The 144,179-nt window shown below is 46.4% G+C and overlaps 2 protein-coding genes across 3 annotated transcripts; one reads left to right on the top strand and one right to left on the bottom strand.

Annotated features, from left to right (window-relative positions):
- Nucleotides 1–978: 978 nt before the first annotated feature.
- On the bottom strand, nt 979–42,780 carry PHB2 (prohibitin 2). 2 transcript variants are annotated; one of them, XM_069650597.1, is made up of 9 exons: nt 42,760–42,780; nt 7,451–7,587; nt 7,143–7,227; nt 6,701–6,780; nt 5,541–5,725; nt 4,637–4,766; nt 4,023–4,128; nt 1,589–1,664; nt 979–1,089 (listed from the first exon to the last, which is right to left on the bottom strand). In XM_069650597.1, exons 2-9 carry the CDS (start codon nt 7,575–7,577, stop codon nt 1,009–1,011), a joined length of 870 nt encoding a protein of 289 aa, XP_069506698.1. In that variant the 5' UTR covers nt 7,578–7,587; nt 42,760–42,780; the 3' UTR covers nt 979–1,008. The 2 variants fall into 2 exon arrangements, with proteins under 2 accessions (XP_069506698.1, XP_069506697.1); XM_069650596.1 differs by lacking the exon at nt 42,760–42,780 and adding an exon at nt 42,323–42,432.
- A 62-nt stretch (nt 42,781–42,842) lies between these two features.
- Nucleotides 42,843–79,858, top strand: EMG1 (EMG1 N1-specific pseudouridine methyltransferase). Its single transcript, XM_069650598.1, has 6 exons — nt 42,843–43,068; nt 77,536–77,637; nt 77,768–77,909; nt 78,116–78,174; nt 78,422–78,571; nt 79,463–79,858. The coding sequence occupies exons 1-6, from the start codon at nt 42,880–42,882 to the stop codon at nt 79,574–79,576; spliced, it is 756 nt and encodes a 251-aa protein (XP_069506699.1). The 5' UTR covers nt 42,843–42,879; the 3' UTR covers nt 79,577–79,858.
- Nucleotides 79,859–144,179: the final 64,321 nt, after the last annotated feature.

Below are 144,179 nucleotides of genomic sequence, written 5' to 3' on the forward strand. Positions count from 1 at the left end.
CGTATTGTAGTTGGCTCGCCACATAATAGACTTCCCAGTTTGGTAATTTAATGCCTCCTTTTTCATATGGATTTTGTAGTTTCCACAGAGCTACCCTGTTCCTCATCCCGTGCCTTAAGAATGCCCTGCATATGCCATCCAGCCTAGCAAAGAATTGTTCTCTTTATTATTTGATGGTAGAGACTACTCCCATCATAGCTATAGTGCAAAATAGGAGTTTTTCCAAACCCCAAGAATTTAATTAAAGGTTTTGAAACTTGTAGCTCGTGTCAGTGTAATACTTGTAATACCATGCCTCCCTTACAATATCTAAAGTGGAGGTTGATGTCACGAACAACATATGGTCTCTTGAATACAACAAAAAAACAGGGTCTTACCTTCCTCTGCAGCGACGAATAATGATGGAGGAAAAGTGTGGGGAAATGAGAGGAGAGAGAAAAAGAAAAAAAGGGCATATTAGCCACATGCATTTCAAGTTACAAGATCAGCCTACTATGAAACACCCCAGAAAGGTTTAATGCTAGTCTCAGTGCTGGATTAGCAGTGTAGCTACAAGTCATGATTGAAGGTACACAGATATAGAAGTGTGCAAGCGTCAGTGCTTAAAAAGCTAGATGGAGGGCCATCGAAGTAGCAAGGATGGTGCATGTCAGGAAAGAGGTGCACCAGTTTTGCATCTACACACTTTTCCTTTTAGGGTAGCTTTGTCGAGTCCAAAGTCAAACTGGTCTCTTTGGCCAGAACACTCTGCATGCACCCCATATCCCAGCAGACATCGTATAATTCTTCTGGCTGTACACGTAGCTTCAAAGTCCTCTCCCACTACCCATTCAATTTCCCTGCTGAGCCCAAGCTCAACTGAGCATCACTTCTAATCCATGCTGGCATCAGGCCCTAACCCGCACTGCCTTTGTTGGCTATGATTCTTCTCCGGACTTTCAGTATCCCCACATGAACCAGTCCTTTCCTGGATCCGCTCAAAGCTCTGCACTGCCTCTCCCGAACAACTTACCTAGTGAAACTGTCCTCCTGCAGGCTTATCATCAGACTGTTGGAGTTAAGGTAGACCTTGTTTTGTGACGCAGCAATCTTTGGAGAAGGAAAGAAAAAGAGTTATTGGATGAGAAGGCGGCAAAAGAAAAAGTGGAGGAAAGGAAAAACAGGAGGAAAGTGATAAAGGAGAGGGATTTATAGGGATATAATAATTGGAGGCAAATAGAAGAGTCAAAATGGACAGTGGGAAGTGAAAAAGGCAGGGAGCCCAAGGAAAGGAATAGGTCAAAGGAGATCACGAGAGAAGAACAGCTACCTGTAATAAATGTTGAATGCTTAGAAATAGACCATTCCTGGAATGTCGGACTGACACATTGCTACTGGTCCTCACCCGCTTCCTCATTACTAGCCCTCTCCATACCTTCACCACAGCCTCTTTCTCCTTGTTAGCCAACCAACCCCCATCCATTATCCTCTAACCCGACTCCCGCCCAGTTTCTCCCACAGATGCCTCACACACGCTGCTCTTCTCCATGCCCAACACCAGCTGTTTCCAACATGCATCAACACCAGCTCTCTCCGTCATGCTGCTCACCGCTTTGGCAATGCTCTGGGCGGCTCGTATCCTGCGTAGTTTCAGGTAGCCAGGATTCTTGCTGAGGGCCTCCCCGATGTAACAAATGACATAGGTTAAAGAACAACAACACTTCCAGATGACAGAAAATACCACAACTTATTTGGCATACAAAATTGTAAACACAGGATACTAATCATAGCCTTAATACTACAGTCAGGCCACCACTAGATTACCATGAATGCACATGGAATACAGATACTCCTTACTTCGCAACAGACTCTTACATTCACAACAATGATACATCACGCCCAAATTATTGGTACAACTTTAGAGTTCCACCCAGTTTATAAAACAGGGCCCCTCTTGAAACCAGGGTAGAGCTCTTCTGAGAATTATCTGCGCATAACGCTCCGTTGTGCACTAGTGACCTCGGTCTGTTAATAGCAGACAGCAGGGAGAATCCTTACATTGTCCCCAAGACTGTGGGGGTCATTACGAATTGGGTGGGTTTTGTGGGGGAAATATCACCATCAGCAGTATTTCACAAAATCCACCTAATTCTGTTTTACACTGGTGGGGAGGGAGGTATTTCTGGAACCCCTCAAAAGGTATTCCAGAAATGCCACCTCCAACAATGGTAATCTAAAAAGGTATTATTTTTTTAAATGTTATATTGTATTATTTTAAACATGTTTTCTATCCATTCCTTCCTTCAATGTGAATGTGGAAATGTAATGTATAGTAGTGATTCATACATTACCTTACATTTCTTAATGCAGAAAAGGTTCAAAAGTGATTTCCATCATTATATTAGTAAGGTGGGAAGCGAAAGCATCAGCATGGCCCACACCAATAAAAACGTAAACACTTGCACCGCCATTCAGTTAAAAAAGAAAAAGTAAAACAAAAAGGTTGGGCTTTGAAATGTGTACCTCCACCTTTCAGCAGAAAGGCCACATGAAATACTGCCCGCTGTATTTGTCAAATGCTGCCATATTTACCATCTGCCCAATTCAGGGTTGTGTCAAACAGAGATGGATTTACGACTACCGGCCAATCCATAATGAAGAGTGGTTGGGAGCTCTATGCTTTACAGTCAAAGCTGTGGTATTGAACTGGTTTCAAGTGTTCTGAGGTGAAGAGTGTTAAGTACACAATTAAAATTAGGCATGCATCAGTCCACAGATGTAGGGAACAAAGGCTATCGCTTAAAAAAAAGGGGCGCAGTCACAGTTTGTGAATTATGAAAATTGTTCATCTGTTGAGGGGTGTGAATTGGCATCCATTGCACTGTTTGTGTAATCTGTATTCATGTGGTTTTACATGATAAAGAATGTTTCAGGAAATTGTAATACGCGATATATTTAATTGTAAGGGACCTATAGACGTCTGTTTGTAAATTAATTTATGTGCATGAATTTGTTGTATAATGTAACTGATTTTTGTATTATCACATTAAAGAATACGGAATGTTGGTAATGATAACTTTCTGTTTTTAATCAGTTAATTCACACATGCCGATTGTCCCGTATAACAGGAAGTGTGGCTATTCTAGCGGTCTATTTTGCATTTCAGTGCAGGCCATCTCAAAGTGCCTTGAAAGCCATTCAGCCTGCAGCATCGTACAGGTTTCTGCTATACTATAAAATTATTGTGATGGTGTCTGCTTTGGGTCTTTAATTGCATCTTGTATTTTGAAAGCTATTAATATGTTCAGAGCCTTTATGGACTGGGTCCAAATCACTGTATGCTTAAAAAGACAAAAAAAGACAGATAAGCAGCAAGGGGCCATGTACACAGACTTACCAACTTACCAGAAAACGGCTAGAGGCAGCCTGCACACAGACACTCCTGAAAAACACTAATGGGGCTGAACCAATATGGTCCCACAAACATACTGGCTCGGGCGCCAAGACGAGAAACACTGGCACACTGACCAGAGGTCTCATAAGTCTAGACTGGCCATCAGATTACCGAAGATCGCTCATTCCCCCAATGTCACCGACACCCCGGTATGGGGTTTGACCATGTGCCCCTCAACCTCTGAACCCTGTGCCAGACCGCTCTTCTTGCGTGCCATAATGTGTGCACTCAAGGCCACGGAAAGTGCTCAGGGCTTTAGGGCAGCTCCGTTGAACCAGTGCATTTCACTTTGCAACTTTCTGTGCATCTGGCCTCATTGTGGGGATACAGAGTAGACAGCATCCCACCAGAGATTATGCATTGCTAGGCAGGGGTCAGGGGTTGTGAGGCACAGTCATTGCCAGTGCAGAGAAAGAGGGGGGGTCACCTTCGCCTTAGAATCATCATATGGCCATGACAAATGGCAACATTTGCGGAATGATGGTCAGCAACAGTATGATCTTGCTTCCATGCACCATCCCTTTTACTTGTTCTACCTTATCCCACCACAATCTCTTGCTTCATGTGATCCAGCCATTCTCGAAAGGATATCATTTTGGCTGAAGCTGCTTCTCCTTCAGCCTGTACGATTTTCTGCTTCTGGTCCTGTTTGGCCTTCTCCACTAGGAACTGGGCCCGCTGCGCCTCCTGCTGGGCTAGAGAACGTGATGGAGGGGAGCGGAAAGAGAGGTTTAGAGACAAGGGGGAGGAGGAAGAAAGAACAGTGAGCACAGGCAAAACAAGGAGAAGTTGGCAAAAGATTAAACCAGGAGAAAGACAGGTGAAGAAGTAGGGAACAGTAGGAGTGAGAAAAGAACGTGATGGGGAAGAGAGGAAGAGAATGAACCAGGGTAAAGGGACCGGAGGGTAAGAAGGTATGACAAGAAGATTATAGAACAGCATGGTGTTGAGACAAGTTGGAGAGAGAATGGGGGTAAAAAAAAAAATCTCATTTGTATGGCTTGGTTTACTATTTCCCAAACGATAGCTTTACAATGTTGAAGACAGGACTCAGGAAACCTTTGATGCAAAGAGGAGGGATAAGGGCATGGGACCAGGAGTGTGTTGACGGAGGTGGGCTGAATTTCGATCTCAAATGAACCCAACATTGAACTGAGCCTAGCCTCCAATGCAGTCTCCTGCCCCATGGAGTCCCATACTCACCCACTTGCTTGGATTCGATGGCAGCAGTGTACTCTCGGCTAAAGCTCAGCTCTGTGATGGCCACATCATCCACAATGAGGCTGAAGTCTCTGGCACGCTCTGCAAGCTCCCGTCTAATTAGCAGCGACACCTGGAACCAAAAAGGAGGCAAAGGATGAAAGGAGAGGTAAGTTTACTTACAGCATGACTCGGCCTTTGCTCACCACCTGCACGTAAAACAGATTAAAACCCCTCTTTGCTATTCTCATCCTCTCCTGTGGCAACACTTTTGTCGCACAGAACAGCTGAAATTCTTGTCCCAAACCAAGCAATTATAGACGCACTATGCAGATATCCATAGGATGTGAAAATGGAGCCTGCAGTAGTTTCTTGGATCAATGACGTGTTATGGAACAGTGCTGGACTACAAAAGATAGTCTGTGAAATGATTCTGGATAGCTCATGAAAGGTGTTAAGTGGGTCTCAGATTCAATTTGCTTCGATGGCACAAGGTATATTAACCAGTGGTCGAAGTGAGCGGGAGCGGTCGGGAGCGGTGCTCCTATACTTTCTTTAATTACCTTTTACAGCTCCTATACTTTTATTTTAAAAAGAAACCGTTCCGGAATGGTTTTGTTTTAAAATAACAGTGTAGGAAGAAGTTGAAACTTGTACTTTCAGTGCACTGCATGGAACCTTCCCTTAAACAACAGGTTCAAGTGTTTGGGGGGGATGTATTCTGTGTGGGAGGGGACGTGGCGATGGGGTTTGTGGGGAGCAGGTGCAGGCCAGCAGGGAACAGGGCTCCACTACTTCGTTTCGTACACTGATATTAACCCATTTAATATCCTTTGGTACTTGCAGCGCCATACCAAGTTCTGGCATACATTTAGGTGCAATTGGAATGTGTCCAGTTAGCACAAACCTGAGCTCTCTGGGTGATCAGCTGAGAGGCATTAAATTTCGCCACAACGCTTTTCAGCACCTCGTTCACAATCGATGGTAGGACACGTTCCTCGTAGTCCAGCCCCAGGCGCTGGTATAGGGTGGGCAGCTCTGCTGCGATGGGGCGGGAGAGGACACGTAGTGTAATGTTCACCATTTGCAAATCTGCAACACAAAGATACTTTGCTGTGACATTCTGCACACCCAGAATTTCCCCTGACCACAAGGGTTTGTGGCAACATAACTGTACAAATGCCCTGGGTAGCTTTACTTTAATAGCCCCATTGGCACTTTACAGATATTTTCTGACTGATTAGTCCAGTATGGATCTTCTTAACGTTTAGAAAATCAGGTACACGCCTGAACACATTTCAGAAAACGTTAACCTCCTGCCCCTTTATTTTATTAAAACCACCAGGAGCCCTTCAAATGAATAATTATATCCGAGAAAAAACTTTGAACTAAAGCCTTCCACCCCGCATATGATTGATCCAAGTATTCCCTCAAAGTCCCCCTGAGGACTTAATGTAGTTCCACCCACAGGGTTCCAAAACATTCCCCAAATTGCCTAGGATTGGAACAGTAAATTATACCCATCTACAATATTTTTGGTGAAATGACTAACTTATCTCCAGAGTTTTACATTGACTTGTCTTACTTCGGTTTTAAAATCTAGCTTGTGGGACACTGATGAGAGAATATTTAGTATTGCGCAGCAGCCCACAGCCAATTTAGTTTATTTTTTCCATAGGTTGTCTCCTAAGCAACTCATGGATAAGCACAATACTTATTTGGCAAGACTTTTGTACTCCAAAAGGGGTCCAGATGCTCAACGGCGCACTGCTGTGCCACTTCATGAACGTACTCGAGCACAGTCCACCCAAGGCTCCTCTGCAAGAGTGCTTCAGACAGGGGAAACTCTTCTAAAATGGTTAGCACAAAAGGAGGCGTTCTCGCTCTCTTCTGGACAGCACAATCCGCACATTGATTCAGAAATGTACTTGTGAACAAAAGCATGTGCTCAACTTACATCACCCTTCTTACGATATTACATTCTATAAATTGGTTTGCAGCTAAGACGTGACCGACCGTCATCAAGGTTTGGTGCCATTTAACAAACCTTGCTATGTCTGCATTTACCTTTGGACCCTGTGGGCGAGGATATTTTTCGTGGCTTTGCTCGGATATCATAAATGATGGGGTATTGGATCCAGGGAATCCTAGAAAGAAAATATAAAGTGATATGTGGTGAAATGCACTCACACGTTTGTTTACACTCTAAATAAATACAAATGCACTCTCACTGAGGGACAGGGTCCCAATCAGAGCCAATTCATACTAATTAACGTAGGGGAAGTAATTTTGTAGGTTATATCGAGGGCTGTAAACATAGGCGAGGGCATGGAAGAAAAGTATATATGTTCATAAATGTATACATGCGCAAGCAGAGTAAACGCATATTAAAGATAAATGCACTTCCCAGTCAAGAGGACAAAGCAAAGGTCAAGAGTAGCTCAAGCAAGCAAAGCATTCCAATATGTCCCTTCCACATGGCACTCCTAGAAAAGTGTCAGTGCTGTACCTGAGGTGTAGTCCCTCTGAAAGGATGGTTTCTGGCTGAATACCTCCAATCCGATTAAAGAAGATGGCTCTGTGACCGCCTTCCACTGCAACCAAATGGAGAGAGCAAAAAAAAAAAAAACTCACAACTGTGACAACAATATGATAGCTTTGTAGTCCAAGTGGGTCTATCTGTATGGAATTCAACAGTATTAAACGACCATCTCCTCAAAACACTAGGATGCCCCTCCCAAGTAAGCAACACATTCTGATATCTTAGGAATTCCTTGTTGGTTGTAGACATAACTGGACCAGGTCACCTCCACTCACCTTGGAACATGGACTCCCTAACGGTGTAAGCTACAGCACCAGCCCCCAGTAACAACTTCAGGGCTGTGCCCATCCCTCTTGGCCCGGCAGGAAGGCGGCCAGCAAAGTCCTTCAGGTTCTGTGCCATGTTGTCACTCCTGAAACATAAAACCAAAAGGAATATTTGACAGTTTTATGGCGCCACGCTCACTGAGTGAGGTGAAGAAGAGTCAATAGGTATTCCATTAAATGAAAAACTATCCTGGAAAGAGCATCTGGCAGAAATGAAACTAAGACCACCGAAATTAAGAATAATTTGCTAGCATTTAATCAAAACAACAAGGGGTTATAGATTGCAGCCCATAGTTGAAGCCTATAGACTAAAACTAAAAAGGTGCTAATCTCTGTATCACTATATGGAGTCGAGGTGTTCGCTCTAGATGATGTAGCATGGGTAAAAAAAGGTGGCAGAGAAGGTGGCGCTGGACATGGAGAAGATGTGAGCGGATGGGCTCTGTGAGCTGGGCTGCTGCAAGTTAGCTGCCCGCTGCCAGAAACGCTCACCTCCGGTCGGGAAACGGAGGTGCAGGCGGAGAGTCCTGGCCCCGTTACAGCGCAGGGAAGAATCCGAGATGGCGGCTGTGTGAGCTGCGGTCCAGCCTACCAGGAGAAGGCCATAGTTGAAAGGGGAGGCTAGCACTGGGCAAGAAATGCTCATAAGGCTCTGGACCGGTGGTTCGGTGGGGGGCAGGAAGAGACATCAGAGCCAGCCACCACCATCCTAGCGGAGAGGCTGGTGAGCAGTGTCAGCACTGCCATCAGTGACCGATAGGAGCAGCGGAGACCGCAGTTCACCCGAGCAAGAGTAAGTTCGAACCATTCCCTGGCTGTCACAGTCCCTCACCTGCAAAAGCTCAGGGGGGCGACAGCCCTGGGCTGAAGAACTAGGGCAGGACCAGGCTGTGGAGAGCGAGGCCCTCGAGGGCCAAGAGGCACCGGGGAGTCAGAGTGGGAGCAAGATACCAGCCGATTCGCGAGAGAGCCCCGCTGGTGCCGGGGCCAACCCATTGGAGTCTGACAAATGAGCATTTGGACTGCGCTTCTGATGCAGCAATCTTCATAATTGGCGAGCTTGCAGCTTTGTGGCATCCCCTCCCCACATCTTATTAATCGCTTGGAAGGGGGGAAAAGAGACCCCTCCTAATGCATAAAGATAGGGGGTCTGATCAGCCGGCCCGCCCAAAGGCACAGTCGCCAGTCAGTGAAGGGGAGCCTGCAGCGGTGTTGGAGTTTGGGCTCAGAAGTTGATAGGAATACCACTGTGGAAGTAATGGATACCCCAGCCTCCCAACGCAGTGGGAGCACCAGCAGTTACCAAAGAAGTACTGCAAAGTATGAACACTTTCCAGGAGAAGCTGGCCGTGTGAGGGGTCAGAAATGAAAGCCGGACACAAAGGTTAATAAAAGTCTTTAACCAAAAACATGACCAAACGGGTTGTGAAAATGCCTCTCTAACCCTGCTCTAAGAGGAATTTCCCTAACTATAACCAAAAAACTAAGGATTTGCCTTAGTTAGGATGTCAGAAATCAAAAGCCATCCTTGTGTCCAAATGTTGTATCCTGACCCTCACAGTACAAACAAAATAATAAAGCGACAAGGGAAAATGCCTTTAACCTGTATGATGACTCTGCAGAGTAATCACTAAACCCCAGCCGAATGTCTCCTCCCATGTGGCCTGGGGAAGGCAGCCGCTACCTGATCATAACCCTGGGGGTGGTAACATACGGGACGATCACATGGGAGGAGACAGCTGTCAAGGTGAAGGGGCGACTCCTCTAGGAGAGTCGCAGTATTCAAACTCTTTTGAGGACAAGATTCACATAATATCCAAATACCTAATAGCATACTATCAATGTACAATTCCCTCTCCTAGAACTACCCAAACAACAGACTATGAAAAATCTGCTAAGCAGCAAAATTGGTACATTGGAGGTTCAGAAAGAAAATAAATTCTGCCTTTGTATAGAGGTTTTAAAAACGAGACTAAATCACAACTTCCCATAAACTTGCCAGTTCTCAGTTCACAAATCAGTCAAAGTTAAATATAAAAATATCACATAACACATTATGGACTTCAGAACCCATAATGCTTGTGGTACTGAGATGAGTTGATGAAGATGAAAGGTACCATGAAACATACTGAGTGGTCTAGTTGCTGTATTGAGAAACACCTGAGCGGGACATTTAAATTCAGGGCTGAAATTCAGGTGGCAGAAGATGCTGATGGAGTAGCAGAGGTGGCAGCAGGACTGAATGCAGGATATGCAGGGAGAGCAGTAGAAGCACCAGGTAAAGCCGACGCATGGCCAAGCAGAGAGAGCGCAGCTGGAAGCGGCATTGGGAAAAGTTACACACCATGCGGGAGACAAGCTCTCAACACGCCATGAACCGGTCTGGCAAGAAAGCTGAACCATAGACCTCACAGAGCTGTCAGAGCTCCTCCAAAGGACTGTGCTTGCTGCAACAGTAGTACCTGAACAGGCAGCAGTGCAGACAGATGCAAGGAGATATGCTGGAGTACCCGCGAGTGAGGAGACGACAAAGGGAGACCGCTGAGTTGGCCTGAGACGACAGGTGCTCTGGGGCGCTCAGCATGAGACATTTAAATAGAACTTATGATTTTGAATATAGAACAAATGAAATTAGGCAGCCAGGACGCAACTTTCTTTATAAGGGATACATGTAACCCGCATTGCCAGCAGCCAAGAGATTGCATAAGAATAATACAAAGGCTGCAGGAGCACAAATCTCCTTTTATGAAATACCAATGGGGAGAAACCTGTAACCTGCATCGCCAACAGCCAAAAAGCTATAGAAGAGTAATACAGAGACAACTAGGACACAACTTCCCTTTTATGGAATACCAATCTGGGGAGATCTGTAACCCACATTGTCAAGAGTCAAGCGACTATAAAGAGAAGCAATTATTGTTCAAACCTCTTTGCATAGGATACTGGTGTGGAGGATCTTGTAACAAGACTTACCACTGAAGACAAATGTAGTTGTAGTTTCCATCCTGACAGGCAAGTAAACCAGGAAAGGGACCATTAGTGATTAGTCCTGGCAGCCGAGTGTACCAGGAAAGAAGACGATTTAAAGTATTGTGGTAAAAAGGCGTGCTGGAAAGAACTTGATAATGTTATCTGTTGCATTACCAAAAGTAATTGCTAAACTATCCTAACAAAAAGTGCTTCCTTTAAAGAAGAAGTGTGATACGCTCATAATTACTTGGCCTTTTTGAAGAGAACAATTGCCTTGGTTTATGAACTTGTGGTTCGACGGAAAACCATTTACTTTGCCAAGCAGGAGACTGTGGAAAATAACAGTTGTTTTGATTTGTGACCAAACAGGTGTGAAAGACATTTTCCTTGCCAAGTGGAAGGATCCAATGAATGGAAAAGACGTTTTGGTCTACGTTGAATGGAACTTTGTTATTGCACAGAACTTTATTGAATCCAAAATGTACGCAAGATATTTCTGAATAGATCCAGGGGAAGGGAGTTCAACCAAGGTCACAAGGAGTACTTTCTAAAACCTTTGAATTGGTATTTTGTTTTGTTGAACTGAAGACAGCCAAACATTCCATGTATAATTTTGTTGTGTGTATTAGTGTGAGGGGCAGAGACTTTTTGGACACTAGGTCAGTTTTCTTTAGTTTGCTAGGTAGGGCCATCTTTGTTAGGTTAGGGAAAAATATGCATGTATCTCACCCCTTTTAAGATCATAACAAATGCCAACTTTTGAGAAAGCTATACCTTTGTGTCCGTCTCACATTTCTGATCCCTCACACCTGGTACTTGCCAAAAGTATTCAAAAATAAAAATATGACAGCTCCAACATAAAAGTTCCCCAAGGTAACATAACCTTGGTTCCACAGGCTGGCTCCCTTCCTTGGATTCTTCAATGGGATGGCAATATCTCTTGTTGTAACAGTTCTTTGTGTCTCTCCTTGGGGCACAACAAACATGCTAGGTATGAAGGCGTTTTACGATTTGTAAGTCTTCCTTTAACACCAGTTACTCCTTGAACACAAATTCCTTCATAATTCAACAAACACTGTCCTTTCTGGACTCTTCTTGTAGGTTTGCAATGGGCCCGGTATAATCTGCTCCCCGGACTCTTTATACACTCAACTGGCTGGTGTGCTCCCCTGCCAGGACGTCTTAAGCATTTCCAATTGCCTGGTATACTCTCGTATTTTCATATATATGCACAGTCTCTCTTTATATTCACAAATGTATACCTTTTCCTTGATTCAGTATTTCTTATGCTTTCAATGTTCATTTTCAGTGTTCCCCATATTGACTTTCCATGACCTTATATACCGATAAGGGTTGCATTTGTATTCGGCCCTTTTGACTTACAAATAGTTTTCTTCTCGTTTCTGTGGCATTACAAAGGTCAAATTGTGTTTGGCATGGACACCAAAACGCCTCGGGGTCCCCAATTCACTTGGGCTGACTCACCGGCTCTGCCTGGCATCTTCGGCCCTGTTCGTGCTTATGTGCACAGCTCTACCGCTTGCCTTCCTGTTTAGACTGCCTTGACTTCTCTCTGCTTTCTCCAGTGGCTCTGCTCCTTCACGTCACGGTGAGGGTAATGCTACTTCCTCCAGCTGCCTAAGGCCCAGGGATCATCTTGTGGTTCCTGGTGTTTCTGCAGCCTGGCTTGCTCTCACACCGATTCCTTCCCTCTTTGCTGGTGAGCCCTTTGGCTCTGCCACACCGACTCGTGCCTCCAATTTACGCCCGCCTTAAAGGGAGATGCAATGTCTCCTCCTGAGCTCCTTCTCATTGTTTGGTTTCCATTTTTAAATGTCCCGGGCATAGGTGCTTTTCCAAAACAACGAGCACGTTCATTGAGCTTGAGGCTCCTGCTGTTCTGCATCATTTCCTTCATGCTCCTCGTCTCAGTACTTCAGTGGTTTTGGGAATTGAGTCCACTGATGTCAACTGCACAGTACCTGGAGAGGTTTATAGTGATTTTTTCGACAAAGTTCTACATACAAAAGTTTCGAAACAAAAGCATCGAGAACAAAAAGTTTCAAATGCATTTAAAAAAAAAAAAAAAATGATGGGGCTTCCCCCCTCTAACCCCGTTTTCTTTTTAAAACAAACTTTTTTCTATACGAAACACAAATTCAACCTGTAACATGAAAAATAACGCATTCAGAAAAAAAAATTCTCGAAACTTTGTATTCAAAACATTTGTATGTAGAAACTATTTTTTCGAAAATATAACTGGATACCCTTGGAGAACCTCTCTCAATGATTTCATATGAAAGATCAGTTCTATATGAAGGGGATTTAGAACTGAAAGGTTTTCTTGGAGCTTTTACTTTCCATACCATGGATGGGAGTTTGATTTGAAGGATGTTGGAAAAAGGTTTCTTTATTTTCCCAAAAGGGGGCAACATATGCATGGTAACAGGCCATTAGGGTGTTGGGGGATCATGGGGTCTTTTCAATGGGCAAATGGGGGATAACACGCCTCATCCAATGGGGGGATAACACGCCTCATCCAATGAAGTCATAACATTCCCCCGGTGGCTGTCTCCACCCATGTGTCCTTTGTCATATAGCTGCCCCCAGGATCAGGTAGAGGCTGCCATCCCCTGGCCACATGGGAGGAGGTTTCTGCCGGGGAATCCGCGATGATCCATTCACAGCCGTGACTTTTCAAGAGCAAATAGCCTCTGTCAGAGGTGACCTGAAGCAATCGATAACTGAGATCAAGGGGGGCTAGTTGGGCTGGAGGCTCAAACAGACTCAGTAGAAAGGGCCTTGCAAGAAGTGGTGGAAGACACGAGAAAGGATGAGGTGGTCGTGGAACGCTTGGTGAGAATAACTCACAACTTGGAGATTCAATGTGAAGACCTAAAACTTTTCAGCCGAGTGAATATCTGCATTAAGAACCTCCCAGAGGACGTAGCAGATAAGGATCTGAAAGTCATGGTTCAACAAGTTTTCAGCGACCTCATGGACAAAGACGCGAGTGACACGGTCCAGTTTGATGTCTCCCGGTTACATCACGGATTAAATTCAAATCCCTCTGCATCATCCACAAGGTGGCCTGGGCCCAGGGACCATTATCTTCAACTTTATATTATTAAATACCCCTTCTCTAGCTCCAACTCTCTGTAAAGCGTCTTGGCAAACAGAGGGCAGGTGGTCGTTCCTTTTCCTCAGCTGGCTCCCCCCTAAACAGCCTCCCCCTCCCTCTGCACCTTGAGCAGGATCTTCTTAAAAATTCCAGCAGCTCCATAAGACTCTCCTCTTTACCTCCTCCTCTCCCCTGCTAATCCCACTGTTGCTGCGATTGGTGTCCTGGGCCCTTATGCATCTTCGGGCCCATGCTGTGACCTCCTGCACCCAATCGCCCCAGCTCCTGTCTTATCTGCACTTGCACTTACAGCCTCCGCCCTGGTGGCTCGCACTTACACCCCTCGCGGCTGCAGGTCGTATCTCCAGGCCGTGTAGCATGCAACATTCCTAGCACTTCATCTGTGGCTCACCCATGAGCTCAGGCTCCACAATACTGAGCCCCTGCCTTCTACCTTGCTGCACTTGCATATTCTGAATACTCACAAGGCATAGTAGGTATGCCCGGTCCCCCCCCCCCTCCCACTGCCCTCATAGATTGTGATATTAATGTATTTCCCACTCCTGCGCCCTCCCTTGCCCTGTGGGCACTTTGAAACAGTATTTTCTTATTGTATAAGCGCCTAGCAAGCAAAGAATAAATAAAATAAAGATGGGATCCATTGTACTGGACTCAAAACATCAGAACCAGGGACAAGACCGAGAGACGTCCTGCTGGCTCTGGCCTCATACCCTCAAAAAGAAGAAATACTAAGGCCACTAGGTTCTCTGGCCCAGTCAGAACGGCAAGGAAGGTCAGCTATTTCAAGACATCTCACAGATTACACTGCAAAAGAGAAGGGAGATGGGACTGGTGGGAAGGTCCCTCATCCAGAAACAGATCAAGTACAGATGGATCCTTTCCATTGTTCAGGAGAACACTGGAGAGGGAGGCAGAGCGCTTTGGAGTGAGTGGTCGACGGTGCACAGGCCCCTGTCCTGGAAGGGGCAGCCCATCTTCACTGAGGCAGAAAGACTGTCAACTGCCTGGGGGGAAATCGGGGTGGAGGGATGAGTACAGATGCAGTGAGATGCCAGGCACCGAAAGGAGTATGAAGGGTCGGGTACAGGAGCTGGTGATTAGTCTGTTGTGGTAGCAGGCAAAGCGAACATGAAGCAGCTTAGGGGGTTTTGTGGAGGCTCACTGGAGTCCGTTGCACTTCCAAGGCAGCACTTGTTCTTACAAAGGGGTTTAGGACACCCTCGGGTTTACTTGGTATAGGGTGGTCATTCCTAGGGCATAGGTCCAGTATCCTGAAAGGGCTATAGTAAAATCGCAGGGGTTGTGTTTTATTCATGTTTGTTGGTGTGGGGGATATTGGAATTGGGTAATGGGGGTTGGGGTCCAGAGATGGTGAGCAACCAAAACGCTCCCTCCTACTCCTCGAGAGCGTGGAGGAAGAGGGTGGGTCGGCTATCATGGTCAACATAAGGCCACAGAGATGGGGCCTTCCGGGAGATAAGGAATGCCATGTTTAGCGATATGCATGGGCGACTAAAGATTTTATTGCAAAACCTCTTACGTTATATCACGTGAAACGATTCTTAAAGAAGGAAAAGGCAGAGATTGTAGCGCTGCAGGAAGCACATTAGGACGGAAGAGAGGGGCAGGGTTCGGCTTTGAGGGTTTTCCCAGATATTCCATGCAATAGCAAAAGGCAAGAGATGTGTGGTCATGTTGGCAATTAGTAATAACCTAAAGCCAGCGGTTCAGGGGATCAAGGAAGTCAAAAATTGGCGTTTCATTTTTATAAATGTCGTGGGTGGTAATAGTAAGTTCAAGGGGCCAATGTGTATGTCCAAATGTGGGTCAGGATGGTTTTCTTCTTAGGGAGGTTGTAGTGCAACTGAAGGAGTTTGCAACGGGGGATATTATCTAGCTGGGAGATTTCAACATGGCATGAGACCCTGTGAAGGATAGGAGTCGGTTCTCCTAATCTGACAGTAAAGCCCCATGCAAAGCTATATAGCATCTCAGACAATTGGGAGGGCTGTGCACCCCCGGGATCATGGGTTCATGTTTTATTCCCATGTACACAGCTCTCACTCTAGAATCGACAATGTTTGGCTTTCCGTGCAGCTAGTGGGATGGGTAAAGGGGATTGATCTGCGTGCGATATCTCTATCCCCATTACTATCTGTCTGCGCTGGCCAAGAACCAAACAAAATCTGGAGCAGGCGCTTCGCCATATAATTGCTAAAGGATATGATCCTTGCAGGGGAAATATAAAATGTGCGGGTGTATAGTGCGGCCAAGAGTCAGCTGAAGATGCTGTGAACCGTGGGTTTGGGGGCGGACAAGTCACCGCTGTACACCAAACAAAAATACTATGAAGGCTAACAAGGCTGATAAACTGTTTGCAAAACTGTTACGGGGTCACACCCTTTAACAGTTATGCTAACTGGTGGCCAGGACCACTGAGGCAATCCGGGACTTGGTGGTGGTGCGGGTTCCACTTCATTAACGATAATGGGCAAATAGCGAAGGAATTCTGGAAATTTTGCTCCTCATTTTATACCTCGGCTTCCCCTCCCAACGCCCCCCAGATACATTACCTGGATAGCCTGTCCTTACTAAAGATATCCCCGATGGATAGGGAATGTCTGAAAGCAGACATCGCAAAAGGAGGTAACTGAGGTTATAAAGAACCTTCCTATAAATAAATCTCTGGGTACTGACAGCGTCCCTGCTGTTTTCTATAAATAAAAAATAATCCTGGCGTTAGTCCGATGTTAACTGCCGTTTTCAATGTGTTCAGAGCAGAAGGAGGAATCACTACCTCGATGGAGGCGGCCACGGTAGTACTACTTCCCCCACCAAACACCCATTTCCGAGACCTAAAAACCCACCCCAACCGTTTCCCAAAAATAGTTTACCCTTTAGGCCACCCCTAAATGCATTCACTAGGAAATTTTCGATATAAAAGGTTTGAGGTATAATCTCTTCAATATAACATTTTCGATATAAACACTGCATACCGACAGCATAAGGAGGGTAGCGCATTTGATTGTAAAAGGTAGCCCCTGCATTTCTCCCATCATTGGATGCCGAGAAAGCCTTCAACCGAGTCAAATTGTCGTTTCTCTTTAAAAAACTATCGCGTAAGGGTTTCGGGAGGATTTTATTGGTATGGTAGGGGCGAGCCATCGGAACTCGTCCATACGGCTACTGTTCCAAAAGAAAACTTTCCGATCAAATTAGGTTGAGGGATGCCCATTGTCACTGCTACTCTGCACTATATTTTTGGAGCCGCTACTCGCCCATATGATATCAGAGGAGGCGTTTGGAAGGAAAAGTACATAAGATCTCTGCGTTCACAGATGACATGTGGCTCACGCTTACCAATCCGGCGGAATCTCTGAACGCATCTATACGGGTGCTGGAAGCAGACTGGGAAGTGGCAGGCTTAAAGATAAACGTGAGCAAATCAGAAAAAGTCAAATCTCTAAGCCCGGGGATGGCGGGGCATTGGGGGGGGGGGGGCATTGAAGCAGGCCAATGAAGGTTTAGTCCTTTAGCTGGAAAACAGAGGGAATATCTTATCTGGGAGTTACTTTAACAGGGAATCTCGACTGCTTATACATGACCAACTATGATCCATGCTTGTTTAAAGTGAAAGAGGACTGTCGAGGTGGGGCCCAATCTCAATAACTTGGTTGGGAAGAATTAATGGTGAAGCTTCCTAGGATCTTATATCTATTCCAGGCACTACCGACTAGAGTACCACCCACATTCTTTAAGCGTTTGAACAAGCTAATATCTGAATTTGTGTGGAAAGGGAAAAGACAGCAAGTGGCCCTTAAGAATTTAATAGCACCCATGCCAAAAACTGCTTAGCACTTTCGAAGTACTACGAGGAGGCACAGATTTGGGCAGTTAAGCAATGGTTTAAAATGGACACGAGGAAGATTTGCGAGTGGATGATTAGGGCAATGGGGGGAGGGGAGCGGGGGAGATCCATTTAAAGGAAGTCCTATGGTAACAAACTCCAAAGGCCCGAAAATATGCGCCTTAGTCTTATTACTGGAGGATATCTGGGACACGCTGGCCAATAAGGAGGGATTACTTTGTTCACCATCCCCATTTACCCCGATCCACTGCAACCCACACTTTGCACCGGGGATGGGCTTTCAAAACATGAAAGCTAGCGGGCCGTTGAAAGATTAGAGATCTCTTTCAGGGAGAGTGAAAACATTTGAGGTATGTCAGGAGGAGTTTGGAATAACAGAAAGGGATAGATTCCGATATCAACAACTTGGCACTGGTTGTCACCACTGGGGATGGGGCAAGCAGCAACCAGGTCCCTCACTCCATTTGAAGCGTATGGGGTATCACAATCAGGATCTAGGATGCTCATCTCCCCGCTGTATAGGATCCTCACAGACAACACAAAAGACCAGCAGCTGTCCTACATGTTGGCCTGGGAACAGGCACTTAATAGAGCCATGCTGCAGGAGCAGTGGGAGTTCTCAGTGGAGAAGTATTCAGAGGTTGACAAAAGCTATTCGGCTCAGGGAAATGTGGAGCAAGAGTATGATACAATGGCATTATACACCTGCTAAGCTACAGAAAATATTCCCCCGAAACGGACCTTGTGTTGGAGAGGATGCAACGGGGTACTGGGCCCACATATGGTGGGATTGCACATTGTTGAAGGTGTTTTGGTCCACAGTAAGGGCAGGCTACAAGACATGTTTGGGTTTGGCTGGAATTGGAAGCTGTAGAATGACTCCTTGGGCTACGGGATCCAGGGGACGCTCCAAGCAACAATCTCCTCTTCCTTTTGACAGCAAATTGGCTGAGTGCACAAGGTGGCAGTCTAATGTGGTACCGTCCAAGCAAGATTGGGTACAAAAGATATGGGGGTTTGTGGCTATGGAATGGGTCACTTATTCCATCCTAATGGAATGGGCAAATTTTCATCAGGAGTGGCAACCGATCTTGGACTTCCTACAGGATGACTAACAAATCTAGTTGCCCACAAAATGTGAGGTTGTTGACCCTACAGTAGGGAGGGCCCAGGGGACTGGGGCAGAGTCTGGCTAGGGGAGTGAATGGGGGCATTCTGTATGATTTAGATTTGAGGGGGGAGAGGCGGTTGTGAGGACTGTTATTTATTGTATTTGGAAATGCCAATAAAAACAGGTTAGCAAAAAACTGAAAGGTAACTTCTGGGGTGATTACTTATGTTGAGGCAATTTTGCGCCAGATAAACAGAGAAACAGGGCTACCGATTTATTTTTTCTTCAAATGGGACACTAACTGGCCTCATATGCAGTCATATACTCATGTAAGATCCGACAATGTTTTTTTTAATTCTGTGTAAATCATCTAAACACAAGAAAGGTACTTGAAGGCTGGCGGCATGTTCAACACAGAATACGTAGGTTATTTAAGGAGATAAGAAAGATGGAGTCATTGATTGAGAAACTTCTATGTTGAATGTGTGACTTCAAATACAGAGAGAAATCTGGTTCTTCGTAATGCGGGCCAGGCCGTTGCCGAAGTTCTTTTTGCAGCTGCCTCATCCTTCGTCCCTCCTTTTTCAGCTAGCTGCACCCCTCACCAGTCCTATCTGGCATACATTTTCCTGTTTTCCCCGCAACCCCCGTGTTGCCATTCGGGGCTACATGGAGCGCCACATTTTTCCGCCATGATGGGGCAGGGGATCTCGGACGCCAATTGTACGCTCCGGGGGTGTCTCTTCACCCAATGTACTGGCTGCTCTAGCGTTGAGTAAAGAAGGAGACGTCAAAGTGTATTGCATTAATAATGTTTATTATACTCCAGGCGAAAGGTAGGCTACCTTAATAATGATACATCCACTGTTAATTAATCTGCCAGCTAATGATTCAGTGATTTTTGGAGGCGATTAGAATGCACTTGTTCAAGTTTTGTATAAACTCCTCTTATGTACAATAGTTATCTAGTCAAAGAAATAATGGCAAAAGGGTACCAAGTGGACAGAATACATGTTGTATTTGTATTTTATTGAATTTATACGCTTCAATCATAAGCGCTTTACAAGAGGAACAGGCAAAATACAACAAATATTACATAATAAAGTAATCAAAACCTGAAAACAGTACAAGGAACAATTTACATTATTGGTAAGGTTAAGCGTGAGTGGAGAGGGTAGTTATAGTAGTAGCAGAAGCAAATGATGATAGGGAGGTGAGTGGAAGAGACAAGAATTAGAGAAGCACAGAAAGTGAGGTAGGAGGGAGAAGAGCTGAAGGAGAGGGTGAGGGGGTACTAAAGTGAAAGAGGGAGGAGGAGGTGTGGGTAGAGGTAGGAGCAGAAGTAAGAGAGAAAGCAAAAAGTGTTATGGAGGTGAATGGAAGAGATAGGATTTTAGAAGTGCAGAACGTAGGGTAGGAGGGAGCAGAGCAGATGGAGAGGGGAAGGCGGTTCCAGTGGAAAGGAGCGAGTAGTTGGAAGGAGTTGTTGTACGATATGAACTAGTTAAATATAAAAAGTTATGATCCTAGTGGGAATGGGTATTCATGGAGGAGTGACAAGAGGCTTAGTGCCATAGATCAAAGTTATGCAAGTAGCACTGTGCTTGCTAGAATTAGGGACATGTGTATTGGTTTTAATTCATCTAGCGACCATGCTTGTATAAGCATAGTGATGGACTACTTGATGATACGTTATGCACCATCTTTCGTCAAGATTCACCACAACACCAATTAAATATCCTGGGATTAAAAGAACATTCTAAATTGCAACGCCCAAGTCGAAAGTCGATGAATGAGAGATAAATTAAGAGAGTAGGACAATTTGGATTGGTCATTGAAATTGAAAGACAAGTGGAATCTTTGCAACTATTTGTGACTAGAAATAAGGATGTTATTAAATATGCTTTCTGATGTGGCAAACGCGCGCTGTGCCGGGAACTGAAAAACGTTTAAAAAAAAACAAAAAAACAGCATGGTCACAAGGCAAACTCTGCCCATCACAAGGCAGTTTGTAATCTAAAAACTAAATACACCAACTGGTTGCAATCTCATATGGTCTCCATATGGACAGCCAGATGACAGCAAGTTACCCATCATAAAAAGTGGTAATGCTAACAAAGTTCGGGCGAACACTGCAAAGATATACTAATAACTCTGCTGCACATGAGAGGAATCCTATATCAGAGGAAAGCTGGTTAAAATATGATAAGTTCAAGACACCATCGCCCCTCAGGTCCTTTTTCGAGTAAGATGGCTTGAAACCTTATAACTACACTTATCCTGCTATCGGCATGAGACACGGCCTGGCGGACTAGCAATCATAGTACTAACAAAAAAGACCAATTATTTAAGAACGTCAGTCTTAACAAAAGAGTGGCTGCTACATGGAAGGAATCTCTTATTATTCTGGTTTACAAGGAAGGCGGAGCGAATATGACCTAAGAACTATGGATTATTAGCAATGTTGGACTCCTCAGCTAAAGTTTTGGTTTGTCTCCTGTTAAATGAATTGATAATCATGTGGGCAAAGCAAAAGAGGCTCCTTCATCCTCAGAAGTGTGGTTTCAGACAAGATCATTCAACAACACACACCACCCTCAACATGCTGAAGCAGCTATGTACAGAACAACTATTAAAATGTGCCTCAGTAGAACAGGCTCTACTTTTAAATCTCAAATATACAGACATTCGCCTAAAACAGCAATGTGTGTTAGCCCGAATGCCATTTCATTTATATATAGTAGATCTACCATTTGCCTTAGACGAAGTTAACAACTTTCCACTAAAACTTGGTAGTGGCCATCTCATGGCTTGGTTACGTTGATGTCGTACTAATTATGGACCACACAGTGATTGGGCTGAGAAGATACACCACAGCACTATATTCAAACTGCACATGAATCTGGCTAAAACAAAGATTATATTGAACACTAAGAGAGACAGACAAACCAGAATTCGTGCCTTTATTCACAAGTCCAAGTTGTTGAAAAGGATACATACTTGGGTACAGTCATAACTAGTGATCGCTTTAACTGGTATATAAGAGAGCATACAGCGAAAAAAAGCATTGGTGAAATTCCATGCGATTAAAACGTTTCGCATGTGAAACTTCTGGTTACTCAATAAAAGGCCTGATATAAAAAATATATAAACATAAGTGTAATTCTGAATTTTTTAAACTGATTTGGCACATATCAAGACTTGAAACTTACCCTTCTGCAAACACTTGAAGGTAAACTGTGGTGCAACGCATTAGGGCTTTCAAATTGTATACCTCTGGAATGTATACGAATAGAGCCAGGTCTCTATCAATAGACACTCTTGTAGAAGTGAGGCGAAGCACTACCTTTATAAAATGGTTTACTACAGATAACACTCTGCTGGGTATACTTGGTGAAGCAATACAGAAAGGCACTACTAAAACAATCAGAGCTTCTGTTAATTATTGTGCAGCTTTCCATTGCAAAACCCACAGGCCTCCTATTTGGAAAGAACCGATTACTTATCACACAACGAAAGAAGAAAGCCAAGACATGGGCCTGGCAAAACAAAGCAGAAATAATGTTCTGAACACAAACTTGAAATTTCCCAAATTCAGTGCCAGCAAAAATATTTAAAGGGATGGTCTAGTAAAAAATGTTATTTAAAAAATAGATAGGCAACATAAAAAAAATACTAGCATTCTCTGTTTTAAAACTTCCTATGTAAAATGTTGAGCTATTCAAGCTCAAAATTTGCAAAAGCAAGCACATGGGCGCATCCATTTTGTGAACTGGAGGCCCTCCTGTGCTGGCTTTTGCGGCACTAATGAAGGAAAAGCCAGCCAGCTGTAGTAAACAAAAGCTACCGCTGGGTGGCTTTCCCTTCATTAGTGCTGTAGGCAGAGGACGGGGACCGGAGACCAGAGCAGGAAAGCTGCAGCTGGCTGGCTTTTCCTTCATTAGTGCCGCAAAAGCAAAAGCCAGCACAAGAGGGCCTCCGTTTCACAAAATGGATGCGCCCATGTGCTTGCTTTTGCGAATTGTGAGCTTGAATACCTCAAAATCTTACATAGGAAGTTTTAAAACAGAGAATGCTAGTATTTTTATGTTGCCCATCTATTTTTTAAATAAAAATTTTTACTAGACCATCCCTTTAATAGCATATACATCGTGCTAATTTCAAATTTCTCTGCAGCTTCGTTTTAACATAGTACCATCTATGTGAGTTAGATGACATAACAGGTCTACTGAGAGAGCAACGGTATTGCCCCGATTACTTACCACCACTCTTCATTACTCCTAGTCCTACTTTTGCTCGTCACAGTACTTAAGAATGAGGCCCTGCCTCCCCCAAAGACACCATTTTATTTCTGCCCAGAGATATACAACCTTCCCTTTTAGACATAATCCCTGTTAGTTTTACCAAGCCGGATCATGGAACCTTCTACATCAAGGGTGGGTGAAGAGGGAAGTCAGAACTGTGATGAGGAAAATTAGGACAAGGAGTAATGATGATCACTGGTAAGTAAACTGGCCATTGCCCACACGTCCCTTCCTCGTACCAGTACTTACATTGTGAGGTGTAACCAAGCACCCAGCTGTGAAGGGACCAAAAAGAGCAAAAAAAACATTGACAACTAGCATTGCTGCATCCCTCGACCACTTTACTAATCAACACACCGCAATCATCCCATCCCAGCCGTGAACACTCCAATCCCAAAGGATCCATCCCTGGGGTTGTCAACATTCAGCCAGTAAGGCATTATGAACGTATTTTGATCTGCCCAGGTTGCCCCTCTGCAAATCTCCTGCATGTAGACCCCCCCCCCGAGCATCAGCCCACAAGATAGCCATAGCCCTGGTGGAACAACCCGGCCATACCCCTGGTGGAACGACCCGGTAGCTGGGCAGGTATGGGAAGACCTGATACATCATAAGCCACCTGGATCACTGTCCAAATCCATCTGCTAATTTTAACAAACCAGGCTTTTCTGCCTGCCCTGGTAGTCCCAAAGGTTACTGAAAGACTGTCCGACTTCGCGCCAGCCCTGTGCTCGGTTAAGGCACTCCAAGAGTGCTCTTCTGACATCAATGATATGCCAAGCCTCCTCTTCTGCATTCTTGGGATTCTGGACGAAAGCAGGGAGAACCACATTTTGTGAGGCTTAGACAAAACCTTAGGGAGAACATTGGATCACATTTCAAGATCAAGGAGTCTGGCCTAATGGCAAATAAAGGGGGTTACATAAAAGTATTATTTTGCCCTAGGCAGCATGCTGAGGTTATCACGATGAGAGGCCATTTTAAGAGTCAACTTTTCAAAGGGGGGGCGCTGCAGAAATCACAACACCAGAGGCAGATCGCAGCGAGGTACACCCTTATGCGAGGGAGGTGTTGGGAAGGAGGGACTTTCGTTCAAGCCCCCCCAGCGCTTCAGGTGAGGCAGAGGCCTGGAAGTGTGCAGTAGGGACTCATGGAGGGGACAAGGGGGTGATGGAAAGGAGCACAGTGCAGGAAGATTGGGGGAGGTTTCATTTTGTCCAGCAAACATGGGGAACCAAACGCCATTTTACATAGTAGCAGCCACATTGGAATCAAGGCCTAACTTTGTGTTGCAACCAGGGCCACAGCCCCAAGTCACACACATAGAAATAAGTGCATGCATACGGGAATAGGTTGTAGCTTGGGCACTAGTGAGAAAGACCAAAGCTGCGGAGATTCATAGACCCTTCATTGTGTCATGTTGCCAACATTTTGTATCCCAGAAGGAATGCGCCCTGCAACGCCACAAGGGGGTTGAGAGCTTTCTGTGAAAAGCGATCCCACAAGAATGAGGGCATGAGCCTCGTGCCTTTCCTGTCCCAGCTCCAAGTAATATCACCCAAAAGCCCCTGTTCAAGAACCCCTGCATTCCAAGGTACCAGTCAGGCCCAGACTACCAACCATAAAACAGTTAGACCCCCCCAATCGATCAGGAAAGATCAGAAAGCAGGGATCATATGCCTTCAACAAAGGTCACGTGATTTGTGTTGCGAGGTGCCGGGAGGGGTAAAAAAATAAAAAAAAACACATGGCTAAAACGAGGATGGGGAGCTTTGGTTGGGCACCAACGTGTCTGGAATCGAGCTGTAGTTTGTTAGAAGCGATGGCCTTGAAGTATCCTCTTAGCACATGTCTGCAGTACCAGGTGCACATCAAGTCAGAGATAGAACCAGTACTGTTTATCTTCACATAATTGCCAATTAGTTACAGTTTTATGCCTGATGATGCGCAAGGGGGAGCCCACGTGGAAGAAGATGGACAGACTGCGCTGAGACCAATTGCCTGGCCCCCGCTACGGACCAGGTAGCCTATATGTATACGGCCGCACCAACCAGCCATTTGGATTGTACATGGAGTTTGTATATCTCGAACTTCTCAACGTGTCCTAAAGACCTTCTCATGTGTGATTCTGATCCAATGCACATCATAAATTGCGAATTCCGGGTCAAACCTTCCGGTCCTTCGACCCCTGACAGTGCCCAACAGGTGACATTCACTGGTTGCACTTCCCCCCTGACCTTGTTCCGCCTCCTTCCCAGACCAACCCTTTCATATCGTCTGGCCATGCTGTCGCCTTTTCAAATTTGATGTGCAGGAATTAAGGTGAATGGTGCCACCAGCAAACCACATATTGCATTCGTGGCGCCGAACAATAGGCGAACAAGTCAGGGTATTCAAACCCTCCCGCTTCATACGACAGGGTCAGAGTGTCGAGGGAGACCCTGGCCGGTTTACCCACCCACATCAACCTTACCAGTAGACTCCTAACCCGGTTCCAAAACAGACAGCGGGATCACAGGTCCTGTATAAAAAATATAAAGCATTTTCGGGACAACCACTATTTTGGCTAAGGAAATACACGCAGCCTCTGACAGTGGGAGGCGGATCCACGTCGCCATCAGCATTAACACGCTGCGGCCACCTCAAGGTGCCATTTTCCATGGTGAGTAACCTGCGTGGCCATTTTGGCCTGTGCAGGTATTTTGGATGTGCGCTGATGGGCCCGATTCCTGCCTGGTGCTCCGAGTCATTTACTGGTCTATCCCCCCCTCCTCCCGCCTTCCAGCCCACCCAGATTGGTCCTTTGTGTACCCATAAGCTACCATTCTAGGGCAGCCCCACTGCCCGCTGCAGCCCCCTTTAGCGAAGGGCCCCAAGGAAAAGGGCAGCTCCAGCAGAAGCAGCTCCAGATGGTGTCTGCAGGGGAAGCAGGCAGCCATCATCCAGCAGCAACAGAAAAAGTAGGTGTGGTGGGGACAGGGGGTGCAGCAATCACTGCATCTGACTAAACGGCCCCACCTCTCTCGTACCTTATCCTCCCAACCACCCATTAGCTTGAGGTCTGCATGATTTACCATTCTCTTTGGCAACTGTTAACCCACCTCTCGCGCATAGATGAACTGTACCCTAACTGTGCTAACCACTCCAGAAAAAACGGATTGTTAGCCCGTGCCCCATTTAGATAGAACTGTGAATATTAGCTTGCATCACATCTAGACAGAATTTTGATTATTAGCTTGTGTCGCATCTAGACAGGATTATGAATATAGACTGCCATCTTCTAGACAGAACTGTGAATGTTAACCTGTGCCACATTTAGATAGAAGTGTAAAGATACGCTCACTCCACACCTAGAAAGAGTTTGAAAATTGCATGCATCACATCCAGATAGAGATGCCACTAACCAACCCACTAAAAGTTTCACCCTGCATACACCCTCAATTTCTAACCAAACACAACTATACTGTTAGGGAGAATTCTCATAAATGGCTGATTTCTCTTACCTAATGAGTCCCTCAGCAGCTTTGCTGGATTTCTAGGATTTTTATTTTCACCCAGTAAGAGCGCGAGCCTTTTTTCCCCACTCTTACATGTGTTTTGCTGAGTATGTTTTCACTTTTGTGTGATCTTGGGCACTGGAGCCTCACCTACTCCACGTGCACCACTTTTTGTGTGTGTTACACAGCACCTTCAGTGCAGCGACAGGGTTGTCTTTTAGACTTCCCACCGACTCCATTTTCTGGGGCGGACTGCTGTCCCCAGAAACAGGTAAAGTTGCCATTAACTTTATATAGTCACTTTAAACCACAGAGCCAGTACACCCCATCTTACATGGAGTATTGGAAAGGGTTAACTCTTATCCCTTTTTGTCTGTGCCTCAGCCTTATTTCGCTCCCTCAAAATTAAGACTTGGCCGGTGGCAGTGGTATCTACCCTAACCTTTCTACGGCGATTATACTATATAAACGTGGCATTGTTTTAGGCTATTGTATTAGCCATCGAACATAAACCCGCTTGACCAAATACAGTTTATTTTGGTGCCGGCTGGGTTTATTCGCCATTTCTTTTTGTTAAAGTCTTTCTCGTGTTTCTCTCTGCGTGCCAAACCGGGGATGACTCCTTTGTTCGCTGTCTTTTCGCGGGCTTCTGCACAGAAGCCCTCCTTAAGGCGCCTGATAGTCTAGGTAGGCAGGATGTGAGGGAGGGATCTTCGGACTCCTGCCATGGGTTCCCTTGGTAACCCAAGTAGCACTCTTTTCTGATTGGCTAAGGGGACTGGCCTTGCAAGGCCAGCCACCCTGCTGTGGAAGGCCGCCAGGAAAGGCCTCCGGTGCTCTTTGCAGCTCTTCGCAGCTCTTCGCTGCTCGTCTACCGTCTGCCCCAAACCTATGCTGCATCCGGAAGGTAAGAAGCACAACCACTGCGATCTACCTACTAATCTATGCCCTACCGCAAGGCGCTTTAGACTACGTGCCCGTACTCTGCAAGCCACCGTCATATCACAGCCCATCCCCACAAGCACCTGTAATACCAGGCTATGCTCATGTACTGTGCAACCCGCTCTATTTCCCAACATGGCCAGACTCCTCCGCCCAACCTCTAAACCCACAGCCAATACAAGGACTGCCAATATAGTGGCCAATGACGTTTTTGACCCCACTTACAAGTCTACTGCTTCCATACTGAATAGGACTCTACAGCCGCCCACCACCACTGAAAATGAGCCCCCCCCATTGTAAAATCTGTGATGTGCAATTCTTCTACCACTATTTTGAATGCTACTGTGCCAATTGCTACTCCATGTGTGCCCACCACCACTAAAAATGAGCCCCCAGTGTAAAATCTGTGATGTGCAATTCTTCTACCACCATTTTGAATGCTACTATGCCAAATGCTACTTCACATGTGCCCACCACCACTAAAAAGGAGCCCCCCCAGTGTAAAATCTGTGATGTGCAATTCTTCTACCACTATTTTGAATGCTACTGTGCCAATTGCTACTCCATGTGTGTCCACCACCACTGAAAATGTGCCCCCCCAATGCAAAATCTGTTAGGCAAATCTTTTTTTTTTATTTATTTTTTTATTTTGAAAACAAATAAACAATACAAAACCAAACTTGCAGCATTATTTACAACAGACTCGTGAACATCAATTAACGCACGTTACTGCTCCCCAAATCCCTCCCCCCTCAAGAGCTTATTTGCGTTTCTCGTTCTGTATCCGCTGCGTGTGGCTGGGTATCGCTTCCTTCCGAAGCTGCAGAATCCATTACTGTGCCAAACAGTCCTGTTATTAACATTCTCCAAGCCATCAGGTTACCCACTTCTTCTTCCCCACACTTGCTACATGCCTCCTGCCACACCACCGTTTCAGCCTCCGCCCATTTTTGCAAGTCCCGCCACCATACCGCAACCCGTGGTTTGTGGCACTGCTTCCAGCCAATGGCAATCCTTCTTTTAGCAAGCACATATGCCAGGTCCCTAAGTTTCCCAAGATGTTTAGTATTCCGTGGTCTGGGAACCCCTCCCAACAGGCAGGCCCAGGCCGTATCTATGTTGTGCGTGACCCCTTTATCCGCTAGTTTCCGTGCCACTTCCCCCCAAAAAGCTTCAATCACTGGGCAAGACCAGAACATGTGCGTCATATCAGCATCTTCTTCATCGCATTTTGGGCATGCTCGTCTTCCTGCGTTTACAAACTTAGATATTCTCTTCGGGGTCATATAGGCTCTATGCGTTATGTATAACTGTATCTGCTGCAATCTGGCGTTTCTGGATACCTTCTTGTGGTATCCCATAGCACGTTCCCACATTCCATCGGTCATCTGTGCCCCCACCTCCGCTTCCCAGTCCAGCCTCAAATGAGTCAAATCCTTCCCCACCCGGGTCATCACCATCTCGTACAGTCTAGAGATCTCGTGCCCTCCTTCTGATATGTCATATATTGTTCCCATTAGGACGTCTGGCGCCTCCGCCAGTACAGTCTCTGGCCAGGTTTTACGAATAGTCTGCACTAGCCTAAGATACGTGACATATTGGCCTCTATGCAAACCTGTCTCTTCTCCCAGTTCTTCGAAATCTTTAATAATCCCTTCTTGCCATACATCTCCCAATGTGACCAGCCCAACCGATTCCCAATAGGTCCAACATTCTGAGTTGGTTGTCTCCCCCAGCTAAGGCGACTAGCGGCACCTGTGGGGAACACAGGTACGGGTTCTCCATCAGTTGGCATACTCTGTGCCACATCTTCCACCCAAGCAACAGCATACCCGGGCGTTCTTTCATTTCAAGTCTAGGCACCCAGATAATCTCCTTTAGGTAAAACGGGGTGAGGCATGCCCAAACAGCCTAGATTCAAGAGTTACTTCATCAGAGAGCCATTTGGTTACATATTGCAACTGACTAGCTACATAATAGGCCTCAAAATTCAGCAGCTTAATGCCCCCTCTATCATGGAAGTTCTGTAGCTTCCATAGCGCCACTCTATAGCGAGTGCCATGCCATAGGAAGTCCCTGCACATGCTGTTCAGTTTGACAAAAAACGTTTTGGGTATCAAGTATGGTATATTACTGAAGAAATGTAACAGCCTGGGCAGGACCACCATTTTGAGCATCGCCCCCCGTCCCATCATCGCCAGCGGCAGCTTTTCACAAAACTTCATATTTGTTCGGATTTTTTTCACAGCCACCTCGGTATTATGCAAGTGTTCCCCCTCCACCGTATGATATACATCTATTCCGAGGTAGCGGAAGGAATCAGCCGCCCAAGGTACGGACAACACTGGCAACCGCTCCAGAAGGGCTCCTATGTAGCTCCCCAATGGGAACATGCTCGATTTTTGGGGGTTCACCGCTATGCTGGACAGTTCTGCATACTTTTCCATAACCTCTAGAATATACTGAAGATTTTCTTCCAGATACTTCAAATATAGTAGTAAATCGTCAGCATACAAGGATATTAGGTGTTTCTCTCCCCCTACCTCAATACCAACCATGTCATATTGTTGTCCGAGGTACACTGCCAGGGGCTCCAGGGCTAGAATGTATAACATCGGGGACCAGGGGCACCCTTGTCTGGTGCCTCTACTGAGTTGCCACCTCTCAGATATCACCGATCCTGTGCGCACTCTGGCCAGTGGTTCACTGTATAGTAATTTTGCCCACCTAACATAACCCGGCCCCATCCCGTATTCTTCCAGGGCCACCAGCAACCATGGCCACCTCACTGAATCAAAAGCTTTGACTGCATCTAGGGACACCACCGCCATTTCCCCCTCGCTCCTGTTTCCCTCTTCAATCACCCGGTGGATTCGCCTATGGTTGTGGGCTATATTTCTGTTGGGGGACATAACCTGTCTGGTCCGGGTGTATCAGTTTGCTAATAACCCTTCGCAGCCTATTGGCCAGGACCGCCGTCAATATCTTGCTATCCTGGTTCAACATTGACAACGGCCTATAGGAGCTGCACCTATGCCCTGGCTTGTTGGGTTTAGGGAGCGGCACAATTAACACTTCTCTGAGCGATTCCGGCAGCCGACCCATCTCAAAAGACTCATTGAGCATCTCTAGCATAGGGGGGGTGGGGGGGGAAAGAGTACTTCCACTTTATATGTTTTGTAAAACTCGCCAGGGAATCCGTCCGCGCCCGGGGTCTTGCAGGTGGGCAGCTGCTTCACCACCTCCTCCAATTCCTCTAGAGTAATCGGTGCGTCCAGCTCCTCCCTTTCTTCATCACTAATCTTAGGTAATTCCATGTCTTTTAGAGTTTCTCTAATCTCCTCCCGATTGTCCCCTCCTCTGTCCTCATATAATGTCCTATAATAGTCCAAGAATGCCTCGTTGACTCCCTCCTGGGTGTCAACCACCTCCCCGTCTTCTCTAGTTATTGTCCTAATCGGGGGCCTGGGGGTTCCGCTCTTATATAACCACGCCAACAAGCGGCCAGTTTTATCCCCTCCTGCATGTTGCCTCTCGACATACTTCTTGTAGTTAAGGTTGCAGCGCCTTTCCCAAAGCTCTGCGCACCTTTGCTGCAACTCGAGTACCGCCATCCCCTCCCGCCCTGTTGCTTTCGCGCTCCAGTTTCTCTTCCGCTTCCTCTAGTTCCGTTAGGACCCCACCCTGTAGGCCTTTTGACTTAGCAATAGCAACACCCCGCAATACCACCTTAAAGGCTCCCCAGAGCGTGCACGCTGAATCTACGCTGCCTGTGTTTACCTCAAAGTACTGTGTGATCGCATCCCTGATATCTTAAGACTGGGTCTCGGAGCGCCTCCGCCCAGAGGCGCCATGTCGGTATCCGCGCCCTGGGGCGGCAGTACTGCCAGCTCAGCACCAGAGGCGAGTGGTCCGACAGGACCCTCGCTCTATAGTCTATTTGGGTGGTCTCTATCACCACATCTGGCATGGAAAAAAAGTAATCCAGCCTCGTGTGCAGTTGCTGCGGAGCCGAGTAGTGCGAGTACTGTGTTTCATTAGGGTGTTTCAGCCTCCAAACATCTGCCAGCCCAAAGTCGTCTAGTAATGTCTGCAATACCCTGAGCGCTGGGGTGGGCCTATCAATCTTCCCATCAGATCTGTCTGCCTTCGGGTTGAGCACGCAGTTGAAATCCCCTCCCCAGATAACCGCACCTCCCATACACGCGCCCAGAGGAGTACACAGGGTTCTAAAATACGTTGCAGTATTTTGGTTGGGGGCATACATATTTATAATGCACACCTCTCTATTCTCTACCAAAGCCTTTAATATGACCAACCTCCCCTCCGTGTCCACCACCTCTTGTGTAAGTTGGAGCGGAACGTGCGGTGCCACCCAGTCCAGCACTCCCCTAGCGTAGGCAGAATACGGAGAGCCTACTACAGTACCTCTCCACTTCTTCCCCACCAGTTCCAATTTTTGCTGGGTCAAATGTATTTCCTGCAACAACGCAATATCAATCTTATGTCTTTTTAAGTACATCATGACTTTGTTTCTCTTTAGGTAACTGTTAAGTCTCCTGACATTCCATGTTACGATCTTAAGGTCCCCCATGGCTCATAAGTGTCTTCTTGCCTTCCGTGTAGCGAATCCCCTTTGCCCACGTGATACAGATACAGCTCTCCATCTTTGCTTGTAGCTTCTCGTAACAGCTCAAACTCCCCATAACTATGTACACAGCAGATTCCCAACTTCCCTCCCCTCCCCCCACCCGTCCCTTCCCCAACATCACACACCCCAACTGCTGCCCAGCTCCATTCTCGGAACTCAGGCACCCCCACATCTAGCTCTGCAAGCACCAAACAATGCACAGAGCTCAGTAGAATGAAGTCGCCCTAATGGCCACTAAACTAAAATTGTTGTGGGGTAAAGAGAACCGCTCTGTAAAGCTCCCGTTAATTCAATAATAACTACAGTGCTTATAACATTTAGTGCAATAGTCTGACCTTCTCTACTGAAGGCTGCGCAAACGACTATATTCAAGTCCCACGTGCCGCACCATCTTGTGGCACCTTCCTCGTGCATTACTTATCTCTTCCGTGCCCTTTCTCCGTCCGAACCTCTGACTCCTGGGGACATCCCTGCGCATCAAGCCATCCCATGGCATCCTCCGGGGTCTCAAAAAACAAAGTTTTGTGTTTATGAATGACTTTCAATTTTGCCGGATACAGTAACATATTTGTGGCCCGCCTCTCTCAATCTCCGCTTTACCGTCCCAAAGTTCATGCGGCGACGCTGCACAGACAGGGTATAGTCCGGGTAGGCCGTGATGTTTGCCGCTCCTCGTGTAATCATTCCTCCCTTACGAAAGTGTTCCAATATCCTCTCCCTATCTCGGTAATTAACAATTTTGGCTATCAATGGCCTAGGCGGGTTCCCGGGCTGCGGCCTCCTTGTTAGAGCTCTATGTGCCCTTTCCACTGCAAATCCTTGGGATAGGGCTCCTCCGGGTATCTCTTGCAGTAGCATGGACTCAATGAATTCCGTGGGATCGTGGCCCTCCAATCCCTCCGGCAGGCCCACAATGCGGATGTTGTTTCGTCGGGCTCGTCCTTCCGCCTCCTCCGCTCTGCTCTCCAAGTTGCCCACTCTTTGTATCAGGGCATGCAATTCGGCCTTATGGGAGGCGCAATCCGCAGTATTCGGGCTAACTTCCTTCTCAAGGAGCTCCGTGCGCTCCGCCAAGGCCCTGACATCCTGTCGGAGTAGATTAACGTCCTCCTGCACCTCTCCGACCTTGAGGTCCAGTGCCGTTTTCAGTTCAGTGACGGCTAGTTCGAGTTTAGATTCCCAGGCCGCCCTTAGGTCCGCAATCGCAGCTAGGACTTCTTGGTTAGCGCCCGAAGTAGTCATGCCGCTTGCAGGCAGCTTGTCCCTGCTCTTGGTATTGTCTTGACCCGGGGACGTCTTAGCGAAGTCGTCTAAGGTGGGCTGTTCGCCTTCGGCCTCACCGTTCTATTCGACATGACCCAGAGGACCTGTATTTTGCACAAATGACAAATGCGCACTCAGTACGCCCCTTTCGCTCGGTCACCGTGCAGCCTGCTCCTTCCTTTGTTCCGGACATTGGTCGGCCATTTTGTGTCGTCTTTCGTCTCCGGCGCTCCTTATCTTTTCCGCACAGATCTCTGCCGCTGTTCTTCCTACACCATCCAGAAGTTCACCACGCGTGGCCCGATCATTCACACACCGACATGTGCATTTTCAGCGGTCGTCGGCCCATCATTACGCACTTTTTCACCCGGATCATTACAGGATCTCGGGAGCTCCTCCAGATCACGTCCTCCTACATGGCCCTCGTAGCCACGCCCCCCGTTAGGCAAATCTTCTACCACCATTTTGAATGCTACTGTGCCAATTGCTATTCCATGTGTGTCCACCACCTCTCCCTCGCTCCCCCCCCCCTAGCTGTTACACAACCCCATCTCAAATGCGCCATGATCAATGCCAGGTCCGTTAATGCTCACGCTCTGGACATCCATGACCTCATAATCTCCCATGATCTTGATCTGCTCATGATCTCAGAAACCTGGCTACATGAAGCCTCCGGTCCTGCACTCTCCCTTGCACTACCTCCGGCCTACTCCATCACGAGACAAGATCGCCTCTCTAAAGGTTAAGGTGTAGCAATCATTGCCAGAGATTCTCTCTCCATTAGAAAGATAGAGAAATCCCTGCACAACAACAGTGACTACCTCCAAGTCAAAATCAACCTCTCTCCCCACTATACCACTGCGGTTCACATTGTCTATCGCCCTCCAGGCCCAATAGGCGACTTTCAAGCCACTCTCATCCACTTCCTTTCAGACAACCTTAAAAAGAACTCTAAAGCCGTTCTCCTTGGGGACATCAACCTAGGCCTCCTTGACTGCAAAGACTCAGCAGCTAAATCCCTTGACTAAGCCCTCAAGGCACTATGCTACAAAAACTCCATCTTCAGCCCTACCCACATCCAGGGACGAACTCTCGACTGGATTGCACGGCACAACTGTCCACTCACCATCACTGGCAACACGCCCACCCCTTGGTCTGACCACCATATCATCACCTTCAGTATCCCGACCACCAGCCCCTGCACCCCGGCACCCCAACCCTTGCCACCCTGCCTCGCAAGAAGCTCCTGTCAGCTCACGAAGGAAAGGCTACTGCCTTTCCTCCAAGGCCCAGCCTTCAGACCTCCTTTCTCCACAGACCCAGAAATACTTGCAACAGCATATGATAGTGCCATCAAAGGAGCCATCAACTCCATTGCCCCACTGAAACCTCGCAAATCCAAACCCACCACCCACTCCAACTCCTGGTTCACCCCAAACCTTCTCACACTCCGCAACGAGAAAAAGTTTGCACTCACACAATGGCAAACATCCCACTCGGACACAGATAAGATGATCTTCAAAGCCCCCTCTACCAAATACAAAATCGCAATCACCCAAGCAAAGGCTAAATCCTTTGAATCCAGAATCTCGGAGGCCCAATCTAGCACTAAAGAAATCTTTGCTATCTTCAGGGAGCTAGAGACGCCCACTCCCGCCCCCCAGAATTTCACCAAAGACAAAGACTGGTGCGACGAAATACAAACTGCCATGCAAGCCAAACTGAACCTCCTCCAAAAGAAAATATTAGCCACTAAACAAGCCATGCCTAACACGCACATCCCTGTCCTCCTGCCAGCCTCCGACCCCCCCCAACCTTTCTCTTTCAAACCCATACAGAAAAAAGACATCAACATAATGAGGAATATCACACCCTTTAACTGTAAAGGTGATGCATGCCCAGCTACCCTCATCAAGGACTGCACTGAAGCACTAGCTCCTTTCCCGACAGCCTTTGTCAATGCTTCCTTTGCCACGGGGAAAGTCCCCGCCTCCCTCAAGGAAGCCTGGGTCCGCCCTCTATTAAAAAAAAACAACTCTTGATCCCACCACCCCTAACAATTATAGACCCATCACCATTGTCCCATTCCTCCTCAAAATACTGGACAAAGCAGCCTATCTGCAGGTTCAGCATTTCATTGAAGAGAATAAACTCTTAGGTCTCCGACAATCTGGCTTCCGCCCCAAACACGGGACTGAAACCGCGCTACTTGACTTGAAAAAACAGATGGACGACGCCAGAGACATGGGCAAACCAGCACTTCTCCTACTTCTCGACCTATCAGCGGCCTTCGACCTCATAGACCATGACGTCCTATGCCACCACCTCTCTGCCAGCGCTAAATTCTCCCCTGAGGCCACAGCATGGATCACATCCTTCCTACAAGACAGAACCATGCAAGTATTCTCTGACTTAGCCTCACCCACCATCATCCTCTGTGGTGTGCCCCAAGGCTCCTGCCTCTCCCCCACTCTCTACAACATCTTCACACGACCCCTCTTCCTCATCCTCGACGCCATGGGCATCTCCTACACCAACTACGCTGACGATACCCAGATCCTCCTCACCCTCACTGGCAACTATGACACTGACTCACTGACCCTCAACAACCTCTACAACACCATCCAAGCCTGGATGGCAGACAATGGACTATGCCTCAACTCCGACAAGACCGAACTCCTACTGGTAGGCTCCCGCGACACGCTAAAAAATCTAGACTCCCAATTCAGTCATTTCACCATTGACTCCATTAAAATACCTGTCTCCGACTCAGTCAAAACTCTTGGTGTCTATTTGGATTCCAACATCTCCATGGACAGACAAGTCAACGCAATAGCCTTCTCAGCTGCGTACCACGCCAAACTGATCAACGCAGTCAGACCCTTCCTCTCCAAAGAGGGTGTCTAGTCAAATGGTCGACAGACAAATGGTAGACACAATTTGGTAGACAGGACAAATGATCAAATTTTTTTTTTAGTTATATATATTTTTTTTAGGTTTTCGTTTAGGGAAAAAAAAAGGGGTTTTTAGCAACAAAAAAAAAAAAGGGGGTTCGGAGGACCCCCCAGGTCCCCCCCCAAAAAAAATTCAACCATTTGACCTGTCGACCTTTTGGTGTCGACCATTTAGATTCGACCAGTTGACCTACAACCTCCAAAGAGAATTGCACAAACATAGCCAGAGCAATCACCGGCTCCAGGCTAGATTACTGCAATGTACTCTTCCTAGGAACTTCCAACAAAAACCTGGAAAGGCTACAAATCATACAGAACAATGCCCTCCGCGCTGTCCAAGGTATCACGAAAAGAGAACACATCTCGGAGGCCAGAAAACTAGCCTACTGGCTACCAATAAGGGACAGAATCATCTTCAAAGCTCTGACACTGACCCACAAGTGCATCCACCTCACCGTCCCGGTCTACCTCTCACAAAGAATCCACCCCGTCTCCTCCACAAGGCCAACCAGGTCACCATATACCAACATGCTCTGTGTGCCACTAGTAAAAAGAGCCAGAGCTGGAGGATGCAGCTTTCCTTATCTCGCACCATCACACTGGAATGCCCTACCTCCCACAATCCGAGGTGAGCCCTCCCTCATTGCCTTCCGGAAAGCTATGAAAACCATCCTCTTCACAGAAGGTCTCTCGCAGCACCATGTTTGCCAATAAACTGTCTGTAATGTAATAACCAAAGATGCACGAGCTGTAATGACTAATCTGTTTGTAGCAATCATAATGTGCCAACGACTGCTACCAATCCTGTACCCCCTGTAACTAAGTTCCTGCAAGTAACAGCGCCACAATGCCCCTGGGCTGTCTGCGCGCTATATAAATATAAATAAATAAATACATAAATGATTGACAGCCAGGCTGTATGAATGGGGGAAAACTGCATAAAAAGCAGGTCTCTGGGAATGGAAAGGCAGAGTCGCCACTGAAATGAAAGAACCAACGAGAAACTGGAAGAAGATGACCCCTTCCACGAATGAACCGCCCGGTGAAACCCTGCTGCAGGTCCGAATCGCCATAATCCAACGACAGAGAAGATCCTCCAGGAAACTTCTTCCCTTGAGCTGGTGGGAGCAACCAGTTCGCCCAAACTACAAGCCAGGGCCCCTCCTCTGGTCGAATTCGCTGTACAGAGCTACTACAGTGGGCCGGATAGCCAGGAAGGTCGGACCCTGCTTGGGTTTTAAGGAGCGCACCTTTTATTTGTTGTTTTGCTCTGCTGCTGGTTTCTTCCCTGGGTGGTGCAGGACCGTCCAGTCTTCCTACTTCGTGTCAGTCCGACAGTCCCTTCAGGAACCGTGAGCCTGCAGGAACCACCAGGAACGTCCGCCTCAGCTACAGCTCCCTCTCCGTTTTAAGGTACTGTGCAAATCCGGTTGTCCGTTTCGTTCAACCGTGGTGAAAGTGTTTGAAATCTTTCTCCAATCCAAGGGCCTGTCCTTCTCTTCAAACTAACTTTTCTATCAACCAACCTCGTCTGGAATCTGTGCCATGAACTTTACCTCAAACTACCCTGAACTGTGTGATCTTTAGCAAAAGACTTTTGACACATTGACTTTGGCCCTAAGCCTTTTCTAGCTGATCTCACTGTAGTATACTTACCTGTTGGTTTTGCCTAATTTCTAATAAATGTGTCTTTCCCTCGCTTTTAAATTGCTGGAGTGCCATTTTGCTCCCACTTTATTTTGTGAGCTTAACTTGTCTGGAATTTAAGGGAAGTGGTTTGGTGTATTTATGATTGTGATTTTTAACTTGCTTAGAATAGTGAAATGTTATACAACTGTTGAGTAAATAAATATATATTCTTATACTTAGAAACCTTGAGTCAGTGTTTGCCTGAATCATAGTAATTGCTGTCCTTTGTGTCACAATTTGTACTGCTCACTTACTCTTGAGATAAGTCTGGCTGCTCCGATACAGCTACCACTACCAGTATAACTGTGTAGTACAGGCTTGTACCAAAGGTGTAATTGTACTGTCACTTGTAGTCTTAATTGTGTGTAGTGTTCCCAAAGGGTACTGCATATAATTCTGCCTAACACATACCTCGAAACCACAGCAAACACTACACTGCAACCACAAAACAAATGATACATAGCCTTGCACAACAGAACAGGACAGCTACCAACCGAAAAGCACACCTAAGCTCAGCTAACGGTGCAAACCGAAGCTGCCAACAGCACATCATTGCTCTCTTTCACTTTTCCCGTTCAGTCCTACTAACTCACCTGCCCCCTTTCCTTTTCAGATCCGCCAGGGGACCACTCTGGTGGTGATTGTGTGCGGTACAAATGCCCTTTAACATTAGCATTATGTAACTTTCGTCACGGATGACGCTGTGCGCCTTCATAAAGTGCTGTTCTTACTGATTTTGGTAGAACATTCCATGGCAGCACAGTCCTTGGCTGGTGCATTTCTATTTTTGTGGAAATAAAACTTTGTTTTCCTTGAAAGAGGTGTGCTGGGCCTTTTTCCCTAGTGGGTTGTATTTTTTCTGGTGAGAGCGTTGAGGGGTTTCTTAAGAGAGGCCTTGCAAAAGCTACTCTTCAGAAACCTGCCCTCCAATCCTCCTTCCAGTTTACCCTCGGATGCCAACATGAGGGCCTTAAACAGCAGCCCACTGAGTGTGGAGGGTAGAAACTGGCAGTTCTTTCTGAAACCCACCCTTTAGGAACTGGAGAATGGCGGCAATGTCACACTCCAGTGTGTCAACCACAGCCGCTGCACACCACTTCCTTTTTAACCAGTGCTTGTCATATGCCTTTAGAGTGGCTGGGCGCTTAGAATGGAGAATGGTCTCCGCCACCTGCTGAGACAAGCCTCAGGCCAATAACATATGCATTTCAACCTCCAGGCTGCCCACTGTATGCTGTGTCCTCCCTGCCCCAGGATTTGCATTTCAACCTCCAGGCTGCCCACTGTATTCTGTGTCCTCCCCGCCCCAGGGTTTGCTTGTACATGGTATGGACATTTCGGGATCTTCCACACCACTTGAGCCTCGAGTTCCAAGAGCATGGGTAAAAAAACTCCTCCTTGGCCAGCAGGAAACTACTAGGATCACATGAGACCTGCATTCCTTAATCTTACAGTCTACTCTTGCAATCAGGGGAAATTCAAACTAGAGGTCTGAGATTAAGCAGAAACACATAGTGCCATGCTATCCTGTACCACTAGATGCTCCTGTGCTGAAGCCCGCTCCTTTCGTAGGACGTAGGTCAAAGCAACTTGGAGGTGTAGAGCTCTCTCTAAGGGGAGGAACACCTTCCCCAAGGCTGGTGCAAAGCTGAGCCCCTACGAAGATCAGATCTTGTGAGGGGAGAAGCTGGGACTTCAGCCAATATACCAGGAATCTCCAAACCTCTAGGGCTTTGCAGACCTTCTGCAGGTGTGTCTGTACTGTCCCTCACTGGACTGCCCTGGCTAGTCAATCAGTGCAAAACACTGTATGCACTTTGTCCTCCAAGGAGTCACCGAACAACTTGCTACCCTCAAGGGGATCTTGAGTGTTATCACTTTTTGCAAACCTTCCGACTTCAAGTCTCCAATGTGAATGTGCCCCCTGGCTGAAATATCTGCACCCATAACCTTCTAACGCTGTCATAAGCTAGGTCAGACAGGAGTTCAACTTGCTTCTGCATATCTGTCAAGACTGGAGCGCAGTCCAAAGCATCTTCCATCACCTTTCCGAGCTTCTTAAATCCCCACCAAGACAGTCTGAGTTGTGTAGGATCCGTAGACGTTTTTCCTGAGAGCCAGATGGGCCCACATAAGAACTTACTTCAGGGCAGCATTTGATTTCTTGTCCCACAGGAACAAAGAAACCCATGCTGTCCCACACATGCCTCAACCTCCGTTCTGTCCAAATATTTGCCCTTCTTCTGAACCTGCAGCAACTGCTAAGGATTTGGAGGACAAGCCCTTTGAGGAAGAAGAGGAGGAGGAGGAGGGAGAACGGAACCACTTCCTCTTTCTTCTGCCTTCAAACTCCTTAATGGCCCATTTCATAATACCTATAATCTACTTTTGAGATGAGGAGTACTTCAGTTCCAACATCTTTTTACCCAATTCTTTCTTTCTTCTGGCCACTCCTATCTGGACTAGAGGATTCAGAGGAAGATCTCAACATCATGCCTCCCCTTATCCTTCTTTTCCACCATCTGGATTACAGAAATCAAAGAGCAAAAATCCCACGCAGATGCTATATCTGCCTCTCCCTAGACTGCGCTTCTGCACAGCCTCGTTCTGTAGTCAGCCCGGAGGACGCAGCAACTGGTAACCAAGTAACCAGCAGGCCGCTGTGTCCTCCTTACAAGAGTGCGATTGTGCCAACAACACAGTGACTGGCCAGCCAACTGGGCACCCCTAGCAAATGGAGGCCTCACCCCTGGGCCCACACATGTTTACCGTCACCCTGGGCATATTGCCTGTACAGCTCAATCGGGTCCCCTTTTCCCCGCAGGAGACCTGAGAGACCCCCAAATACTGCTGGGTCCTACCGCTCAATTGGGCCTGCGGGAGCCCAAGAGCCTGCAATCTCCTGTGCCCACCTCCAGCCCGCTGCTGGAAGATATTATAGGACAAGACACATTTTAACAGGGATTATGTGTAAAGGAGGAGGTGATATAACTCCAGTGAGGGAAAGACATAAGGATTACTTTGGGGGAAGCAGGGCTTCATGACGTAAAATACCAGGACATGGAGGTAATGCAGACTAAGTAAAGATGCAATGGCAATTGAAGGTTCTCTGCATTCACTCGCTCAGTCTACAAGTAGTTTCTATCAACTGTTCCAGAAATGTCTTTCATGACAAGGCCATCATGGAGGGAGGGAACAGATGGAGTGGTTAGAGTGGATGGAGTAGATGGAAATGTTGGAACAGATGGAAAAAGTGGATGCAGCAGATGGAAAGCATAGAGTGAATGGAGTAGATGGATTGGATATATCTGTCTCCTATTTATGCTATATATATATATATATGCTATGTACCGGTATCCCCATGTTATATATATCACATGTTTAACCTATCCATCATGTCACTTTATATCCATGTGCCGTTACGTATGGCCCCTGTCCTGCTCTCGTGCTTGGTTGCAGGCGCTTTTCTCATAACCACCATATCACACTACTACGCTTACTCTCTCCTATACACCATCATTTAACTAGAACACAGCTATGCTACGACACATTAGGCCTAGCTGTTCTCATACTCACATGACCCCACGAACACTTCATCATCCACATTCCACCTAGCTTAGGCGTCTCCTCAGGCCTAACGCAGCCAGAACTCAGTCTGGGTGTCCACCCTACAAACTGAACACATCCAACTGATTTTCTTAGCGCTACACCAACCGCTAAGAAGCAGCAATCATGCAATAACCACACCAGCTGCACACGCACCATATGACTGTCTCTCTCTACTGACTTGAACTGCGGTTCCCGAAGGCGTTCAACCTACCAGCGCGTTTGAGGTCATACCAATGATACATAAGGCGCTATATAATGCCAAGTAACATAACATCATTACTACTGAAGTGTTCTGGCAACGTATTCAGTCCGGTAGAAGCACCCTTCTTGTAATAGCGTGGCTATGAGATTGGCAATTTATATCTAGTTTGTTTTAAAAATATTGCATAGAATGCATTTAGTTCGTGGAAAGCTATATGACACATGAAATGAAAAAGGTGAACCAAATGCATTCGGGGACAGAGAGGAAAAATTAAGTCCGCTCAAAATCTAATGTGCAAAAAACACAGCAAAGTGTATAGACGCGAATGTTGCTGTAAAATGCAGCGCATTTTGCGTTACACAAATCAGGCTCCTTCACAAGTGCTGCGGACATATTGTGTGTACCATGCTCAGCTGTATTCTTTAATGACTTCTTTGGGGCATCGATAGCCCCTTCTACATGTTCCCGGATAGTACAGTGTCCGCACAAGTTCCACAGTCGACCCTCCTTACCAAACCCCTTTCCTTAATTCCCCCACTGTATACCACTCCACCTATACAAGCCCTCAACCTTTTTTCTTATTAATCTTCAACTATATCTTAAACCCATGGTATGTTACCTTCTGCCGACTGCCCTCCGAATGGGTTGACATGAGGATGGAAGGACACCGGAAGTCTAACCTTCTCGCACGGGAAGTGCCGGAAAGTTTTCACTGTGAGACCAGAATTCAGTCTGTGGTCGGTACTAGTATTCAAGTAAGCCCTAAGCCGTCAGTAGGCAACAGCAGGGCTTGGGTAAAAACGGCAAAGAATGAGTAAAAAAAAACGTGCAGGCACAGACGCCTGTCTGTGTAAATAACCATTACGCGATTGCTCTTCAACATTTATCCGTGACATTTATTACGAAAAAGAACAACTTAGCCAAGACCGAAACTAACTGCGGCCATTTCGGGTTTAAAAAAACTTGTATTGAAAATGTACTGCGGCCGTTTCCGATTGGGTAAACTGTACCGACTACTACCATTCTGCGACATCTGCCGCCTCTCGGAGCACTTACCTTAGGACGTCGTTCACCTAATTTCAACATGGCCACAGGAGTGGCTCAGTCAAAGGGCGTGTCCAGAGCCGGAAATACATTTCTGAACTTCCTCACTTACTTTATTTTGCCTTTACTAAGATGGCGGCTCCCGGGTCTAAGGCATGTCTTGCTGAAGCAGGAAAGCGGCGTCGTCAGGAACGTGATGAGGATGATGGCGAAGACCGTAATACTGAGCCCTGGAAGCAACGCCGCCTCGCCGGGGGAACTTTTGCTACGCGTCGGAGGCTTTTGGTGGTGTTGGAAGGAGCTAGCTTGGAGAGCGTCAAGGTAGAGTAACGTATTGGTAATAGATGGACGGTTTAAAAAAAAAAAACAGATTCTTACTGGTAACTGTCATTGCTCATAGTCCCGCTCGTCCTCACAGCACCCCTCGCAGTACCAGTTTCAGGCTCCCCCTGTTACATAGCTCTCAACCATTTGTGTTGCAAAGGCGGGTGAAATCACCCGATTTCATTTTTGGCGGGTGAGATCCCCATTGAAATGAATGGGAGCGCTCGAGGCTTGGCGGGTGAGTCAGCCTTTTACAAGGCGGGTGACACCCGCCAAAAGCGTGTGAGTTGAGAGCTATGCTGTTATGATGTGAGGTAGGGATCTGACCAAGTACATAGACCGGCTGTGGAGCCACGTAGGCTAAACCAGGACGCTTTATTCTACATATTCCCATATGTAGAACCCCAGTTACTTGCAGGTATGTCCATTGCAGGATCAGGTAGACATCAAGGGGCAGACCCACCGGCCATCCTCTCACTCCCAGCTCAGCCCCCCACCTGACATTCATAGAACACTCTCCTGAGCTGTCTGTCATGCACACATCAACATTCCATCAGCATGCACCCCAGGCCAGTGATACATAACAAGACAGACTTACATTACAACACCACCAGTTACTGAATATTTGTAAGGGGCCTATACAGCAAAAGTGTTACCAGGCGCCACAAGCCCAAGGGAGGGAGGGTAAGTAAATCAACAGAAACGGTCCTATGAGGCCTTGTGACCTAACCGTAACACAATTGAGTATTCCGTTTCATAAAGCGATGCAGATTGTTAGAGGTGTGGTCCACCAGCATTTTAAGCCTTTGGCTTCCTCATAAGGCAGTGGTATTCAAACATTTTCTGTTGACCCACCCCCTGCCTGATAAGTTAAAAAAAAAGGCTGTTGGGGCCCACCCATAAATTAGAACAGTGCCAGATTTTCTTTTGAAACTAGTCACCTTACTCCCATTCTGAAGAACCTCGTGGCACCCCACAGTTTGAAGACCACTGACATAAGAGGTATATTTATTTTGTCTGGGCTGGCTTTTGTCCTCTGAAACTGTACCTTTGCTGCTGACACGTTAAATTTAAGTAGTAATTTAGCATTTATATAGTGCTACGAACTCTCGGGTATCTGAGCGGTGCTTATTACCCACGGTGTGTGGTGCTTATTTATCGATCTCGGAAGGATGAAAGGTTGAGTTTGGCATTGCCGGGATTCAAACCTGCGCCAGCAGGCTCTGCACAGATGTCAAAGCGAGCGCTCTACTCGCTGTGCTATCGGACCAACTCTCCAGGTGAGCAATCTGACTGGCTCTTGCCATCTCACACTTTGCTATCGGAGCCCTGGGCTGGGCATCACAGCAGAGTGCTACTGCCTCAAAGTGGGCCACTGTACTTGGGTTCTCACCCCGGTTTCTTCCCTTATCCTTTTGCTTTTTGCTAGAAAACGGGAAGGTGGCTGGGCTATTTTCTGTAATGCTGATTCCCCTCGTCGCTGGGCTCTGAAGTAGTATCATGTCAAGTCCTTACTGGCACACCTCAGCTGGAGATACGGTGAGCAGGGTGGGTATACACTTCGAGAGAGGCTTCTGGTACAGGACAAAATTGGAGGGTACTCCAGAGGGCTTAACTTCACACTTGTAGTCGTGATCAGCAGGTTGTTGGCACGCATGGGTCTGCAGCTATGATCCTGAGGGCCTTCCTAGGGCATCTGTAAGGTTTATGTGGCGTTATAACGGTAGGGTCTATGCATTGGCTGGCAATGCATTGATCATAGAATACATGACGAGCAGCCATGTTTGTTTGGGCTTAACATGGCGTTGTGGGGGGGGTCTCGTGCATGAGTATGTTGATGCCGGGGACACAGCTACTTTTTACACGTTCCCAGCAGTAGGTGTTGGCTGTCATGGGTAAAACAGAAGTGGAAGCAGATCTGGAGCCTCGGTTTCTCTTCCCCAGAAAGGGCCAAGAAGAGACCGAAAGGAAGATCTGTAATTTCAAGACGTCTTGAAATTGTTTACAAAAAACAATCCAGGAGAATAGCATTGAGTAAGAGTAGAATGTCTCCTTCATAATCTTCCTGCTCTTCTTCAGAACCATCATCCCCGGAGTCATCCTCATCTCTGGAATATGACTAAAAAGTGAAGTGCCTGGATAAGGAAACTGTGGCGTAAGTGTATTACAGGTGATAAGCTTTGTGCATTTTGCTGAACAGGTATCTCGTCTAGTGACACCCTGGTTCCTGCACCCCTAGTGACACCCAGGTTCCTGCACCCCCTGAAGGTACAACTTCCCCTGCTTACGAAATGATGCAAGAGATATTGTGGAAGCAAACCGAAAGAACCAGAGGATGGTGGGCCAAGATATGCCCTCTGAAAGGGGGGGGGTGGAGTCCTTACCACAGTCCATTCAAATGGACACTGATTTCCCAATCTTGGTGAGTAGATCATCAATGGCTCTAGACAAGGTAATAAGCGATGCAACGGGAAGGTGCACATAACCCTGAAAACAACGTATGGTGTGACCCATCTTTCAGCAGGGCCTGCCACATGTACCCCCTGTATGGCCATAAATGCTTTGGCCATCTTCAAGAAGCTGTCATAAGCACTGCATGGTGGTGCAGCTACTTGTGTTGCAAGGTGTAGGAATGGCTGAATGGCCATGGGTTCCATGATTGCAGGCGTGTCTGATACAGTAAGGTTGTCATTTTGTCTTGCTACGTTCTGCCATCTTAAAGGTGCGCTCACATAATGCTTGCACTTCAAAAGGTTGTTTATTAGAAAATATGCACATGATCTCATGCTGGGGCGATGGGGTTAGCCGTCAGCGGATTGTGCACCGCTGACATTTTTATGGTCTTGTGGCTCTAAGGAAAAGTGGCTTGGCTAGTGAGGGCGAGAGGGATATGATAGTTGTTTTACCAGTGTTCAGCCAAAGGATCGAAGAAGAAAAAAGGATCGAATGCCCTTTTTTCGAAACCAAAAGGACCAGGAAAAAAAAAAGGGTTGAATGCTTTTTTTTATTTATATATTTTTAAGTTTAATATGCAAAAAAGTTTTTTTAAAAAAGAGAACGGGGGGCTGGGGGTGCAACTCCCCATAAAAAAATCCTTTTGTTTTAGATCCTATAACCATTGTTACCTTCTGTTGATGTATCCTTCTGGCCTTCTTCTCTTGGCCCCTGCCCCAAACCTTCCTCCATTGTCAAAAGCCTATACATTAAAATATGTTCTCTGGCTCCAGAGCAGCCAAAATCTTGACAGTCTGTCAAACTGGCTTTGCTAAACTTGACTGAAAAAGATTCTTCCTTTACTCCCGACTGACTCTAGATCAAAAATGGTCACAGCCTCCATTATGGGATCAATTGATTACTGTAATGGCATCTATCTTGGCCAACCAGAAGCTCTTCTCCAACGCTGATTCTTCAGAACTCGGAGGCGGCCCACCTTGCCCTGAATGCCCCCAGATTGGCTCACTCCCAGGACCACCTTCGCCATCTTTATTCGCTCCCTGTGAAAAGCAGAATTTAAGTTAAGGCTCTCTGTCTCATGCATCGAGCTACCCACAATGTTGGGGCTGAGTTCCTGCAATCCAGACTTATACTTCGGAGTCCTTCGCTCGGCCAACCAATCTCTGCTCAGTATTCCCTTGATTCTATTGGACCCGAGCTGGAGGAAGGTCCTTCTCTGTGCTCACCCCTATGCCGTGGAATGCCCTCCCCTCTGAGATTGACAATAGTCCAGATTTTTTAACGCCTTCCGCAAATGTCTCAAAACACTTTTGTTATAACTTTTCTGGTTTGCCTCCTCTTAGCGCCCTGATGCCTTCTGGTCTTGTTCACGCTCTATACGTTTCAGTTCAATACAGTATGTACAACCTGGAGGAACTGGCATCTGTGCGTATGAGGTTTCTTAGTGTTTTGTGCACTGGGCTTGTATCCACCTGGGTGGTTTCCAGTGTTCGAGTTCGCTGTCAAAGGTTATTGGGTTTGTAGCTTCATGAGCAGGTGATGTGTGTTTAGTTGGTTTGATTCACTAGCCCTCTGGGCATCTGTTGTAGGTGGGAGGTGTGTGGAATAAACAAGTGGTTATTGGGTGGTCTCTCGGTAGCTGTAGCTACGTTATTATTTTTTCTGTATCTATCCCTCAATACCTTGTTTCCGGCTTATGGTTTGTAGCAGCAGGCATTGTATGGGTTGGGCGGTCACCTTGTGAGGGTGGTTGTTGTATGGCAGGTCCGTCAAATTTCTTTCTCATATTTTCCTGGGGGGTCGTTTGTAGGTCTTTTCTCGGTTAGTATGTTTTTTTTTTTTTTTTTTTTGCTTGTATGAATTTGGCTCCTTGTCTGTGTAATGATTTATGGCCAGTTTATAGGGCTTTGAATTTTTATTGCTTTACTGATGGCCAGTGTAACTTATTGGAGCCAATGTGATGTGGTCCCTTCCACTTGGCCCCGGGAGTAGTCTTGCTGCAGTGTTTTGATGCACTGTAATTTAAAAAAAAAAAAAACAAATTGGAGGTGTTCAGGCATTCCTAGGTGGACTAGTTGCGTAATCTATACTAGATAAACCACGGAGATGATCACAAGGATTCTGTGAGAGGAATTGAGGTAGCAAAGGACCCCTGTTATTAATCGCAGGAGTGAGAAGATTTTTTTTTTTGTTTTGCTGTTGCAATGGCTTGTTTTTCCAAGTGATTATGTTGTCCGTGAGAGTTCAGATTCTTTTCATCTTGTCTGGTTGGGTTCCCATGCTCTAGGTGAGGGATGTCTGTGTTGGTCTGTCTTCTCGAGGGGAGATCATTGTTTGTTTTGTTGGATTTAGTTTGAGGTTGTTGTTTGCCATCCAGGTGTCGTTGGTGAGACATTTGAGGATGTTCTCATGGTCGTTAATGTCTCTTGAAGATGAGTTGGTTGTATTCTGAGTAGTTGTAGGCTCAGTCGATGGGTTTGAATGATCTTCATTGCGGGCGATATCACCACAGGTGATCATTTTTGTTTGATGTAAATTGTGGAATGTGGGTTCAACGAGGAGTAAATATTTCAGCCATATTAGTGCAGAGCTTTGAATGATTCCTCCAGTGTCTTGATTAGAATTGTTTGGCCGTATCCATATCAAAAGCAGGGAGTCTTCCCCCAAGCTCAGTTCAGCCAAAAGAAAGGGTTTCTTTCTGTTAATAATAAATGTCATAAGCCAGAATGACTCTTACTTCATGTCCTCCTTAAAAACAGTTCAGCCCAGAGCTGGACATTTCCCTTTTAGATAAAAATGTGTCGGGATGACTCATATTATGCCCATCAGCTTATCTTTGTCATGCCAGCGCCATGGGCGCCTACATTGGCGATCAAAATGGACAAATTGGTATTCATTTATCTGTGGAAAACTGATATTCACTTCTTGGACTTTATTTCCCATTTGTGAAACTACACTTACCACAATGCACTTGACTACAGCCATCTATTCCTGGCCCTTCCTATTCGTCATCTTCGGAACTAAAATACTCAGAAGCCTTAATGATTTGCTCTGCTTCCACCAGCTCAGGAACAGAGAGGGAGGTGGCCAATTGTCTGCAGGTGTGCTTAGCCAGGTGCGACAAATTAGCCTGCCCCTGTGCTAGGCTGGGCAGTATAAAAGCTGCTGCCTGCAGGGGCTCAGTCAGTCTCTTGCATTGAGAGTCCTTCCTGCTCCTTTTTGCTTTGAGCTTCGTATCCTTGTATGCGATTCCTCTGCATAGCAGCCGATCACGCTCCGCTGCTACCTTCCGTCATTGCCTTCCAGGATTCAGCCTAGCAGCCGATCACGGTCCGCTGCTACCTTCCGCCATTGCCTTCCAGGATTCAGCCTAGCAGCCAATCACGCTCCGCTGCTACCTTCCGTCCTTGCCTTGCAGCCGATCTGATCACGCTCCGCTGCTACCTTCCGCCATAGCCTTCCAGCCAAGCAGCCGATCACGTTCCGCTGCTACCTTCCGCCATTCCCTCTGTGCTTCCTTCCTTACAGCCCTGCTCCATTTGGGCTCACTCCTTGCTGCGCAGTCCTTCTGGGCTCTTTGCCGTGCAGTCTGTTTCACTCTGCTGCACTAAGCCCTATACTTTGGGGCTTCCTTCCTTACAGCCCTGCTCCTTTTGGGCTTGCCCATTGTTTTCCCCGCTTTTCTGAGTTTCTACCTTGTACCCCACCATTCCCTGCTATCCACATCAGTTTACATTCATTATTTACTCTGTTATCACAGTTCCTCTGTTTCCTGACTGCTACTCCCTTGTTTTCAACCCTCATACTTTCTTCCTATCCAATCTTGCTATACGGCTTCCCTTCATTTTCCTTCTGCTAGTTTGCTATTCGACTTCCTTTTCCCCTGGATTTATCTGTTAGTGTCTTCTCATGTACTGTTTGTAAACCCTTTGTACAGAGCTTGTCTGTTGGTTTCCGTCAGGCAACCTCTGCCCTTTCCCTTGTCTAGTTTCTACGTTAGACACCCATAGCTGTTGTTCCAAGCCATGAGCAAACAGTGTGGGCCTCTGTTATAACAAACTGTGCAGAAGGTTAGTTTTCCTAAGGTTCGTGGAATACTCTTTTCCTATATCTGCGTACACCCCTAGAGGGAATATATCCTGTACCTTTTTCCTTATTACACTTGCCTACTCTTCGCTCTCCTTTCTTTCAGCTGTGTGTGAACTTTTCTGTCCACTATACTTTGGCACAACCACCCAATTCCTTCCTGGGTGTCCAGTGCCACTCTTAATAATAGAGTGCCATCATTGACAATCTTCATCCTTAGAAAATGTTGTCAGTCATGGGCAGGGTGGCTGGTGGCAGGGGACATCATCTTATCTAAACATGTACATTCCTTCTGCAGCTTTTTTTTTATATGTATGCTTTTGAAAATAAACACAGCACACACTTTCTTGTTGTTTGTGTGTGTCAAGAACCTTTTTACCGGAGTGTGTAGCCGTTTCTCCAAAGAAATCCCCTTCAGGCTGGTCGGTGTTTACCAGACTGAATTCAGCTTGCCACCAGTAGCCTCAGAACTATTCAATCCCCTGCCCAAACGGCTGAGCCAAGAAGGCAATGTTGCATGCCATTTCATTCAGTACCTGGTCTTGAAGGCGATCACGAAGGTACCTGAACAGGAAAAGGTGAAGTGTATACTGCATTGTTTTTCTGGTACCAAAACCATCTGGGTAAATTCAGGCTGGTCTCTCCACCTAGCACTTCAAGATGGAATGTCTGCAGAAAGTGATTCTGCTATTAATCCAGGAAGGAGATTTTCTGGCGTCATTGGATTCATGACACTTATTTTTCCCATCCCAATCTGGAAGGAGCAATAGTTCTGCAATTTTGCAGTTGGAAAGCACTGTTTACATTTCAGGACAATGCTGTTTGGGCTAAAGTCTGCCACACAGATCTTCAGCAAGGCTTTCGGGAGGATGGTGGTATTGCTCCACCAGAGAGGCATACAGATTATTTTTCTATCTAGTAGACTGGTTACTCAGAGGAGCTACCAGTCCGGCATGTGGAGGTCAAGTGCAAAACTCTGGGGTCAGTGGGGCTCAAAATGGGCAAGAAGTCTCGCCTTGTCCCCTCAGATGCTCTCCAATTCATCAGAGCACTGTCTGGACAGCAGGGTGGAAGGTCGCTGTTCATGCAGGGCAGTCGGCTCAGGCAGCCCTGAGACAACAGCTGTCCCTGATGAAGGTGGCAGACCGTGTTTCCTACAGATACACGGCCATATGGCTGCTTGTGTATCCTCTGCATTGTGGGCACAGCTGCACACAATGCCTCTGTTATCCCATCTGCACAAGCTTTGGAAGGAGGCATCTCAGACAAATAATCCTGGTTCTACAGGGACAGAAAGGCTAGTTGCAGTGTTGGTTGCAGAAAAACAATATGCTGAGGGGGGTTTCCCCTGACATACCCCATGTTGGTCATTCTTGCCACTGATTCCAGCAAGCTAGGATAGGGGGCCTGGGTTGAAGGCCTAAGCCACCAGGAAAATTGGATGCTTCAAGAAGCAGCGCAGTCCTCCAATTGGAGTGATCTAGCTGCAGCACTTAGAGCCATACCAAGTTCATCTCTTCAATGGTGCTGGGGAAAAGTGGTGGTTTTTTAAACTGACATGTCAGCAATGACGTACATCAACGAAACAGGTTGCTCCCCGCTCCACAGGTCTACAACAGTTTGGCTAACAAACTAGGGTATTGGGCAGAGCAGAACCTCTTGTCTGTTAGGGCAGCGTTAGATGCACAGACAGTGCTGAGGCTGTCAAGCATCGTGTTTAAATCGGCAAAGTGAGAATTGCGTAAGGACAGATTTGACCGGAGGTTCAAGATGCTGGTTCTGGGCCTCCCTTCGCGTCATGGCAGAATACAAATACACTTTTCTTCAGGTGGTTAACGGGTCTTGTTTATGCATTCTCTCTTTTACCATTAATCCAGAGGGTGGTGGTAAAGCTTTGGTACCCCTTGTTAGAAGTCCTGTTTGACACAGTTTTTGCCTAACCGATCATGTGTGCTGGTGTTGGAACTGGCGGTATCTTCTCGTGGTCACCCATGTCCCGTCAAGGAGGTGCATGGAAGAGGAACTCCAAAAATGTCCAACCTGGTAGTTAAAAGTCAGGAATCCAAATGATTTGCCCGCCGCTGAAAGTACCGCGGGCAAAACGTTTGCATGAGAAAGGTGCAAACTACCAAAAGTTCACACCTTTCTCATGCGAACATGCATACATTCTCACACCCACACCCCCAACATAAACAAACCCCACTTAACTTCATCTTTACGCTGGGTTTCTGCAGCGCCAGCTCCCTTTCACTTCCGTGATCGGGAACTGGCGCTGCAGGGACCCACCGCCCTGTGGATTTTTTTTGTTTATTTTTTGTACATTTTTATTTTTTTTTTATTTTTTTTTTTAACAATGCTACCACCAAAGTGTTCAAACCTTTGGTAGCATTTTTAAAACTTTTGGTGGTTGCAACCATTTTTATTCTCGGGGAAAATCATCCTAAACCTCCCTCCAGATTAGCTTCAGCAGTACTGAATATGTGATCTGCCACATTAAAAGCGTCTGACCCACATTTGAGCAATTTTCAGAGCTGGTGTGAAAGGAATGGGTTCATAAATTGATCTATTCCAGATATGCTTTAATTCATTCAGGGTTTGGGAGGGGGGTGGGCTTTGATTGGAGGCTTGCAGAACAACAAAGCAGCCCATTGAGAGTAATTGGGTAGAAAACCAAATAATGTGAACGTGGTGACAGGACTCTGAAACTTTTTTCCCTAGCCAGAATAATGGGTGTATCTGGGTACTCCCACAGGATCTTACTTTGGTGATAAGTCTTGCAAACTGCGATTCTTGAACCCCTTGAGAAGGTGTCTTTGGAACTACTGACTTTAAAAACTGTTTGATATTATCTCCAGCAAGAAGACTGTGAGAGAATGGTGCATTGACCTGTAAGGCGGTTGATTCTGGCAGCAGCTGTGTTCTTTCCTTGTGATCAGGTGTTTTTATTTTCTTTTTTTGCCCACAGTGGTGACGCAATTTTATCACAGGAGATTGTATTGTATTTTTTGTTATTTATATAGCACTCTTTCCCCATTTGTACGGCCTCAATGAGCTTTGTGTTTGGAACGCCCTAGGTGACTGTAGTCAATGTGGTGGAGGTTCTAAGTTTTAGATTGAGATGCTTGTGTGCATTTTCGCCGGCTTATGACTTGGGTGGTTGGCTAGGCTCCACTAAGCAGCCCAAAGGTCAGGCACGTGGGTGGGCGCTGTTGGTGGTATGCGATAGATTGCTATTGTTGAAGATTCAATGTGTGGCCAGCTATAACGACTTTGGTAGTCGCTGTATGCTAGTGCCAGAGGTGTTGAGGTACGTCGGGTGTTTCAGTGTGGATGTCTGTGCGCTGGTAGACCGGATGGGCATAGCCATTGCTGCATTCAACGGTGCATGGGCGTTTGGCCGTGCATGCGGCCTGTGTCCGGACGTGCTGAACAGGTATACGTACCATATGCTTTGATGTAGTTTGGCTGCAGCATCCTTTGTCCAGTGTGGACAGCATGGTCTCATTATTCGTGGTCTCGCTTGTGCGAAGTATGAGCGGCGAGTGAGGATTATTGCAGTGTGCCACAGCAAAAGCTGCTGGCTGCCCTGGTGTATTTGAACGGTAGTTGTTCCGCATGGGGCGATGGCTTGTCAGGTGAGCCGATGCTAAATCTCTCGTTCTACATGTTGGAGGAGGAGGAGTAAGGTTTATTGTGGAGTACCTCGGCAAATGCTGCTGGCTTCATTGCAGTATTTATAGGGTCGGGGTGTTGTTGATGGGGCGAGAGTTTTAGGTGAGCCGATGCAATGCTGCCGCTATCAATTCTGTGATTGGTGTATAGGGATGTTGGGTTCAGCAGTGTAGTTTGGAGATGGGGAGGAAGTATGGGAGGAGGTATGTTTTTAGGTCCTTTCTGAATTTCAGGTGCTTTTCAGTGTTGCAAATGTGTAGGGCTAGGGTGTTCCAGATAATTGGTGCTTGGACGATGAGCATGGACCTGCCCAGCCTGGAGGAGTTGTGGGGTGGGACCATTAGGCAATATGTTGTGCGAGATCTGAGATTCCTTGAGGGCTGGTAGGGGAGGATTTTGTCTCGAAGGAATTCCGGGCGGTGTTGTGGATGGCGTGGTGGGTGATGCACATGCCCTTAAAGGTAGTGCGTTGACCATTCGGGAGCCAATGGAGGACTTTAAGTGTGGGGCTGATTTGTCCTCTGATCGGTAGGTTGGTGAGCAGGCATCCTGCCGCGTTGTGGGTTCTCTGGAGCTTCCTTAGTTGGAACGCCTAGGTAGAGGCAATTTGCATAGTCCAGGTGGGATAGGATAATGGAGTGGATGGCAGAAAATGGGTGGGGATGGGTAAGGTAAAGGAAAATGTGAATGAGAATCCGTAGATGGTAGAAGCGGGGTTTGGATATGGAGGCAATGTGTTGGGTGAGTGATAGGTCCATGTCCAGTGTGCATCCAAGTAACACTTTTGAGGTTGATGGTGCTTGTCCTAGGGATTGATGCCACGGAATCTGTTGGGGAATGAGGGCTGTTTTCCCAGGGTTAAGGATGAGGTGGCTGGTCGTCATCCAGTGGTCCATATCCAAGAGGCATGACGACTGGTCTGGACTGCCAGAACCTTGAGATTTGGGGATTTTAAGGATGATCTGTCTGTGTAGTTGTAGCAGGTAAGATTGTATGAGCGGATGATTGCAGGCAGGGGTTTTAGGTTGAAGATTAGGGGGGGTGGGATGCCCCTTGTGGCACACCTTTCCTTACTGGTCAGGAGGTGGAGGTGCATGGTTTGTGAGCCTTTAGAGATGGAGGAGATCCTAGAGAGGGCTCTGTGTCTGATTCCTAGTGTTTGTAGCCTGTCTAGTAGGATAGTGTGATCTATGGTATCGAAGGCTGCGGAGAGGTCCAGTAGGATGAGTGCAACGCATCCTTCTGTGTTGACTGTTTAGGTCGTCCCAGACAGATGCTAGGGAGGATTCCGTTCCCCGGAGTAGCCTGAAGCCCAATTGAGAAGGGTTTAAGAGGTTGTTGGCTTCGGTGAAGAGGCCAGGCTGCTTGTATGCTGCACAGTCCATGAGTTTGGTGACAAATCGTGTGTTGGAGATAGGCCGGTAGTTCTGGGGGAGGAGAGGGTTGAATGTTGGTATGATGTAGGAGGTTTTTAGGTCTTCCGGGAAGGATCCTGAAGTGAGTGAGTGGTTGAGGATTGAGCGTGCAATACTACCAGCAAGGTAGAGGCCAGGAAGTATTTGAGGAGTGGGTGGGCAGGGGTCCACGTGGGGGCATGGGGTTTGGGAATTTAGAGATGATGGCGGAGTGTCTGTCGATAGCGGCATTGTGGAAGTGCAGTGATCGTGTCACATAGGGCTTGGAAGACTGGAGGTGGGTGGCTCTAGCATGCTGCGATTTGAATTCAGATATGATTCTATGTAGTTCCTTGCTCGGGTTTCATGCATTAAGGATTCTGTTCCCATAGGATTTTCTGATTTACAGTCTGTATGCTCTGGTTTGTTCTGTGCTGTAGGGTCGGTTCTCCAGGTCTGTTCCAGGCGGTGCTTGAGGGGTTTTTAGTGATTTGAGTTTCGCAGTGAACCACCTGGGTGTTGGTCCTGATCTTCGAGGGGTCCTTTTTGTTGGTGTGAGGGCATTTGTAAGCCAGAGGTCGAATGTTTCGATTGGTGGAGGGCCTTCCTGGAGGGAAAGTGTATGGAGAGAGTTGAGGAGTGAGTGTGCTATATCTGGGGTGATTATGACTTTGTTCCATAGTGGAATGAGAGGGGAGGTAGTTGGTGGTGGTCGCGTGTGGCCTTTACCGCCAGCTGTTGTGCTCAGTGATATGGAGAAGTAAATTGCTGAGTGATCAGTCCATGATAGGAGGTGGGGGGACTGGGTAGATCTGTTTGTAGTGCTGAAGATCGCCTTGACGATGTGACCTCCCGTGTGGGTGGGTGTGGAGATGTATTGTCAGGATGAGTGATTATAGATTGTCTGTGAGTGATCGGGTCATAGGGTTTGAGGGTGAGTCAAACCATATGTTGAAATCCCCTATGACGGTAAGTGTAGGATGAGGTTGGTAGCTAGTGCTTCACCAAATCTGTCTGCGTTTTTGTTGTAGCCGGGTTGCCTACAGGAGTAGGAAGCTGTGGGAGGTGGAGGGTGAGAGTTGCAGTTTTGGATTTGTAGTCTGTGGTGTTTAAGGTGTCTTTAATTATTAATAGGAATTGTTGTTTGTGAAGCATCGCCAACTTACAGGTTTATGAGGTGCACGGATAGGGGTGGGGGGGTGTCCCTGCTGGGTTTTGTTTTTATTATTTATTTATTTTTTACCAGAAAACCTGGGCTTTGCAGAGTGGTTTATAGATGGGTGATGCCTTTGAAGTTACGGCGTCCCAGATAGTGTGTCTAGATGTCTAAGCCCTACAGGATGGTCAGCAGTAGACTGGCAGATCTGAACACACTTGGATTTGGGACTCCTAGATAGTGGGAGAGAGGCCTTTATTTCACCGAATTGTGCTCCCCCCCCCCCCCCTTCTTCCTGAATCCTTATTCACTTGAGGAGGTAGAATGGAGTCAGTTGGATGTAAGGAGGGCAGTGTTGGTGGTGTAGTTTTGGTGTATCTGGAGAGTCCAAGGCCCCACAGTCAGTTTATTCATTAACTTTGTGGGTCCATGCCCAGGCATGAATGCTTGAGTTCCCATGAACAGTAGATGGTTGAAACTATTTTCATTGCTTCTGATATGGCTGGGTGTCCTTCTCCCTCCCAAGGTACAGGGATGGTCAACACTGAAGATGGAGGCTTCTGGTCAGAGGCTTTGCGGGTATTGATACAGGACATATGCTGAAGTGCTACAAGGGTTGATCGGAATCACTTTGTTAGGCATTAACAGCTAAATTTGCACAGACAGATGGTTACCATTTTGGTACTAGTTTACTGAATGCTGGGTTACACTAAGATACATGCATGCCACTCTAGATGAGCAATAAACTGGTGGTGGTCGATGCACATAGTGGTCTGGGTCTGGTTATCCTGCCCATTCAGTGTAATTGGTATGCTTTACAAGTAAGTACTGGGGTGAGGAAGAGGGATTGTGTGGTAATGCTAGGATTACTTACCAGCAATATTCATTAGTCCTAGTCCTTCCCTTGTCCGTTATTTTATACTGCCTCCCATGCCTGACGTGAAAGGATATATGATGTATGTTAAGATACGAGTCATTTATAACACGCCCATTGCTCTAGATAAGATTTTGTGCTGGGAGTATTTTACTCTGTTTTTAACCTTTGAGAGTAAATGTGATTTTTAAGAGTAAAAATGACTTTTCCTTTGTAAGAGAGTAAAATGTATGCGACATCCAGCCGACGCATGCACAAAGTGTATGGGAATCATTACCGCACGGCAGCTTTCTGCATTGACGGAATACACCTTTCATTATTTCTCGAAGGTCTGGCCATTTGATCTCTCCGGTATATATTTAAATGTTGAAATCACAAAAACCTAGCCAATTACATAGTAAAGCAAACCTGAATTGTATTGTGTGTTTTGAGGTACGATAGTAGAATTGTCATTTGATATTTAATGAGTCCTCATTTTCTGAAGCTATTACTACCTAATGGTATGCCAATGTTATGATACAACAGTGCAGAGAGGCACGGACTCCATGCTAAATTCTACATCTAATTTAATGGTGAAATGGTTATTTATATAGCGCTTTTGGCCAAGCGCTGTACATGGAACATATTCATCACAATTATCACCAAACCAAAGTCGGTACTCCTTTATCGACCTCGAAAGGATGAGTTGGACTTGCCGGGATTCGAGTCTGCAAACTACAGATCATGCACAGATTGCAGCAATGAGTGCTCAACTGGCCGAGTTATCTTATTGGCGAACATCCTTCAGAGGTCGGTTAACTGAGTATCGACTGAGGTATAATAATCACAGTACCTAGATGTTGGACGAACCATTCATGAAGCGCTACATGAAGTTAAATACCCTTCTGAATTATCACAGGGACAGGTTTTGCTGAGTTTCTGTTTCAATTACAAATGTAACTTTCATTTGTATGTTTTTGAAGAGCGCTTGCACTTCCTGGGGAGTCAGGTTTTGGGTGTATGATTTGAGAGGCTACAGCACCTGTGATTGGTGTAATGACAATCACTCACCCTTGAGTAAAGACTCTGCGGCCACTGACCAACCATTTATAGTAATGTACCCCATTTACTGCAAGGTAGAATGGATGTAATCTAGACTGTGCAGTCATCATTTTACACACTTATAATTAGAGTGTACATTAAATTATCAGTGTAAAAATGATCTGCCTCTGCATGATTATGCACACAGCACGAGAACTCTGAAAAATACAATTGTGCAATACTGGTTTGCTTTCACTGGAAAAAAGCATAATTTGTTACAAAATATTCTAAATTGCAACTTAGTTTTCCATCTAATTATACAATCCTAAAATTCTAGGAAATTATGCACAGTGCTTCTAAAGCTGAATGGAAAGAAACCATTCCTTATATCACAGTGTGCAGTTTCTTTTTTTGAAAGGCTTCAGAGAAATACATTCTGTTTCAGAGGTGGCTTGCAATTACATCCATGTAGATAAAAATCAACTCAAAAGAAGCCTCCTAGTTTCTATCAAGTAACCTGCCCTTTGCACTGCCCTCTGCTCTTTACCTGTGTGTAGTAAATGTACCCAGGAAAATACTAAAGCTGTCATATTTGCAAGATTTTCATGCCTAAAAAGGCCTGGTACCCACCTTATCTGGAGGCCTAAACACGCTTGTACACAAGTGTTTCTAGGTGTGGCAAGACCAGGTGGGAGCCATAGGGAGGACGCAACAAACGATCTTACTAGGCCTTGTCATTCAGATTGTGCCGGGGGCAGGTGGGGGGGGGATGGGCAGGTGGGGGTGATGGGGGTGGAGGAGTGTGGTCAGGACAGACATTGCTCTCGGTAAGTGCAGCCGTGGGAGCCAGCTAAGGAAGTGCAAAAAAAGGTGGGGCGGGGTGCCTGTAGGGTTACAGCTACAGCCCCTAAGTGCGCATAGGTAGTGCAGGTGCTTGCAGGTCGCGGAGGAAGCCTAGTGCCCGTGAGTTGAGGGTAGCTAGGCAACCAGCTAGCGCGGCAGACAGTGGTCTGCAAGCGAGAAAGCGGAAGCAAAAAGGAAGGTCTTGAGCTGCTTCCGGAACCTGAGGTGGCCCTGCTCGGGTTTTAGAGGGGCAGGGAGGCCCCTGCAGAGAATGATCTGCCTCCAACTCTCTGCTTGGAGAAGCATCTGTTCGTCGGATTTAGAGGGAGCTGAGTGAAGGGCTTGAGAAGGAAGATTTTTAGGAAGAAAGAGTTGGATGTAGTGTGGGCCCCGGCCCCAGGCAGCCTTGTGGAGAATGCAGAGAGTCTTGAACTTGATCCTTGCCGCCAGTGGAGTTTTCAAGCCTGGATAGATACGATCCCTGGGCTTGAGGCCAAGGACAAGTCTTGCAGTCTTGTTCTGGATTAGCTGCAGAGAGTAGAGGACGGCAGGTTGAGATAGGTTGATGCAGTAGTCCATCCTAGAGATAACCACGGCTCTGGAGACGTTTAACTTCTGGGTTGAAGTGAGAAAAGGAAGCATGCCTCTGAGGTGCAGCTGATGGTGGGACTTCGTCTAGTGGGACTGGACTAAAGCAAAAGGCATGCTGCGGTGTTGAAGTTTGGGACATGTGAAAGAAATGGTTCCTAACATAAAGGTGGGTATCTCACAAGTAAGTACAGGGAGGAGGAAGAGTAGGAGTAAGTATTCCCATCATTTCACATTTACCCTTTTACCACATAAGAATCTGGACCCCATATCCCCCTCCGAGGGTGAGGCGGGGTCCTAAAGCTCCTCAACACGGAGCGCCACTCTCTCTGCACTCCCCTCCTAACCTGAAACTGGCCCATCTGCTCCTCCATGGGTTGCTTGGAGATTCGAGATCCCTTGCTGCCAAACTGACTCCTCACCTCTTCCATTGTATCTCCTTGCTCCCTTGTATTGATCCCTTGCCTCTCTCTCAAAGCTATGTCCGCGCTCAATAAATCTTCAGGTATTACTGTGACCTTTCATTCACATCCCTTTTCCTCATCCCAGTACTTATATTTCAGTGAAGATGGGGTCTAAACACCAAACACAAGTGTCCACTATTGCTCCCCGCCACTCCCCTTTGACCAACTTAATTATTGGACTACTGACTCTGAATTTCCTCAGTATGTGCCAGAACTCTGAACACTGCTACAAGTGCTGCCCGATATTGTCTGAATGTGTTTGGCCCATGTAGCAGCCCTGCTGATTTTCTGCAAAGATGCTCGTTGTTCAACTTCCCAGGATGTTGCCATGCTCGTGAATATTCCCGGTCATTGGCTGAAAATCCTTGGTAAAAAGAAACTGAATCACTTTCACTTTTAAAACAGTATTTCTCCTCTAAACCAATCACTGTCCTCTGGGTCATACTGCCCCATCCAATGACAGTCCTTTCCCTAAACCCTGCCTCTGGTGGCCATCTTGAGATTTTTACTGCATGCTTCAGATTTGGGATTATTCGAGTTGCTCTCCGAGCTGTTTTGTACTTTTCCTTTCCAAGTTGTTCACGGAAAAGTTCTATTTTTGTTCATCAGAGCCCCTTTGCTCCTATCTGCATCGGCCGTCAACTGTGATCCGTTGTCTGCTCGCCCTTCGAGGGCATTTGTTGAATGTTTCTTGAAGGCTGGCTTGGACCTACTTCGCGCCCTCCAACCATGACGGAGAAGGAAAATGACAGAAGGACCCTCTTCAGACCCTGCGCCCAGTGCGGCCTAAGGAACGGCTTTGTGGAGGGCAAGCATCAAGTGTCTGTACGGCCTGCACCCAGACCACAATGAGGATGAGTGCGAGATATGCATCAGTTCCTCGAAGAAAGACTGGTATAGCAGGCTGGCGGCATGGCTCAAGTCAAGCAAGGCCCCTGACCCATCCTCCGAGCAGGGTCATGCCTCACCCAGGACCAGTCATTTCGAGGAGTGGTCTCCCTTCAACAGGAGGTCGAAGTCCTTTTGAGGATGCCCCATCCGTGGAGGTCCAAGACGAGGCCAAGAACCGCAAGGCTGATTTCGCCAGGTTCGCTGCTGATCCGGGTCCCAGGTCGGATAGATCGCCATCGCCGTCCACCACCTCACCCAGCCTGCCAACGGGTTCCTCCACCCCAGCCAAGTTACAGTACAAATCGGAAACTAAGGCCGGAGCAAGAGAAAAGGGCCTCAGAGCAGGCTCACCCGGCACTGCCAAAGAACCTGTCAACCGCTTCGACCTCCTCTGTTACAACTGCTATGGTGGGAGGTACTGGCCCCAACAGTGCAGAGTGTATTACTGCCTCCCAGGCGCGACATGGCTGCCGAGCCAGCAGAGAAGGCTGGGGGCACCCCGTGGGGGAAGGCACTGCTTAATATCCTGGTACCCAGCCCTCGGGAAGGGTGGACAAAAGAAATGGGGGGGGGGGGTGGGAGGGTGAGGAGGCCCCAAAGCAGCCCTTCAAGGTTTCATACGATCAGCCAATGGATATCTACTCCGTGGAAGATGACCAAGTGTCCGTCCATTCAGTCCACGAGGAGGAAGGCAGCGCCGGCCCTAGCACTAATCATTCACTCCCCAGCCGAGGGACATATCCATGGACATCCTGCCAACTCTCCACATCCTAGTGACTGATATCCAGCAAAGGTTGCCTCCAGCACCTGTTGTACTGCAGGCCCCTGACAAGCCTCCATGTAAGAACAGGAAGCGTCACCCGACACCACCGCATTAGCCTCCTCCACCAAATCGGATACACACATGGACACTTGTACAAACAGTGCCACAGGAACTGACGAAGAGGAGGACTTTGTCCCGGCGGACAACGAATCGTTGAACCTGGACGCTCCTCCATAGAGGGGCTCCACCAGGCAAGGTAGAGTAGGGCTTCCTATTCCAGCGACGAGAGTCCAAGAGGAAGACTATCATGTCAGTACCCTTTTTGGACGACTTTTGGGAAGGCGTCCTGGCCCTCATGAAAAACCCATGCATGGCACTGCCCAGACCGACAGGTACAGGATGCCAGACTCGACGCCCAAGTGCTTAAGGTCACAACCGTCGCCGGACTCTGTAGTGTCGGCCGCCGCAAGAAAACTATCCACCAACCCAGCCTCTGCATCCTTGGTCTCCACAGACAACAAGGGGAAGAAGATGGAAGTCATGGTGAAATCATCTACACAGCGATATCCACGATGAAAGCGGCTAATGCTCTGGCTATCTTGCCACGATAAGACCAGGTGCTCTGGTAAAAGCTGGGCCCTATCCTGGAATTCCTTCCTGGCGACAAGAAAACCGATGCTCTCGCCCTCTTCCAGGATGGAGAGGTGGCGTCCGAACATGCCATTACAGTGGCAGTGGGTGTCGCCGACACTTGCTTCTGACCGGGAAAGTGTTTGCCTTTGTCTTCAGGGATGGTTGAAGGCCACTAGCTTTCGCCAGGACATTTATGCAAAGGTGCTGGACATGCTTTTCGACAGCGAAAAGCTGCTCGTGGAGGCGGTTGACTAATCCCTTCAAGCCATAAAGACTGAGACGGTGCGTTCCCATGGCACTCTGCTGCAGCATCGCTAGTCATCTTTTTGCTGCTCAAAGGGGAAAGTCTAGAAGATCCAAAGGATACTCAACATCGTACAGGCAACCTACCTGATCCTCCACGTAGGAAGCCAACAGTGGTCGCTCCCGGGCCTACGGTAGCAGAGGTCAACGTCTGTTGCCCACAGGGCAGGGTGCCGGTGCCTAAGCAAGCCTGAACCGGCCAAGACGTCGGACCTTCACTTCTCATTCCAAATCAATTGCTGCTTAGTTTCTCTCGGTTAATTTATGTATCAGTTGCCTTAAATGGCCCCTCTTGGCATGTGCAATGGAGTGGGTGCCAGGGTTTGAAATGCTTTAATTCTTTTCAGGGTGCAATATGTGCACTCACCACAAGCCATTGGCTAGTTATATTTGACTGTTTGCAAGTAAGCAATGGTGCGCTCTTCGCATGTATGTAATTGGTGGAAACACTTTTTTTTTTTTATGGCTGGCTAGTAGCTTTCAACTTGAAATTTTACACCTTTTAATTTCAACATCCATTTGCACAATCAGAAAGGGCATATTGGCATTGCTGTGATTCGAATTTAAATGAATACCAAATATTTTGCAATTTGCTATGTGAATGTCCTTTAAACATCTTACATGAAGTGTAGTTAACCTAGTTTTGATGTGTGTTCGAAGAATGCCATCAATACATTGTTCAGAGAAACGTCGTGCCCATGGCAGTTTCACATACCTGCCTAAACACTGATTGAATATGAAAGTGTGTTTGAAGTTGAAGGATACTGGTTTTAATATAATTATTTATGAAGATGACGTTGTTTTTAAATCTATACAGCTGCTAAAGCAAATGAGGAATCGAGTGGTGGCATTTAAGTAAGCAATGAGTAGGGTTTTGCATTTGAATTTCTCCAATCCCTGTAATTGTGTGTCTAGTGTCCCTGATTTTGTACAGTGATGGGGTCCAATTGTTAATGCGACCCATTTTCGTGTCTTTTTTTTTGTTCTTTCCTAATTCACTGCTTACATCTACTGAGTATAATAGACTGAAAATGTTTCTTCATGTTCACAGTAATTTTTATTAAATATATAATCACTGCAGAATTTGATCCATTATAGTCGAGGTTCATTTGTCATTAATACAAGACAGCTAAATAATACAACAAGGATGCTGTTGACGGTTTGTATTTTAGACACTTGTGAATATCACATAATGCCTCAAGAACACATCAACTCTTGAAGACATTGTATGGGGGTTTCTTGTTTCTGCAATCCAGGGGCTTTCTAAAAGCCATTCCTCTCTTCTAGAGACGGGCATGCCCCCACTAACCCAGCCAACTCTGGGATGATGGTGGGAGATCGGCAAGCCCTACTATTTGCCAAAACTGTTTGCCAAACGGTCTTGCTAAGTGTGATGGCCTAGTTGCTAAGTCTTGTGTCTCTAAGACTCCCTCGGGGGACAATCTAGGTGGTCCCTATTGTAGGTTGCCCAATGTGTATGTCCATTTATTTTGTTAAAATGTATTTTCTTGAAAACCTATTTGACTAGTTTCAAAACATGATTTGATGTAGTTGGTTAACCCCATGTTGATCCTGGATGACGTCAATTTCTTTAGACAAACCTTTCTTTGTACAACCGTGAAACTTTCTTCTGCACCTGCACGATCTCAATGTCACCTGGCCTAGTAAGATTGGTGTCCTTCTTCCCTCTGTTCCCCCCCCCCCCCCCCTCTCCCTTGCCTCGTCACTACTTCAAACACTTGTGTATAGGCGAGTTATAAATGCCATATCAAATCGTATGACAAAAATGTGGGAGGGTAAAAGATGAGTGAATACCTGGTCAGTTGCACCAGTACAGTCTGGCACAGAGTGGCGAAAGTGGCAACACATTTATTTGCTCCAATAGATCAGCAATCAAGAGAAATTGTAATTTTGGCAGCTAATACACTAGGAAACCTTTAAAAACATAGGCAGGATTGCACTAAATCAGTTAAAAACCCAAATGAATTGTTTCAAAACGGACTGCCAGACTAGAAACGTTTCCAGCAGCCGGAGAAATTAGTATTTGGTCATTGCGTTCACTTGGAAATCCAAATTGGAATGAGTTAATCCATGACGGCTGATTACAGTGGTAGCCTCTGTAAAATATAGAAATGTTTTAGATGATTCTAAAGATTTACAATACAATTCTTTCCTTTAAGGGTTTCAAACGAGCTAGACGCGGCATGCAGACTTCGAAGAAAGCAGGCCTGTTGACGTGCCCTAGTTTCCCCCCTTACCACAACACATAAACCTGCACCCCAAATGCAACATTTGTAACCAACCAAGAAGATGAGCCTGACCTTTTCATTTTGTGGTGCTTTGTCAGTCTTTCTAATGTTTTACACTGCTGAGGTGAGGATGCCATTGGTCGAATTGCCATATGAACTGAGCGCACTGTTTATTTGGCAAAAGTGAATTCTCACTCGCCAATAGCTAGTGCCAAGTACATTTTGTGACCTGCCTTGATAGTAGACTCTGTTAAAGGGAAAAGGCAATTATCTCGTTTATTTTTGCCTGTTATGTGATGCAAGTTCCTGGAGCACGGGGACCTTGCTAGTCGATAATCCTATCCTCGGAGCTCTGGTTTACTGCAAATGCATATAAAAATAAAGGTGAGGAACTTGTGGGATGCGCTAAAGAACGGACCCTGGACTTCAACAGAAAGATGCTCCACATTTGCTAGTGCCCTGCACAACTTGACCACATGGTGAACTGATGCAGGAGTGGCATTTGGTGGTCCTGTAGTCTTTTTCTTATTGCTGCTGGGGAGGAGCTACCTGAAGCTTTGCCGACCTGCAAAACATTCAAAATCCCCACTTGGCCGCTGAGTGGAGTGGGAAGGAGTGGTTTTTGGTGGTCCATGGTGGACCGCAAGGGCAGCGGGAGTGATATTTCGTCCCCGCATACATTTCACTGAGGCAAGGTGGATTTGGCATCACCCTTTAAGCAGTTTTCTAAGAGCAGCTCTGCATTGACTTTTGCCTCTGATTTAGAGCGTGCTGCAGTGTTAGTTTGCATCGCACTTGTTCAGATGTGGGCTGTATAATATGTTATCTTTTACTGTTTCTAAGATGAAGATGAAGTGTGTAACTAATCGGCTGCGCGATCCAGGCTTTCTCGCCATTAGTAGCAGAGCAAGGATACTGCATCAGTTTTTTTGAATATCTACAGCATTGTTGTTTTAAACTCTGGGTGGAGCAAAGCTCGCTGTCCGTACCGGCACTCGCAGCTTTCTGCAGTTGGGAGAACGGACAGATAGCTGTGCTGAGGTACTTGTGCCCCTATTTTTTTCTTGTACAATTTGGCCACCTGCAGCAGGGAGTTTCCAGGAGCACAGCTTGTATTTTTTTTTTATTTTTTACACTGACTAGTCACTCTGAGCAAATGAGGACGCAGTTTACTGGTAGCACCTGAGTTTTGATGGAGGATATTGGCCCGATCTGAACTTTCTCCACTTGACCTCTAAAAACACAGCGACTGAATATTGGGGCAAAAGTTTGGGATCTATAGCAGTGGTCCAATTATTATGTGCTGTGCTTTATAACCTGTGTACCGGGCTAAAGTGTACAGTGCTAAAAGCTCAAGTTTTCTTTAGCATATGCCGCCAAAAAGGATTTATGATCTCCGTTGCAAGGGCAAGGTGGCCAAGTTGAGTAAAGCGGGGCAATCTCAACTACAGAATACATCCGCATCTTTGGAAATTCCTGGTAATCCATCTCCCAGATTGGGTGATTTTGCTTTAATGCACGAGAAGCCCAAAATTACATTTTTTTTCTTCCAATTTTCCAAAGATTCCACAAAGCTATTACATCTCCACAGGCTGTGGTCATGGATGGTCTGGGCAACCACGCAGGCCCAGGCAATTAATCTACGGTGATTGATAACCACTTGCTTAACAATTTATGCCTGCCCCTGCAAACAGAGGTGCTTCAATTATCATGCTCAACTAGTCCCAAACTGAGCCCTGCAGGGCTGGTGATTTAAAATATTAATATCAGCCGAGAGGAGGGCCATTAGTAAGCCGGAGGCTTTCATACTCCCAATGCTAATCTGGTTAATTGAAGACGCTGTGGTGAAAGGCCAAAGCCTGCTGGGGTCTGTTACTGACTCGCAGGCCAGTGAAGAGAACGGCTTGAATCTTCAAAATGATGCTGTTCATTTTTCCCATGTAACTTAATTTCCAGTGACACGCAGAAGCGAATCCTACTCAAACAGATTGTATATGTATATAGCTCAGTCGTCTGCAGTTAGGCAAGTAATCGCTTTACGAAAGCCTCCAAAAGAAATCTATGAATTCAGTAAATCTGGTATCCTCAGGAAAAACTCGGGTAGGGAGAGGAGAGTGACAATCCACTGTATAGACCCCCCCTTCCCCCCGTAATACTGGACACATATGGTAGAAGCAGTCATATTCTGAGCCGGTCATTTAAAAAAGGAGAGGTGCAGAAAATGTAAAGTAAAGACTGATCATAGTCTTAAACAAGCAGTCCCAATATCTGTACCATCGATTGGAGTGAAGCTCGCTGCCTCGAGTGATGCTATCAAAGTGGCCCAAACTCAGGAGGCCAGGAAAAAGGCAGCACGAATCTCAAGACCCAGTAAACCGAGGGAGGGAAAACAAACCTCATGGCTGTTGAAGGGTTATCCTACTAATGGACACATCCTCCCATTCCAAAAGAATGAGACGATCCATCACCAGAAAGGTATCACAAATTACCTCTACTCGTTGGAAGCAGTCTAAGGATGGATCAATTGTAAATTCCACTGATGGGAGGGGCGGGGGCTATGCCCCAAAGGGCCAGCACATGATCAATAACCTGTCCAAATCCATCTGGAGCAACTGGGTGCTCGTCGAATGCTGCCTATGTATTTTACAATATCCAGACATTTTGAGGACGGCAGTCGGCCTATTAACTGTCATGTACTGCTGGATCTTTTTGGCCTTCTTCCTGCGTTGCGAGTACTAAAGAGTAGTGACTTTGAACAGTTGGAAGCATTCAGTTCCATTGCGACCTGGGTGCACTTCGATTTGGACAAGATTGTTGTCTCAAACGTGACTCGTACCCCGGGCATTCAATCTGGTTCTCGAGTACCAGAGCGGCCATTATTACCGAACTCAAAACTAGAGGTTGAATCTTCTCCTCAAAGTAGAGGCCCCCAGTTTGGGAATGGATCCTGTCGTGTCTTCCTGTCCTCAAACAGCACTCCTAAAACCCTATTATCTGTATGTTCTTGGAACACTCTGGGAAAACATCTATTTTGAGATGGCTGCTTGAGTATTCTATAATCTGGATATAATTCAGTTCCAGAAAACCTGGGGGGAGTAGTGTTTGATGGATATGTGTGTGGTGAACTCAGCTAGAAAAGGCGTTGGGGGTCGTCAATATTCGAGGTGGGGGTGCTCGAAGACACGCAGGGCCATTAAAAGTCCATACCAATCCCCATTTCCTACTGGTCGATGTAGCGCTAGGAGGCAGTTATGCTGAAACTATCAAATGGAGATTTATGAATGTATTATCTCTGATATGAATTTTTAGGCAAGGGAGATTTTGTTATGGGAGGGGATTTCAATTTCGCCATGCCTAGATTATCCCGTAAATGAGTCTGGCAACTTGTGTATGGCAGTGAAGGTGCTCATACGTCGCAGACTCAATAATCTGACAGCCCCTGTGGACGTCATCCTGCTTTGAATTGCGACTCCAGATGCTTAATGGAATAACGGCCAAGAAAAAACGTAATTTGCTTAAAATTGTTGGAAAGCACGGTTTTATTGGGCATTTTCATCGTGCTACAGTTTTCTGAGCTTTTTAATACCTGAAGCTGCCTTGCTATTTTGAAAGCACAAGTTTTCCCACTATTGCCTGCTTAATTGACAGATTTTTGGCCCTTCCAAGATGGCCACCATGGTTTTCTTGTTGTGTAGGCAGGCTGGCTGTACTTCCTCTCCCTGTGCAGCATGCCCAGGTTGCTGATTGTTTTCTTCCATCTAACCAAGGACCGGCGGGCTTTAGCTGGGAACCTCAGCAAAGGCCCACTTCTAAGGCCACTGTCTGCAACCTTTCCGCTTCCGGAACGCTAATTGGGGTCCTCCCTGCACCTTAACCACAATGATGCTGCCACCTCATTCCTCTAAGAAATCCGGACTGCCTTGATATTGTCACCTCCTGAACTATGGGGGAGTTGCCTCCTTCTGGACTCGCTCCTACCATCTTTGACTATCGCTGTTCTTTCTGCTTGTTACTCCCATGTTGTCGATGCGCAGTGCTTCTTAAAACCCTCTGTTAACATCTGAATCCCTGATTGGAAAGTCAAATTTTGCTGTTTATGCTTTTTTGCTAGAAAGTCAAATCTTGCTGCCCATTGCTAAATTCTCTGTATTTTGCTTGTATACTGTGCTTCTGTTACTTGCCAGCCCAGTGACCTCACCACTCTTTTGTCCCACAGCCACCTGCCTTAGCCTCCCAGTTTCTCAATCCTACCCTCTCTTCCTGTTTCTCCTATCTTTTCCAACTGCTTCTCTAATCACTATCCATCCCTTCTCCCAAGTCTGGTAGAAAGAAGTTCAAAAAGGATATCTTGTCCTCTATCCCTTGTTTTTCTATCGCCAACACTTACGCCAATACTTCCTCCAGACAGACCCTCACCGACATCTTTGTCGTTCCTTCGCCAGATCTATGGACTCTAAATATGATCTCTGTGCTCTGTCCTATCTCATCCTTCTCGCATTAATGGTGGCACTCACTGGGAAATTCTCATGGCTTCCTTCGACCCCTCTAAAGTCATCATTAATGTCTACCTTAATGGCACTATCATGGTCCAGTCCAAGGCCCTTGGGCCAATCTCCTCCTCTTGATGGGTTCTTCTCTCGCCTCACCAATTTCTTCATCTCCTGCTGTAATCCATCATCTCCTGCTCTAACCCCCCACCCCCATGGCTACCTTGCCCTCTCTCCTCCTCTTCCCCCCTCCTAGGGCTCTTTCTCCTCTGCAGGGCGTAACTCTGATCTGTACCCCTCCCCGGAAGGTCTTTCAGGCTGTCAACCTTCTAGATATTGCGCCACTCAACTCACTCTGCTGTCAACCACTCCTGACATCTGCCACCTCCTTGAAGAACTAGACCTTGATGTCCTTGGTCTTACTGGGACATCGTTCACGGCCAGCTCTGTCGCAAGCTTTGACACTCTCCTCTCTGATGGCTACAAGATCCTCTCCACACCTTTTTATCTCTTTTCTCCGATCATATTGATTGCCCAAACTCCAGGCTCATGGAAGGAATCCATTTCATTCTGATCTACTAGCGCGGGAAATTGGACAACCCTGCTAATTACAGGATTTCTTCCCTTTAGATGGCCAAAGTAAGATTTTTGCCAGATGTATTCTGCCTGTTATTCTACGGCATGGGCCTCTTCTGCTTCCACGAGGCAGGGGACTTGCCACCAGCAGAAGATGACCATGTGGGACTTTTTTGGCCGCATTTTCAAGTGGTGTAGTTGTATCCTCCATATTTGAAATTTATTTACAGGAGAAAAAATAATTGGATAACGCATGCACTGCGTTTCCGGGTGGAGGCTGATCTTGCATCCACTGTGGGCCGCTTTCTTTGCCCCTTTCATCATGGCCACCTTATTAGAGTAGGCACTGGAGTGCCTGGCGCCTTTGGAAGGACATTCACTGTTTGGGCATATGAGAAACGGTAGGCACCATCAGGACTAGCCAGCAGGCAAATGCCAAGGACCCACTCCCAAGGCTCCTGTGTGTTCCTGGCTGGGCTTCCGGGTCCTACTCTCTTACAACTACAGCCAAAGATGCTCCATCCTGTTGGATACTCCATCCACACACCCCTGAACTGTGCCATCACGTGAGTACTGACTGTTGCTTGGTTGCTGCTTTGTCCCTGCTTGACTCACTCCCGCTGCCTCTCCTGTCATTCACATTGTCCAGCACTGCTTGTAGATGTCCCCTGTACTTCGTTGAAACTTCACTCTTTCACCCCCTGACCTACATTACCACTGACATCATCTCTGTACTGCTGTGCTGCAATTCCTGACTCACCCTGCATTGTATGTACCTGTTATTGTAAAAACCGAATTTAGCTGTTCCTTTACCCTACATTTTTGTACTCCCAGCACCCTCTTGGTCTACTGTGTATCGGGTTCAGAACTCGGCAATGCAGCGTACACACCCCCACCCCCTCTTTCTCTCTGCCTCACTTCCTCCTCTCACTCCAAGTTGGCACTCTCCATTTCCCCAATCTACTCAAACTGCTACACCATCACCTATCCTCCCTCTCTCAAAATCTGGATGAAAAAAGCATAAAAAGACATCCTTGCTGCAAACCCTGGCCCCCAATTGCAGTCACCTATGTCGGTGCTTTCTCAAGAGAAATCTTCACTGACCTACTTTTCTCTGTCCCATCTCCGGACCTATGGACCTCTCACCTCGCTGCCACTCTCCCACCTTATTCTTCCACATCCATTAATGGCGGCACCAAGTGGGAAGTCCTCCTTGCAGACTTCTTTTCATCTCACTGCTGCATGAATGTCTACCTCACGGGCAGAGTCCTAGTTGAAGGCCCTCACGCCAACCTCCCTCTTTGACTGGATCCTGCCATCTCTCAATTTCCTTAGTTCTCCTGCCTCTCCCACTTCTGCCCCCCGGCTCCACCTCTTCTGACGGAAGCCCCACATCCTGACACTCTGCCTCAAAAAACCTTCAAAGGCAGTGATCGTCTGTACCTGGCGACCCTCAACTCATGCTCCGCCAACTAACACTCTGCTGACATCTGTCTTCTCCTCGAAGACACTGAACTGGACATACATGCGCTCAAACTTGGTTCAATGCCAGCTAAGTTACTTCCTTTACTCACTCTTACCCGACTGCTTTAAGATCACCTCAAAGCATCAACCCGACTGTGCTGGCGGTGGGTTTGCCTTTATCTTCCAGAGTGGATCCCTTCTTCCATCCTACCCCCTCAGCCCTATTCGTCCTTTGAGAGCCTAATATGCAAATTGGTCATCACTCTTTCCTACATCATGACCATTGCTACCATCTACCGGCCCACAGGCACTTCATCTCTGTTCCTCTGAGTGGGCGACTTCTGTTCCTGCCTACTCTCTACCACCTCCAACCTGCTGCTACTAGGTGACCAACATCCACCTAGACTACCCATGCATAGCAACCACTCTTCCCTCTGGCCCAACCCATTCTGCTGGACACACGCTAGACTCCACTCCCCTGGTCACCCCTCTCTGTGACCACTCTCTTCACCTCCCATCTGGGTCCCTATGGCACTGTGACAACTCCTTATAAAGCTCTGCCAACCTCATTCATGGACATCTGTCTGATGAAACGAGTGTCAGCTGCTGCCTTCTCTTCCACCTTCATTCCCCCTTGCCCACCCAACACTCAACCACTGATTCTGCCCTCAGCAACCTCTGTCTATCCATTACCAACAACCTTGACCCAGTCATGAGGATACGCCTGAAACTGCCTCCGAGTGGAACACCTGTTACGACGCCAAACCTGCAGACCAAAAACGTAATTGCAGGGCTGCGGAACGTAAGTGGCACACTTTAGGCGCACCCTCTGACAAACTGGCCCGTCGCCGATCCAGGGCTATTATAGACTCATCTGTCCCAAAAAAAGAGGCCACATTCAGGCACGAGTTTCCAATGTGACAAACGTGGCTGAACTCCTCAATCTGCAGGGAACTTGCCAACCCACCTGTAGTATCTTCTGCCCCTACTCCTTCCCAGGCTCTTTGCAATGCACTCTCCTCTCACTTTACTTCCAAAACCCAGGACATTGTGAACAGCCTTGTCAGTCACTCCTCCATCCCAACCCTCCCCTCTCCCAACCACTCGCCCTCCTCCTTCGCTCCTTTCTCCCCTGAAGAAGTCACCAGAGCTGTCAACTCCATGAAGGTCTCTTCCAAACAGGTTGCCCCATGTTCTTCTAGAACCATAAAGGACCTCTCCTCGCTCACCCCTGCCCTTGCTGATCTCTGCAACCACTCCTTTGCTACTGGTTCTTTTCCATCCTCCCTCAAGCGCTCCATTGTGCGCGCCTCCTTTTAATTAAAAAATAAATAAACTCTGCAGACCCTTCCTGCCAAGCAACTTCGGCACAATTTCCATCACCCTGTTCCTGGGGAAATTGCTCGAAGTTGGCCCTCCCCAAACTTGACTCTCATAACAAACTTGTTGGTGGTCTGCATGACCACCAGTCTGGATTCCGAGCATCCAGAGGCACGGAAAATGCTCTTCTGAACACCCGTGAAGAACTGCTTGCATCCCTTGCTTCCAACTCCTCTGCTGTCCTCATCCTCTCTCTTATGCATTTGACAGTGAACCATTCCATTCTCATAAGAAGGCTCCATGATACCCTTTTACCCACTTATGGAGGCCTAAGCACCGCCCACCTGGTGCCTTCTTGGTTGGCACTCTTTCCCTACTTAAGGAGCCCTCCAGCCTCTTTTCCTTTGCAGATGGGGAGCCGGGGCAAGTGGATCTTGGTCACCTGGCGTAAGCCTCACCCACCTTCTTAGCTCTGCCTCTTCCTTTCTGCTTTTAACTCTTAGATCAAGGGCGTCTGAAGTGAAGGGCAGACAAAGAAAATGGCAATTCCTGTTTTGGACTAGGAGGACCCAGGGCCCAAACCCCTGCTCAGACAGCAGGTAAGTATGCACCAACATGTTTACTCCCTCTGTCCCCACAGTCCATTCCCACCATCAGGCAACAGCGACATCACCTTCTCCGGTGCTGGGGCGAGGACAGGTGTTCCGTGGCACAGTAAGTTGTTGTGCCGGCCCGCCTCCAAGGCCCGTGAAGTAAGGCCCCCGTCTGCTCCCTGTCTGCCACCGTAACACTGCCCACCTCTGGTATGTTGCCCCGCCTGTTGTATGAATGTAATGCCTGTATGCTGAATCCTTCATTTTACTGCCCCCTCACCTATGGTAGCCCTCTCCTGCTATCGCCCCTACATCAATCATACGCTCCTGGCTCATTGTGCGAGTATGTATTGTCACATTATGGCGACACCATCACCGTCTTGTTGCTGATGTTGATTTGACTTACTTTTTTGAACTAATGTGACTCTTGTTGGTTCATCTCGAATCTCTCATGCTGGACTTCCTTAAGCATCACGTAATCATGGTGGCCTTGAATCATGCTGTGCCCATCTACGACTTGAAGCCTGGCTTGCACTTGCTGTGTTCTTGCAACATTTTTGTTCAGTACTTACCTCTGCAACTTGATGTGCTCTCTCCACTTTTTTCCCCCGCTCTATAACACTGCATTTCGCTGGCTTTGCCTCTTCCACCACACTCACCGCTTCTCAATCTTCTCTCTCCTCCTCCGTATCTGTTTCCCCCCCCTCTCTCCCTCCACCCCTCCCCTAACTTTATTCTTTGCACTTACTCAAAGATATGTCTGACCTAGTACGATAGTAGCTGGTTTGTTCCTCCTTCTCAAGGTACTACCGAAATGTCGTCGGGCCTAGTACGATAGTTAATTTCACATTCTTAATGTCTCAAGGCCTTGCTGGAATGTCATTGCATTTACCCTTGCTTCCTCCCTTGCCTTGAAGCGCTTTGAAACATGTGTATAGGCGCTATACAAATAAACATTCATTCATCTCGGAGTGGGCACTGGACTGGCTCACCTCCTTCCTAACTGAATGTTCCTCCAAACCATCCTGGGCCCTTTCTCCTCCCCTACTTCCTCCTCCACCTGTGGCTTCCCCCAGGGCTCTTTCACCCTGGCTCTTCAACATATACCTTTCTCTGCTGGCACGCCTCTTCCTCCTTCTCCCCCGAACTTCCAGTTCTACGCTGACGACACAACTCTTCAAACTTCCTACTGACGCCCTTCATCCCTGACTGCCTCTCTTCCTTCCAGGCCTGGTGTACTGCTAATGACCTCTTCCTCAATGCCATCAAAACAGAAATTATCCCTATTGGGTCCCATGCAACCTACTTCTTCCCTGTACTCTAGCCTTCCTCCATGGGCTTTCCCCCTTGCCCCCTCCTCTGAAGCCAGGAATCTGAGTCCTCTTTGTCGTCTCCCTTTCCTTCATCACTCATATTCAGGACACTGTCAAGAAGTTCCATTTTCAGCTCTTCCTTCTCAAATGAATTCTAAACTTCCTCACCTTTACCCACAGACTCAATGTTACCCATGCTCTGGTTCTCTCCGGGCTAGACTATTGCAATAGCCTCCTCCTTAGTCCACCCTGCAAATCTCTTTCCGCCCCCCCCCCCCTTTCCAGCTAACCCAGAATAGGGCAGCAAGACATCCTTGGCCTCAAGCCCAGGAACCGCATCTCTCGTGCCCTACAAAGCCTTCACTGGCTCCAGGTCTCATAACAGATTCAATTAATATCCCCCTATCATCCACAAGGCTATCTGGGCCGGGGACCACTCCGTCTTCAACGCTTCATGACCAAATACTCCCCTTCTGGACTCCTGTGTTCCTCTGGCACCAACTCCTTGCGTGTGGAATGGTTTGCCAAACAGAGAGCTAGTGGTTGGTTGATTGCTTTGCTTGGCAGGCTCCCTTCTGTGGAATAGCCTCCGTCTGCGTCTTGAGCAGCACCTTCTTAAGTTCCGAAATAGCCTCAAGACCTTTGTTTACCGCTTCCTTCTCCTCCTCTCTTCCCTGCTAATCATACAGTAGCGTGACGTGCAGGGCCTTTATGCATCATCTGGGCCATGAGCCCCCCTCCCCCCACATCCCTCTCCCCCCATCTCTCTTCCCAGCCACTGTCTATTTACTGCACTTGTCTAGGCTCACCCTCCCCACAGGTCGCACTTAAGTTTTCTCTTCTTAGCACTTCACCCATAGCACTTCTCCATGTGCACCACAGAACCTATCCCTTACACCATCCCCTCTGCACTTGCATGTTCTGAAAACTCACAAGGCATAGTAGGTTCGTCTTCCCCTCCCTTTTTTATTTTTCTTATTTCTTATACTATTAATTCAATTTACGTTTGTTGTAATGCATTTTCTACCTCCCCTGTCCCCACCCTGTTACCTTGTGGGCACTTTGAAACAGTTTTTGTTAATTGTATAAACGCCTAAAAAGTGACCAATAAACAAAATAAAGATTGAGGAATGGAGAAAATGCCATTCCAAGCCCTTTTCAGGTGGAGTTTAGGAGAGGTCTAGCTGCTAATTACAATGTGATTACTTGGCACACCTTGATTTTTCACGCCTGGGTGCAAGGGTCGGCCCCCCCCCCCCCCTTTGTGTGTTCATAGATTTTGCCTTTGTTTTTAGTATTGATTGCCCTCTTTTGTGAGAGAAATTAACTAAGATGTTCCCTGAGGATCTTTTAGTAGCCTGCCAATTTCTTCACAAATTATTTTGCAAGGGGGAAATTGAATAGCAGGGGTGATCTTGATATTACCTGGAGTGTGAAGCAGGGTGCTTATTGGCCCCTGCTTTTTCTGTTTATGGCGGATATTGGGGAGTCATTAAATCAATCCCATAAAGTTCTGCCTAAGCTATGTAATTTAAAAATTCTATACTTGGCATATGCCGATGACCTGGCAATTCGATACGACTTACGGCTCTGTAGACGTACGAATGCCGTGATTGAAAATACCAAACCTAATAGGTTGGAGGTCCATCTAGATAAGTCTATATGTATGATATTTGGTAAATCTAAAAGAACATCTGGGCATTCGGACCATCACTGGGCATTTTATATCTGGTCCTCTATTTTGAACTGGGATGCTTAGTGGAAACATGCCCCAATTAACTATTGGCCCAGAAAAAAATGTTAAATGGCAATATTAATAGCGATAAAGAAATGTTAAATTGCTTATGCATTGGAATGTTCATTTAACAATCTGAAGTGGGCTAATGGTTTGGAGGGACACATCTGGCGTCGTATTCTGGGCCTGTCGTGGGCTACTCCCATTCGGGCAGTGAGAATTGAATTGGGTTTAACCTCACTGAGTAACATCATACAAGTGAATAGAGGGAATGTCTATATAAATATGTGTAATGAGTGTAAACGGAAAAGGGACTGTGCTTGCTCCCATGACTATATTGGGAGGCTGACCTCATTACGTATCTACTCAAAATTATACTTGCCATACCTGAAAGCTCAAAAATATATCCGGCAATGTCCTAGTCCAGCAGCGAGGTAGATGATTATGCAAATGAGGTTCAGTAAGCTCCAAGTGATGGAGGTAAAGGAGACATGGTTGAATATGCCGAAAGAAGAAAATTGAAACTGTCTACTTTGCATGAGTGTGGGAGGCATTGAATCACTGCGGCACGTTGTGACATCCTGTTCCAAAATCCAATGTACATTTAGTTATGGTTTCTTTTTATTTCTTTGTATTCTATTCTTCTTGATGTGATGATTTTATGTAATTTGTGAAATATTCATAAAGAATGTATCACAATAATAAAAAACCTGACCAGAGGCGGATTAACCGGTCCGGAGTAACAAAGGACTGTCCCTTTACTCTTTTGTTACGATTGTTTGTGCATGCCCAACCATCAAGAGCCATCTAAAGGATTGACTTGCGTTCAAATCGTCCTACATAGGAAGTCCACAGGTCACCCTCTTTCAGCCTGGTATCCATTTGGGTTACCCATCATGTGGGCATAGTTTACCCAAAATGTTGAAATAGCACAGAGAAAGAAGGAAGGAGTCTAAGGTGCCACATCCGAATAGGTTGACCGAGGACAAATTGTCTACACATCCCCATTTATCTGAAGGGCTTTGGATTGGGGGGGGGGTGGTCCATGGCCTGTTTGCATAAACCCAATGCACATTAACATGCCTTATGCACCCACTGTTCCTGCGAGACAGGTCCTTCCCTTAGTCCACCAAGATTAACACAGGACCCCTGGGCTCCATGTAACCCACTCCTCTTATGCATGCATCAGACATTGAGATCCGATGAGGACAGCACAGAGAAGAACTCCACAAAGGCCTGGTGGCCCAGAAAGACCTGCATCCTCCAAAGTAGGTCTCTCATTCAGCGATTCCAGGAAGAAAGGAAGTGATGTAGTAATGAAACAAATGTGGGCTGCTATGAGTGGACAGGGAGAGTGGCAGTCAGGAAAGCATTTCTCGTGCCCTTCTTGAGAAGCCATCTCCTCTAGTGTGAAACATATTCCCCACAGCATTTGTTTTAGAACCACATTTCAAAAGGAAAGGGTTCCAGCCCTTCTATTAACTGTTGGGTTCCTACATTTAGCATGGTGCAGTAAATGAGATGCAGCGCTGTGAATTAAAGGAAAAGAACATTAATTGCACTTTTTTGGTCTGGATTCATCCTAGGTTGGGAAGACCTACGAGCTATTGAACTGTGACAAACACAAGTCTTTGCTTCTGAAAAATGGTCGTGACCCAGGGCAAGTGAGACCAGACATCACGCATCAGGTATGGTCAAGTGGGGCTGTTCCTTCCCGGATGGTAGCACTTTGCACTGAGCCTACTATCCTTTTTTAAATATTTTCCCGATTAGTGTGTTGTATAGGTAAAGAAAAAGCATCTCCCCTTCCTTTCGTAGAGCCTGCTGATGCTTATGGATAGCCCTCTGAACCGTGCAGGCCTGCTGCAGGTATACATCCACACTCAAAGGAACGTGCTGATCGAGGTTAATCCCCAGACTCGCATTCCTCGCACCTTCGACAGATTTTGTGGACTCATGGGTAGGTGTTGTCATGCTGACTCTGATAAGTGAAATACTTCGTTCAGTAGCTAGAACAAAAAAGAAAATGAACAGATGGACATGTTGTACATTGTTTACAGTGGAAGGGGGGGGGGGTAATAGACATGCACAGGATAAACTGAAATCTCTGCAGCAACTTGCAGTCATTCTTTAAGTAATTTGGCTTTTGACTTCCCCCCTCTGCAGTGCAACTCCTGCACAAGCTCAGCGTCCGAGCTGCAGATGGACCACAAAAGCTCCTCAAGGTATGTCCTGCTGGTAATACTTGGGGAGTCCCTTTTTCTCTGACAATGTGCTTATCTGGGGGAGTTGGGTAGTGTAAACCTTGGATATAAAATCCCCCCGCCTTTTCGCCCTCTCCCAGAAGGCACTTGTCATAGTTAAGAGCTGGTATCTGCCGTATTAGCATGCTCAAACATGTGGATTCAGTCTGGTGCCCAGTTATCTGCAGCTTCTGGTGCATTGCTCAATTGATTCATTCATATTATACAGGTGATCAAGAATCCAGTGTCTGATCACTTCCCTGTGGGCTGTCTGAAGATCGGCACATCCTTCTCTTCACAGCAGGTGATCCATGTCAGAGACCTGGTGCCAGAATCGGAGCCAGTAGTCTTCGTGGTGGGAGCCTTCGCGCATGGAGCGGTGAGTCATGGAAGGAACTCTTTTCAGAGTTCTCTACTTACCTGGTCATCCCTATCAACACTTCTTTGCTTATACTGCACCTGCATTCATCACATCACTTTTCATATTATCTAACGTTTAAAATAATATATATTCTCTACGTTTATAACCTTTGCCCTAGTTGCTCTCACGTATTCTTCCGTTTCTCCTCTATACTGCTTCGCTTTTCTTCCTGGACTCCAGTCTTCCCCTTACCCATTTACTTGTGCCCTTGACATATGCCTTTTTTCTCTATTCTGTCTCCCTTTCCTTTTTGTTCCCATAGTGCTGTATGCTTCCATTTCATTCCGTCGTCACTTGTCCATACTCCTGTTCCTGTTCTCCCATGCTCCCCATTCTTTTCCATCCTCTCCTTCCACCCGTGCTTCCCAGTTCCATCACTTCCTTCTTTTTATTTTCAGCTCTTTTGTTGAAGGTTTTTTTTTTTTCCCCCATCCTATCGCCCACCCACGTGCTCCCCTTGTATATATCCTTATACTACCACCTCCGTCGCCAGCACCATCTCCTCATCATGATTCAGTGCATTATTCAGCTGGCACCCCTTCTAATCTTTCCTCACTTAACCATGATCTTTCTAGATAACCATTCTAACCCACCTTGTTTACCACACTTCCCATTTGCTCTCCTTCTCATTCTACTCCTCTTCTGTTGGCTAAGTATAATGTACATAGCCCCAAATAGCATCAGAGTGCTTTAGAGAACCTGTGTTGTAGGAGTAGCATTTCTAGAAAGGATGGTATAGCCTGGAAAAGACAATTTTGTGAAAACTGGGAACATGTAATTGGGAGCATTCTAGACTGCCTACTGTATGTTTGTTTTTAATGCGCTAATGGCTACCCTTGTACTACACAGGTGGACGTTGACTACACTGAGAAGACTGTGTCGATTAGTAACTACCCGCTCTCTGCAGCACTGACCTGTGCCAAGCTGTGTACAGCCTTTGAGGAAGTGTGGAAAGTGGTGTGACCAGTGCCTGCCATTTAACCACAAACTAGACTGTACTCATTGAACGCTCTAAGACTTAAGCTCGGTTTTTGAACGGACAACCTACTTTGAGAGAGCGCCGATCTCTTCTGATTCTCGAAACAGCTTGTAAGCAAAAACATGTCCAGAAGGAGTGATGCCAAGCGCCTGTCATAATACTTTGTAGGACCCACCCAACCACCTCCACCTCTTTCTGAATGTGTCCTGGTCTGTCATTTTTGGACCGTGTGTTTCATTAAATCAATTTTATAATGAACCAAAAAAGCAGAACAAGAAATGTTGGTACTTTACACAGCGTGGTTGCTGTTTCTTAGAATGCAATATTTCTCCGTGGCTTCACAGCATTGAACTGCTCCCTGAAATGCTTTTTCACCCCGTTTTCTTTGCAGCAGCTATGAGAGGGACAGAGGTACCTGTGTGTTCTGGGATTTTCCAGAGGGCAGGGGTAGGGCATGTCAATGTGTGAGCAGTAGGATGGCTCAGTCGCTGAGCATTAGGTGATCTGGTAAACTCTCACAGCAGCGTCTGGCGCAGGTTACAGAGAGAGGAGTGGATCTGGGGGATGGCCTTCAGAGAAATTCTGTAGGCCCAGAAAATCTCTTTCAAAGTAGAAAAGGGTAGTGCCCGTAATTTCGGAGTCCCGCGAATGTATCCAGAAGGACCTAATGAATCTCCCATGGCAGTGAAGGGGGAAGTCTATATTTCTAGGGGTTCAGGTACACTCTTCACTCTGTCTTGGTGGTAAGTGGCACATTGTTTCATGGAAGTTTCGAGGGGAGCAGGAAGTGCTGGCATTCTGAGTATTTTAAGAGGGTTGGAGATGAGGCATTTACTGGACCAGATAAGTGTTCTCGGCAGCAGTCATTATAGCTGAGAGAACCTGCTTCTTGTTCAGCAAAGGGTGGAAAAGATTAATTTAGGTTCCAGCTTAGATTAACAAAAACCGAGGTTCCATCATCACTTCACAAAAAAGGATTGCCACCAGTCCAGCATCCTACAACTATAGGTTTACTGTTTCTTGTCCCTTTATTATATGTACTTGTGTTTACTATGTTTATCTTCTGCTATTTCAATTCTAACTTTTCCCTGTGTAAACTGATAATCAAAATGTACCAATGTGAGTTGAAACCCAAAGACTGAAATTATATCCACCTTATTAGCATAGGGTATATGGAGTGGTGAGTGCCCTACATACATTTGTGGCATTTTTAAATCTCAAGACAAATGCAACTTTTAGGGGTGGTAAAGCACCTGGACAGAGAACCACTGTAATCCATTGGCCTGATCAGACCGGACCAGGGACCAAATACATTACTGGATGACTGGGAGAAGCTGGAATGGCTAAGGTTGGCTAGAACAAGCACTGCACTTGTGTTTCACCAGATATATTGAATGCCTCATCGGCCCCAATTGTGTGGACCAGTGAGCGGTTTATAGTCCAAATATTGGAAAAAAAAAATATCGAACTACAAAAATCTCGGAAAAAAAATATCGAAAATGAAAATATCAAACGTATACATAGAATTAAAAGGGTCAATTTCTCGAATGTAAATGTCGGAAAAAAATTACGAATATAAAGAAGTAGAAATTAAGAGAAAACAAGAGTATCATTTACTATAAGGGGGGGTTCCTTCCCGCCCACATACTCGACACAAGAGTTTAGAAAGGGTTAAACTCATAGGTGAAAACCACGAGTAAAGAACCTTGTTTAGGTACCAAGATAGCAATAACTGTTGTGGAAAACCGTCATTACCTGACAGGACGTCACTTGACGCGGTACTGCAGGAAATAGTTTGGATTTACCTCACAAGACAACAGGTACTATTTATAGAACGAACATGTAAATAGACATTAAATAATCATACGACATAGAAATATATGACAGGAAACATTTCTTTCGTTTGTTTTAGAATACGAAATGGAAAACAAAATGGAATTTGTGACAAATCAAAAGGGAGGGAAGCAGTTGATTTTAAATAGATACGTTTTCCATAAGGAGTATGAGAAAAATGAACGAGTTTACTGGAAATGCACTGAATACAAAAAAATAAATGCAGCGCTCGAGCATTTACAGAGGGAACGAATGTGAAAAGTAAAAATGAACATAACCATCTGCCTGACCAACAAATATTATTAAAAAAACATTATCCGAGCTAAAAAGAAAAGCTGAAGAAAGTCACGGCGAAGCAAGTGGATCGGTACCGGCAAAAGTGTGTGACCAATTACCAAGACCTATAACGGCACAGTTACCGGCTGAGAAGTTGATGCAACGTACAATAAACAGAACTAGAAATCGAAAGGAGAATCTGCCACCTGCACCAGTGTTATTTCAAGACATTACAATCCCGGATGTTTTAAAAATAACAAAAAAGAGATTTTTCACCATGCCACACTTGATTTGAACAATGAGAAAATATTAATATTCTCCACTGCTAGTAACTTTCACCATCTAACTCAAAGTGACAAATGGAAAAGTGACGCAACGTTCAAAGTGTGCCCGCAACCATTCCTCCAGTTTTACACAATACATAGCACAATAAAAGATAAAATCATTCCACTTGTGTATATATTAATGCCAAAAAAACTGAAGAATCGTGTTTAATAAAATTAAGCAAACTACTCCTGAATCAAACCCTACAACAATAATCATGGACTACGAATCAGCACAAATCAAAGGATTTTCATCAGTATACAAAGAGGCACGAATTCAGGGATGTTTTTTTCATTTCACGCAAACCATATGGCGCAAGTTGCAAGAATTAGGACTAAGCACAAAATACACAGAGGACAGTTGCTACCAGTTTAACATAGAAACTTTTTGCATTGGCATTTGTACAAGAAAATTATGTTGATTTTTTTATGAACATTTAATTGACAGTGACTATTACAAAAATCATGAAGAGGAAAATAGTGATTTATTGGACTACTTTGAAAACACCTGGATTGGACAATTAACTAGAAATGGAACACGACGAAGGCCAAAATACCCAGTGAATTTATGGAATTGTTATCAAGCAACATTGGAAAATACACCTAGAACAAATAACGCCCTGGAGGGATGGCATAGCAGGTTGAATAAAAACGTCAACATCCATAACCCCACATTATGGCATTTTTTAAAAGACTTACAGAATGAAGAACAACACCAGCAATTTAAAATAGCGCCAACAGTTTCATTAGCTAACCAAGCACAACCAAGAAAAAATACAGGGACTACGAGGGAAAACTGGTACAGTTAATACAAAATTTTGACCCACAAAATAAGGAAACCTTTTTAGACTCGGTGGCATTTAACTTAAAATGTTAAAAAATCACTTGCGTTTCAGGAACATATCCAATCCAGTGTGCCATGGCAAAAATATATCCAAAAAGCACATCCTGGTGGTCCAAAATACGGAAACTGGAAAAGAAATCCATGGGGGAAAAAACCAAGAAACCATCCAAAAAACATCAGAATCGACAACCAGGAAAAAATACACAAAAAATCCAAATCCACGAGGGAAATAAAGTGCACATCCAGGAAAAACATGTACGCGAAAAAAAACCAAGCTGCTCCATAAAAAAAACCAAGAAAAATCCATGATTCAAAGGCAGGGAAAATACAAATCCATCAAACCCAAGTAAATCCGCTGAAAAAAAAAGCAATCCACGGGGAAAAAAAAACAAGAAAAATCCATGAGCAAAATGACGGAGACGCGACCACTGCAGAACCAGATACAGAATGAACTTTAAAAATGGAGCTTACGCATACGTAGGCCAACGTAACGTGCATTTACATATGTAAACAAAAATTAAATGTATACTACTAGTTATTCTTGATGCCATAGCACCATCTAGTGAAAAATAGATATATTACAAGTTAGAAAACAGAAAATATTACTCAAGTTAAATGGACATATATATTTAGCATTAAATAAATTGCATTTTATTTACTAATTTAAAAAAAGTTGTTGAAAAATATAAAATAAATACAAGTTATAACATAAATAAAACCTAAACACTTAAGTAAATATTAAGTTGTTTGTTTCATTAAATGTAATGTATTTACCTGAAATATGATTATAAAAAAGTTAGACATTTCGAGATTATAGTGAAAAATTCGATATTATGACTTTCGACATTTTTTGTTTTAGGTCAACAAATTTCGAGATTATGAATTTCGAGATTTATAAATTCGAGATTGACTGACCACCCCAGTGAGCATTGGCCCTCAAACCCAGCTGAGAAGGTTGGCCCTCCCCAGGCATAGGAAAAGGCAACGCTCCAGTAGCATTTTAAACATCAAAAGTAGTGTCAAACTGGTGGCAGAGCTGGAGGGGGCAGTGGGCTTGTAAAGCTAAAAGGAGATTACCTTGTAGGAAGGCAATTGTTTTACAGCTCGTGTATAGTGTTAAAATGCTGTATAGGTGTTGGAGACTTGATTAAGTAGGAGGCGAAGTTCCAGGAGGTTGTCTTACTTTCAGGTATTGGCTGCCAATTCATAATTATTCCATTGCTCCCAGTTTGGATGCATCTTGGGGACGTGCAGTTTTGGATGCTCCTTTCATGCATTGAGATCTCTGGTGCTCATGCAGATAGTGGTACTGTACCCGGAGACTGAGTGATTTGAGATTTACAGCTTTTGTGTGACATTCAAGAGGATGTAGCTTTGGGGTAAGGTGCCCTCGTGAAGTAAAACCCTCAGTTTTAGCATATTCATTAACCAATACCTTGTTGTTTTTTGTGTCGATTTGGCAGTACAAAAAATAAAATGGACTCATTCGGGCTGGTCCAGTCTGTATCAAGCCGTGAACAATTAATATGATGGTAAATCATGGATTGAATCTGGGTGGCCTTATGTATGTTATTGGTATTTGTACCGCGCACCATTGCCAACGGAGTGGGTACCCAGGCGCTCTGGCGGATCTGCAAACGAGAAGATGGGATGGGTTAGTAGGTGAAGCGGGAGTAGGATAGTGAGGAGTGGTGTTCTGTTGGCAGCTTCAACTCGGTATACACCTGGTGCTGAGCTTTGGTGCGAGTATTGGATCGATGTCAGTCCTCGTGTGCTGTTGGTGCAGCTTAATGTTGTTGCGGTGTTGTGAAGTGCGTGCGGGTTGTTGTGCGAGAGATGGTTGTGTGGGATTTTTGATTGAGAAGTCTACAGAAATGCTGAGTTTTTTTTCTTAGTGGGTTGCATGAAGTTTTAACATGCTAACATTCATGGGTACTGTTTGTAAAGATAGTGTCCAGTTTCAGATTGTTTTCCGAGAGACAACTAGGTTGGCTGCGCATGAATCTTATTCCGTGAATGAGGCGCTTCACTGGTCAGTCCAGGATGTGAGGGGATGGAATAAAATACATTTTGGAGAGTGCTTGTGCTTAATCTACAACAATGTCCCTAAACTACAGGTTTCCAAAATGTAAAACCTTGTTCAACCACGGGTCTTGTGGAACGGGACCGCAATAGCTGTAGAGTGAGGCATTAAGTGAGCACAATAGGGTACAAGAAAGTTTTCTTAATTTATTTGTAAATAAAAGTCTCCAAAAGGTTTCAGGGCAAAGAACAGGGCTGTGTACCAGTCTTAATGGGCGTAATGGTGGGCAAACGCAATGACAAAGGGGGCAATGGCCTGCCAACCCCCTCCCTGAGCACAGTGATGGAAAACGGGGGGCCGGAAGTGGGTGTGGGGATGACAACCACGTCACCCAGCGGTGACGGGAGGAGGTTGGGGGGAGGGGGGTTGGGGGCATTGTTGCGGGACCGAGGGAGAGATGGCCTATATAAACCATCAACGCTTGTGGCTCTCTCAGTTCCTGCCCTCTCGCCTGCCAACAGAGTGGAATTCGTGGTGTGCAGTTCCAGGAAGGAGCGGTTGTTTGGTGTTCTGCAGCAGGAGGAACAGGTTCCAGTGGAAAGGTTCCCGAGGACACTGTTGGAAGCGCTCCAGTTGGACAATTGAGGTTACTGCGGGAAGCATCGGTCGGGCTTAGTGCGGAGGTATTCAGGACCAAGCGGCATCAAGCCAGGTGGTGGACATCCGAGGTTGACCTCCATTGGCAAAGGTCACCATGTAGTGACGGGCAAGATCAGGAAGCCCAGGTCTGGAGATAGCAGAGGTCAAAATTGTAGAGGAAGGGCTAGCGGACGAGGAAGTCGCGGGAACCTTGTAAACAGGGCGATTCATGGACACACAATCCTGGGAGGAATATGCCGCCCTAGCAGAGGTCATTGGTTGACAAGCAGCTATGACAAGAATGAGGGGCCCATCGTTGGGCAATGGCAGCAAACCCCTGATGTCGGATCAAGAGGGCAGAGTTACAGGTGCCCATCACCGGTGGTGATCTTCAGGTGCCAGGGGTGGGTGCAAGAACAGTACACAGCACGCAAAAGGATGACAAAAACGAGCAGGGGCTCACGCCAGAAGAAGACGAAAAAGGAATTGGAGGAGGAGTTGGCAGCATTAAACGTACGCATGGGGGCGCCGACCCCGGTGGCTTCAGGGAAGCTGGTGATGCAAACCATCCCGGCTCCACAAGCCACTAAAACTCCCAATCCGCCAGTGACCAAAGACATAACATTGAAAAGAGGATGGGGGGGGGGGAGGGCATCCATTAAGACCATTTAATATGGAATGGTCTGGGGCTTCTAGAAGACACCGGCTAAGGGTTTCGATGCCGGTCATGGTGCATGTGCCAAGACAGAATGGTAATGCTCATATGCTAGGGGGTGGGGTGTGGTGGGGAATGAGGGGGTGGTCAAAGGAACTTTGCGAAAAGTGCCAGCAACAATTTGGGTGGACAAATTACTACCATGGCTATCGCGGTACCCCCTATTACATGAGGGGGACCTCCTGGTGGGGGTGTTTCAACATGGGGTTCCGCATTCCGTACAAAGGCCCCCAGGGAGCAAGGACCGCTGAAAACTTGAAATCGGCAAAGGAGTGGCCTGAGGTGGTGAAGGAAAATTATTATAAGGAGGTGGCATTAGGCAGGGTGGCTGGCCCTTACCAGACATCACCATTGAAGGACTTAATAATATCACCACTAGGTGTAGTCCCCAAGAAGGAGAAAGGAAAATTATGCCTCATCCACCACCTGTCGCATCCCAAAGGGGTGTCAGTGAATGATTGGTTAGAGGAGGCGGACTGCTCTGTGTCATACGCATCATTCAATCAGGTGGTCCGCCTTGCCAGAAAAGCAGGAAAAGGGGCGCTATTGGCAAAAGTGGATATCAAGGCAGCCTTCGGGCTACTTCCTGTGCACCCGGGGAGCTATTACTTATTGGGCTTTCAGTTCAGTGGGCAAATATTTGTCGATAAATGCATGCCAATGGGGTGCAGCATATCATGCGCATATTTTGAGGCATTTAGCTCCTTTTTAGAGTGGGTTCTGAATGAGATGGAGTGTGGGGAAGGCAAAACGCATTACTTGGACGATTTTGTTTATTTGTCGGTAAACGAGACGGATGTGTGCAGCACACTGCTTCTCAAATTCAAAAAATTGAGAGGAACTGGGGTTGCCCTAGTGCTCAACTTTGCAGGTAGGGTCAAGGATGACCCTATTTGTGAGGTGCTTGGCAGCGGCAACAGGGGGGTGGCAGTGAAATGGTGGCACAAGGTATGGCTGAGCGCGGGGATAAAGGAGAATCTGAGGGTATGGCTTGAATTCTTGAAGGACTTAAATGGGGTTTGTTTGTGGCAGACCCCCTGGGTGGCAAGCTCACAATTACAACTTTTCACCAATGCCGCAGGCCGGGTGGGATTTGGGGCAATTTTTGGGAGTGAATGGTGCTGGGGAGACTGGCCAAGCGCATGGACCAGGAAAGGGCTGAGCAAAAACATCAATGTCTTGGAGCTCTTTCCCATCGTTCTGGCTTTGCACGTATGGTCCAACGAATTGGCAAACAAGCGCCTAGTGGTTTGGTCCGACAACATGGCAGTAGTTGTACAGGTGGTCCATACCCACTCAGTGCGTTGCCCGGCCATGTTAAGTCTATTACGCCACATGGTACACAAATTCTTAACCATGAATACTGTAATAAAAGCGCGTCGCATCCCAGGGGGTCATAATGTGGCAGCTGACGCACTTTCTCGTTTGCAGAGGGCGTCTTTTCAGAAGATTCACACAGCTCGGGCAACCATGATACCGTTCAGCGATCAACTATGGCGATTAGTGAGTTGGGAGAAGGCATGGGACCGCTAGAATCAAGGGTGTTGGCCGGACGCACAAGAGTCGGATACAACACCAATTTCAGCACATTCCTGGAGATCACCAAAGACGCAGGCGTGGCCAGCTGGGAGAGGAAGGCAGATTATTTTGTGCTTTGGGTCAGGGGAGCAGAGAAAACAAGATCATGGGTGGCGATACATCTCAGGACAATAGCATTCCACAGCCAACTGGCTGGAGAAGTGACCCAACCAAAGGGTTTCTAGTGAGGGCTGCCCTGAAAGGGTGGGACAGGGACAGTGGGGCACCTCAGGCCAGGGACGAGAGGAGACCCATGCACTTCGACCTTCTAAAAAAAGATCATGTTAGCAACAGGAGCTCTGTTACTGCTGGTATGAACACACAATGTTCAAAGCATGCCTTGCCCTGGCCTTCTTTGGGGCATTGCGGATCAGTGAGCTGGTGGCCAGGGTTAAGAGTGATCACGACCATAGGGCTTTACTGGTCAAGGATGTGACAATAAGGGATGGGGCGCTACACATGAACATCAGAATACCCAAAACTGATCAGCGGGCCAAAGGCAGGGAGATGGTTTTGGGGAAAATTGGCCCAGGATGCTTTTTGCCCAGTAGTGACCATGTCGGCATTCTTTGGGGCGAGGGAAGGAGGGTCGGCCTGCCTGCTCATGAGGACGGACCGCCTCTCACACAGTTCCAATTTCGAAAGGTGTTATCCGCAACCCTGGACAAAGCAGGTGTTGACCCACCACTTTATTCCGCACATTAATTCCAGATTGGTGCGGCGACAACAGCGCACAGGGAAGGACTGGGGATGAGACCATCAAAAGAATAGGGAGATGGGAGTCTGACACATTTAGGCTTTACATCAGGTTGAAGGAGGCGGCAAAGGGGTCAAGGGCAAAGGGAGGGACTATATGGGTGCAAGGAGGGGTGGGTGCCATCAAACCTCGTTCACTCAAAGGGGTAACTTGCATTCATCTCTCCACAGATGTCACCTTGGGAGTGGTTGTGGGACATTCGTTTGTGGCCAGAACAGCAGAGAGCGAGGATGACGAATAGGGATGGCAACTTTTGTTTTCAGCATACTCAAATTTGCTGGATTGCACATGACTGTTTGCAGTGGGACCAACTATGGGGTATTTTGGAACAGGCAGCGCAACAGCAGAACCCCCCCTACATCTTAGTGCTACACATTGGGGGGGGGGGCGCAACGACTTGGTGGCAAGGGGAAGAAAGGACATTACAGTGGCCCTGCGGAGCATCCTCGCGCGTGTGGGTAGCGTGGTTCAGGGTGCAGAGGTTATTTGGTCTGAAATAATCGCTAGGCAAGGGTGGAGGGGGGCATTGCGCCACGGGGCAATAGAAATCGCAAGAAGGAAGGTGAACTCTAATATGGGAGGATATTTAAAAAGGAATGGGATGGATTTGTCACCCACTGATTGCACTGAAAGTACCAGGATATTTTGGGGCGATAAGACCCATTTGTCCGATGTTGGAGCTGCTCTAATGGCCATGCAATGGAGGGAGGCATTGACAAGTGCAGGGTGCGTGTGAAGATGCAAAGGGTCATGCGGTACAATGGGCCAAGTGACTGGGTGAGGGAGATGCAGGGAACTCGGACATGTGGGGGTTGCCCCCCCCAGGTCAAGGGGTGGTGTGCGGATGAAAGGGTTGGAGCAGGATGGTTGGGGCGATTGGGGTAGTTCCTGGTCCCCGTGGGGAGCTATGACCTGTTCTCTGGGGGGGGGGGGGGGGGGACTCTGCTGCCGGCAACCAGCAGAGAGTCTTGCCGGTGTCACAGGTCAATCCACTAAAAAGCACTGGCAGACCTGTAGGGGGCTGCTCAGCCAATAGCTTAGAATCTATGGCACCCAGGAGTAATAGACTCAGGGGAGGCCCCGGGTAAAGGTGGAGATGTTAGGGGGCTTGGAAGTCATTCCAACCCTAAATGCGGGGGTGGGGTGGGGTGGGGTGGGGAGAATGAAGAACACGGAACCAGCAAGAAGGGAAGTTGAGAGGGGGGGGGCAAGATGAAGGTGGCACTGTAAGGTTGGGAATGAAAACAAGTAGGGGTAGGGATATCTGAATGGGAAATACCTAGGGGAAGAGTAAGTGGGGACGTGGAAGGGCTAGGGGGGGGTGACAAGGGAGCAGGGGGGAATGCTCTTCAAGTGCTTTGGGGGAGTAAGTGCAAGGAGGGGGGGCGAGACTAGGCAACTTGGGGGATAGAGAGAACAGAACCTGGAAGCAAGTTGGGGCCGGCGTAATAGAATACAGAGAACAGAACATGGAGGCAAAATTGAAGAGCACAAAAATAGGGAGGATGAGACTCTGGAACGGAGGTGAAGTGGGGGAAGAAGAAGGCTAGTTCTGGGAATCAGACCGGGGTAAGATCATTAAAGATGGCTAAGGGGGAGATAGAACAACAGAGGAAAGAAGGAGAACAGTAGCACACCTAGACGTGAAATGTTAGATGGAAGTGAAGCAGTGATCACTGTAGCACACCTAGACGGGAAATGGTAGATGGATGGGAAGCTGGGATCACTCGGCGCTAGAAATGGAAGGTTGGGCAGGTAGAAAAAGGGAACAGGAGCGAAACAAAGGAAGAGTAGGTACGGAAAAGGGGAACGGGAGCACAGAGTAGAAGAAAACGTGTAATGTGATTAAGGACACTGAAAAGTGTCTGGGAAATGTGTACTGTGAATAAGGACACTGAAAAAAGTGTCTGGGGTAGGTGTTCGGAAAAGTAAACAAGAAATGGCCGTGGGTAGAGAAAACCGGTAGGGAGGGACAGGCTCAACCGGAGGGTCCTCAGGACAGACGGTGGGGGGTTGGGCCGTCTTTAAGAAGCCACACCCGGCATAGAAGAACCTGTGGTGTGGTGGAGAAACTGATCGCCTGTAAGATAACTCCTTGACTTTATGTAAATAAAGCTTGCTGTGGCATTGTGATTTCCATCTTGAAAAATGATTTGGTCTTATTCTGTGGAATCCCCCTCCCCCCTTGGGGGTCCGTTAAGGGGTGGGGTGTATGAATGTGACGAACAAAATGGGGTGTTTGCCTGGGAAGGCGCAGCAATGGGATGCCCCCGTTAAGGATCGAGTTTGGAGGGAACCCCATATATTCTTTGACATCGTAAAACACTCTGTGGCGAATGCGCCCTGCTTTTGTAGGTATGAAAATTTCTGTTAATACGGTTTGTACCTCTTGGCTAAAGGCAGAGTAAATACGGTGACAGTGATTTAACTCTGCCTTAAAAAAACAAAAAGAATCAATGCCTGTCATTAACATTTTTTTTAACTGTTGCAAATGGTGCTTTAACTGACCCGCAGCCCTCTTTTTCACTACGCGCATCCTTATCTGTCCCTACAAGGGCAGAGGCATCTCGTCTCCCCCATAGCAGCTACTTTTAATAACACCTGCTTTGATCGTTTACCAAGTACACCTGCACATGTTGCTGACATGCCCACTTTTTGCTTGAATGTGATTCTTTAAGAAGACTATTCCAGATGGCCTCAGTTACCCAACTACATTTCTCCGTATGACCCCTGGCAAGACAAACAACGAAAAATTGATTTTTTTCCCGTGGAAAAACACAGGCCATGTTGCCAGATTTAAGCAAAAGGTGCTGATTCATAAACTAACTTTTTGGGGAATCGTATGTGTCTCTCCAGGTGCAAGCCGATGCCAAGTTAGAGTAACTTCTGTAATTCCTCCCCAAAATGCATGACAACTACCGTTAAGAGGTCGTAGAGAAAGGGGTGGTGTTTGCTGTATGTTTATTTGATGTTGAAGTAATGTCAATATATATTTTTTAAACGTTCACAATGTTATTTCTGCTCTTTGTTCTTGCATTGTGATGTTAAGGAATTGTTGCCATGTTTGTGTTATACCAACTTGGTTCATCGACTTTCCCAAGGGAGGTTGAATAGAGCTGGAACACAAATGTCTGGAGAATTAAGGTGTGCTATAAGCTGCGCAGTAACCTGCTTAGTCTGTTGGCAGCAATGTACCATAGCAGGACTGTGCAAATGAAGCAAAACAAATTTGAACACTGCGCTTTGAGAGACCAGCATGGAACTTTTGTTGCAGACCTCTTCAACGACCAAACCTGAAAACTGAAAGACGCGCAACAGGTTAAAATGCTTGGAAGGGGAGACAACGCTTTCTGCATGTTGGTGCAGACAACGAGCACCTGACCGCAACAACTATCCTTATTGTGAAGGATTGTCTAATGGAATAAACCTCTTCAATTATGAATGGGCATGAACCGAGCCAAGCATTGAAACATGAAATACAGAATTGAGTGCCTTTTTAAAAAAAAAAAAAAAAAAACAAATATAATAATAATAATAATAATAATAATGCTTGGAGTATCTAAACACCCATCACTCCTGGGGAGATACAATTCTCCAGCATGGGGTCTGGCATGGATTCACATGCTCATGCATATTCCCCGTCGTCAGGCTGGGAATCCTCGGTAAAGAAAAAACCAGTATCAGTTTCGTTTCTGATCTGTCTTTCGTAGTAATAACCAATCACTGGTCTCTGTGTCATACTGACCACAGCCAATGACTGCCCTCTACCTAAGCACCGCCTCTGGCAGCCATCTTCAGATTTTTACCGCACGTTCATGTGTTGGGATCCTCGTGCTATTGCTCTCGAGCGTTAGTGCTATTTTTCGCGCTTTTTTCACAAAAAACTTCGATTCTTTCGGTCAAAGAGCCTCAAGCTCCACCGATCCTACATCCGATCAACGGGGACCCGTGTCGGATTCATCTGTGCCCCTCAAGGGTGAAGATTTCGTCGAGCTACACTTCGGAGGAATCCAGAAGCTTCTCAGGCCCGGTCTCGGAGATGGCCCAGGAGAAGGGAAGCTCGACGCCCGGAAAGCTGTTCAGGGTCTGCCCTGGATGCCAGCTGCAGAACGTCTTCAAGGAGGACGAACACTCTTTCTGCCTTTACTGCCTTCATGAGGACAAGACGCACGTGGAGAAGGACTGTGCGTTTTGCGGCAACATGTCGGAACGGACCATGAAGGACCGCCATCAACGTCTCGCCAACTGGCTGGAGGGTAAGAGCCCGTCTGGCGAGAAGAAGAAGAAATCCGAGCGGTCTTCTAAGACCTTTGAGGGCGCCCCGGCGACGGGGGCCCAACATAAGGCCAAGCACCGCGAGTCCGCTGGCACCGGGAGCGCCGAACGGTCGGGCTCTACGGGCGCCAGGCAGGGCGCACCCTCCCCGGCACCATCAACCACGAGCCAACGCTCTGGGTCGGGTAAGAGGAAGGCCGAGCACCCGGCGAAGCTCCTGGAGAGGCCCCGGTCGAGCTCTAAGGCAGAGGAGGAGCGTGGCAGTGCCCCCTCCCTCAAGGATAAGGCGGTGAGCGCACCTAAGGTGGTGAAGGCCTTGATCCATCCGACCAAGCCCTCTATCGAAACGGTCGCGGCGGCCCTGGCTCAGCCTGTGGTGGCTGCACCAGTGGTGGCGACCTCAGGGCCCAGAATCTCCCTGCCTCCTCGGAGGGAGTCTTCCTTTGTGCCCATCGATAGGACCCCCGTGAAACCCTCCGTGGGGAAGAAGAAGGGGGGGCAGGGCGTCGTCGGAGATTCGGCCTCAACCTCAGAAGAGGAGCTGATCGAGGTCTTAAGCCACGGCCTAGGCGTGGAAGAAGGCCAGCCCGTCGGATTGGACCCCGACGCAGGTGACGACGACGACATCGTCGAGGATACCGACGGGGCCCCTGCTCGCCCGTCGGATTCCCCTCTGCCAGCGCCGCAAGACAACTCGGCGGCCATTTTGTTGGCCATACAGTCCTTATGCTCCGAGATAAGGACGAGGCTACCGTTACCGACGGAGGAACCTCTCCCGTCGGGGGATCCAGAACCGGGACCTTCTGGTGTTCCCCCTACCAAGAAAAGAAGGACCCATCCACCACCTCCTTTTCAACCGTCGCGCCCCGTCCAGCCCTCCTCCCCGTCCACCCGAGGGGATGATACGGGGACTGACACGGCAGCGACGGGTACGGACGACGAGGCATACGACGAGGATTTTCCGTCGTCGCCTCCCACCAGGGCTTCTCCGCCCGACGAGATCGGATCTTTCCACTCCATGATCTCCAGGGCTTCCGAGCTTTTCCAACTCTGCCCTGAGGAGAAGAAAAAGGAAGGCTTCCTTTATCAGCGGCGCGAGGCCAAGAGGAAGACGGTCCTCTCAGTGCCTCTGTTGGACGACATCTGGGATGAGGGCCTTTCCCTCCTCAAGAACCCTTCCACGACGCCAGCTAGAAGAGACCGGTACGAGAAAAAGTACCGGGTCCCGGACACGGCCCCCCTGTGCCTCCGGGCGCAGCCTACCCCGGACTCCGTCGTCTCCGCGGCAGCCAGGAAGAAAGCGGGGGGGGGGGGCGCGGCCTCCACATCGACTTCCCCGCCGGACGGCGAGGGAAAGAAATTGGATGCTATGGGACGTAGAGTCATCTCGTCGGCAGCGACGACGATTAAAGCGGCCAACGCCTTGGCTATCGTGGCCCGCTATGACAGGGAGCTCTGGTACAAGATAGCTCCCCTGCTGGATTTTCTGCCGGACGACAAGAGGGCGGAGGCCCTTGAGATCCTGCAGGAAGGTGAGGTGGCCTCGGACCACGCCATCACCGTGGCGACGGACATCGCCGACACCGGGTTCCGCCAGCTGGGCAACTGCGTTTGCCTTCGACGTCGTGGATGGCTCAAAGCTACGGATTTCCGGCAGGACGTCCAGACCAGAGTCCTGGACATGCCCTTCGACGGGAACAACCTGTTTGGGAAGACAGTGGACGATTCCCTTCAGGCCATCAAGGCGGATACTGAGACGGCCCGGGCCCTTGGAGTCCTGCAACGACGGACGCCCTTTCGGAGCGGCGGAGGCAAGGGCGCCTCCAAAGGTTCCGGCGGCGGTTTCGCTTCCTACCGTCAAGCGGCCCGCTCGTCGTCGCAAGAGGCCTACAGAGGACGAGGCAAGTCTAGCGGACCCCGCCGTCGTCGCCAAGGAGGTCAAGGCGGCAAGGCCGCGTCCAAGCAGGATTGAACCGGCCGTGGGGTCGGGCCCCCACCGAAGCACCCCGGTGGGAGGCCGGCTGGCGGGCTTCGTCAGCGTGTGGGAGTCCATCTCCACCGACCGTTGGGTGCTGGACGCCCTGGCCCGGGGCCCCGCGCTCGAGTTTCAAAGAAGGTGCCCGCGCGTCCCCCCCGTGGCCAGGAAAGAACTTCACGTCCCTCAACTTCTCCTGGAGGTAAAGGCGATGCTCAGAAAGGGCGCCATCGAACTCGTCCCAAAGAGGCTTCGGGGCTCCGGAGTCTACTTGAGATACTTCCTCGTGAAGAAGAAGACGGGAGGATGGCGCCCCATCCTAGACCTGCGACGTCTGAACAAGTTCATCAAGGCGCAGAAGTTCCGGATGGTCACCCTCCAGCACGTCCTGTGTCAGCTGGAGGAAGGAGACTTCCTATCGTCGTTGGATTTGGAGGATGCCTACTTCCACATTCCCTTCGGACTACGGTCGGCACCCAGGGTATTCACCAAGTGCCTCGCACCGGTGGCGGCGCAGCTGCGCCGCGAGGGGATTCACGTCTACCCCTACCTGGACGACTGGCTCATCCGCGCCAAGACGAGGGAGCTCGCCGTGGTCCACACGGCAAGGACCGTCCAACTCCTCACGGACCTGGGATTCTCCGTGAACTACGCCAAATCCCACCTGGTGCCCGCGCAAGTCGCACTGTTTCTGGGAGCCAGGCTCGACACAGTGTCCCTTCTGGCCTCCCCGTCGGAGGAGAGGACCAGGACCATCTTGGGCAAGGTGCAACGGATGTTGGTGGCCGACGCGGCCAAAGTGAGGTCCATCAAGTCCCTCCTCGGGATGATGTCTTCCTGCATCTACCTCATTCCCATGTGCAGGCTCCGGATGCGCCCGTTGCAAGAATTCCTGGATGCGCGCTGGATCCAGACGACGGGCAGCTTCGAGGAAAGGATCAAGCTCGACGAGAGTTTCCGACGAGCGATACGGTGGTGGGGCACCCGCGCGCATCTGACGGCGGGCATGGACTTCCAGACCCCAGCCCACCAGGAGACTGTGACCACGGATGCCTCCCTGGAAGGGTGGGGAGCGCACACCGAAAATCTGCACGCAAGGGGACTCTGGCTCCCGACGGAGAAGTCCCTGCATATCAACGTCCTGGAGCTCCGTGCAGTGTTTTGGGCCCTCAGGTCCTTCCTTCCGTCCCTCAAGGGCAAGGTGGTGAGGATCTTCACCGACAACACCACCACCATGTTTTACATCAGGAAACAGGGCGGAACCAGGTCCCCAGCGCTGTCCAAGGAGGCGCAGGACCTGTGGCATTGGGCCGTTGCCCAAGGGATTTTTCTGGTGCCGTTTCATCTGGCAGGGATAAAAAACACCATCGCCGACTCACTCAGCAGGGAGCTGCGCTCGTGCCACGAGTGGGAACTACGGCAGGATCTGGTGGATCGCCTCTTCCGACGGTGGGGCACACCCCAGATCGACCTGTTCGCGACGGCGACGAACACCAAGTGCCGGAGGTTCGCCAGCAGGTTTCCCCAGACGAGGAGCATGGGCGATGCTTTCTCGTTCCCCTGGGAGGGCCTGTTCCTCTACGCGTTCCCTCCTTTGCCTCTGCTAATCCGGCTCATCAACCAGCTCAAGAGGTCACGGTGCAGGATGATCCTCGTCGCACCTGCGTGGCCGAGGCAGATATGGTTCCCGGACTTGCTGGACTTGTCAGCGTCCCCGCCGATCAAGCTGCCGGCGGACGCGGATCTACTCTCCAGGGAAGGAGGCGCCATCCTCCACCACGACCCGAAGTCGCTGAACTTGCAGGCGTGGCTCCTGCAGCGCTAGAGTTTGGAGGATACGACATACCGGCCGATTGCAGAGAGGTTCTTGCAAAGGCCAGGGCGTCCTCGACTCTTAAATGCTACGGACACAAATGGAAGAGGTTCTCTGTCTGGTGCTGCGCACAGAAGATTAACCCTCTACGGATTACGGCTCCCCAAGTACTGCTGTACCTGCTGACGCTGGCCAAAGCTGGTCTGGCACACGCGTCCATCAAGATTCATCTTGCTGCGATCTCCCGATACACCAGAACCACGGGGCGGACGTCCTTGTGGTCTCATCGTCTGGTGAAAGAGTTCATGAAGGGACTGTTCAGATCGTTCCCGCCGGTGAAGGCTCCGGCCCCGGCGTGGGAGCTCAACGTGGTGCTGACCAAGCTCATGGGACCTCCGTTCGAGCCTCTGCACTCGGCCCCGTTGAAGTTTCTATCGTGGAAAACAGCTTTTCTTGTGGCCATCACCTCCGCACGACGAGTGGGAGAGATCCAGGCCCTTTCCTGCAAGGCCCCGTACTTGACTTTCCACGACACGAGGGTAGTGCTCAGGACGCACCCCTCCTTCATGCCCAAGGTACCGTCGGACTTCCATCTCAACGAACCCTTGGTGTTACCTGTGTTCTTCCCGTCGCCTTCGTCGCCGGCTGAGAGGACTTTGCACTCGCTGGATGTAGCTAGAGCGCTGAAGTTCTACGTGGACCGCACGAAGGGTTTTCGGAAGACGTCACAACTTTTTGTGAACTTTGGACCTGTCAATCAGGGGAAGGCTCTCTCGAAGGCTTCCATCTCCAGATGGCTCTCCGGCTGTATCATGTGCTGTCACCGGTTGGCAAACCGACCGCTGCCTGGCCGTCCGAGAGCCCATTCCACCAGAGCGATCGCAGCTACCACGGCGTTCCTATCTGGTGTGCCCCTGCTGGACATATGCAGGGCTGCTACGTGGAGGTCGACGCACACCTTCACGAAATTCTACTGCGTCGACCGGGATTCCAGGGAGGAGTCCAGGGTCGGCCAAGCAGTGCTGCGCAACCTGTTCGCCTGAGGTGAGCCTGGTGAGGAGGTAAGATGCTTAATGTTGAGTTGATGTGATGCTTAATGTTGAGCCTTTGCCACCTCCCGTGGTTGTGCATGTGTGTACTGCTATGTATTCTTTATTCATGAGCATGTGAATCCATGCCAGACCCCATGCTGGAGAAGGAACAAGTTACTTACCTGTAACTGTTGTTCTCCAGCATGGGTCTGGCATGGATTCACATGCGAACCCTCCCGCCTACCCCTCTGCGGCTCTTCACTTGGTCATACTGCCACTTCACGTGCTTCCAAATCTGAAGATGGCTGCCAGAGGCGGTGCTTAGGTAGAGGGCAGTCATTGGCTGTGGTCAGTATGACGCAGAGACCAGTGATTGGTTATTACTACGAAAGACAGATCAGAAACGAAACTGATACTGGTTTTTTCTTTACCGAGGATTCCCAGCCTGACGACGGGGAATATTCATGAGCATGTGAATCCATGCCAGACCCATGCTGGAGAACAACAGTTACAGGTAAGTAACTTGTTCCTTATGCTTCAGAGAGTACCCACAATTATGCTTCAGAGAGTACCCCTTCACCTTACGGGCCCCCACCAAATCTTGGTTACTACTTTTTTTGGTAACTAAAGAATATCCTATTCTGGGCGTCTACATGTGAAGAAGTGACTACTGCTCTGCAAGAGTACAGGGGTGAGTAGTTGCTGCAGCTTGTACTCCTCCCCACACTGCTAGTAAACCAGCAGTGATCCCAACCATAAAGGTGGAACGTGCATTGCCTGATGGGGTATACTCTTCACCTCCTTTGGAAGCAGGGGCTGAGGGAAAGCTATACTTTTCAGGAGGGGTCTTAACTGGCGCAGAATCAAAACCAACAATCGTCCAGGGGTACTTAAATCAAGGCATGACCAACCAAGGTTCTATGAAAGTCTTTAAACCCACACAACTAATGCAAATTGGCCCACCCTTCTAAGGGGAAAAGGCAAAGATGTTAGTATAAAGGGGCATTATAGGTTTGTATACAGGGGTGCTCGGGCAAAGATTGTGGCACAAAATGTTAGTTAAAGAAGGGATCTTTTGAAAAGTGCCCTTTACCTGCTCATCTCGTACTCAGAGTTCCTCAAGCTGCAGTAAGAGTAGAGTGGGCTGACGGTTTGGAGAGCCCTAACAAAATCCAAAATGGGTTACTCTACCTTCACCCTCTTCCTGCCTTACACCAAAAATACTCCAGTAATCTGCACCCTGGTGTGAGGTGCTTTTGAGGTACGGGGACCCACACCCAAGTTGTCTGTATGGGTAATTTGGAATATTTTAAATGACGCTCTGCTTGGTAGAGTAAGTGGAGTGAATTCAGCACCTCTGTAATATGCTCTGTGGTTTCCTCCATCATAGGATTGTTTGGGCTGCCCTATTTTGGTTCAGTTGAAGTTTGTAACAGATTTGTAAGGCAGTCAAGCATACATGCTCTTGTAGTATTGGTTTCTTTTTTTAATTTTTCCTTTTTTTTTTATTGTTTACAGTAGTTTTTGCAAACTTCTAAAACTCATTTGTGCAAATCATACCTAATATATAGTTATAAAAACCTGCAATACATGTTATGATTTTCCCAACATACCTAGCAATTAAAATAATGAATTAATCAATCTACATTTAGTTTGAAAAAAAATAGCATCCAATCAATAAATATTAGTTCTCTGAGCGTTATGAATGGCTATTAAAAAATGTATTCCTGCAATTGACAAGATTGAGTCACCACCCATTAGTCTAACTTTAACATTTCTCTTTCCCTAGGTCATTTTCCGTGAGCCTAAATCTCATGAACTCTGTTTTTCCTCAAATCAAGTGTTCCTTCACACGAGTTTAGCCAATGTGTTATAGTTTCAGGGATCTTTCTGTTTCTATAACTGTCAATATTAGTGTTTTTTTTTTTTTTTTTTTTTTTTTTTTTTTTTTTTGGGTGGTGGTATCCCCCTTGTTGGACCCCACCCCCTGTAATTGACCTAATAAATGTAAACTGAACCTCATTAAGATGTACTGATATTTTGGGCTAGGAATTCTTATCACATACAATTGGGTAGACTGACATTTTCTCAGGAAGATCGCTGGCTCTTTATATAGTTTGTATTGTGCAAGCTGTCCACGCTCTCAGCCCAGTCTACCAGATTCATTTTACCCGTGATGTGTTGGATTTTCATTTAATTGACTGACTCTCTGAATCGATGCTCTCCAAAATGTGTACTCATTCGTCCACAAACTTACTTAAAGATCCGAACCTTATGGGTTCAAAATATTAGTGTAGTCTTAATGTCTCCGCCTTTACATACGTTTCCCATGATATTCCAAATTAATATCTTGGGGCTATCAGAAGGAGGGAGTCTGTTAAGCCAAGCGGGCATATCGAAAATGTCCCCTCCAATCTCGCAAGCACCTTCCAGTCCCCCTTATAGAGTTACGCTAGCACTCCTCTCTTTATTATGTATAGAAAAGCGCAAATGGGTCATATTGCATACAACCTTAATTTTTTCCACATACCAGTTTTATTTACCTTTCTTGATAAGTGCGTGAACTAAATAGAATGACTGATTTGGTGGTTTTTAATTGTTCTCGCTTAAATGGTTGCACTAAGGCAACATTGCAGCCCTATCTGAGTTTTATCCAACAATCTATTATCCTCTGCATATAATAGGAACTGCACACTCAACTGGTGAATTCTTGGCAGAAAACCCCAAAGAAATGCTTTCTAATATGTCTGATATACATTGAACAGAAGAGGCGTTGATGTGTAACCCTGCTGGACTCTCTATCGACACCCCAAATGGCAATAATTGTAGCATCTATTTGTATTCTTGAACGAGAAAGTAATTCGAGCAGCATTTTTAAAAAACCATCTGGGATTCCCCATTGATATTTGATCTATAGTGTTACGGTCCCCGAGATCTATACTCACCAGGGAGTAGAATACATGTTTTGCAGTAGGTCTTTCAGTTTGTATAATTAAGCCATCTAGTGTTGCATACTATTTTTGAAAACCCGGATTGTAGCCTTAGTGGTTTGCAAATTGAATGTGCCCAGTCCTGTTTTGCAAGACCAATATTTCTGAGGAGTCTAGTGAAGCGGTAGTTCTACAATTACCTGGCTCTCTGGGGTCCCCTTCTTTTAAAATGGTACAATAGAACTCCACCTCAAGGACTGGGGCATCCTGCCACTAATAACCATATAAGTAAATGGATCAAAGAAGATGTTTGACCAAAGAGCAGGAGTTCTCTTTTTAACACCAGGATTGGAATATCATTTTGTCCTATCGCTCTAGATATTTTTGATTTTGTTTGTTATAACATTTACTATGTCCTCTCCAGTAAATTTACATTGCGTTGCTTTCAAAGAGTTTGTGTCAAATGGCAGAGCTGTCTTGGTGTGTGTACCAAATTTCCCTAAATGATATGTATTCTACTGTTTCTGGGATGGGGCTGGCTATTGTGGATAATTATACATGTTTTTACTGTCATTACCGTTAATACATTTCCAGAATACTCTTGGATTAAATTTAATTGAAAATTCCACCATCCTTTTGACTTTCTTTCATTCAATCTTCTATAAAAGTTCAGCCAATTATGTTGCTTGTATACTTTTTAACTTTATCGTCCCATGTCCCCATAAGGCTCCCTTGTTATGTCTAAGTTCTGTTATGTCTAATGTCTTGTCTTAGCCTCTTCTTCCTCTCCTGGTCCTCTACATCAAACATATGAGTGCCTGAGAAGACTTTGTGAACATTAGTGGCTACTTTTTTTTCACTGTTTTGTGACCACCCCTGATCATTATTCCAGTCCAAAACCACTTGACCCTTGTTCCTACATCTAACCATAGTTGATCTACCAATCGATTGTAATTCTCTAGATGCCCTTCGGACCACCCTATACTGTTTTTCTGTCTGGCTGCCATGTCGTCCATCGGTCCATTCAGTGATTTGCTTAGTTGAACATTTTTAGGTTGAACTGTAATTCAATACATGCATGATCACTTTGTTGACAGAAAGTAATACTCATTGACATGTTGGGGATGTTCTCTGATACTAGTATGTGGTCTGTATGTGACTTGCTAGATTCATGCTTCTCCGTTGGATTCTTTTGGATCTCTCCCTGAATGTTAACGTTTAGTATAAATAGCGGGCAATCGCTCATGCTTTCAGACCATCTCCTAAGTTATATCTTCTGTTCCTCGCTCCCCGAAGTGTCCAATCACCTGCCACACTCACTTGATGCCAGTCCTTAAGGATTAAGTGACTGAAAAATTAATGATCTATGCTCAAAAGTGCATTCCAATTTATGCTGATTGGAAGTAATTGATACAATGTCTTTCTGATTTTTTGCCCAAGATAATTTTACTGTTAAGATGTCCAATGAGTTGGATTCCCATTTTTCTATTCTCAGCCAAAGGACGTTTTTAAGCAGACTAAAAGCAACCTCCCGTCGATGGCCTCCCTTTTCGGTATCGCCCCCATTATTTCATGGCAAACAATGATACAATTCTAAATTTCGGATGGCCCATTTCATATACTGGTGCTAAATGTATTATAGCCCGTGATAGGCTCTATATATATTCATGCAGTTGCACTTTAGCAGTGAAGTATTCCTTCACTGCATATGCACTAGCACTTTAAATATAGAGCCTATCACGGGCTATAATACATTTAGCACCAGTATTGCACTGTATGGCACTTTGAAGCACTTAATGAGGGCATTCAGATGATTAATTGTTATCTCAAGCACCAGCACTTTTTTACAGGTCATTCATAGGTAGATTATGGATGCTGACTCACTAGATCCTATAGTCTGATCTATTTGAGACACATGACCCTACAACATTGACCTAATTTGTGGGGGTTATACCAGATTCTGCTAAATTACCTTGTATATCTTTGCATAAACACGTAGTCTGCAATTGTGTGAAATCTATCAAAATGGTATTTAGATCCTCTGCCACAGTTTTATGATACATGGCGTATGTTCTATGCTGCTAGTTGATATAATTGCACATGCACTTTGATACAATTCTGTGGGTGTTTGCACTAGCAATGAGAAGATTCTTGCCTCCGAGTTCATTGGTTTCACTACAAACTCCTGACATGTGGACGAGTCGGGTACTACACCATGCATAACTGAATTTGAATAATGGAAAGAGTAAAGAAGTATGAACCAGATACTTTGTGTCACCCGCACGGTTTAATGAAGCACTCCCTTTGGGGCTTGTAGTTCTGCTGTTATTTAGAACAGAGCACAATCCAGTAATAATTATTGTGGCGCATGGGTACACAAAAACACGAATTGGGACAAAGTTTGTGACAAGTTGGAAAAAACCCACCAACAATGGCTTGCACAGCCCAAGTCAATTTGAACATTTAATCAGTATAAGCTGCTTATTTTTACGAACATTGGATGGTGCACCAGGGCTCCATAAGAAATAAAGACATTCCAATATGGAGGCAGCTTTAATTGGCTATTTGCCTCAACTTGAGCGATTGTGATCGCAACATTTATGACTCGGGGGGGGGGGGGGGGGGGGGGAGAGTGGAAGGGGGGAGTGGAGGGGGGGGAGGGGAGAGGCGTGCTGCGTGCTGCATTAGGTGGTCTGTTTGTTTAAACGTGCAAGTGTTTGATGTTCATTTGGATCGAATCAGCCTGATGAAGCTCGGTAAATGGGCGGAACGCTAGTCCACCCCGGAGGGTGAGTGTCTTTTAAGAACTTGTCTGTCATGTGGTTAGGTGCATTATTTGTGCCTGATCGCAATATTGTGTTGCACGTTTATGCTAAAATAAAGATGAATTTATTTTTATCAAGAAAGTAGCAGGGTCTTGTGTGCTTGGGCAATTTTGTACACACTTTCAAAGGTTTTTTTTGGAGTGCTACAACTTAAAAATAGTGTGTGTTTTTGATATATTTTTTGGGACGTGCATTTCAGTTCGTTATTATTTATTATTATTATATATATATATATTCATGTTCTTCTCAGAATTTTATGGTGATTACCTGAATGAACTGGACATTATGGGATCAGACGGTTGTTTGGCTGGTTTGTGATTTTTTTTTTTGATGGCTGATTCGGTGCAGTGCATTCCCTATGAAAACTAATGTTTGGTTTTCCTGTATTTTGCAAATATATATATTTATATATTATACGGCCTGTGGTAGCGGCTGTGTAGTTATGGTTCAGTTGCTAAACTCCTAAGGAGAGCACTTTTTCGGCGCCTTATAACTTTGCTCCCCCTGGACGAATCCTCACCAGACTTTGCAAAAAAAAGTATATGGTCGGCTCGGAAATTTTTTGCCAAGTTGAGCGAGGTTTCATGCCGGGGGGGAAAAGATATGGGGGGGTCCCAAAAAATAGTTTTTCCCATAGACGTAATGGGGAAAAACTGCGCACGGCTACAGGCCGAATGGCCGGATGTATGTTCACCAGATTTGCGACAGGAGTGGGGGCTTGAGTCAGAAAGTGTGCTTTTGTGTTTGGAAATCTGACCAGTACTTTTGTTGCAAAGAACTGAAATGCACGTCCCAAAAAATTAGGGATGTCTGGGTCCACTTCGCGGACCCATTTCCCTGATAGCTCCGCGGACAGAAGTGTCATTGGCGTGTGGTACGGCATGCTGTCGGAGAGGTTTGGGCGTGGCCGGTGGTTGGCTGGAGGGAAGCGTGGAGTGCGTCAACAATTTTTGGGAAAGCCGCCATGGTGTATCGGAGGACAGTGCGGCGGCGGAAGGGTATGGAAAATGTGCTGGCGGCAATAAGGGAGGGAACTGGTGGGGGAGTGAGGTGGTTCATGTCAAATATGTAGGTGAGTACTTTGTGTGGTGATTGGAGGCAGCTGTTGTAACGGCCCCATAGCTTCTGCAGTGACCTCTTTTCGTGATGAGTGGTGGCAGGTCAATTGCAGAAGGGGGATGAATTGCAGAGGTTGGTGTGAGCACTGGTGGCTGTGCGTTGTGGATGGAATGCGGTAGTTGTGCACATGGTGGCAAGCATGCGCGCGCTGGGGTTGCGGATGCTGTAGTGCAAAGTCACGCAGTGTGGGCACTGGGTGCAGTGTTTGCATACTGTCAGTATGGTTGAAGGGCAGCTTATATGTGCTTGGATAGTGTGCTGTGTGTACAATGTGTGCAGTATGGCAATGTTGTAAACATGTTGTGTTGAAGGTAGCAGTGACGCAATACTTTCGGAAGTGGGTAAGACAATAGTATGTGAATGAATGGGTGCCAGAGACAGTGCAATGTTTATATGTTTTGGTTACTGTTGCATGTTCATTGCGGTGTGAAGGTTGGTTAGGAGTCCTGGTGCCAGTGGTGCATATGTGCATAGGGGTAGTTGCTGACATGCATGGTTGCATTACGGTGCAGGGAATGTGTGGAAGGAGCACACCCACTGGAACAATGCAGGTTTCACAGTGCATGAGGCACAGGGTGGCAATCTTTGGAGAATGGGTGTGGCGCACATTGTCGATGTGCTACAGCACCACAACTCAGTTGCAAAGCATGTATTGTGCATTCCATGGTTGTGGTGATAGTTGCAACATGCTACAGTATTTGGTGTGCGGCAGGAGATGGTGAAGTGGGAAGTTGTGTAGTGTGGCCACAGGGTGCACTGTGTATGTCATGTCAGTGGGTATGGTTGAAGTGCAGTTTATATGTGGTTGGTTACTCTGCTGTGTGCAGATTTATTGAAGTAGGCCCAATGTTGTGAAGCTCTTGTGCATAGGTTGGCACTGACGCAATACTTTGTGAATGGCAGTGCATGGGGGTGGTGCAGGCTGTGGTATATTTGTGGATTCTGCTAAGTGTGACACTGTTTCGTGAAGGGGTGTTTTTATGGTGTATGGGAGTTGGGTAGAAGTGCTGCTACATATGTTACCTTTGGGCATAATGTTAGGTGCCGACATGGTTGCTTGGTTGGATGTATAGTGTTGTGGTGGGTGTGGAAAGGGCTGCAATGTTGTGTGCATGGCCAAAGGTGTGCTGGGTGCGTCTTAGGATATTTGTGGATGCTGCAATCGTGCTTTCTTTAGCGGAAGTTTCTGATGGAGGGGCTTTGCAATCAAACGGAACGTGTCCTGTGAGTGTTTGAAGCTCAATATGGAGTGGTGTATAGAAATGACAGTGTGCAATGCAGAGGTTTTGTATGTGATTGCTGCATGTGTGTTTGAAAATTTGACAGCACCCAATGGGGGAGTGTTGCAAAAAGTGACCTTGCAAAGGGAAGAAGTATTGTCAGAACTTTACTGGGCCGTGGCCCTCACTGTAGATGGGTGGGGGGGAGGTGCATTTGCACATGCTGCCATTGTGAGCAGGATGGAAAGGGAAATGTAATTGTGGGAAATGAGTTTAGGGCGTGGTCCACAGGAAGTGGCGGTACCATTTTGTCCCAATACTGTTGTGAGTGTGGTTGAGATGCAGAGATGCACAGTGCTTATTTTCCGTGATACCTTTGTGCGCCATCTGCATAGGTGTTGTGTGCAAAGAGGTGTTGCTGGTAATTTCAGTTTGGAAGGAGTGGACGCTTTGTGGGCCTGTCAGGATGGCTGTAGTTTTGGGGGGATGGTTTGCCTGTGCAGATATGCGGCGTCCATTGCGAACGTTGACTTTGTCATGATGCACTATGGAAGTCTACATTTGGGTTACATGTCGTGTGGATGATTAGTCCGTCACCTGAAGAGGTTGCCCACTGCAGTGATGTGTATTTTTCCAACTGCCAAGGTTGTTTTCTCATCCATAATACCAAGAGGAATATGGGTCCATGACGGTGTAATTTGTCCCCAGCCAGAGGTTAGAAGGTGTGCTATAAACAGAATTATGCATCAGTTCATGCAGACTGCTGGCATGTTCTCCACCCACTATATAATAAGGTCACAAAATATGCAGTGGTTCCGTAGAAATGGCATTTGTGCGCCTTTGGCAATGCCTTGGAGAGGTTTTTCATGACAACTAAATGCACATGTGATGTCATCAATGACATTTGTCATGTCATCTTTCATGTCATGGCTGTAATTAGCAGTGGACAGTGGTGATGCATTTATGTTTGCGTAGCTTACCATAACTTGCGATTTCTGGGGGTTTTCGGTTTTACTTGTAACCATAGTATACATAGGTTTGTTATTAGTGCAAAGTAACAATAATGTCCCTTTCAAATAGTTGTTGTACTGACTTGCGCAGGTTTTTCTTATGGCAACTTAACCATAACGTCCCTTTAATAAGGTTTTTTATCAGTGAGTTTCATAGGTTTTTCGTAGGGCACTGTAACAATAACGTTGCTTAATCATAGTTTTCTGAGTAAAGGTGATAGGTTTTCAGTAGCGCAACTTATCTGCAACATCTGTTTCATAATATTTGTGTCACTGAATTCTGTAGGTCTTTAACAGCATACTCTTAGTTTGTATAGATGTACTGTATAGCATAGTAAAACCGGTGGCCCTATAGTAATAGCCAGAAAGGCTTGCGAACCGTGCGTCTGTTCGCTGACATTGGGTAGACTCCAACCTGCCAAAAAAGGGAGGGGTGGTCGTACAAAGTGGTACCGTGCAGCAAAGACAAGAAACATAGACAAACAGCAGTAAGTGTGTGAATGCGACTTGAAAATGCAGTAGATGCACAAAATCTGTGTTAGGCTGAATTGCATGCAGTACCCTCTGGGACCACTACACACAATTAGGACTACAGTTGTTAGCCAAACCAACCTTTGGTATAAGTCTGTACCACACAGTAATTTGGTAGCGAGCTGAGCAGCCAGGCTTATCTCAAGAGTGAATGTGAGCAGTAAAGTAATTCCACAGAGGACTTTCAATCACAGTGCTTCAAGTAGACACTTGTACTCAAGCTTGCTTGGTCAAACACTATTTATTACACAATCATTTGGAAAACATTTCACTAGAAGAAGACAACTTAATATCAATACAAAACTTCAAGACTTTTAGACAGTTTGCGCTCCCCTGAAATAGGAGTCAAATGGCAGTTCAGTTACTTAGAAGTGAGCAAAATGGACAAGGTAAGTAGAATAGATCACATATACTTGTTAGACAGTGCAAATAGTTTCATTTCACTGGAAGAGTTCAATTCAAGTCAATAGGCCAGGCCAAAGTCAATGGGCTAGTGTTCTGGAAAGGAAAGGACAGTTCTGGTATCAAACGGTAAAGTCTTTGCAAAAGTTATCAGGCAAAAAAGAATCATGTCGGGTCACAAGCTGATTAGGCATGCAAGTTGGGAAAGTTTCACAAACTTTCACTGCGAGAGTGGCTTTCTCTCAATCGGGTTGGCACAGTACCTTAGTAAGAAGAACAAAATGCAGCTGAAGACGTCGGTTCCTGGCAGGTCCCGCAGATCTCACTGTTCCTGCACCTCAATCGTGGGGACAAGAGGGAGGATGTTGGGTGGGGGGGAGAGGGAGAGGGAGAGGGAGAGGGAGAGGGAGAGGGAGACCTGCACTGAACGGGATTGTCAAAAAAGCAAACAAGATGGAGTCACTTCAGTTCCAGTAGCTGTAGATTAAAGCGCACAAGCTTGTATCCCTCGCCCTGGTTAATCCTAACCAGCATTGAGAATGGTATCCGGGTGGCTTTCGAGTTGATTGGTCCCACCAACTTAAAGGAAGAAGTCGTCCTGGGAGGGGCTTTTCTGTTGAGATGAACTGTTGACAATTTGGACCTGCAGCAGGGCTTCACTGGGCAAACCAACGGTCCAGGAGTTGCAGCAGCCATCCTCTTCCAGCTCTTCTTCGTTTCTTTCGTTCCAGTGTCGACTCTGCTTTCCAGTCAAGGAGACCCGCCTTTTAAACAGTTCTCTCCTTTTCATTCCAGCCTAGCTGTCACTCACCCAGCAGGGTGGCTGTCCTTGCCAGACAGTCAGCCAGTCCATCACGCCGGAGTGCATTTGGGTCTCCTAGGAGACTAAGCACAGGGAGTTTCGGGGACCTCCCTCACTTCCTGCCCACCCCAGACACTCAGTTGCCAGAGGCAGTCTTCAGTCCTGAAGCCGCTAAAGGCACACAAACAAAGGGACCTAACCTGGTTTGGCACGCAGAAACAAACACTAGAAGGACCTTTCCAAAAAGAAATGGTGAAAAAAGACCACCGGGACCTGTTTAAACAAAGGGCTTAAGGTTCTATCTTGAAAAACATGGCTCCTGTGATTTTTAGCTACCAGTGTTCGCGGTCGGGAAAAATCATGGTAGTTCATTGTAAAACCACTGCCACCAGCCTTTTCAATAGGAAAGGGTAGCATTTGACTGCTACATGAGTATTTAGACACTGGATACTATGTAACCCCTCAAACACTCAGTTGTAAGATGGTGTGTGCTGGGTCTAGGAATTTGGAAAAGACTAGTAAAGTCAAGTTCACTTTACATTCTCTGGGAAACAGTAGTTTATCCCAGAGAAGGTATTTAAACCTTTGGGAAGTCTAAAAGACATCCCTGTGTCACTGCACTGAGGGCTCTGTGTACCACATATGAAAAGATGATCCCTATGGAGTTCTCTAAAACGTCATAATCAAAGAACACAAGTGTAAAACACACATCAAAACACATGAAGGAGTGGGGAAAAAAAGGCTCACACTCTTTCCAGGAAAAAAAAATCAAGTCCTCAGGTCTCTAGGTGAAGGGAATTAGCACATTTATGAGAATTCTCCCTAACAGGCTCTACCTTTGAAACAAAGAAGGCAAAGGCCATAGGGTGTGTGGCATAATGGAATTCACCAACAAGACAAGTAACGTTTACCTTCAACACTCTCACCTGCTTCACATTCCAACGAAGGAAGAAGAGGCACAGTTGGGAACGCCAACTGCTGAGAGCAGAACGTCCCTGCAACCCAGTAAGTGCTAAAATGTATGTTATAATAGCGGAGGTCCTGTAGTGTAAAATATTAGGAAAGCATGATGGTTTCTATTTGTGCGCAGCTATGGCAAGCACCCTAGAATAGCTTGAGGATAATTTTCCGCATGAAGAAATGAGTGACGAGATAACCCCATTACTACCCGCTGCACTGTGTAAACGGAAAGAGCTACTGCAAAGGCAAGCACCCTAGAATGGCTGGAGGAGAACTTTCCACATGACCAAATGAGTGACCATACTAACCCCACAGGTAGGGAAAAGACTGTGAAAAGTAACACAATTACAATATATTGCTTCATGTATAGTAAAGACATTAGTTTTTCTTTAACAGAACATACACCAGAAGCGGCATGTTTTCCACAGCATCATACAGCCATGGAAACTGAAATTAACCCTGTACATATAAGGTATTACCCAAATTGTTTGTTTACAATTGTTCGAATAATAGGGGTCCTAATTGACCTTCTGCACAATTGACCGTATGGTAATTTTAATATATATTATGGGTTGGGTTGGTGTAATAATAATATAAGTCCTGGGAGGATAGCTCAGCGGCAGCGTGCGCGTCTTGGAAGCAAGACGACACGAAGCAACAACAGGTTCGATCCCCGGGTCTGCGCTTAGAAACCTCTGGGTGTTTAAGCGTGTTATAAATATGTAACTAAGACAAAAAAAACAACACAATTATGCAACTAAGAAAAACAAACAATTCCTGTAACAGCGCCTTGATGCCTGCGGGCTGTGTGAGCGCTTTATAAATGTAAAATAAAAATAAATAAATAAGGGGGTTGGGGTGGGGGCCTGCGGGGGTTCCCCCCCCCCGCCGCATATAAGGTCAATTGTTATTCGAACAATTCAATTTTATAGAACAACATATTATGGAGAAAATAAGATTCCACTGCCCAACCTGCACATACCCCCTTCCCCAGGCCCCCAACCACGCAGATTGTGTCATGAAAGACGCTTCAGTGAAACCTCAATCCCTTCTTCCACTCACCAACAACTTGTAGAAATGCTGAAATCCCCAGTATATGTATCTGTTTCTGGTCCTCCTTCCCTTTCTGAATAGTTGCTATAATTGTGTGCCAATAAAGGTTTCTATGTAAATTATTACTGAATTTGTAAGTGCCTTTTCCTTTGATTTAAGAAACCCATTGTAACTGTGAAGGGCTCAGGGGTGGTGGGGATGATTGCACGTGAGTGAAATGGAGGAGTTGAATGACTGCTGCACCTGGAAGCCCTATGTGCAATCGCAATGAAAGCATCCATAGGACGCCACTACGGGCCGCATGGTTACATGCACAGAACCGCCTGCAAGTTGTTGTAGGGCCATAAGTTTATTGGTCGCAGACCTTCACACATGTGTATCTCTTCCTGTGACCCCTGGTAACGCCGCCCCAGGCCAGGATATGTGAAGAAATGTGTGATCTAGTTTTAGTAGGTGAAAGCGCTCATCCACGTCCTACAAGTACCTTTGCACGTGAACATTGCACCTACTGTGCCGTGCACACACCAAGCTGATTTGGAAATGGTCACTGCACGTGTGCCGTACATTTAAGTGGTTCGGGGGTGGCAAAAGTATCCGTACGAGAAGTATGCCGGCCAATATGCATCCTGTGGACAGCTGTCCAAATAGAGAGCAATGGTGATGTCACCATGGCAACGGAACCATGCTCCACGCTTGCTTATTTGACGGACACGTGCACATCAAAAAAGGACTATTTTCTGCAATATATGGAGTTTTACAGTGAGAGTGCACCCTTACAGAGGTCCTACACTCTCCCTTCTGCATATACTTATTGTAGGGAAAGATTTAGGCCCACTTTCCACATAATCCACAAAAGTCCTATAAAAGGGGCACAACCCACACATGTGCTGCAATCTGTCTTTGGCTTTCCAGTGAAGACCAGCAAAACACATTTGTTTGTGCACATATTACTTTCTGACCAGTTCTGTGTGTGGAAAGTACTTGTGCAAGTAATGGCGGCCAGGGCTTCTAATATTACCTCTGACTCACTAGCACCCACACCCTCACCACCTCCTTCTAAAGCACCTAAGCAAGGGGAGAGGTGTTGTAATGTGGATGGACATGAAGAAAGAAACGAGGAGAACATACAGGGAATCTCCATTGCCTGCAGCCAGTGTGAGTCACGAATGTGGAAACTATTTACAACCGTTTGAGATGTTCCCAAATCTCATGCAAACAAAGTAAAATGCAGTGAGTGCGGGATAGTACTGAGTCGTGGAAAACCTGGCTTGTACAGCTACGGCACCACCTCCATGTGGCGGCACCTGAAATCAAACCACAAGGCAGCTGTTCGCAGGGTTGTCCCCTTCCAACCAGGCAGTATGTTAATTTCCTCCACAGCATCCTCCGCATCTGCTCATGCCACCCCTAGGGACACTCCAGTGGGCCAGCGCATCCCTCAGCCAGCCTTGCAGGCCATACGCACCGCTACAGACCTGTACCTTTCAAATGTCACTGTCTTGTGCATGTACTGCAATGTGGTACTGTGCAGGGGGAACAATTTCAAAGTGATTTTGAGGCTTCCGTCTGGCAGCATGACAAAGACTGCCCTCTACCCAAGTGAGGTGCACGCAACATCTTGTGCTCTCCACATGCAATTTCCTATCCCTGTGGTTAGTTAACTGTCCCAAACCTCCTTCCCATTCCTGTCTTTCTGTGGCGTGTCTTACAACAGGAAAAATGATACACAACCAGAAGGGGGAAAGTGGGGGGAGAGGGGGGAGAGGGGGGACAAAAAGAGCCACCTTGCACTGTTCAACAATAGAATTTGGATGAAAGCATGTAAAGGCGGTGGGGCAGCCTATGAGCGCCGCATGCATACTTGTCAACACTGGGCGGTGGGACATGGTCAAAAACATTGTACGCATTCTGGAAAATATGTGGTGGCTTTGAAAAGAGCTTTTTTGTGCTGGTTTTGTTTACAACGTTGGAAGTAGGGAACACCCACAGGGAAAATGCTTTCTAACCTTGCAGGAAGCACTGCACTGCATTTGGATATTACGCAGAAACGGCTCATTGCCAGCATCAGTCAGATGAACTCCATCTGAACGAAAAAGGTTGCTACTACGAAACATAATGTTTTCATTGTGGAATGAGGACATGCCAACGTCTCGCAAAAAAGTGCAAACAGCCTTACTCACATTGTGCCGCGCTTGCTCCATTTGTAGCCCACATGAGGAAAAACGCACCCACATCTGTCTGGGCAATGCGAGAAAAAATTATGTGCGACGTTGGTAACATTTCCATGAGTTGCCGTAATGTCTCCATCATAAACTGCAGTGAGATGTCTCTAACATGTCCTAAACTATTGCCTCCGCAATGGAGAATATCTGGATGAGTGTGCGTCACTGAACTGGCACAAACGGGAACCACATGGAGCCACTTTATACCACGTAGTCTGTACCAGTGAACATTGACATTATGGAACCCAAGGTGTGCTGCCAGTGAACACCGTTCTGCGTTAACTTGTACCCAATGTATCCAGGAGTTGCCCAAAATCATATAGTCCGCCTACTAAATGCCAGAGCCATACCCGTAGCTATCTGCACTCCTACTTCCAAACACACATTTTGGCATAATCTGTTGCTACACACCACGCCCACTAAATCGTATTGCCCAATCCCAACTCCTGCACAGTCCTATTTCCATTGCAGCCATCCTGAAAAGACCCGGATATAGCATGTGCGCACCTCCAAATAGCGTGGCTTTCGCAAACATAATGGCCTGTGTGAGGGGGCATGCAAACACATTACAAGCATGATAGAGAATGGCTGCTTTGTACATTGTTGTTAAGTGTTTTTTTCTTTTTTGTAAAGCAACGTGCAAACAAACACCTCTTTCTGTGGTACTTATTAAGGATTGCTGTCTGCATTTCCTCCTTACATTATTACTCGAGTATCTGCAACGTACATTCTACATTCTAGAACAGAAGACTAATTTTAATAGGTGGAAAAAATATATCCTCTCCACTGACCAGCGCCACACTAGAAGCACTAACATTGTCACGGCCACAGAAGAACATCCTAGCATAGAACAAAAAAGCAGACATACACCTGATTCCATAATCCGTAGCACTGTTTGCATATTCAGAAGGACAGCATGTTGCACATGCGCTTTCCCCAACTATCACGAGGACCGTGGCCCAGTAAAGCAAGACAGTCCTTCCTCCCTTTCCAGTACTCAGTTTCCAGCAGTCCCACATTGGCTATTATACAACAGAAGACTCATTTTAGTAGGTGGGAAAGAAATATCAGCTCCACTGACAAATGTCGCGCTAGAAGCGCTAAGGTTCTCACGGGCACAGGGGGTGGGGGTGTGGCTACATGGCTGTGCACTAAGACGTGCTTCCCAGATGCTCCCAACCCATCTGCCAATAATCCGATTGAAAATAGGTGCTGGACGTTCGCAAGCAAAGAAAGAACGGATGCTACAACCTGATGAATATGGAGGGCATATGATGGGAGGAAACATGGTGCAGATTGACTGCAGATAAGAGAGTTAGGTGCCCGAGACGTTTTTGAAGATCGGCCGAGGAGCAAAGAAAATAGCGCACAGCCGGACATGAAGCCAAAGGACTGAAGTGCTGGCCAAACGAAAAAGGGCCCCTTCTTGCATGGAAGCTGGATGCAACACGGAGAATAAAGTTGGACAGCGGGGAGGTCTGCAGGAATAAACCGAGCAAGAGGCTGGTGGAGGGAGCCCACTGCTCGCTGGGTCGGGAGACCCATTGTATCACACAAGAAGACGCACAAAGCAACAAACAGCTGAGAAGTGACTACAGCTGATCGCTGTCGGAAGCGCAGCTGGTAGGGAGTGAGAAGCTTGGAAGACAGGGACGTGACTTGGATGCCAGGGCGGAGCAGAGGGTGGTGTGAGGGTATGTGTAAAGAACATTGCCACCAAGTATAATCGGAGTCCCGGCCTGAACAAGCAGTGGACGGAATGCGGGCAGGAAGCAGACCAGCCAGCGAGAAGCTCACCCTGGTGAGACCGCATAAGTGAAGGGAACACTGTGCTTCGAGAGACATTGGCACGGGCGAGCGGACTTTTCAAGAGCCACGGAACGAAGCAGCACAATACACGGAGCGCAGACCGCAGCCATATGCTGCAGACACAGCGGAACAAGAGGAGCCCCGGGCACTGGAGTGGAGGGAGGAGAACTCTGGACACTGCATGAAGGTAGTGGAAGTGCGGAATGCCAGGGGGCAGCCCTACATGGCTGAGGACTTGTAATGCTGCCACAAGAAGGCAGATGAAGACCGCTTGAGGGACATATACAGAGTGGTGGCAGGAAGTGTTTCAGACCCTTCCTCCAATCCCAAAACAGATCACTCCAAGCTGCTGCAATCAAAAGGCCTCACTGGGGCATGCAGGCACAGCTAATAAGGGACCGGAGACAGGGAGCATGGGCACTCCCCCACAGCAAAGGTGCTGAGAAAAGGAGCAACAGAGAACAAAGGGCACGGTAGCCAACATACAGTGGGACCAATAGCCTGTGCATACCAAGGAGGGGTCACTACTGCTGGCAAAATGTATCTTGGGCCCCCCCTTAGGAGGCTGGAGGAGACACCCCCCCCCAATGCTAATCCGCACAGGCTCGAGGGAAGATTGAGGTGGTGAAGGACAGCACAAGTGAGGTGCTAAAGCAAGTGATTACAATACACTACCAACGGACATAAATAGGGGATGCAAGATGGGACGCTAAACAAGGATATTGTAAAGTACTCGCCCCCCACAGGGCACGCAAAAGTGCATGTGACGCATCGGCTGCCAGTATCACTGAAGAACCTGAGGGGCAGGACATTAACAATGTTGATTAAAGCGAATAAATCAAGGCAGACGTCACTAGACAGGTTCACCAAACCTATGCAGGCTATGGAGGGAGCGAAGGCGCAACCACAAGAGCCGTCAGACGGAGCCACACCAGACAGAATGAACAAACAAATATTGACGGCCATAGCAGAATTGAAAACGTCCTTGGAATTTATAATAGATGCCATGCAGATAGACATGAAATTACTGCAGCAAGACGTAGGAGCGTTGTCAGAGTGCACAGGGGTGCTGGAAAAAGAGGTGCAGGCTAACACCAGCGGCTGTAAGGACAACACCACAGATATGTCATACCTGACGCAACAAGTTCAGAAACTGGAAAACAGGGCAGAGGAGGCAGAAGGCCGGTCCAGGGCGAACAACGTTTGGATCATCGGGCTCCCGGAAGGCGAGGAAGGACTGGACCCGGCCAATTACATAGAGGACATGCTACTACAGGAAATTGGAGCAGGCATGCTTTCCCAAGAATTCACGGTGGAGAGAGCACACAGGGCACTGATGCAGTGACCACAACCGGGGGCCCCGCCAAGACCAATAATAGCCAAAATACTGAACTATAAAGACAGGGAGAAGATACTGGAACATTTCCGGAAAGGTGGCACCATTAATAGGGCATCGGCGTCTGTTACAGTTTATCCAGACTACACTTTTCTGGTACAAAAGCAAAGAATGGATTACAGGGTGGTGAAAAGAAGATTGCGTGCGACCAAACTCAAGTTCATGCTCTTGTATCACGCCAAGATGAAGGTGCTGCACAAAGACCGAGCCTGGTTTTTTGAGACCCCGGAAGAAGTAGACAACTGGCTGGATTCCCAGAATATGCCGGAGAAGGAGCAAGATCGGGAAGGCATGGAAAGTGATAATTGATGCGCAGAGGGGATAATTGATGTATAACAATGGAGGGATGGGGAGGTGCTGCAAAGGTTTGTGATGGAGACAATTGGACTATTAATAAGCTAAGCTACAAGGCCTATGACAAATGACGAATATGCAGGAGTTACAAGGGAAGTAGGTTAGTTAGTAGGGATGCCGGTAGTACAGTATCCACCTGTCAGGCTCAAGTAGCGGCCTCAGGCCGGGAAAGGAGGGAGAAACATGGATGCCCGAGATTCAGTTTTGGAGCTGGGCAATTGTTGAGGGTTGAGTGGGGTGGGCGGACGGGCAAGGGAGTTGGGGACGTTATAAGCGGGTAAGCCTACAGACTGACAGGAAGGGAAGGAAGGGAAGGAAGGGAAGGACGGGGGCGGGTGGAGGGATGAACACCGGATAATATGGGGGGGGGGAGCTAAAAATAATGACCTGGAATGTACGCGGGTTAAACAACTATATCAAACGAAAGAGGGTCATGATGTATCTTAGAAGGCAGAAAATAGATATAGCATTGCTACAAGAGACCCACTTGACTAAAGATAAACAAGAAGTACTGATAAAGAACAACCCTGAGGGCAACTTACTCAGCGTACGCTAGAGGGGTCATGACATGGATAGCACCTCATGTCCCGTTTAGGTTGTTACAGACCACTGTTGACAAAGAGGGGAGGATGGTACTGATGAGGGGGATGGTGGAGAACAAAGAAGCAGGCATAATTAAAGTCTATGTCCTGAATCAGGACACAGCATACTTCAGGGCCCTGTACACAACTGTTAGCCCATATATTGATGGAATGGTGATCTGGGGAATTTAACTGCACCCCAAACCCGTTAACAGACAGGTCAGACAAAAATGTACTGCACCCGATGCCTGCAGCCAAGGCCCTCAATACCCTCTTGCAAGCTTTCTGATTGGTGGATGCATGGAGGGAGTGCCACCTGGATGACTGGGAATACTCACACTACTCTGCACCACAAAACCTCTACACTAGGCTGGACTACATATTCATCAGTACAGCGGTAACCTGAGAAGTGTCAACAAGAATATAAAGCTATGGTCTTGTCTGACCATGCACCGTTGGTGTTGACATAGCGGATTAGGCCACCTAGAGCCAAGATCCCCTCATGGAGACTCAGGGCTGAATCACTGAAATACACAGAGAAGATCTAAGTGGGGAGATAGTGAAGTACTTTACACATTACACGGGGAGCGGGGACTCGGCAGGGACATTATGGGAGGCATTCAAGGTGGTGATCAGAGGAGCAGCAATGGCTAAATCCGAAGGGTTACTAAATATAACAACACAAGAGCTGCAGAATGGAAACTAGAAGAGCTGAAGAATAAGGGCACTAGGGCCCCAGAAGAGGCAGAGATTCTGTCCCAATTACAGCAGGAGTGCAAAAAACACTGGGAGAGACTAGGCAATTTAAGCTACAAGAAATATTTGGAGACAACATAAGGAAGGGGATAAACCGGGCAGGTTGTTAGCCTGGCTGTATAAGAGCGAAAACCCTAAGCAAGCAATTAGAGCTGTCTATGGACAAGATGGGCAGTTACGACAGACCAAAGAAGGAGTCAATGTTTTGTTGAATATTACAAATGTCTATATGCAGACTCCAATGTAGAGGAAGAGATAGATATGCAGGAAGCGTGGACGGAGATCATACTCCCCAAGCTAGAAGAGGCAGCTTGAGAAAGCTTAGAAGTCTCAATAACGACAGAAGAGGTAGAACAAGTCATCAAGCTACTACCCGCTAGCAAAGCCCCAGGGACAGAAAGACTCCCTAGCAAATTTTACAAAACGTATAATTCGGCATTACTCCCCCGATGCTAGAAATGTTTAACGAATTACTCAGTAAAGGCAAGTTGCCCGAGACCCTAAGAGAAGCGATTATTGTCCCGCTACTGAAGCCCAATAAACTATACACAGATTGCTGGTCTTATAGACCCCTCTCATTACTAAATCAAGATCGCAAGATCCTGACAGCTGTGATGGCCAATAGGTTAAAACCAGTCATAATCAAACTGAAACACCCAGACCAGACGGGATATGTCCCACACAGGAATATCATGAATAACTTGTGGAGACTCTACCATGTCATACATCACAACAGAGGGAACACAAACGAAGCGGCAATAGTCTCACCTGACACTGTAAAAGCGTTTGACTCAGTGAAATGTCCTTGGTTGATGGCGGTCCTAGAAGAATACGGGATAGGGCCCACGTATATGAGATAGGTGAGATTACTATATAGCGAACCAATAGCACAAGTCAAAAGGGGATCTAATATGTCAGAACAATGGCAACTCAGTAAAAGCACTAGGCAGGGATGCCCCAGGTCCCCGATGCTAATTATCCTAGCGCTAGAACCCCTAGCAGTGTACCTGAGACAACAATTTGAAGAGGTAGGACTAACCACAGGAAGTGGGCAGCATTTAATATCACTATACGCCGATGATATGCTACTGTACCTGCGTTACCCAGAAGAAAACCTACAATACATCTTAGAGGTAATGGAACAATACGCAAGAGCATCGGGAAGAACGGTAAACCCCCATAAGTCCATTATGTTCCCCCTAGGGAGACATGTGGACAAGATTAAACAGGACCTGCCAGTACTACAGATTACCTGGGAAACTGTCAAGTTCTGATACATGGGAATAGAGGTGTACCATGACCCTGCTGCATAACATGAACATAACACTGAAAAGGCAGTGACCAATATACAAAAGAAGATGACATTTTGGTCAAAGTACATTGGCTATGGTAGGGAAAGCTGCTCTAATGAAAATGGTGGTGCTGCCCAGGCTATTACACTTTTGCAAACATTCCGTACGCAATACCAAAATGACTTTTCTTTTTAAAACTAGAGAGCATATCTAGAGGGTTCCTCTGGCATAATTCTAGGAATAGAATAACGTTGTGGAAGCTTCAAAATGCATATGAGCGGGGAGGCGTCAGAGTACCAAATTGCGAGGTGTTCTACCTAGCTAGCCAACTGCAATTACTAGCAAGATGGTTGTCGGAAGTAAGAACTGTTGGGTGTGGAGTGTACTCCTTATTCTTTAAATGAAAGGCTGTGGTTGCCAAAACAACGAGGGGTAAGCAAAAGCAGGCTGCTAGATCTAGGGAGTGAGATGTGGAGGAGAGCGTGTAAACTCATAGGAAATCCAGCCCCGTTCTCCCCCCAAATACCACTAGTGGTGCTGGAAGGTGTAGATGAACAATTTAGATTGAACATTAGAAGAAAGTGTGAACCAGTGGGCATAGCGCGGGTGGGGGATGTATGGATAGACTAGGAACCTAGAGAGTTTGAGGAATTGGTGGGGGACACAGGGTTGCACCGGGGACAGCACATCATGGACCTGAGGCTGGCTGGTATAATGAAGAAGTGGAGTGAGGAAGGCCTAGCGAGACAACCAGATACAGCGATAGAAACTTTTTATGATGTGTCAGAGAGAGGACACGAAGTCTCACGCATATATGAGTTGCTGATGTTTAGGATCAAAAAGGAAAGTGTGCGAACAAGGGCAGACTGGGAGGAGGAGGTGGGAGAAGCAATGGATGATGGGCTGTGGATTAGAGCGCAGGGATACCATAAAAAGATATTGAGAAACGCTCAACTACAATAGATCCAGCTATAAATAAAACACAGAGCGTACATGAGCCCGGGAAAAATAGCAAAGTTTAAACACACGACCGTACAGACATACCCGAAATGTGGGGAAATAGAAGCAGGGATGGTACATATGTTCTGGTCTTCCCCCGAAAATTGGAAGATTCTGGAGGGAGGTGGCCCGACTCCTGGCGGATGTAGACATTAACTTGGATGTGAGCACCCCCTGGGCATGCCTACTAGGGGCGTTCCCTAGACCGTGCAGAGCCAAACACATTGTAAATTGAAAGACCTGGCATATATCCTAGCCAAGTGCAAAATTGCAATGAACTGGAAAGGGCTAGTAAGACCGTCGGCCTTCGCCTGGTGGCAAGACTTAAAGAAATGGGCAAACGCAGAGACAACTGTGTGGCAAGTGGCGTCGGAAAGGGGTGGAGGAGAAGGTGCAGTAACATTGGCCGCTTGGAGACAAGCAGTGGGGGCACTATCCATGCCGGCAGTTGAAGAGGAAGGAGGGGGTGAGAGCGATGCAGGAAGTAGGCTGTGGGCAAGGGGGAGTTGGAAGTTGGGGGGCGGGGGAAACAGTAAAAGAATGTTTAACTGTTAAAGCAGCACAACTGTGTGATGATGTAAAATGATGCAAAGTGCAATGTGAAACGAATAAAAAATATTTTTTTTAAAAAAAGGTTCTCACGGGCACAGAACAACATCCTAGCATAGAACAGAAAAGCAGACATACACCTGATTCGATAATCCGTACTCCCATTTCCATGGCAAGCATATTAACAAGGACAGCATGTACCATGTGCGTGTTCCCCAACTATCGCGAGTGCCGTGCCCCAGTACAGCAGGGCCAGTCCTTCTTCCCTTTCCAGCAGTCAGTGCCCAGCAGTCCCTCATTGGCTACTGTTAAACGATAACATACGCATCCACCAATTACATTTCTGCATCTAACTGTATGACCTCTGTTCAACAGTCTATACCAACCATTAAACACGCAGAGTTCAAGTGTCCTATAAATCAAAAGCACCTGCTCGGCAGCATACTGCAAAACTATCTATGACTTTTGCATCCATATACATTGGCATTCCTACCCATCTGCACCCCCTGTAGGTATGACTACTTTTTCTACAGTACATTTCCAACTCTGTGATATGTTCGTAGCTACAGGCCACCTGCCACTAAATCTCCATAACGCACTGAACCTTTATAGTGTTATTTCTGCCATCACCTACCATTAACTTGCTCCTACACTAGTACGTGGTTGCAAAGTAGCCATTTGCCCATAGCAGCCATAGTTATATGCAAACGGTTACTCTGATCTTTTCTTCTGCGAATTTTACGATGCTTCCCCCATTAGCGCATCTCCTATCAAATAAGTAAAAATCGCACACAAAAGCATCAGTCAAGTAGCCAACCAAACTAATGCAAGTGCATACATTCTATGCACAACAGTTTCCTGCTGCTTACGTTTCACACTTCATAGATCACAACATTACTTCAAAAAGAAAAATATTTGTGTGCATTGACAGCAGTGACATTTATACGTGCGCATAAGGAAATTAACGACTGGAAACAATGGCTCCACTCATGTAGCAAGCATATATATACAGAGAAGTACTTGCAAATGTGCACACAAAAACATTCTGCTTTGCACGCTGTACATCTTTCTGCACCTTTTTCTCAGCCATCAACAATGCAAAGTACTCCATTTTGCAAGTAAATAGTTCTACACTAATACAGATACGTCTTCAATAAGACGTCATACAATACACTCCCAAATAACCCACCTACCGCCTTCACCCACATGCTTATGCTCCGCAGTCATATCGTAAGCCATCTATGTATATACGCAGACTTGTTCCTCCTGCCAAGCCATCTCCGTACATTTTTAAAGAATGTATTGTACAATTGTAAGCAGTATGCCATTACCCAACATATTTTCTTACCTACTTCTTGTACAGGTGCAGTACCCACCTCTCTGTGGAAAGACACTGGCGTGGACACTTCACAATTGAACCTGCAAAAAACCTACTATCACCAAGTAGCAAAGTATAGTACCATCATAGTGTTGTAAGTCTTATTAGAAGAGTTCAATATTCTTGTATTGTAGCATATACATTTGCAGCAATCCACCACTATGTACTTCATTATAACACATGACACCTCTACAGGTGCTCATTGTGTGTTATGTCGCCACCATCAGACTAGTACCCACATAGTACGATACTGTCCCCAACCAAAAGTTACAGGCCATTACACAGTGACACACTTCCATTTATATTCCTAACCTCCCTTTCACCCACTAATGCACATTCCACACATATACATTTGAAAATCTGCACACCCACACTTCCCTCTCTTCGCCAACAGGTACTACACAATGCCCACCAAACTGCAACTACGCAGAATGCAACGCAGAAATGGAGGCTCGCAACCTACAAACGTAAAAAGTAGCCATCCAGTGCAAGCAGAAAAAGAAGAGCTAATCCGGCATTAAGGAAAACGGATGCATCTACCAGTAAAGACAATGTAGTTCATCTGTCAAAATGTGACAATGAAAAGAAAAGCAGTAAAAACAGTGCAACGCACACTACTGCTAACAGAGCATGTACAAATGGTAATGTAACCACATACAAGCATTCCAAAAAATATATATATATATTTTTTAAACTCTCTTTATTGGCATTTTATAATAACAACCCAAGCACCCAGAACTCCCCCCTCCTCCTCCCCTCCCTATCCCCACTCCCCCAAACCCATCCCCTAGACACATTGAATAACTTTCAATAAACAGTATCAGTAACTTCCTAACCCCCTCTGCCCCTCTCTCTCCCTACCCCCTTCCAGTGTCCGGATTGGCCCTTCGGGCCTCCACTCCTCCACTCCTTCCATCGGTCACAGCATACAGTCCTACAATGTCCTTGGTTTCCCTGTTGATCAAGCGGGTCCGTTGCCAGTTCACTAGTTCCCACCTTCCCCATTCCACCTTATCCCCTCATCTTCCCACCCCTATCTGTGTTTCTTCACGGCGGTCATAAATCGTTGTCCTTTGACAGGTCATTTAGCAATTGGGTCCAGTGGATCATTGCACCTTCCCCTTCCGTTTCTGATTCCACCTTCTGCAGAACCAAAAAATAAATTTTACAAAAACTGTTCCACCACAGAGCCCTGCAGAACCTTACGCTCAACCCTCAAAACCTACCACAGAAAAGTCATCCTAGAAGCTCTTGTAGACAATGCAATGATTGTAAAACGGAAATTGTTCATACTAATTTTGAACAGAATGAAACCATTGACAACATTAATTGATAAATTGCAAGCACTACTTCGCAACAAACGCAATACCAGCATAGATACCTTTGGCCTGATCTGTACAGGTGAGTGGAGTCACACCACCGACTCAGATCCATACTTCAATGAAGAATCATACAAACAAGAACAAACAAACCAAAAAGCCTTACATCAGAGTAGATGAGGGTAAGAAAAGGTACACAATACCATAATGGAAGAAGAAACGCTGCTTTCAGAAATATCCCCATCACACTTAGATGGCATTCCCCATTCCACAAAACCAACACCCCTCACCTACAAATGGCCTTGCACATCAATGTGTAATGTTCACCAATGCTTAATCAAATCTTTGCAGCATTTCCTCAATCAGAATGTGAAAGGCAACAAGAAAATAAAAATAAAAGTTCTATAAACTATGGACTCCTGTACAGTGGGAATTGTACGATCGGACCGAAAAAAGGTCTGACCATACAAAAAGTCTGAAAAATGCTACCACCAAAGGTTCGAACACCAAAAGTTCGAACCTTTGGTGGTAGCATTGTAGGTAAGTATATATTTAAAAAAAGACTGCGGGGGTGTCCCCCGCAACACCCTGCTCATTATACTGTTTGGTATAGTGAGCGGGGGTTGCGGGGGACACCCCTGCAGCTCCCAAAAAAGGAAAGGGCCCTGTGGTGCTGGTTCTCAATCACAGAAGTGAAAGGGAACTGCCGCCGCAGGGACTCGGCGTGTAAAAAAGGTAAGTAGGGTTTGTTTATGTTGGGGGTGTGGGTGGGGGAGTGTTGTGGGTATGTTGTGGGTGTGGGTATGTTGGGGTTTTGATGGCGTGTTTGCAGGGGAAACGTGCAAACCTTTTGTGGTTCGCACATTTCTCATGCAAACCTTTCCATTGCGGCCTTTTCCGCTACGGAAAAATCACGCAGATCAGTCCAGTGCGGAAGTACACAGGAATACGAGGACATTCCTTGGCCTGTATTTCTGGACCTGCTTGCAAAAGCACCTTCCACCGCCCCCCCACAAAGAGGCCGCGCGGAAGGGAACCGACGCCGGACCCATCCCACATCACCACAACGCAGCCCAACCAGACCGCTGCAGCACCCACCTGTACGCAGGGTGTCTACGCCCAGCTCGCCCCAAGCCACCATGCAGACTTCCAATGCAGAGGGAGTCACCTGTGGGTCAGAGCCCGAAGAGGGAGTGACACCTCCATGTGCGCATCAGGCAGGACATTTGCATTCCCCCCGGAAGCAGCAACGCCGAAGGGATGGGCACACCACAGGGGACCCCAGGGCCAGGCACACAGGAGGCACAAACCCCATGTGTGCATGTGTGTCGTGTCCGCACACCACAGCCAGATGTAGACACACCATTAAATGGCAGCCCTGAAGACCGGCACTCAGAGCCCGGCAGCCCCATCCAAGCCAGCAACATGTCCCCATGCAGCCCCCCCCAACAGCGCACAAGTGGCAGGCCAGTACCTGCCACACCAGGGGTAGCTTTCGTCACGGGATCAGCAGGAATAGGACGTCTGGATATAATTGAGGCCAAACAGGCAAAAGTAGAATCCATAGTCAAAGTGCACAGCCGGCACATCAAGGCCATCAGCGCATCCATACGGCATGGCTGCAAGTACATTGCCCGAGACAATGTGCGCACACGCAGAGTGATGGAGCAATGCACCTCACCCCTGACAGGTTTTGGCCAGAGGGTATGGGAGTTGTGCGAGGCAGTATCTGCACTCGCTGAGCAGACAAGGGAAGGGAACGACCTTCTCCGTCAGCATCTGCAAGCAACCGGGTCAGTCCCATCAGTCCCATCAACCTCCACTACACCCACAGAGGGATCTCTTGAGCCTTCTCCTAGGCGCCGTTCATTGCACCACCTGAGATCCCGCACACCAGAGGGGCCAGGACATGGAAAGCGCCCGCGACCATCGTAGTTGGACCTGGCATTGTTGTGGGTGCCTGAGAACATGCACCTACCTGCACTGTTGTGGGGAGGTCAGATAGCGTTACCGCCGATTTTAAGGGTTACTGCCCAACTCGTGATGAGGCCCAAAATAATTTGGTAGCAACTAGTGGATTTAAGCAAAGTTAGGGAAGCCTTGCAATATCTTAAAGAAAACAATGAATACTACAAGGAAATAAGCATGGAATAAACCCTGAGAGAAACGACCGAAATAATTCAGGACTCCTCACCTAGTGGCCATTTGAACGTCTATATCCTAGTGCTGCCTCCAATATTTTAGACCACTATCCAATTCACCCACTGCACTCCAAAGACACCATAGACGATGCACTAGAAACATAATAAATGATGCAATTCCAAAGACACAAGTCTGGCAAGTATTGTCGACGCAAATATAAGAACAGAGGCAAATACTACACCAAATGCCTTTGGTTTCCCTAGACCAGTGTCAACTACAGGGCAAGTAAACAGCTTCATGTCTTCATTTCGACACAGTGTGAAAGGGTAATCTCCTACGAACCCATACTGCATAAAAAGGAGCGAAGCATCAAAGTACATAAATGATTACAATGCAATAATCGCTCTCCTGTTGAATGCTAATGTTGATGTACAGTACATCGCAGACAATTCCACTGCAGTTGCATGATATATCAGACCCTACTTAACCAAAGAAGAGAAAACAGAGCTAAAAAACCTATGCGATGACATATCATCTGACAAAACACTGGCACAAAAATTGTACAGCTTTGGCATAAAAATGCTATCCTACAGAGAATGTGGCTGCTACGAAGCCGCAGATCATTTAATCGTTACCTCCTTATATGGGAAATCTGAAAACATAGTGTGGCTAAGCCTTGGTCCTGCTGCTTCCAGAAAAAGAGTACTTAAATCATACAAGGACATAAAAACAATAGCCAACATCGATCCCAACAGCCAGAACATTTTGAAGAACAACTTATTGGACACATACTACCCAAAAAGGAGTATTACTTTGGAAGGCTTGTGCCTGTACTAAATAGCCCAAAACTTTACATACAAAAATAACAGTAAACCAGATGAGAAAAAAGGTTGTGAAGGCAGCCTGGTGAAACTTACCAAACACAGCCTAATTAATCATATGAAATTGTAATTGAAAACCTCTCAACACAAAGAACATGGCTGTACTGCACCTTGTCAAACCCTGGAAAAAAGAAAAAGATTTATTAGGCATCCACTTATGAAGATGCTTTCAATGCAAGTGAAAGTACAATTACAGATGAAACCTTTCCAAAGTACAAAACCATATTGTACAATGAACGGCAACAAGAAGAAGAACTTGAAGCACAACTAAATGTAGACACTCTTGAGAGCAGTGAACCTTCTGTAACAGGCAGCCAAGAACCACTTGGACATCCACTCATACCAAATTAGGCTGAATTAGCCATGACGGAAATAACCAATGTTTCAGTATGAGCAATCTGCAGAAGAGTTGGCTATACTGAAATCGCAACTAAACAATGAGCAGCGTACAATTTTTCTAGAAGTAAGTGAAAGAATTGAACATGGTATACAGCACGAAAGTAAAAATTGCACCTGTGACAACTACAAACCTGTACTGCTGTATGTAAGTGGTGAAGTTGGATCAGGGAAAACATTCCTAATAAAAATGATCAGTAAATACTTCCAACAATTAACAAACAACAAGCTTTCAGCTGTTGTAACCACCCCTACAGGTTTGGCTGCCTACAACATAGGCAGAGTCACTCTACACCAATTGCTACTCCTTCCAGTAGAACACCAAAACAGATTAGAGTACTATAAACTTTCAGCAGAATCTGCTATGTAGCTACGCAGAGTTTTGAAACAAATGAAAATGCTCCTTATAGATTAGGTCAGCATGGTCTTCAACCTAATGTTGGATTTGATTCACCTCAGATTGCAAGAGGTCCTCAAAACAGACTATGAAAAACTCTTTGAAGGAAAACATGTAATTGTTTTCGGAGATCTCCTTCAATTAACACCCAGTGAAAGGTGAACCGATCTTCAAAACCTTAGGACACAAAGAGTGCCGTAAAAGTCTTGGAAGCATTGGGAATGTAAACCTGTGGCAACATTTCCAATACAGAGAACTAACTCAAAACATGCTTCAGTCTGCAGACCTCATCTACGCCAACATTTAAAACAACATAAGGATTGGTGTGCTATCAAAGGAGGCACAGTGTACCTCAATATCAGACGCATCCATGAGCTGTACGGACGTAACACATGTGCTACTGATGTCATGGAACAGTTAGCTCCCAAAAATGTCACCTGTATGTCCTTAATACCACCTCTAGCAAGCTGTACACAATTCAATGTGACAATGCTGAAAAAAGAAAACCAACCAAAAGTGGAAATTCATGCCACAGACAAACTGTACATTCACGGTCTGACAATACCTATGTGTCAACAAGCCATAGCATGACTACATACCTTAGAAAACTCTATCTTCAACACGGCTGGTTTGGAGAAATTTCTAACATTATCTGTGAACTGTAGAGTAATGCTGTAGCGTAACCTTGACATGGAGCAAGGGTTAGTTAATGGAGCACTTGGTACAATTGTTGGCTTCCAGACATACCCACGAGACAACAGCATTCAGTTTGTGAACATCCAGTTTGACAAACTTTCAGAAGTTAAAAAGGTAGTTCGCACAACAATGTGATTTCTTCCTTTCAAAGACATGTATGTACGCAGAGAACAGTTTTCTCTGTCGCTAGCTTATGCAGTAACTATTCATAAATCGCAAGGTCTAACCTTAGATCAAGCATTGATTGATATTGGCAGCAGTCTTCAAAGAAGGTATGAGTTACGTAGCACTTTAACGTCTACATACACTGGAAGGATTGTATCTAGTAAATTTTGATGCAACTGCAGTCAGCGCAGATATTCCTTGCATCATAGAGTACAATAGACTACATGCACTTTACACACCCCATCTGAACATGTACCCTGTTCCTCAGAAACCCAAAGGTTTGAAAAGAAGGCTCATTCATTCTCAAGTTGGAAATAATTTGGCAACACAACCACCAAAGAAATTGAAATCAACTCATACTACATCAACTACGAAAAGGACAGACAAAAGGAGTAAACAAGAGAAGACATACCCAACTCCACACACAAAAAAGGGCCTCTTCAAAGAAACCACGTGCCCTTCCATCAAAGTACTCAGACACAGAAGTACCTGGTCCATAAACATTTTCCAATACAACAGGTATTAATTGCTATGCAAATGTAACAATAAATGTTATATTCCAATTGGCAGCAATTGTTGAACACATTTACTTAAATGGCGCAGACCAGTTTTGTTTGCAAATGCTCGTCCTTCAGAAATGCAGTGAGTAGTCCTGACAACATTTACAGTGTCTCAGGAATAAGACAAGAATTGGACTACTGTGCTGGAATGGTGCAATTCACTTTAAACCGACAAGAAGATCCACAGGAATTTCTAATGTACTTACAAATACTGGAAAAGAAAAACATACTCATAAAATAAGTCTTCCACATTTCATACATGTGAAAACATAATTGCAGTCTCTGCAACCATGTAATTGAGGAACAAGTCCATAACGAATGCTGCGTGTATGTTGCAATACCTAACTGTGACTCCATTGCCTTTCAGCAACTGGTGCAAAATGCAAACCATAGCATATTGTGCACGTCATGCAATTCCGACAATCGCTCGACGTTACATAAACACTCACATAGTCAATATGTTATATTAATGCTCTTAAAATACAATGCCAATGGAACCAAAAACAACTGCAAACTTACTTCCTTCACACACAGACAGGTCTCACTTGGCAAGAAAACCTTCACATCAGTAGCCATAATCTACCACACAGGCGGCACAACCTGTCGAAGCCACTATACTCCATACACTGGAAAGCAATCATGGTGAGAATGCAATGATACTTCCATCATTCCAAAGCAGAGATTAACTGCAAATCTTGCAAATGCCCACTTAATATTCCGGAAGCCTAAATGTAGCCATTGATGTACAAACCTACTATACCTTACTCCCCAGGACCAACCAGTACCTTCCTAATTGCAGTGCAGAAAAATGTCCTTACACACTTTCGACCTATAGCAACTTACAGTGTGTGTTGGACAATTTTATCCCCAATGAACCCAATGAGTACACTCACACAAACAGTACATGTACACAAATTCCAGTCGCAGTATTTTTCCACAAGATACGTACAAGGGAAAGTATTAAGTATGAGGGTTCAAACCTATCCTCCGTAACCTCTGAAACAACCAAGTACGCAAATGAGTCACATGCTCTCTAACAATACTCTAACAATACTCACTGCAAGACATATGCAACTATCACTACGTAAAACCATAATAGGAGACTACCACTTCAGAATGTACACAGGTGGGATAGTAGCAACAGGAATACACAAGCTTGTAAACATACCCTTTAGAAATGGGACACTGTAAACAGCTAGAACATGCCACCTGGTACCTAACTGCAACCACAATACTACAATGTTATTTGCAGCATCAAAACAACCTTCCACAACGACTGTGCTACAAACATATCCTCAAACACTTCCAAAGTATGACCAGTTACAGTACACCAACAGGTACGTAACTACCGTCACAATTCTACAGTACCACGGCACAATACGTGCAAAACACCAGCAGCAACTAACCGCATAAACAAACAGTGCTACCAAAAAGGAACCAGGTAACCATTCAGAAAACACCAAGTGCTATACAACGCCACCCACCCTACCAACATGTATAGGGCAGAAATCTAAAACCATTACATTTCCTCATACTTGAAGAGTACACCTTAAAAAGTGCTACCAACTAGTCCAAACGTTACTGTATTTCATTGTGCGCCATAGCAGCAAAGAAATTTGGAAGAGTTTTTTTAATCCAGCATGGATTTCTTTTCCCCACAGACCCAATGATTATGCACAGAAACACAGGAACTGCGCACATTGCACAGTACACTGGTTCAAAGCATAGTACTTACAAAGTACTAGTTATGAGGGTCCACAAAGTAAACAAATATATGCAATGTAGTGGACTGTATAGTAAAGAAATACCTGCTCTAACATGTTCTGTTCTCCTCCCCCACAGATAATGCAGCAACAATGACTTCAACATCTCACATTTCATACACAAATACACAAAAAACAGCACAGGCCCTCCCCATTCCAAACAGTAAGTATGCAATTATTGGTATCACTTCGGCAATGCACATAGCAATCCCACAATTTGCTATGCACACCTACATTACACTACACAGCTTCTGCCTATGTCCTACATGCTTCACTACACCCAGTATAGTATAGGGGCTGCTATCATGCATTCAGTATTGTAGACCCTGCCCACAACTGCTGCAGCACTGTACAACAACGCATACACACATCCATCCCCCTAGCAGAAACCCCACACATAACACACCCACCTACCCCTTAGCCACTGCAGTTGACATTGCCTGCCATGTCTTCCACACAGTAAATAACCTGTTTCCTACGTACACTGTTCACATAAGCCCATAATACGTGCACACACTGAATTCACTACAGTACAGTCACCTACCAGATAATCTCCACAATCACAACAATGCAAATTCATCACTGCATCCATACATTTTATGTAACTGTCCTCACTGATGCAATATTTGTCTCCTCGCATTCCACTGCCAGCGTACAGGCCATTAGGTCATCTTCATCGTTCAGGCCATTAGGTCATCTTCATTGTTATGCACACCATGTCACCAGATATTATACACCACTGCTTCCACGGCAGCACATGGTACATACCCCAGCAGCCATATTTCAAACACTGGGTTACTGCTTCAAATTTTAAACCTCTGTTTCCCTTTCTTAATGTATAATGCTACCATCATTTGAACACTATAACCGCCTTACAATGTTTGAAGGACGTACACAGTAATTCCTTTTCTTTGACCAACGACAGCCCCAAACATGTTCACGCTGCAAAACACTAAACTGTGCACAATGCTCTAGGCACCCACGTATGCTGAGGCAGCGTGCACACAGTGAGCCATTGTCCACCGTTGCCTCGTAACACACTGCAGAAAACAATGTTCTTTACGGACTGCAAAAGCACATGTTATGTATGTTGCCATCTGTGCATTCACAGCAACATGTGTACGGCACCATCATCTCTACTTATACCGTCTACTAACTTCACCGTACTGACACTAACAACATCGGGAAATGCATGCCACAAAAAAGTGAAACACTTTGCCAGCTGCTTCCTTTTCTTTCCCAGCATCATCTTCTCCAGAAAGCAAAACCTAACATACCTCTCCTTGTACAGGACAAATGCGCATTGTAAAACAGCCTTGAGTGGAAAACATGATTAGCTTCAAGGGCACACGTTGTATGGAATTGTAAAAAAAAACATACATAACTTACACTGCAGTTGCTCTGCCCATGCGCCCCAAAGTTACTCTGGAAGAATTCCATATGCCGTACACTGCAATTTGTCGCCCACCCAATACAAGCCTGAAATTTGCCAAAGTTATGAAGTACAACTTTTCAGCTCATGTGTACTACACCTAAAATATATTAAGCTGCAGTTCTGTCTGCATACTTACAAATGTACTGCACCAGACACTTTCTCAGTATGCATTATACAGCGATTTGTGACGGCTGTAATCATGCCCCGTTACAGTGGCATGTCTCTACCATTCCCTGTAAATTCCAACTGTGACTACTTTGTTTTGTTGCCATTCTTCCCCAGCCCCTGTAAATCCAGACATAAAGTACAAGAGCAAAAGGGAACGCAATTCGTGCACTGAAATAGCACACCTTACGCTCACTCGTGTACTGCTACCGTCCCTCTTTTGACCTTCCTATACCCTTTCAAAAAATTACCAGTTCTACGCACCCTCATTTTATTGCAAATAATAACGGCCACAGGTTCACGCAGCGGTCAACCGCCACAGAAACATCGCCAGCTCACATTTCAATGTCGCATTTTTTCGCATACCTGCTCCTGCATTCTCCTGCAATCCACGGGCACCCCCATAAGGGTTCATTTTTTAAATTTTTTTTATTTTGCCACACACACAGAGACATTATGCCGTGGGTCTAACAACACTTGCTACCAGCAAGTGTCATTTCTTGTAAAAATGAAACACGTAAAAGTAGCGTCTGTTGGCAACGTTTCAAAGACATTTTGCTTGTGCACGACCGAAAAAGCACAGTATAACCTACGAACCACAGAGCACAGCAGTGGGTTAACATATGACACAACTCAATAACACACACTGCATGCGGCAGCCACATATTACCCCATCCTTCCCGACAACTCTTGTCCTGTACGCTGCCACTCACAACGGCTACTTACATCTATTCGTATTCCTCTTTCTTCTCAGATATTGTGCTCCTTACTGCGCGTTCTACTCATTTCACATTCCAGAAGACAGATGGTGGACGAAGCATTGCAAGATTACCATAAGCAATATCTTTTCCGTCATTATTATCTGGGCCGACCGATATGGGCCTCTATGTCCATTTGCAGTTCCGGCAATATGAACCAACCTGCAAACGTTTATTCTGTAAGGCATCCCAGAGGCAACATCTGCTACCTTATCTACCTTGCAAAGAAAAACATTTCTTCCACACGTTTGTACCATACACCAATCTCTGCAAATAGCTACATTGATTTAGGCATGCCCAAGTTCATTTATATGAATGCAATGTTTCAAAGCATTATCCGAGCATCTCAATCTCCCCTATGAGGATAGGGGTGCATATAAATGTTTTTAGTGGTGACAACCTTGTTGCATAGTGGAGCAGGTTTGCGTGAGAAATTATCACTGATTTCCTTTCATCATTCATGAACATCTACGCATCGTAAGTATTTCTATTAAATATCCTTAATTACAAAGGTTTTGGGTTTAACCGTTGTCCAGTGCCAGATGTTAAGCCTGCGGTCAAATTCATATATAGCAACCTGGCTAAGGTTTGTCTATTTCCTGCTGGCTTCCTGCCTTGTGCCTTGTAAATTTGCGCACCTGCTAAATATCTGGCATTCAAGAAGGGCTTGGCCTGAAACTTTTGCAGTTGAGGATATCCTGGCAGGTTTTCTCATATGGGTATGGTTCTCGCTCCATCAGGATTACTCAGTCGCCAGTGCTATTCCACTTCTTTGCTCATTTTGCAAGTTTCTAGTTGGTTTCTCAATGTTTTTCCAAGTCTCTTGCTCTTCTCAGGTCCACCTACTTTGAGGTTTCTCAGCACTTATTTCTAGGCTATTTTTAAACTTCTCAACACACCTCTAAGCACCTGTCAGACCTTTGAGCCTCTCTCTGACTTGAAGTGCTTTGCCAGGCTTCCCCATGCCGCTCTAGGGGCTTTCAGGAACCTCTCTCTCAAGCTACTTCCTGCATCAGTGTATCACAGGCCTACTTCAGCTTCTAGGCCCAGATGCTTCCTCCTGCTTCAGTCTGCGTCTATAACTCCGTCAGCGGCCCTGCTATTCTTGGTATTCCCCACTTTGCTTACATCCCATTTCACCATTGCCCGACAATCTGTTTGTTGCAAAAATGGAAATTTAGGGAGAGTGGGGGGTAGGTTGGACATATATAAAGGGTGGGCATGGGGGTGGCAGGAGGGTCTCTTCTCCCTTTCCCCACTGCATTTTTTGTGGTTACAAAATTAGATGTTTGGTGAAATGGTATGCTAGTAAATCTCATACATCCATGAGCTTTGATCAGTGACCCTCCCCTTTTAAAAATGGATTGTGGGCTATATGCATGCCACAAGTAAGGGGTAGTTGCTCACTCCCCTTGTTGATAAATTGGTATGTGTAAAGGCCATGAGGTTTATAATCCTGCATACCCAACTGAGAAACTCCTTGATGCACGCCAACAAGTTGTTCCACCCTTATGTACAAGCCAAGTGATGTATAAAAGGCACAAAATCCCAGATTGGGCGCGGCAGCTCTTTGTTGAGCCGCATTTGGGCATAGAAGTAGTCTTGCCATATAAATCATAGCAAATACAGCATATTCTGCCCAACTAGAGTGCAGTCCTCTGTGTACCAAGCCTCCTGCTGGAAAGCAAAAGACTTTTAGAGAATATTCAATGTGGTGGGGTGTTCAGTGATATTATGGCCTTTTTGGACTTCTCAAAGTTCCTTGAAAACAAAGAGGCCATTTCAAAATCCCCAGTTTAAGCATAACGGGCAGTAGAGGGGTTGCTTCGATTTCTCATGTACATTGTCTGCATAACGTGCGATTTTGGGGGCTTTGTTTCCTCTCAAAAGTCCCGGATCTCTGCCTTTTCTGCAACTTTTCTAACACCCATCGAGTGGGTAATTATAAGCGGACATGCCTGCGGGTGCCTCTAAAGATTAACATATGGTCTGTCAAGGTCCCATATATTTTGAATCCTAGTGAACGAGGCACTACATACAGTCTGAGTCCATCCCATAAACTGTGTCGGAATACACAGGAGACTTTTTTTTAAATTAACGAATCTGCAATCTACTTGATAGAACGCCTCGAAGGTTTAGATTGAGAAGACAAACCCCACCCGATGCAACACCTTCCCCCAAAAAATGTAGTCCGACATCCTGGAGATGTTGGTTGTGGGCATTATCGAGGCTGACCAGAAGGTTTGTGGTCGACCATGAGTGGTTGAGACCTTAGAATAAGTCTTTGCATGTTGAGTGGAGCAAGTGGGTGGTATGCATCATTTGGGGCATTTTCTCTGGTACTGGGGGCAGGATGGTCATTGATTTAGCCATGGAGTATTTGGTATTTACTTTATTTGTATGGCGCTCCAAACCCAGGGGTAGACGGCGCATGCATTTCATCTGTTCTTGTTAATGGGTCTGGCCACTGGAATGTAAACATGTTAGAAGACTGAGAAACCATTTGGCCCGGGAACCTATTATTTTGCAAGGTGTGATCTATGCATCTGCATTACCCTATTTTCGAGAAGCCTCAGGTTTCAGACCATTCTGGTGACGCTTCTGGTACATACAGTACTATTGTAACATGGTTGTGTGGACTGGCTCAGTGTGTCGCACTCTGGGCCGTGAGCGAGGATGATCCTTGCAGTGTTTTCAAATGAAAGCCAGGCGGCGGCGTTTGAAGTTGACCTGGGTGCTTCCTGTGGGACTATCCTGGAATAAAGATATACATCTTACCAGCATTGTGTGTTCTTGGGTGTGTTTACAACAAGTACTGAACTTTGTTCTTCATTGGCCCACAGACGGCTATGGCAGTGCCTCGCTACACCCTACGCTCTGATGGGAAAACATGTGGGTAGGAAGCTGCCCCCCAGAACACTGTTAGATCTCAGCGAGGTGGTAAGAGGCGTGCATGACAGTGCATTTTGCTCTGTGTTTTTCTTATTGGATTTTGCGTGTGTACCAGACCCTGTTTCCTCATTGTGACCTGATTTCTGATCTGGCCCTACTGTGTGCCTTGGATTCCTGTGCTTTTGACTATGACTGAAACCTATGTCTTGATTGCTGATTTGCACCATGGTTATTTCGAGATTGTTTGACTCTCCTGTATTCAGATCTTCCCCCTATAACTGGTTTAGATTCAGTGAATTGGACTGCCTTTGGAATTTGGTTTCATATCTCTGGCTCTGTCCATGCGACCTTCTTTCTGGACTTCCTTCCTTGCATAGGTTTGTCCTTGTGCTGTACAGGTAAGGCACCATGCTTTTTTTGGGCCGGTGGGGTTTGGGAGCCGGGGGTTGCTCCCTCGTTTCATTTGGGTATATGGACTTCTGTAGCCTCCTGACTCGGTTACTTTTGTTTTTAATGTATTTTAAAAGTGTGAAAATGGTTCAAACTTTATGCACATCAAATCACATACAATATATCAATCCATACATATCCCTTTTCATCAGTACTTAAATTCATAACATTATTAATCTATAAAACTGTTTCCTATTAAAATCAGTTAAATTATGAGATCCCATCTTGCAAATTTCTCAATAGTTGGTAAACACTGTTATACCATGTCTACTATATCTTATTTAAAATGAAGTTGCAGAATTTCTACCATGCGTCAACATGATCTTTCTTTAGACTGGCTGCTTCTAAAATCATCCAAAATTGTATTTGTACCATCACCAATGATGATACTTGCTGGCCAGCAACACATTGTACCCAGAAACCCTCTGTGCCCAAGAAGGTAGGACAGTATACACCTCTTCCCAAGTGGAGCATCCTATCCCCACCCCAAACCACTCACTGGAGTAGTGGTAGGCAGAATCCTGTGCAGTTCCCTTAGGGAGCACTACACAAGATAAGGACTACAGGTGAAAGCAATAAATCCCCTTTGGTATCAGTCTGTACCACAAAGATTTAGTTGGTAGCTGTGGCTGAGCAGTCAGACTTATCTCAAGAGGGAGATGAGCAGTATTCAGGGTTTACACAATAGGCCTACAGTACTATGGCACAAGGAAACACTGACCAAAGCTTTGTATTAAAAAGTAGTTATATATTTATTTTATACACTTCTTATAAGACACATGTATCACAGTCATCAAGCAAGTTAAATTAAGTCAAAGGAAACATATACACACTCCCAAGTTAAATTGTAGACCAAGTGAACCAGAGTAAAAACTGAGCAAAATGGCACAGTGAAACCCACACACAAGGGGTACTCTAACAATTCCTTACAAGGGATGGAAAGCACAAGTTATATAGAAATAGTTTCCTACACACCATAGAAACACTTCCCATATGTTTGTGGACCATTTTAAGCAAGACAGTGCATCAGTATAGGCAATACTTAAATGAAAACCGAGCAAAATGGCATTTCACAAGGTTTAAAAATGGGAAGGAAAGGGTAGTTGTAAGAAATCGATGCACCACACAGTTCTAGATGAAAATCAATCTAAAGAAGGCAGGTCTAACAAATGTAGCCAGAGTCAGTAGGCCTGTGCCAGAGTCAGTGGTACAGGGCAGGGGCCCAGGAGCAAAATGTTCTTGTAGCTGCAGTCAAGTCTTTGGTTAACGATTTTGAAAAGGTTGATGCAGATAGTGAAAAGACAATGTGAAGAGAGAGGGGCAGCCAACCCAACAGGTAGGTAAAGGATTTAAAACACGTTTTGTGCTTCTGCAAAGAAAGGGCGGCCTGGCGGAACAATGTACCTTTAAATGAAGAAGTGGCTCCTGCGGTGGCAGTTGTTCCTGGTAGTTCCTGCAGTTCGGGTGATCCAGCAGAGGAAGAGGGGCTCTCGTCGTGGAGGAAGGTTCGAGTTACTGCACTACCCAGGGATGAAACCAGCCGCGGTGCTGCCCGACGAATAAAAGGTACACTTTTTAAATCGCGGTCCGGGTGGACTGATGCCTGGCTATCCGGCCTCCGAGTACAGGGTACGGGAGATTCGACCACGGCAGGTCCGGGAAGGTGATTGGCAAACTGGTTGGCCCCACCAGCTCAAGGGAACAAGGCTCTTGCAGGTGAAGATCTTTTCTCGTCGTGTGGAGAAAAGTGGTGAGATGCTGCAGCAGGGCTTCACCGGTGGTTCAGTCGTTGCAGATGTCTTTGGCTTCTCTCCTCTTCGGCTTCTTTGTTCCAGTGGCGACATCTTGCTCTTCCAGTCCTCAGGACCCTGCTTTTATGCAAAAAGATCCCCATTCATACAGCCTAGCTGTCACTCACACAGTGAAGTGGTCATCTTGGCGGGAGACCCTCCAGCCTATCAGGATAGAGTGCGACACGGGTAACGGGTAACCTTTTGCTATACAGCACCTTTTCAAATTTCATATTGTGCTGGTCAGTGAATAAAACCACCTAGCCTACATTTTTCAATGCACCAAAATAAGTGAGGCACACATGTGATGTCATCAGCGATGTCATCAATGATATTTGTGATCTCATCTTTGATGTCCTGGGTGTTAGTTTTAGCAATGCACGTAGATGGCGCGAGTTATGGTTGATTAGCTTACTATAATGGGGGAATGTGCAGTGGTGTTTGGTTTCACTGTGAAGTATAACATTCATTTAGTGACATTTTTTTACTGAATGTACATATATATGTATGGCAGGGAAGGAAAAGAAAGGGGCTAAACAAGTGATGTCATCATTCATGTCATCATTGACATTTGAGATAGATGACATCTTTCATGGTCTGGGTGTTAGTGTTAGCAGTGCACAGGGGTGGTGGCAGGGTTGGGGGCTTAGTTTTTCATAACTTTGAAATCTCAGGGGTTTTTTGGTTTTAATTTGAAGCATAAAGGGGAGGTGGAAAGTATTTTTTTAGTCAAGTGTACAGGTTTTTGTTAGGGCAAGTTAACCATAACGTCCCCTCAACAAAGTTTTTTTTGTAGTGAATTTTACTAGTTTTTGGGAGGGCAACTTAGCCATAACGTCCCCTTAACAAAGTTTTTTTTGTAGGGAATTGTACAGGTTTTTGGAAGGTGGAACTTAAGCATGACATTGTGGCAATGAAGTTGTTGTGCAGAATATACACTGTAATCATATGATTTTGAGAGATATGTAGTGTAATGTACGTACTTGACATACATTTAACATAGAACAGACAGGTCCCCCTCCCTATTGATATTGGAAAGGGACGGACTGAGCGCCTGTTTGCGGACGGGGGCGGACAGGATCAACATTACCCAAAGAGGCAGGGGGTAGCTGAAAATGTACTATTGCCTTAAACAAAAAGTGTGCAACGTAGAAGAAGGACATAACGATATTATAAGTAGTAATAACTAAATATGGAAACCTGAAGCTGGGAAAAGAAAACAACACATTTAATAACCATGTAGAATGAAGTGGAGGGTACCATAAAAAAAAGGATGCCTCCAGCTTAATCACTTCACAGAAACTCAGCAGCCTGGAACGACAGTTTTTTGGTATGTGGTCCAGAAATAATAATTTCTTTCTGTTGTTTTGACTCAGAAATGGCTAGTACTTTGGAGTGGCTTGAGGAGTATTTCCCGCATGGGGAAATGTCTGAAGACAGCGACAATACACATTGCTCTGCATATGGAAAATAGTGATCAGTATTTTATAGGCATTTAACTTATGTATTTTTTTTTCAACAGACCAGGAAAAAAAAGAGGAAAGGGCAACAAACGATACAGAAGAAGACAGGATAAAAAGGATAGAACAGAAAATTGACATATTGAACAAGAATTTTAAATGTTTACGGGAGTTTGTGGAGGACTGTGTGAGAGGAAAAGTTTGTTACCATTGCCCCACCTGCACCTGCCCTGCTTCTCCATTCCCTAGTGACCCATGCCCAAACCTTCAAGAGGAAAATAGATGTTTTGACAAAATATCCATCCCTTCTTCCCTTCCCAAATCTTCTCATAACCAGCCCGTGTTGAATCCTAATTCCCCCATATTTGTTTCAGTGTCCACTTCCCCCGGTATTTCTTTAGAATGATGTGTGTGTGTGTGTGTGTGTGTGTGTGTGTGTGTGTGTGTGTGTGTGTGTGTGTGTGTGTGTGTTTTTTAAATGTTTTTGTACAGTAGTTATAGAGAATGAGTTTGTTTTTAAATATATATTTTTAAAAAGATGTAAAATGATCGCAAACAGCGCGCCTGTTCGACCTATCCGCAAGGAATGGAATGTGAGTGCTATAACGGCAGTACACCTACACTTACTAATGTCAAGTAAGATGGATTTGATGTTTGACTGCACCATCTGTTGAAATTGTCTGTACATAAACAGAAAGGGGGGCCCAAATTATATTATACCTCACCGTACCGCTTGGAAACAAGATGAAACATGTTCGTAGAACACATCAGATGTCCTTAATGGGTGTAAATGAGCAAAATGGGAGTGTGTGAAGGACAGTATAGCTGTCCGTATTGGGCGCAGCCAGAATGGTGCCGTCCATAGAACAGGCGCGGTGGCCGGCAAGTTCGTAGGCAAACAAAATTGAGTTGTCCTAAGGACACTGGAACTGTCCGTACAGTGAACATAGCATGCATGCACATGCGCAGTACAAACGTAAGTTTAGCGAACATCGCACCTGTCCCTAACTCTCCGTCTCACTTGTGTCGCACTTTGAAGGACTTTGAGAACCCGAACACTGTCCGTAGGACACTTGCGCGCATTTGCACGTTTGATTCTTTGCATTTGCTGTCCAGAGGACTTTCATTACTGACGCGGATGTATTGAGGACGTTATCATGTGACTGCACCCATGCGTTGGGACTAAATTTGCACGGTTGGTGTGCTTCCGCAACAGTACAAAAGAACTTGAAGACACAAGGCAAAGTATTGTAGAGTGTAAAAATGTAATTTCTCATATCCCAGACAATAGCTGACCTCAGGACTTGCTGTGCAAACTTTTTGTACCGCTGTGTAGGGATGAAGATGGTCACGAGGCACACCCCTCCACCCCTACAAATGGCCACACCCCAAACGCATCTTCATTGTCCTTCTAGCTATATCAGATGGAGGTGTACTGCCTTTACTGCTGTAGTGACCAAAAGGAAACTAATCGGTATGGCTTCCATGGCTGCTGTTGGGACATTAGCCTCTGCACCACCCCCAAACCCGCCACCACCACCACCTCCCCAAGGGCCTGCAGAGAGATATATGGGTGAAGATGTAGAGAGCGAGGAAGAAGAGGAGGAAGAGAATGAAGTGGAGGAACTCCGCGCTAGGAGCACTCGGCGGGAGTCGTGGGTGTGGCGGTTGTTTTCCGTTTATGGGAACGTACCAAAAGCACATGCGAACCTGGTGAAGTGTAACCAGTGCGAGGTGGTGCTGAGTCGCGGGAGATTTGGTGCGTACAGTTTTGGTACGACAACCATGAAGCGACACCTCACTTCGTTCCACACTGCGGACATTCGCAAGGTGGTGCCATGTGAGGAGCGTAGTCGATTGAGTTCCTCCACAGCATCCTCCGTGTCCAATCCTCCCACCACAAGAGACACTCCTGTGGGGGAGCGCCTCCCTCCAGCTGCCTCACAAGCCATTCACAATGCTGTTGACCCTTACCTTTCAAAGACCACACTAGTGTGCACGTATTGTGACGCAGTACTCTGCAGGGGGGAGAGTTTTCAAAGAGCTTTTGAGGCTGCAGTCACAGAGCACTAGTAGATCTGCTCCTTACCTAAATAAAGCTCACTCTAAATCTTTTGCTGTTCATTTTCCCTTTCTTATGCCCGCGGCTGGTGTCTCTTCCTTACCCTCCTTTGGCCTCTTCTCTTAGTGTGCCATGTGCTGTTAAGCAATAAATGTAAAAACAACAAAAATTACAGAAATGGCTCTTTTCAGAGCCGCCTTTCTCAGTATAACAATAGAACTATGAAGTGACGGTCGTAGACCCCTGCGGAGTTCTGAAAAAGTTTGCGGTCAGTCGTAGAGGAAAAAAGGGAGGGTGCAAGCTGAGCAAACGCAATAAAGTGTACGTTGGGAGTAAGTGGCGGCTCTGAAAAGAGCCTTTCGGTGGTGTGTTGTGTGGGTCAAAAACTGGATTGGTGAAAACGGATTGTCAGATCGGTTAGTGTGATTGCAAAGGAGGTCGCAATGCATTTTGTACATTGTGCAGAAAAATCTGATTGCCAGCATATGTGAGGTGGACTCCATCTCTGCGGAAAATGAAAGTGCTGCGAAACAAAATGTTTTCATTGTGGAAAGAGGACATGCCAACATCTCTTAGAAATGCACACACAGCCTTATTCACATTGCATCTCGCTTTCTCCATTTGTGGACCAAACGCAGAAGAACGCAGCCATATTTGTCTTTGGGCAATACGGGAAAAAAGTATTTGACAATTTGGAAACATGTCCATGAGCTTCGCAAGTCCTTCCTTCATTGCAAATTGCAAAGAAATTCCACATACATGGCCTAAACTGTTTCCTCCGCAATGAATGATCAGTATATCTGGAGGACGCTCTGTCAGTAAAGTAACACAGAGAGGTACCAAGTCCAGCCATCTCATGCCACGCACGCCATGCCAGTGCACTTCCACATGAGGAAATCCGAGATTTGTAGATAAACTGCAGCTTTCTGCGTGCACCTTCAACCAATGTATCCATGAGTCTCCCAAAATCCAGATAATCTGTTTTCGAGGATGGAAAACCAAGGCTGTGTGGTCTCCTGTGAGGGAGAAGACGGTCTTACTAAAGTACGTCGGTCAGAACACACCTACTGAACTTTATGGACCAATCATTCTCATTTACATGCGTCTCCACCCCTGATTCCCTGTTGGTGATATGTGCTGGCTGCAAACTACCACCATGTTCGCGGACATGTACAGGATCAGAGCGTGACGACAGTACATTAAAGTACCATTCCCTTTTTCCCCTTTAAGGTAGGCTCTGAAAAGAGCCCTTTTTATTTTATTTTTGCCCAGATACAGTACAGACATCTGGTATTTTATGTATTTTTTTGTATTTTTTTGTCCTTGCTTTACTCTTGCAAACATTACAGAACCTTCTCTAAAGCAAGCCGTACGTTCCAATAGAACATCGCAATTCCCAATGAAGATAGCGCAACACCATCTCCTTCAAAGTAATCCGCATTGCTTGGAGCAATGTTATCGTGGCAGCATAAAAACATACCAGCTCATAGTATGAATGCACGCATGCCGCGATTGATGATACACCTCCCGATGCTTTGATCTGGACAGAAAACAGAATTGTTGTTCCATTGTACCCTAGGGAGTAAAGCAGAACAAATGACTTTCGTTTTTGGGAAGATGGTCAGGAGGGCTTCAACCAACTGTGCCAAATCTGCCAACAAAGTATGTGAAGTCACGTATCCCAAATGGCAAGCAACGTAGTGCAAAATTAGCACATGAGGAGTGGTCATTGTACGCATGTCTCTACAAACTTGCAGAATTGCCGCAGCATTGGCATAAGTGTCAGCGCTCCACACCACCTCCACTCCTCTCACATCGAAATGGTGTGCCACATGCCTACTCTCGGCATAGTGTTGTAAGCCTTGCACAAAAATGTCTCCAAGCATCAAAACCCTGACCCTCTCCACCTCTGCCATCTTCAGTGTCCACACCGTCTTTCGACACAAAAGAGTAATGTGAACATCTGATTGGCTGATGCCTACAGTCGCCTTTCCATGCAGGATTTGCTGTAAAAACCTGTATGTGACATGCCCTGCCAGCGGACAAGCATTGCCTACGTGCGGCATGTAACTCTTACCCAGTCCTTCCACCCTTTCTACAGCGGTACCAAAGCGACTCCATCATTGAACACAACTAAGCAGTCGCACAATCATCCACCAATCACATTGAACATCACTAATTTTAACTCTGTCATCAACATTGCGCACTTCAAAATTACTGTCGATGATTCTGAATGGAAGTCACATATCATTGCAAAGCACCTACTTCACAAGCTACTGTGCAAATATTGCGAATTTCTACGTACAGCTCCATGCATGTGCACATGCATGAGTATAGAGAACAGGTATGTATATTTTAATCAGAGAACATGTGGAACCCTTATGATTTACTTTAAACAAAATAATGCTGTCCATAGGGAATACATAACAACGCTCCCCCTTTAAAGTGCAAGATGTTCGATTTGTCATTCACAAATCGCACGACTGCTTACTGTCGTCCGCATAACCTGTACATACGTTGCAAGCATGCCTGTTTAGGGCAAAACTCAATCTTGTATGTGAAAATGTCGGAGTTGTGTACTCTGTACGGCCTACAGTAATGCTACTTGCAATGTGATCGTGTGAGAATAGAGAGCGCTCCCGATTGCGGTGGTGACATTTCCTTCTGAGGGTCTCCCGATTTTTCGGCATCATGCTTTTAATTTACAAGTAGAAAATGTTACCCCATTTAGCACTATGCCCTATCGCTTACAAACCTCTCTACTATGCATAGTACACTTTGTAAACAACAAGGCATTTCTATACCCTTAAAAGATTTAGCTATTTTGAAGGATTTTCATGTACCGTATTGCAAGTACCATGCAAAGACTGCACAGAGTGAAGTGAAATGTATACGTGCACTGGGTTGAAATATGAAAGTTGAATGCTCTGACGAAAGAAGCACAATTAATGTGTGCACTATCATCACTGCTGCAAACACACAAAAT

The sequence above is a fragment of the Ambystoma mexicanum genome, chromosome 3p (genome assembly GCF_040938575.1).
Source record: "Ambystoma mexicanum isolate Mex_15411 chromosome 3p, UKY_AmexF1_1, whole genome shotgun sequence".
Taxonomy (NCBI): Eukaryota; Metazoa; Chordata; class Amphibia; order Caudata; family Ambystomatidae; genus Ambystoma; species Ambystoma mexicanum.

Bases quoted from the DNA above. Each gene is read 5' to 3' on its own strand.
- PHB2 (XM_069650597.1), bottom strand. From the start codon at position 7,577: ATGGCACAGAACCTGAAGGACTTTGCTGGCCGCCTTCCTGCCGGGCCA. The intron at 5,726-6,700 runs GTAAATGCAGAC...TTTGTGTTGCAG, and splicing joins CTCGCCCACAGGGTCCAAAG to ATTTGCAAATGGTGAACATT. The intron at 1,665-4,022 runs ATCCTTTCGAGA...CATTTGTTACAT, and splicing joins GCAGCTTCAGCCAAAATGAT to CGGGGAGGCCCTCAGCAAGA.
- EMG1 (XM_069650598.1), top strand. From the start codon at position 42,880: ATGGCGGCTCCCGGGTCTAAGGCATGTCTTGCTGAAGCAGGAAAGCGG. The intron at 77,638-77,767 runs GTATGGTCAAGT...TTCCTTTCGTAG, and splicing joins GACCAGACATCACGCATCAG to AGCCTGCTGATGCTTATGGA. The intron at 78,572-79,462 runs GTGAGTCATGGA...TGTACTACACAG, and splicing joins GAGCCTTCGCGCATGGAGCG to GTGGACGTTGACTACACTGA.